General features: G+C 41.7%; 4 protein-coding genes and 1 long non-coding RNA gene across 6 annotated transcripts; 3 read left to right on the top strand and 2 right to left on the bottom strand.

Annotated features, from left to right (window-relative positions):
* Nucleotides 1–4673: 4673 nt before the first annotated feature.
* On the bottom strand, nucleotides 4674–9511 carry gfi1b (growth factor independent 1B transcription repressor). The gene is made up of 7 exons (XM_026176978.1): nucleotides 9341–9511; nucleotides 9042–9142; nucleotides 8558–8737; nucleotides 6955–7169; nucleotides 6666–6803; nucleotides 6105–6270; nucleotides 4674–5277 (listed from the first exon to the last, which is right to left on the bottom strand). Exons 2-7 carry the CDS (start codon nucleotides 9133–9135, stop codon nucleotides 5099–5101), a joined length of 972 nt encoding a protein of 323 aa, XP_026032763.1. The 5' UTR covers nucleotides 9136–9142; nucleotides 9341–9511; the 3' UTR covers nucleotides 4674–5098.
* A 38681-nt stretch (nucleotides 9512–48192) lies between these two features.
* tsc1b (TSC complex subunit 1b) lies at nucleotides 48193–71208 on the top strand. Its single transcript, XM_026174350.1, has 22 exons — nucleotides 48193–48282; nucleotides 53837–54052; nucleotides 54807–54910; nucleotides 55162–55314; nucleotides 55827–55971; nucleotides 56140–56294; nucleotides 56389–56462; nucleotides 56540–56718; nucleotides 56964–57082; nucleotides 58151–58313; nucleotides 58412–58533; nucleotides 58918–59011; nucleotides 59450–59563; nucleotides 61201–61840; nucleotides 64247–64290; nucleotides 65262–65428; nucleotides 66244–66426; nucleotides 66526–66636; nucleotides 68184–68306; nucleotides 68639–68826; nucleotides 69106–69279; nucleotides 69876–71208. Exons 2-22 carry the CDS (start codon nucleotides 53944–53946, stop codon nucleotides 70546–70548), a joined length of 3834 nt encoding a protein of 1277 aa, XP_026030135.1. The 5' UTR covers nucleotides 48193–48282; nucleotides 53837–53943; the 3' UTR covers nucleotides 70549–71208.
* A 1634-nt stretch (nucleotides 71209–72842) lies between these two features.
* On the top strand, nucleotides 72843–95723 carry LOC113027362 (uncharacterized). The gene is made up of 4 exons (XR_003273033.1): nucleotides 72843–73030; nucleotides 74209–74285; nucleotides 94965–95051; nucleotides 95236–95723. It is a non-coding gene; the product is annotated as an uncharacterized LOC113027362 (long non-coding RNA).
* A 23436-nt stretch (nucleotides 95724–119159) lies between these two features.
* On the bottom strand, nucleotides 119160–132744 carry gtf3c4 (general transcription factor IIIC, polypeptide 4). Its single transcript, XM_026174349.1, has 5 exons — nucleotides 132411–132744; nucleotides 124911–126647; nucleotides 123496–123626; nucleotides 122935–123023; nucleotides 119160–119406 (listed from the first exon to the last, which is right to left on the bottom strand). The coding sequence occupies exons 1-5, from the start codon at nucleotides 132699–132701 to the stop codon at nucleotides 119342–119344; spliced, it is 2313 nt and encodes a 770-aa protein (XP_026030134.1). The 5' UTR covers nucleotides 132702–132744; the 3' UTR covers nucleotides 119160–119341.
* A 4836-nt stretch (nucleotides 132745–137580) lies between these two features.
* On the top strand, nucleotides 137581–141611 carry LOC113025999 (uncharacterized). 2 transcript variants are annotated; one of them, XM_026174347.1, is made up of 6 exons: nucleotides 137581–137612; nucleotides 138299–138385; nucleotides 139125–139200; nucleotides 139304–139459; nucleotides 139909–139998; nucleotides 140442–141611. In XM_026174347.1, the coding sequence occupies exons 1-6, from the start codon at nucleotides 137596–137598 to the stop codon at nucleotides 140655–140657; spliced, it is 642 nt and encodes a 213-aa protein (XP_026030132.1). In that variant the 5' UTR covers nucleotides 137581–137595; the 3' UTR covers nucleotides 140658–141611. The 2 variants fall into 2 exon arrangements, with proteins under 2 accessions (XP_026030132.1, XP_026030133.1); XM_026174348.1 differs by lacking the exon at nucleotides 137581–137612 and adding an exon at nucleotides 138002–138021.
* Nucleotides 141612–144179: the final 2568 nt, after the last annotated feature.

Genomic DNA, 144179 nt, shown 5'->3' with positions numbered 1-144179 from the left:
AGACAAAGACAGATTCTCTCTCCTAGTGGCTGAAAATGTAACACTATTCCTGGCAATGATCAAATATTCCAGCAATCAGTGTTTTCACATCATCACTATGTTAAAATTCAAACTTTCTGCTCTTTCATTTGATGTATATATGTATATGTATTCATAGAACAAAAATATGGTCACTGGTAAGTTCGACACAGCACTCAGGCAAGGCCAGTGTGCTTCATCATCTAGAATATGTGCAGGAGCCTACTGTAGTGATTCATTAGTGTTTCTTACAGTACCACAGCAGGCTTCATCCTCTGGGGACTATGCCTGCAATATTCCTAGAGACTGACGAAAAATTGGAGATAAAACCTGAACCTGTAGGATCTCATGGTGAGGTCATTAGATGGCTCTGCTGTGTTTCTTAAACCACTTTTTCTGGTATGGTTTAGTCCTACTTGTTGAACTACAAATCAAGTAGTTTTGAATGATCACTTTATCCTCTGATAAAATGCTTCTATACAGATGGCAATGCTTTTTTCCAGCATATAATGTTCCTTCCAAGGACCATAAGAGCCTCTGAAAGGCTTGAAAAGTCACCAGTTCTCAACCCAGTTGAACTGCTAGGAAAATATTTTGGACCAAACTTTAAAGAGCTCTCAGTGACCATCATCAGAACAACAAGTGGGAAAATATCACTATTGAAGAAGATAGATTCAAGAGACTTTAAGACCCTTATCAGCCACGGCTAAACACCTTATATAGAGATGTTTTTTTTATTTATTTGTTTGAATTTTTTGTTTTTATTTGTGACGTGAAAGACCAACAGACTGGCCCACAGCATTAGACTAAAATAACATTAAGCTGTATCGTCTTGATGAATTCTCAATCATCCAGGTAAATAAATCTCCAAAGGTTGAATCTGCTCATGAAGAAGTCACTTGGATGAGTGATGAAACATTTCTCCCACTGAAAACGCTACGTCCAGATGAACAGAATCAACCTTTGGAGATTAAGCTGTATCTGCTTTTAAAATCATCTCAAGATCTCCTACTGGAAAATAAGCCATGATTAATTACTAACCAATGTGACTTGTTTTGTACAAAGAACCTTGTTTTGGCAGGAAACAGTATAAATATAAAATATAACTACATGGCTAACATCCAAGACTGCTGGCCAACCAGGACATCCCAGCAAGTATTAACACTTATCATTGCTTACAATTTTGTTTTAATTATGGTGGAAAGACAACACAGTGGAAGAATCTTCCACATCAAAATAATATTTTATTACCTGCCTGTACTTAAAAAGATCAGTTAAGGAGCTGAAGAGCCAATAAAGGTTACAATTCCTAAACTAAACGAAAATATTGCAGTGCTGAAGCTCTCCTAATAATTATTGACAGTCTGGATGCAACTTGAATGCAACATGTTGTTTCTGCCTCTAAAAAAGACGAAAAGCTCCCTCAAACATGCCAATCTGTTTTTTTGTTTTTCTCATGAGTCTTGTGGAACATTTTGTAGGTGTGTCCGTTTGTACACGTCATCCCTGCACTTATCTAGAGGAAGGCAGGACCACAACACTGTGCCACTGGCAATCAAATAGCATCACACCCCGAAGTTGTGTGACAGCAGTGGTTGTGATCGGTGGAGGCATCTGCCCCCAGTCCAGTCTTACAGAGGAAATCTGCTGACAGTTTGTTTTGTATTTGGTTTTTTCTGTTTGCCGATGATGGATCGTTGGCATGTCACACAAGCCTGACTCCACAGAGACAACAAACGTCTAGCTTCCTTGTGTTTTTTTAAATATATTTTATGGCTTGTATTTTAGCACTTGCAAGCTATATATATTTTACACCTCCGAGTTATTTATGAACCGGTCCAAAAATCCACCTAAAAGAAGTGTTTATACCAAAATTTTGAGTGCATAGTAATACATTCATGGTTATTATATTTTAATGGTTTACACCACATTGGCTGTCACACGTTATGTCCTGTAGTAGACACAACCTTAACAGGCATAATTGAATAGTACAGTCATGATGGTGAGAGATCTGATGTCATTAAACTGAAACTAATAAAACCACTCTTGTTCAGGGTATTTTCGGCATGATCTTATGAAGAACAACGAGCTAAAAAGGCAGGAAAGCTATCTTCTTAAATATTAAGTTGTTACACTAAATCTGTGAGACAAGTCATTTCAATCCTAAATCTGTCAATCACCAGGAATGTCAAATAAAAAGAGGAACAGGGACATCCGTCAGCCATAAAGCTTAAAAAAGAAAAAGAAAAAAAGGAAAAAAGTCTATCCCTTGTTTCTGGGATCAACTGTCACAGCCAGAGCAAGCTGGAGATGTGTCTTGTGGCACAAGTTTTGTTTGGTTACTGGTATATTACAACAGTAATGACTGAGAGACCTGTGACGTTCCTTTGATCTTACAGGGAAAGACACACCACTAGGGGAACTCCCACTCTGTCTTCCATGAATATGTCATTGATGCCTCAGGCCTTCATCCTGCAGAGTTTCCAGTGTACTGGCTGAGACTCATTTGCATAGATCAAATTTGCAAGACAAATTCAGCGCTGTGCTCTATCACCTCGCCTGTTGCTTGTGTCTGTGAGATAGAGACACACTCAGTACCTGCGTGTGGATTAGGGTGTGTTGTTCATAACACAAAGAGCTTATGTTTTAGTCTTGATTTTTTTTTTTTAAATTTGTTGGTTTGGTTATTTGCTGGATGGATCAGATTTGGCAGATAACTGTGGCTGCCAGTGCTGAGACTGTTTCTGGTGTATGATTCTGACATTTGACACCACTGGTCAGACAGAAACTTGAAGCCATTTTACAGACATCTGAGACACATCAAACAAGTACACTCAAAATATTTCACTGCCCTGCACTCCATGCAAACGTGCAGGGATTTTGCATATCTTTACATACAGTTTCTAAAAAATGTTGTTTTGGGAGAGTATTTCTGACTGTTTCCTGTTTAGTAGATTTACAACTTTGAGGATACAGCACCTCAGGCAACAAGATATACAAATTAACTGTGGCTCCCACTTTGGTCACACACAACTTTAACCCAGCTGCTATGTCTGGCAATTGTGTTAGAAAATCAAAATTACTCCCCTTAATTAAGGTTTTGTATGCCTCTGCTTCCATGTGGGATTGTTGCAGACACATGCAGGCATGCATGCTACCTTCATGTTCTCTGGTTTTCCCCCAGGCTTCCCCAGGCAGCACCACCCCTCCTCTTTCAGGACCCATGTCCTGTTTGCTCGGTTCCACCCAAGATGATCCTCTCCTTCCCTTTCTGTTGGTTTACCTGGGCAGGATTTTGATTTGCTCAGTCTCCTCACACCCACAAGCTGCAGAACCAGTAAGTCTAACTGTTGCAGAGGATAACAACAGACCCTACTGTAATATCAACAAATTTTGCATAGAGACCTCAGATTTGTTTGCCTGACAGTAAGCCCTCATGTTTCTACTCGTCCCTTCACAAACACTGATTTCTGCACCACTAACACAACTGAATACACACTTGCTCTTGAATTTATAATGTACGTTTTTATACTTTTTATATATATATCTATTTATCTACAAGCCATCTAGTTCTTTAACTGTACGGTGGAGAGTTGCTGTATGTGGGCCACTGAGGTTGGTAAACTCAGACGTACATACAATAACAAAATATGTAATGCGCAACATTTTTAATATCAATGAAAATTGGAGAACAGATGTGAATTGTTGCAGTTTTGCATAGTGGAAAAACTGTAAGACTGGAGTCTTGTAGCGTGCCAGCTGTTCATTTTTTCACAGTCTTTTAGGCCCATGCATTGTGGATATAGATGCATGCATTGAACAACAGAAACTATTCGTTCTAATATACCAGTAACGATCCACTTACCTGAAAAACTGATATCATCATATTTACATCACAGCATGGCAGGGAAGGTGGCGGTGGGTGGGAGCTTCAACTTTGGGTTCACTTTAAATGTTCACAGTGCTTCTTTAAGTTCTTGTCAGATTTAAACAGAGCAGGTGAAGATCTGATTTGCATTTAGCAGCTTAAACCTAACAGGTTTGGTGTTTGGGGAGGGCGGTGTGTCTTCGTTAGAATCGCCATTTGTTTGTTGAAGTAAATCCAACAGGCTGCCTGGGTGTGGTTAGAGCTGAGTAAGTAATCGGTACCTTTTCAACAACCTTTTATTAATCCCTGTATCCCATTAGGCTGAATGCACTGCAAAGGCCATTTAAAGGTGTGTAGGGAAAACATACAGTATGGCGGGGCAGACGGTTTGTGTTATTCTGATTTTTACTGAGATTACAGAGCTCCTTTTTGCTCTTGAACATAAAAACTGGACGATGTATTTGCTTCTAACTTTCCTTTAGCTGCTTTCTAGTCGACTCTCTGGAACGAATGGCTCCCTGCGCTTGGATTTGCATAATGTTCTGGGTGTTATTTGAATGCAGGATAACTCCACTACACACTATATCTAGTCTTGCGAGAGATTTCCACCTGGGGCCTGAGTCACAGTTTCATCCTGTATGTGTTTCTAACTATGAAAAGCAGAATAAACCAGTCAGGAAGGGAAAGTATGTTACAATGTTCATCACACTATGTGTGTATTTTACTGTGGGGTGACAAAGGACCAAGTATTATATTTTGCCTCATTCAAAAACAACAACCACAGACATTTGAGATTGCTTCAATATTTATTGGACTCTAAGCAATGGAACATTGTAACACTGCAACAACACAATGAAAAGTGCATCAGAATAAACATTCATTCATATCTTGAAAGATTTCTTTCAATGTAACTTACATAGTGCCTTTTAACCTTAACTGGGTTCTACTGAGCACTTTATAATGTGTTTCTCATGTGCCCATTCACAGTCACACACAGCTGCCGTGCAAGATGTTTGTAGGCCAAGAGGATCTTCCCCAAGGACACCTCAGCATTCGAAGGGGTCAAAGGCTGAGCCCTCAACCTTGTGATATGTTAAGAAAATGCTCTACCAGTTGAGCTACAGCTTCCCCCAGTGTCAGCATATTGTTAAATATTATTTATCACACAGGTTAAAAAACAACAACAACAACAAGAAAGAAAACACTTCCTCTTCAGTTTATGCCATGCTGGCTCTCGTGGTGCCTGCGCAGATCAACCTTGCGTTGGAAGCCCTTTGAACAAATGTCACACCCGAAGGGCTTAAATCCTGTGTGTTTCCGGCTGTGTGTGATCAGGTTGGAGCTTTGGCTGAAAGCTTTGCCACAAACTTGGCATTTGTGAGGTTTTTCACCTACAAAAAGAAAATGAAACACACAGAAGAACACATGCCGTAAGAAATCTACACCAGGGATATCAAACTCATTTTACATCATGGGCCACATACAGCCAGCTTTCGTCTTATGTGGATTGGACCAGTGAAACTCCCCTTTCTGTCAGTTTAAACAGCATTTTACAGGAGAAAAAGAAGCACAATGTCCACAATGCATCTCAGTTTTTCTACATGAGAAAGAAATACTGCTGGAGTGAATGAAGGAAATCTGTCAGTACAATTAAGTAGCTCACTCCCCACAACTCCCCAAATCCAAAATGTATGCCCTTATACATATTTCCCAAACCTGTCAAGTGGGCCAGACTGGAGTCTTTGCCAGGCCAACTCTGGCCCCTGGGCCTTAAGCTTGACACCCCTGATCTGCACAATCAAAACTTGGACAATTTTCAAGTGATTTGTATAAAACTGTTATAGTTTTCTTTTCACCGCTTTGGTAAAATCAGGTTTTCCAACATTACCAAAAATGTTGCCAAGCGTTTTCGTCATACAGATAACGTTTTTCATTAAAACCATGAGAGAAGAATCAGGCCATTGTTCAGATTTGTCAGAGACATACTGGCAACAAATATAAACTAAAGTTCCTTTTACAGAGCTCTGTGAAGAGGAAACCCAGATATGCAAATCAACAGGATATTTGTTTAAGCTTCTTTTTCTGATTTATCAGCAGTTATATTACTCCTAGAAATAGTCCCTACATGCTTGACCTGGAAAGCAGGTGATTGCTGAAGATGGATCATATGCAGGGTCACACTGATGGTCACAAACTGTGAGAATGTTAAGACATTTACCAGTGTGTATGTAGGTGTGCTTTTTCATATCAGATTTCTGATGAAATCTCTTGCCACAGTACTGGCAGGGGTAAGGCCTGGTGTCGGAGTGGATAAGCAGGTGTGTCGAGAGCGTGGATGAACGCTTGAAGGATTTGCCGCACATCTTGCACTCGAAACTTTTTTCCTGATCAAGGACAAAGACAAAAAAAGTGAGGCACAATAATCAGTTAGTGAATAAATGTCAGAAAAAAATTTGTCTTTAAAAGTTCATTCCAATAATTTTAGTAGATTTTTGGGATCTTTTGATGGGGAAAATTGTAATAAAGGAAATGTATATGTTCACATTTCCTTCATTGTTTCTACTTTAAATGATCAAGAGCATTTTACGAATAGGAACTATAGTTGTGTTCACTAAATGTAAGCATGAATCTTGAAAGCTGTCAGCATATCAGACAAGTAGAGTAAAAAACTGAAGCCTAATCCACACTAAAGATTTAAAGGCCAAGATGTGTTGTCCTCTGCATATTCAGGTCCCTAAACTCTTTAAACACTGAAATAATTCCTGCTTCGTCAGTATACCTGAGAGTGGACGTTCATGTGCTGCTCCAGGCTGACAGCATGACCAAATGTTTTTCTGCAGATGCTGCAGCCAAACGGCCTCATTCCACTGTGAGACCTTCTGACATGAACCTCCAGTCCATGGGAAGTTGAAAATACCTAGAACACAGTTTGCCCATAATTGCACTCGTCAGTGGAGTCAAAGTGACAAAGTGAAAGCCGTGAAATATGTCTGCACCTGACATAACAGCTTCGCGAGCTGCACAACCAGTTTTAAGCCTTTGATCTTGGCCTAAGCTGCGGTACCTACCTTGTCACAGGTGATACAGTGATAGGTGTTCGAAGAAGGCGAGTAGTGAGTGCTGCAGTCTAGAGGCTGCTGAGGCTGAGGACTACGGTTGATGTTGGTGCTGTACAGGTTACTGGCATGCTGCAGCACTGTGGGGCTGAAACTCATCTGACGGAGCTTGTAGGAAGGAGACAATGTCTCCCAGGCATAAGGTTGGAAGTCAGCCAAGTGAGGCTCTAAAGGGCGCACACATAAGAGACAAAAAAAAGCATATCTTATCTTTGTTATAGATGCCTTTTTAAAAAGTTTGCATCAGGGGTGTTTTTCTAGTAGCACAATTTTTTCAGTGTGATGGTACAAGGTTTATGAAGACTGAGCTGGGGTTCATTGGAAATAGTTTAAAAAGGCTTGAAAATTGTTTGAAATTCAGCGAGTTCTAATGATTTTAACTGTGAATAGACCAATAGTCTCTAAAAGCATGCATCAGATGACATGGCTGCCACGTAACAACAGTACACATATGTTGGATTCTTTTAGGTAGCAGAAGTTAAAAAGCTTCAGCTAACCTAAAATTCAACTAATTAGAAAATAGTTGGCAGTGAAGCAAACCACTGTAAGACATGAAAGGGCCAATCCAGCCTAAAAATATATTGCTTTATATCTGTTAAATCACACCCATGTCATTTTTTTCTCAATCTCGTAGATGTAAACATAAGGCTATAATTCTATTTCAGCATGAAAGCATGAAATATTACTGTTTTTCCTTATAGTATTTTTCTTGAAAACAAAAAGGATCCTGTACATTAAAGGTGTACATATCTGTTTCTTATTTGGATAAGATGTAATGCAAAATTGAGTGGAATGCCAGTGCAAACAGAAACTTCTACACATGAAAAACAAAGCCAAGGTGGAAGTGCTGGATACCTCCTAGCATGAAAAACATGTTTAACAACTGATATTAAAACTTTATGCTGACAATGGAGCTGAATATTTTTACAGTGCATTCACCTATATACTGGGGTTAACTGGACTGCTGTCCTGACACACAGACAGCTTTTGTGATGTTAGTGCTTTTTCATGCTCATTAATGGAACAATTTTCTTTTTTCTTTTTTTTTAAAAACACTTTTATTTATCCCTTAAGAGTAAATCTTTTTCAGAGTAGACTTGGCCAAGACTGCACACCATTACAATGTTACAAAAATAAAAATCAAATTACCTCAAAACACATCAAACAAAATATTATGTCAGAGTCAAAATAATACAAAAACTAGGTCCAGCTTATGAATAGCAGTTACACTCTTCAGTTACAGCAGTCTGATTAATAATCTGATTGATAACCATGTGGTACAGACCAAAGAGTTTCTACTTCAGGTTTTGTGAGTGAAATTAGTGTTTTGTTAGTTAGCTACTCAGTCTAAGGGAATAACCTTTAACCCTTTTTCAACCCGAATATGCAAATCTTTAATAAAGAAATAAATATATAAAACTGTGGTCAAAATGCCAACTTTGAAGCTTTAAAATGCTTTCCAAAACTAATGGGCCACGTCTACTTCCACCTCTGATATGCAGTCTCTATTCCAGCCTAGTCTTTTGACTTCCAGATGGCAAGTTTTTAAACTTACCTGGCAGGTAGTACGGCTGTGTCTGAGTCATGAGAGGTCTGCTTGGCTCTGGGTGAAGCGGTAAGGGACATTCAAGCTCCGGTTCCTCCTTAGTAAGTAAGCGGGGGGCTTCAGGGGAAGATTGCCCCTCTGACTTAGGCCTGTCTGAAATGTCTGTGGTCTGAACGGCTGCTGGGATTTCTGCAAATCCAAAACAAAGTGAAGTTCGGTTGATTAGAGAGAAAGTAAATCTAAATTAATATCTTCTTTTGTTCAATTAGGTATTTTCTTTAATAAGAAAAAGCAACAAATAACATCAGAAGTTTTTTTTTTTTTTTAATTTTTAATTTGCAAAACAAATAAAAATTTGTTTAAGACGGCAAGGAGATTTGGGGTTGCGATAAAAAGCAGTTACATCCCGCAGCAGTAATTTCATTTAATTATTTTAATAGGGCCCCGTTCTTCACCTATTCAGATCAACTCACTTCTTTTTTTAAAGACTTACCAGATGTTGCGGAGGCCTCCGAGTCATCCTCATCGAAATTTTTTTGCCTGTAGGAAGTGAACTTTTTGCTTCTCACCATAAACGACAGAGGCATGGTGATCCTAGACCGGAAAAGTATAATAATTAAAAATAATTTCTTTTTTAAAAAGGTGATGCTTTTACGTAGGCTTTTACGTCAACGTCAAGAGTATAACAATAAATAAATACACTTAAACTCCCGGAAATTCTCCTCTTATTTGAATTTTAATGATCTCAAAGCTTCACATGAAATGATTTCAGTGCGTCTAATTATTTCATACCGTTAAAAATCCGCGAAGATTAGGAAAAAAGAAAAAGTCCTCCTGCTGATTTTGTAGCTCCTCGCAGCTTCTAGAGACGAAAACAAACGCAAACGGGGAGAAAAATAACCCAGTTAATATTTCCTTTTTTCCTGGAAGAAAAACAAGTTTCAGAGGAGAGATGCGTCGATTCCAAAAGTCTTTGAAAAGCAGTGTAAACCTATCAGGTTTATACCTCCCGCTCATCCCCCCTCCCTGATTTTCAATCTCGCAGCGGAATCTGACTGTGGTTTTAGCCAATGAAAAGGCCAAACGGCAGGTGGAAATTTGCTTAGAAAAACACAGGGCCTTAGGAACAGTTATACAAAGCACACAGTACTCACAGGACCAAAAACAACAAAAAAATGCCGGAACTAAAGGTAAAATATATGTGCAGTAGGTTTACAGGCAAAAGACCAATATAGTGATATGCTCGGCGAATTATTATTTGTTTCTTTTTTTAAAAAGGCTTTTAGACTTCGACCGTCACCAGCAAAGCAAAACCAAATTCAGCTAAATAAAAAAAAAAGCTTAAAATAATAAATATAAACTGGAATTTGAAATTACAAAACGAATTAATTTAATAAATAAATATTTTCATCGCTCCGTGTTTGATTTACAGGATTTAATTGCAGTAAAGATGTATGATTGCGTGCAAGATTTAAACGGCTAAAAGATCCTATGAGATTGAAGGACCTCCAAAGATACACACACCAAACCAGTCCGGAGATTAACCGTGTTGACTCTTTTTGTGTACTTTTATCGAAGCTTGTCTTTATTCGTGTATGACAGATTTCCCGGCAGTCTGTTTTAGATTCACACAAGAGGAGGTCCGAATGACAGGAGACCTATAATGTGAGAGGTCTGGGCTTTTCTGGTTGAAATGAAAATATCAGCTTATTAAATCGCATAACTGTCGTCAGATTAAAGGAAGGAGGGAGAAAACGTTTTGTGGAGAAGGGCGAGAAATGCGAGCGCGCCATCTTGTGGATAACGTGTGCATTTTCAATGAGGATCATATATTTTTATTCGGATGTTACAGTTTTTCTCGATTGGCTTGGCTCATTTCTTGAAACCGAGATGACACTCTCAAAACCATAAGGTCATTTGGCCAAACAGTCTTACAGTTCTGCCCAACATTATAGCTCACTAGCAAAATCAAATATCTGTCCCCAAACTCTTCGTCCATGCTTCAAAAGCAGATTCCTTTTCCATATAAAAGGCCAGTACAGTCAAAATAGCACAGATCCTTCTCAAGTGCCTTGGCACATGTGCATTCATTTAGTGTTTTTGTCAAAATAACCTGGATGGTTTAGCACAACACCATGGATCCCCTGCAAAAGCTCATATCTCTCCCAAAAGAGTTTATCCATGTGTCAAAACTAAATATCCTTCCCATATAAATAGTCAATGCCCCCAAAATGCATTATACCTTTGGCATTGTTTAAGCACTGCAAGTCAAAATGCTTAGACGTTTTGTCACTGAGGCACAGGTCTAGCAACAGAATACCACTATGAATAAAACTAAAAGATTTTACAATAAAATCAGCCTCCAATAAACCACTCATACTCAAGGAAACTGTAAACATTGTCATTCGTACAAAGAAATGTTAACATTAGAGAACATACTGTGAAAAGAAAACATATACAGGATTCTGTAAATGTGAACAGTTATAAACACAAACAAAAAACAAAAAAACCCCACAAATAACCCTAGCCTACCATACTGTACATAAAGTTTCAGAACTATAGTACAGTAATATTTTCAGTGGTCGCCATTGTCACCCTCTCTTTCCTGGCCACCATCCTCATCCCCCTGGCCATCGACGCACTGCTCTCTGTCAGAGTTTCTCTCAAATGGTACCCTGTAAATCTGTTTCATGGTCATCTGATGTTTCTTCAATACCCGGTCTATTGTGGAGATGCTGATAGAGTTTATATTTTGGAACATTACATTGTCTAGCAGGATTGCATTACGAATCTGTCTCAGTGTGATGGCATTATTTGCAATGACCATGTTGCATATTTCTCGTTCTTGTTGTTCATTTAGAAGTTTTCTTCTGCCACCCACTTGAGGCTGTCGTCCAATCCTAGACATACAAGTCAAAGGTCAACACTGTAAATTTGTTATGAAATGAGTTACCAATGTAATTGTACTGCTGTTTTATGGTACTAAAAGTGTGATGCACTGCACAGTGACTGGAATACTATTCACAGTATTTTCTCCATTTGTTTTCTTTGTCATTGTTATAGTATCATATGACATCACATGAAGATATTACAGTACTCTAGGCCTACACACACACCAACACTGAATAGTTCAATAGCATAGTTCTGTACCTGTTTGCCCTGCGAAAGGTTTGGATGATGGAGGAGACTGTAGACCGAGGCACATTAGGCTGCACTCGGCGACCTGCCTCTGCCATTGTGAGGCGATGGTTTATAACGTGGTCAATAAGGGTGGCCCGGATTTCATCTGGGACATCATGGTGCCTCCATGCTCCTCGGCCTCTTCCCCCTATTCCTCCACGCATTCTCACTCCTCCTCTTCCTCTTCTTCTTCCTCCTCTTCCTCGAGCAGGAAGTTGCTGTTGTACTTGGCGAGGTGCTTCCATGTTCACACTGCAAATGAAACTGGCCCCGGGCCAAGCTCTGTCTATATACATTTGGCAGCAGCCATAATCATAGACAACACCTGTCAGGTATCTAAACAACCTGTTTGATTGGTCATCTGAGATGTGGGAAACTGCTCCTTCGTTAGTTCTAATTTCACCTGATTGATTGTCAAGTACTGTCATAACTTTATCAAATGTTCCAAGATATTCTTCCATGGTATTATATCTTTGACTAATTTTGACAGTTGAACAGACAATTGTGCATATGATGACTTACACAATGAAACCATGCTGATATGTTTTGGAGTGAGTAATCATTTCACTGAAAAATCAACTAATCAGTTTAGATCGTCAAGATCTATTAATTTGGAAAATGTGCTAAATGTGGGCTCATTGTGCTAACTGTAGCTACTTGTACATAATCATTTGAAAAGAAGCACAGAGTCACTTGAGACATGTGCTAAAGTATTTGCAATTTGATAAAACCAATGAAAAATGACATTCTGTTGTGAACAATTGCAAGGTGGTTTGGAGATTTGTCCATGTTATTTTGAGAATGTCATCTCGGTTTCAAGAAATGAGCCAAACCAATCGAGAAAAACTGTAATTCAGATGTTAAACAGATTAAATTGAACATCTATTTTTGAATGTGTAAGTTTTTCTGATTACGTTTTGTTGTGTGTATTGTGTGTGTTGTTATATCATTTTATTAAATTTAATACATCAGTAAAACATTTGGAGTAGACTTCATTGTACAAAACAAACTCAATAATAATAATAACAATAATAATAGAAGTATGAAAATCTCACAAACCTGCATTTTATTCACAACAGAACATAGAAAATGTATAAATGTTTTAAAGAAAAATTTATTTTTGCAATTGATGGCATCAACACCTCTCAAAAAAGTTAGGACAGCGGCATGTTTACCACTGTGAAGCATCCCCTCTTCATCTAAAAACAGTCCGTTAACATCTGAGAACTGAGGAGACCAATTCATACACATCTTCTAGATTCTAGAAACCTATCTGCTCAGCAATGCAAATATTTTCAATCAGTGGTCTGCAGTGCTGGCAGGCCAGTTCAGCACCCAGACTCTGCTGCTATGAATTCTGTGCCGTTAGAATAGATGCAGTATGTGCTTTAATATTATCTTGTTTAAATATACAGGTCCTTCCCTACAAAATTGCTGTTCTAGCAACATTTTTTGCTCTAAAACATTTCTGTACCTTTCACTGTTGATTCATTTCCAGACTAACTACTGTATTTTAAATCTGGCTGATGCCAAGCATGTCCAAGAGATTTCTCCAGATTTTCTTATTCTTTATTATTTACGGTGTCTTATATGCTGTGCTGTAGATAGTCAAAGTCTTCCCAGCTGTTCCACAATTTGTAGATGTGTTTTTTTTTGTTTTTTGTTTTGGTGAATGTCTGCCCATCTTTACTTCTGAGAAAGTTTGTATCCAGTCAAGTCTCAGATCTGCTGCCAGATCTCTTTTTTTTCTGGCCTTTTGTTGCCCTGTCCCAACTTCTTTTTGAAAGATATTGCTGCCATAAAGTTCAAAACATTAAAATATATTTTCATGAAATAACATTTAATATGATTTCAGTGTTCTGATATAAATAAAATATGGGTGTATGAGATTTGCATTCTGTTTATTCACATTTACATAGCATCACAGCTTTTTTGGAACTGGTGTTGTACACACTGCATACTATAGATACAAACATCCGATCACCTTCTGCACTACATCACTCCCAGTCACAGGACAGATTAATAAATAATGAAGAAATGAAGAAATGCAAAGATTTATACAGTGATGGTAATAAACATTAACCATCATGCCCTGACTGGGTAGTTTTAGTCTACTCAGTCATGTCATTCCAGCAGTGACATTTCATTTGCTGTCATGTAAAAATGACTATGAATGAGTTAACCTGTTACAATATGTGAGACAGATAGTGTGGATTCTTTATGTATTATTCTTTTATAACTGAACATACACACAATGGACAAAAACAAACAAATGGCCTACTGTACCCTCATACACACAATAATAACATGGACTGAACCACCACCTACAACTACTGGCACTTTATATAACTACTGTATAATTTATCCATATATCTCACTGATCTCAACTGCACTACTGTAAATGCTGTATAGACAATCAATTATACTGTACAAGACAATATTTATAGTTCTACACTGTTTATTAATACTCGCAATTATATATTTATAATCTGCTATAGCTTTTCATATTTATAACCATACGTATACTTGTTCATAGCCTGTACATAGCTTGCACACTCACTACAGTTAGAGCCTGTACATACTTATAGTATATTCATAACATACCTTCATACCATGTACATTGTAACACATCTATCCATCCCTCCATACATATATATACATATATATACATATACATATATACATACATATACATATGTACATACATATATACATATATACATACATATACATACATATATATATATATATATATATATATATATATATATATATATATATATAGAGAGAGAGAGAGAGAGAGAGAGAGAGAGAGAGAGAGAGAGAGAGAAATAGATAGATAGATAGATAGATAGATAGATAGATAGATAGATAGATAGATAGATAGATAGATAGATAGATAGATAGATAGATAGATAGATAGATAGATATTTGATTCAAGTTTGACTCAGTCAGACAGAAATATTATAATTCTGCTCATTTATCAGTTCTGACACTTGTGAGACTTCATCAGAGGTGTAAGCACCACAGCAGATGCTTTTGTGTTAAAGTAACTGAGGATAAAACACAGAAAAACATGAAGGAGATTTTCCCGGCCTGGCTTTTTATAGTAGATAGCCCTAAAAATATTCTGCAATGGAACAAAAACGAAAAACACAAACAAACCCGTGAATCAACATATGAACATTACCTGATGGTGCTGAAGTGAAGCAGAACAATGTTACAGAGGTTTAATTAGAGATACAGCTAAGTGTCTTGCAATTTGGCATAATTCGAAAAAGTTTACTTTAAATTTCTTTTCTTTTTTTCTTTTTTCACTTTTTTTTTCTTGTTCTGTTTGGTTCTTTAGCCATCGGAATTGATGTCTGAAGGCCAACAAAGATACCCAACAGATTTACTTTACCAAGTGGATCATCACGGCCTTGCCGTATTGGTCCATTCGATCGACCTTTGTTGTTATTATTTATTTTATTGTATTTTATTTTCAGTTGTTACAGACCGGACAGACATGGCTGGGGGATAGGATAGGGAGAAAGAAAGATGAAGGAAAAGAAAAACAGAGGGGAAGAGGGACAGTGAGAAAGGACACTTAACCCTTTAAAGACGGTCTGAACCCCGTAGAAACAGACGTCAGCGCGAACGATCGCATGTCCACCATTACCTGTCTGAAACCGGAAGTGAGGTCATTTTCGCGGAAAATGTAGTTTTTTTACTTGTAGGCCTTAAAAGCCTATACTGGTGTTTTTATAAGTCATGTTTGACTTTATGCTTTTCTGAATAGTTTCTGTGATGCTTAGAACTCAAATTGCACTGCTTAAAATAGTTTATTTTGATGCACATGCTGTTTTCTTTGCAAATTTGCATCATAGGATTATTTTTCGTTTATCCTGCAATATATAATAATAGGTATATCTCAAAAATAAAACTAGGAAGACACTCAAATTAAATTTCCTGTGATTGTAAACTATTTTTTGCAACTTTTTTGTATTTAAAGTTTCAAGGGATAAACCTCTTAAATTTCTCCAAGTAGAAATATATGTAAAAAAAACAAAAATTTTTTGTAGTTTATTGCACTTTTTTGCAAATTATGTAGTTACTATGGCCTTAATGCATACATATTATTAAAATATGGGCTATAACAGTTGTATTGATGTATAGCAACTTGAAATGCTCCCAAAAATGGCACTACCGCATTTAAAAATATAAAGTAAGCTCTGGCGGCCTTGGTTCGATGGTAGGTCTTAAAGGAGAAATTTAAGAGGTTTATCCCTTGAAACTTTAAATACAAAAAAGTTGCAAAAAATAGTTTACAACAACAGGAAATTTATTTTGAGTGTCTTCATAGTTTTATTTTTGAGATACACCAATTTTTATATACTGCAGAAAAAATGAAAAACAATCTTATGATGCAAATTTGCAAAGAAAACAGCATGTGCATCAAAATAAACTATTTTAAGCAGTGCAATTTGAGTTCTAAGCATCACAGAAACTATTCAGAAAAGCATAAAGTCAAACATGACTTAGAAAAACACCAGTATAAGCTTCTAAGGGCTACAAGTAAAAAACTACATTTTCCGCGAAGATGACGTCACTTCCGGTTTCGGGCAGGTAATGGCAGACATGCGATCATTCGCGCTGACGTCTATTTCAATGTGAGAAGTGTTATGAACAGCTGATGAGATCGGCAAAGTATGTTTCTGGAATATTATGTTTTTGCTCCTGCAAGCGCTTTTTATGCAGCTTTTGCAAAGCTATGTGTGGAAGGAAACCGTGACCTAGGACAAGCTGATGGCATAACTCCTCCGGTTTCATAGCAAAAAAATTATTGCGCTAGCTTACATGGTTCCGGTTCTACAGGGATTTAAAAATAGTTACGCAAAACAGAGCGTGCCCGCTCCAAATCGGTTTTAAAGGGTTAAAAGAAAAAAAATCTCCCAGATCACCTGTTGAGAAAAAAAAGGAGAAAACAAACAAAAAAAGAGAGCAGCATAATAAACACAACACCATCGCATTAATCTAGCCAAGTGTAAATAACAGTAAATACTAAATATTGAATGTTGTTGTGCAGCAGGCAAGACTGACAGCGCACAATGTGCTTTGAGGTAGCAGCCAAGAAGGGTGTATTTTGTGTCTATGAACAGTGAACACCCGTGTGCACACCTGTGTGCATGAATATAGACCTGATACCGACCTGAAATATAGACAGAGACAAACAGGCACACACAGACACAAACGTGCATTCCCAACCTCATGCACACATATACAAATACTCAGCAGTCACCCAACATAAAGACAGACACAAATGGATATTGTACACACAATCATACTCCCCAAACATACTTTATATTCCAGGTCCAGGTACCCTCGCCCCCTGAGGGGGAAACCGCACCTAGACCCAGGAGATGTTACCTTTTCCCCCGGGGTGGAGCCAAGCAGACCACCCCCAGCTCCACAGCAGCAGGGAGGCCCCACATCCCAGACCCCAATCGGGCAGCCAACACCACCTCCCAGCCCCTCTGCCCCGATGGCTAACAGAGAGGTGTGAGAAGACCCCATACCTCCCTCCTCATGTGTAGTGTTGCTGTGTGTTGTTCTAAAGTGTATTTAAAACACGGGAGGTCATCGTGCTGCTGCCAGAGAGCAGGCCCAGTTTGGGGTTCTGGGGTTGCTGCAGGCCCAATTTTAAATGCATGTCTACATGCACCCCCGCCTCCTGGAACCCACCAAGGCAAGGGGGCCCAGGCCCATTCAGACCAGGGCCCACGGCAGCAGCACCGCCAAGCCCCACAGGACCCAGGGCAACCCACCCGTCCCAACCGCAGAGGAAACTGTACCCACCCCATTCAATCCTCTCCCAGACTACACAAGACAATAGACACCCAGGTTAAGTTTAATCTACATCTCTCCTATGTCACTCCCCCACCTGCAGAGTGAACTTCTGCAAGCATGAAATAACCTCCCTGCCAGTTGAAGAGCCCCCCAGTTTGGCCGATGCACCAGGGGCCCCCTGCGCCAAGGCTGAGCCCCCATGCACCCACCCCACAACCTCGGCGACACACCAACTAGGTCCGAAGCCCCCAAGGCCCAGCCAGAGCCCCAGCACGGAGGTGGAGAACCCCCAGAATCCCAAGCCCAGAAAACAGAGATTTGAGATAGGAAACTGTTCTTGAAATACACTGAGAGACAGAAAGAGCTGTGCAGGAAGTGTGATTATTTTTTTTTTTTTTTTTTTTTTTTTTTTTTATTGTGGTGGAAGCAAAACAGCAAAAGAGGGGAATCATGTTGATGTTTATTAAACGTGAAGTGTAGTTTGGATCTTCTTTTGCTGCTGGTTCAGTGAATTTTGGTTAGTGACAAAACCTGCAGCTTCAGAATCTGTGAGCTGCAGGCTTTCAGCCACAATGGCGTGTCTGTGTACATGCCGTCGGGTGAGAAAGGTGACATCTCACAGATTCGTCTGATGTGTCGGGTCCGCGCTTCTGTTTACATCTTTGTGTGGAATCAGTTTATCTGCTCTCATTTACTGTATTAGCTGTTTGGTGGTTGTTGAAATAGTTTTGTGAGGTTTAACCTGAGATTCTGGCAGTTTTGGTAAAAAACATTTCTATTTAAAAATTGATTCAGGATTTAATGAATCGATATCTCTATATTTAAGCTAAAATTGATTTTAACTGGAAAACTGATTATCGAAACCTACCCCTATAAACAAGGCAAGCTCTTTTTTAGATAACAACTGCTGCTTGTGGTTTCTTGAAGTTTTCACCTTGGAAAGGAGCCAAGTTGTCCAGCACCTAAAGTATAAAAGTTTACAAACTTTTATAATTTATAATTACACAGGGACTTTAAAAAAAAATGCAAACACTTCAGTAAGAAAAAACTAAAATTTAAGATGTTAGTCTTGCATAGAAATCAGGAACCTCTTGTATATTTATAAATACTATGTGGATTAGACACTATTACATATCTGAGTTTTAATAAAGAGAAATAATGATGATGATTAATTTCCTTTTTTTTTTTTTTTTTTTTCTTTTTTAAATGACATCAGAAACAGCAGTATGCGACATTACGTGATGGCAGAGCTTCAGTTCATCCTTTGTCATTTTTTTTTTTTTTTTAATAAATAGGACAGGGGGAATGAATGAGAGAGAGAGGGGGAGAGAAAGAAAGAAAACCAAAGAGGAGAAGAGACGGTGAGAAGGGGGGGGAAGAGAGAGAAAAAAAAAAAGAACTCCTGGGTCACCTGTATGGAGAAAAAAAAAAACAAAAAAAAACAACAAAAAAAACAAACAGAGGAGACAGCAAACAACAAAGAGCAACATAATAATAGAGAAAACAAAGCACCATCACAATAAACTAGCTAGATATCAATATTTACTAAATAATAAACGATATTGTGCAGCACGCAAGATAGACAGCGCACAGTGTGCTTTGAGGCAGCAGCCAAGAAAGCTTTAGTCCGCGTCTGTGAATACCCATGTGTGCATACCTGTGTGGATCAGCATGCTTGCATTCCAAAGGTTTCTCCATGTAATGATCTGCTAGGGAGTGTGGGGGGGCCACAGCCCCGTCCTCCAGGGTGTGAAGCGGGTATGGAGGAGATCAAAACTCCAGACATCCAGAGGCCCCCAGAACACAAGAGACCATGGAAGACCAACAGAGGGGCAGCCGCGCCACTGTTCCAGTAAGAGCTGAGGAGAGTCCCAGATGAGGGCTTGCCCAGCAGCCGCGGAGCAGAAGTCAGGGGGAGTTGCAGTGACGCGCCCGTGAGCTCCGCCGGCCCCCAGCTGCGCCTGAGTGACCGAGCCCTAGGCCGAGAGGCCGGGGGCACCCCACCTCCAAAGGGGCCCGAGCGAGCCCCAGGCCCCAGGCCCCGACAAGCGGCCGCCAAGGAGTGAGCCGGTGTGTACCCGGACGCCCACCCCCAGACACAAAGAACCACCAACACACCGACACCTGAGGGAGTCCGCCACCGGCAGGGGAAGTGGTGGTGGGTGGAGATAGGCCTCCAAACCTTGGAGGGCCTGAGGTGTCCCCAGAGAGGTGGCGTCTGATACCCAACCTGACATATAGACACAGACATACAGGCACACACAGACACAAACATCCATTCCCACCCTCATGCTCTCATATGCACTCACTCCACACTCAACCAACGTGGAGACAGACATAAAGAGACGCTGTACACACAATCACACTCCCCAAGCGTACTCTACAAACCGGGTCTAGGTACCCTTGCCCCTGGAGGGGGGAATTGCACCCAGACCCAGGTGGTGTTACCCTTTTCCCTGCGGTGGGGAGAGGCAGACCACCCCGACTCCGCAGCAGCAGGGAGGCCCCACACCCCAGACCGCAGTCGGACGGCCAACTCCTCCTACTAGCCCTCCCGCTCCAGCAGGCCGCAGAGAATGGGGGTGGGAGAAGACTCCAAACCTCCCTCCACCCGCTCATTGTAGTGTTGATGCATATGTGTTCTAAGGTGCAATTAAAACCCAGGAGGGCATGGAGCTACCTGCCAAGGAGCAGCAGGTAAGCGCATAGTCCCTCCTGCTAACCCTCAATGACTAAGTGTATTTAAAATTGAGAGGTGGGCAACGACGTCAGGGGTGAGGTATACACCCTGATGGTGATTTGGACTCCGTGATTGTGCCCACCCCCAAGATCCTATATGTATGTGTAATGAGAGTGTGAATAATGTGAATGTCTAAGTTGTGGGATAAAATTGAGGCAGAGGCAGCCAGAAGGGGACGGGGGGGGGGGGGGGGGGTAGCCTCCTCTGCACCCTGGTGACATACCCCCACTCCAAGGCCCTGCATGTGTGGGTGGTTGTGGAGGAGCGGGAAGAGGGAGGCAGCTGGAGATGGGGAGGGAAGGAAGGGAGGGGCAGGTAACCCCTCCCTGGGGCCAGCTCCCCCGCTGACCCCAGTAGGCACTCCCACCCTCCGCGACCCGCCAGGGAAGGGGGGCCCAGGCCCATCAGACCGGGGCCCAGTGCAGTAGCGCCCCCCGGCTCCACAGAGCCCTGGACAGTCCACCCAACCCCACCACAGAGAAAACTGCACCCACCCCACCAACCACACATCTTCCAGACTACATAAGACAATAAACACCCAGGCTGAGATCTTCCTCCACCTCTCCTGTATCTCCCCCTCCTGCAGAGAGTTCCTGAAGAGAAGAAAGCTCCTGCAAGATGTGACCATCCCCCCCACCAGTTGAAGAGCCCCCCAGGCGGCTCGACGCACTGGCGGCACCCTGCTCCAGGGCCGGGCCCCCATGCACCCACCCGCCCACAACCCCGGCAACACACCAACCAGGACCCAAGCCCCCGAGGCCCGGCCCGGGCCCCAGCCCAGAGACGGAGCGCCCCCAGAACCTCACGCCCATCCCGGACCCACCCAGGGGCAGCCAGGTTGCCAGGTCAGTAACCCACGTCCGTCAGCACAGACCCTCCCCTAGCCCCGCTGCACGCAGCCGCGAGGAAACAGTCACCTGAGAGCCAACAGAGCCCTCAACCGGACGTGACCGCTACCCCGGGTTGAGCCCCCCAAGGAAGATGCCTCCGGGGAACCCCCCGACGCCCTAAGCCTGTCCCTACCCCCTCACCAATCACAACAGTGAAGGCGGGACCAAACTATGACCCCCCACACCCACTAGGTGATGGAGCTGATAAAAGGGGCCCAGAGCAATTGATCTAATGTGGTGGCAGAGGCTGTGTCAAGACTAATGTAATCTAATAGATAATTTCTATATTGGTTAGAATTAAGATTATTTTTATTTTTCCAGTTCATGAGGACTGTTTTCTTGGCTATGCATAGGGCAGTGAAGATCATATGGGCTATATTCTTTTCTGAAGTGACATTATCTAAGCTGCCCAACAAACACACTAAGGGGGAGGTTGGAATGTTACATTTCAGACACTTTGATAAGTCTTCACATATCTCGCTCCAAAACTTTTGCACTGGTGGACAGAACCAAAGAGCGTGGATGTAATTGTCTGGTGTATTGCCTTGACAGTGTGAGCAGTTGTTGGAAGATGTAAAGCCCATCTTGAACATCCGATGACCTGTATAGTGCACTCTATGAAGTATTTTGTATTGTATTAATTGCAGACTGGGATTTTTAATTAATTTAAAAGTTTTTAAGCAAATCTGAGACCAGAAGTTTTGGTCTAGGTTGACTGATAAATCTGCTTCCCACTTTGCAGTAGGAAGGGATATTGATTCATCTAATTTAGAAAGTGTTCTGTATATTTTAGATAATAATTTGGGGGATTTAAGAGTAAGAAAATGTGCCGCACTTAGTGGTGTTTGTAATTCAACTTGACTGAGGTTAAATTTCTTTTTTACTATGGATTTAATTTGTTGATATTCTAAAAACCTTGTCTTGTTGATCCCATATTGTTCAACTAGTCTGTCAAATGGAATAAATTCTGTTCCCTCTAATATATGTTCTAAGTATTTAATTCCTTTACAACTCCATTCTGGGAAATTAATCATATTATTGTTTTGTAATATGTCAGGGTTATTCCAGATAGGTGTACGTTTGCATGGGATTAATGAAGACTCCGTTATTTTTAGAAACTCCCACCATGCTGTTAGAGAAAAGCTGATGTTGATACTTTTAAAGCATTCATGTCTTTTGATGTTTGAGCTAATAAATGGTAGGTCTGAAATCTCTAGATCCTTGCATAGTGCCTGTTCAACATCTAGCCAGGGCTCAACTAAGAAGGTATGTTTTAACCATTCTGAGATGAACTGAAGCCTGTTGGCTAAGAAGTATTGGTGAAAATTAGGCAGATCTAATCCTCCTCTATCCTTGGTTCTTTGTAGCGTTTTTAAGCTGATACGCGGGGATTTATCTTTCCAAAGGAATTTGGAAATATATGAATCCAGAGATCTGAACCAATCTTGTGATGGTTTGTTAGGGATCATCAAAAATAAGTAATTTATTTTTGGCAAGATCATCATTTTTATAGTGGCGACCCTTCCCATGAGTGATATGGGTAAAGATTTCCATCTAGTCAGATCGCCTTCTACTTTCTTTAGAAGTGGGATGTGGTTTAGTTTAGTTAAGTCTGAAAGCTTAGGAGAGACATTAATACCTAAATATTTAATATTTCCGGATTGCAGTGGGGCAGAGGAAGAATTATGGAAGGAGCAGTTAATGGGGAGAACTGTAGATTTTGGCCAGTTAATTGAATAATCTGAAACTCTTGAAAACCAGTTTATTAAAGTAATTACCTCAGAGAGGTTGGTTTGTGTGTTTTGCAGAAAAAGCAACACATCATCCGCATAGAGACTGATTTTATGTTCTATGTTCTTACATTTTATGCCCTTAATTGTTGTAGCCTGTCTAAATGCTGCTGCTAGAGGTTCGATAAAAATTGCAAAAAGTGAGGGGGAGAGTGGGCATCCCTGTCTGGTGCCCCTCAGGAGACAGAAGCTGGAGGATGTCTGGTCATTTGTTCTGATACGAGCCGTTGGGGAATTGTATAATATTCTTATCCAGTTTATGAAAGAGTTTCCAAAACCAAATTTGTGTAAAGTTGCGAATAAAAATTTCCAATTAACTCTGTCAAATGCTTTTTCTGCATCTAGAGATAATATTATGGCTTCGATGTTTTTATCGTATGAGTAGTCTATTAAATTAAGTAATCTACGAGTGTTTGTTGAGGAGTGCCGACCTTTTATGAAACCAGTTTGGTCAGGATGAATTAAGAGGGGGGTCATTTTCTCTAATCTCTTTGAGAGAGCTTTGCAGATTATTTTAAGGTCTACATTTAAAAGAGAAATTGGACGATAGCTTGAGGGAAATAAAGGGTCTTTGCCTGGTTTTAGCAGGAGACTAATGTTGGCAGAATTCATATTTGGTGGTAGTCTGCCCTTTTCCTCGATTTCCTGCAACATGCTGTGGAATACTGGTGCCAAAATTGTCCAGAATTCTTTGTAGAATTCTGCAGGGAAGCCGTCTGGACCTGGAGCCTTATTATTGGGCATACTTATCAGGGCTTCCTGGAGTTCACTTGGCGTCAGTGGCGAATCCAGTTCCATTGCTTGACTGTCTAGTAATTTTGGAAGAGTTACGTTGTCAAGAAACAGATCAATTTCATTTTTAGATGGGTTTATTTGTGGTGAGTATAAAGTTTCATAGAAATCCCTAAAAATGTTGTTTATTCTTCCAGGATCATATATTGTGTTCCCCGATAAATCTTTAGCAGCACATATAGTTGTTTTTTCTTTATTTATTTTTAGCTGGTTAGCTAGAAATCGACCTGATTTGTTACTGTGTTCAAAATTCTGCAAGCGAAGTCTTTGTATAAGGAATTGTGTTTTTTTATTAATAGTTTCATTTAATTCTAGTTTTGTTTTGCATATTTTGTTCAATGTTTCCTGATCTTGGTAGGACGCGTAGGCTTCTTCTAGTGATTTGATGTTTTTTTCTAATTCCTGAATATTTTTGTTTTCTTCTTTCTTTTTGTGTGATGAGAAAGAAATTATTTTACCTCTCATCACAGCTTTCCCTGCTTCCCATAGAACAGAAGCAGATATTCCGGATTAATTCCCCTGTATATTCATAGAGACTTGCATGACACATTCCAGTGTTGTAGTGATATGTTGTAGCTGAATTCCGTTATCCACTAATATTGAGAAAATGACACCCTAAAATGTAGACTAATGATTAAACTGATGATTTCTTGTCAGTTAGGCTATTTTTGTCTCATCCCTGTGTCTCCTGTGAGTGTCTGTCGTGCCCTCTATGTTTATTTACTTCCCGTCTCATTACGTCTCTGTTTCTGCTGTCTTCCCATGTTTTTCCACTTTCCTGTCTTCCTCAGTCCTTTGTTGGTGCACCTGTTAACCCTCCCATGTGTCTCTGTGTTCCTGGTTTAGACTTTTCATGATTAGGTCCTCGTTTAGTTTGGTTTCCTTGTTTTGTTCAGGTTTGGTTATCAGCCAAAACAAAAGGCACGATTTTTGTTAAGTCTAGTCCAACCCCAATAACTTTTGTACACAAAAACAAAACACACAAAAAACCCTAAATGCCTATAACTGTATAAACAATTTTTTATTTTTTTTATTTTCCAGGGACTATGTTGCTGGGGGGGGGGGGGGGGGGGGGGGGGGGGGGTTGTCCCCTGGTAGTATGGCAAATTAGTCCTGGGTGAGGTTTCAGACAAAGCGATTCAAAAAACCCCTGTGAGAAGATGATCAGGCAAACTGTTCGCCCAGCAGAGTCTGAGGATGAGGATGAGGGGGACGACTCGCTCTCTCCAGGGGTGAGGTCACTGAATCAGTTAAACAACTACTTGGTGGCAAGACGCCTGGGGTGGACTCAGGTGGCTGACAAATTAGGAATTCGAGAACAAAAAATTCCCAAACAAAAACAATAATGACGCTGGAAACTTGGTCTTTGGTACACCTATTCCTGGGACAATTGAGACTTCCCTGGTGAAGGCACAGTCTCCTTGACACACACATAGCTGCAGGATAGAGAAACAAAAATGTTTCTTGTTTCTAATGTCTCTGTAAAGCACTTTGAATCACCTTGTTGTTGAATTGTGCTATACAAATAAACTTGCCTTGCCTTGCCTTGCCTTTGTTTGATTGTAAAATGTAATCACTTCAGGCTTGCAAGTAGGTCCTATGCTTGGTTGCGCATCCATGGATGATAGGGGCAGGAAAACCTTCTTTCTTGAAGCTTTGTCAGGGAGGAAGGACACTAAGGTTAGTTCTTTGGTGAAGACAAATGCACTGGAGCCTAGCATGCGATCTCCCTTTAGTTTGCTTTTACTGTACCCTAAAAAAGATATTTAATCGGCTAACAATTGCCAAGTTAATCAAACCTTACCTATGTGTTACTCACTAGCTGGGATGTCAATCCCACAAACTGGTTAAAAAGCTAAGCAACTTGGGACTCAGTAGCTCATTGTCAGTGTTGGGAAGGTTACTTTTAAAATGTATTCCATTACAGAATACAGAATACATGCCCCAAAATGTATTCTGTAAAGTATTCCGTTACGTTACTCAATGACAGTAATGTATTCTGAATACTTTGGATTACTTAATATATTATCATGCTTTTTACAACAACGTGAATGTACTATTGCTGTGTGATTTATTACTATTACTGAAGGTCCGCGACTCCGAACTGTAGTAAAGGGACCTCTGACGGCGGGGTCCCTGTCGGCTCGTAGCCGAAAAATAGCTTTACTTTGTTGTGTGGGTCAACTTTTCTTGACAGAGAGAGGCGTTGAAAGACTGCTCCAACGGAACTTATTGTTTTCGGAGGAAAACACGAACACGGTGTACAGTTGAGTCTTAATAGCTTACTTACAACTGGGCTCGTCAGGCACTCTTCTTGGCTGCAGTGGTTATTATTATATTTAGATGCTTCCAGCTCCCGTTTTTCCTCGATGACAACTCGTACCTTTCCACTCCCCTTTTTCTCCCTCCTCGCGCTCACAGACCCATAACGTGTATGGCAGTCCATTCTCCCTGCAACACGGACTACACTGCCCATGATGCTACATTCTTTAGAGCTATGCTTGTAGCATTCTGCCTGTTAGCTTAGCACAACAACAACAACAACGAAAAGGCCTCTCTCACCCAGGAAGCACACAGTCGCAGAGAGAGAGAGAGAGAGCGTCGCCCTGTAACCATGGCAACCATAACGCTGCCGCCTGGAACAACAGAACGTAGCTGTCAAACAAAACCCAAACAGGCCTGACCCGCGACAAAATGAAACAGGAAAGTACCGCAGTATAATCCATTTATTTCAACAAAGTAACTGTATTCTGAATACCACCTTTTTAAACGGTAACTGTAACGGAATACAGTTACTCATATTTCGTATTTTAAATACGTAACGGCGGTACATGTATTCCGTTACTCCCCAACACTGCTCATTGTGCACCTGCATATTGGACTTCCTGAGCGACAGACCCCAGAACGCTAGAATAGGAGAGCACATCTTCTCCACCCTCATTCTGAATGCAGGCGTTCTACAGGGTTGTGTCCTCAGTCCCCTCTTATACTCACCTTTTACCCATGTCTGTTCTCAAATTCACACCAGTAGCACCATTATAAAATTTACTGATGACACCACTGTCATAGGACTGATCGAGTACAACAATGATTCAGACTTTCGAGAGGAGGTTCAGCATATGAAGCCATGGTGTGACAACAACCTACATCTGAACACAGCTTAAGACCAAGGTATGGAAGCCTGTTTCTGCCACTTAAAAAATAATAATAATAAAAATAAAATGGATCCATAACTCGAAATTTTGAGTTAGCGCTGTCAATCAGTAATCTACGTCAATGACGTCATTTCCTTGTTACCTGGAAGCTGAAGCCCTCAGGTACAAATGCTGCAGCTAAGCTACCGGTATTACGTCCAGTCTTGAATGCACAGATTGCTGAGTATTTTCAGTGTGGCCTTGTGTTATTAGCTGAATCACATGGCGTTACTATCAGCAAACATACTTGCGAATTTGTTGCGATCCGGTTTTGAGTGCACGTTATTCTGCGCCATATGTTTCCGGGTAACAAGAAAGTGACCTCATTCATGTAGATTACTGATTGGCAGAGCTAACTCGAAATTTTGAGTTATTAACTCGAAATTTTGAGAAAAGTAACTCGAAATTTAGAGTTATGGATACTTGTTTTTTTTTGTTTTTGTTTGTTTGTTTGTTTGTTTGTTTGTTTTTTAGTGGCGGAAACGGGCTTCCATACCAAGGAGATGGTAATCAACTTTAGAAGAACAAAGTGATCTGAACACTCCCCCCTCTACATCAATGGGAAAGAATTACAAAGGGTACAAAGAGCTTTAAGTTCCTCGGGGTCCATATCTTGGCCGACCTTACCTGGTCCAAAAACATTTCCCACCAGGTAGAAAAAGCACAACAAAGGCTGTACTTCTTCAGGAAGCTGCGTCAGGCCAAATTACCCCAAAAACTACTGCTTAACATCTACTGCTCCACCATTGAGACCATTCTGACCTACTGCTGTACACTCTGGTTAAACTGCTGTACTTTTGAGGACAAGAGAAAATTACAGCGGGTGGTGAGGGTGACAGAGTGGCCAATTGACACTACATCAGAATCAGAATCAGAATCAGAAACTTTATTGTCATTGTCATGAGAACAACGAAATTAAGAATGGTCCCCGATCATTGCATCATCCCTAGCAATATCAAAATATAAATAAAACAATAAAATTCAATAAATAAAATAGATAGAATACTTAAAATACTAATAAGATATAACAGTAAAACATTCACATACATTCCCACACACATGCTTCAGACCGTGCATAGATTAACACAAGAGTGGCGTGATGGACATTTTTTTTGTAGTATTCAGATGTGTTATTGCAGTTGGATAACAGCTGTGTTTGAGTCTATTAGTCCTTGCTCTGATTGCCCTGTACCGTCTGCCTGAGGGCAACAGTTCGAACAGGGAGTGGCCAGGATGTGAGGTGTCTTTTATGATGTTTTGGGCCTTTTTAAAACAGTGGGCGTTGTGTAGAACTTCCAGTGTGGGGAGAGGGCAGCCAGTGATCTTTTGGGCGGTGTTAATGATCCCTTGGAGTGCTTTCCTCTGAGCCCCTGTGCAGCTAGTGTACCAGATGCATATGCAGTAAGTTAGAACACTCTCAATGGTGGCTCTGTAGAAGGACACCAGCAGTCTCTGTGTGATGTTATTCCTCCTGAGAATTCTCAGGAAGTACAGTCTCTGTTGGGCCTTTTTCAGCAGCTCGGAGGTGTTCACACTCCAGGAAAGGTTCTCCTCTATATTGACTCCCAGGAAGCGGAAGCTTGCCACCCTTTCTACACAGTCCCCATTTATGAATAGTGGTTGGATCTCTGCCTTTTTCCTTCTGAAGTCTATTATGAGTTCTTTGGTTTTTGAAGTGTTGAGGAGGAGGTTATTGGCCTTACACCATGACGTCAGCTGCTCCACCTCGTCTCTGTACGTAGACTCGTCTCCCTTGGAAATGAGCCCCACCACTGTGGTGTCATCTGCAAATTTCACAAAGATGTTGCTGTGGTGGCGAGGAGTGCAGTCGTGTGTGTAGAGAGAGTAGAGCAGTGGACTGAGCACACAGCCCTGGGGTGAGCCAGTGCTGAGACTCAGGGCTGAGGATGTGTGATGGCCAACTCTGACTCTCTGTCTACGGCCCGAGAGGAAGCTATTGATCCACATGCAGGTGCTGTATGGAAGCCCCAGGTCTTGTAGCTTGGCCACCAGTTTGTGTGGAAGGATGGTGTTAAAAGCTGAGCAGTAATCCACGAAGAGCATCCGCACATAGCTACCATGCTCTTCCAGGTGAGTTAATGCAGCATGGAGTGCTGTGGCTACAGCGTCTTCCGTGGATCGGTTTGCTCTATAGGCAAACTGGTGTGGATCCAGGCTGCGGGGCAGGGCTGCTGTGATGTGTCTGCGGACCAGCTTCTCAAAGCATTTCATTACCACTGGGGTGAGTGCCACCGGTCTGTAGTCATTCAGGCCGGTGATGTGGGGCTTCTTAGGCAAGGGGACTATGGTGGAGGACTTCAGGCAGAGTGGGACAGTCGCCTGTGCGAGGGATTTGTTGAAAATCCTGGTGAAGATCCCAGCCAGCTGTCCTGCACAATCCCTCAATATTCGACCTGGCACACCATCAGGACCCGCCGCCTTCCTCGGGTTAACAGCCTGCAGCATGCGCCTCACCTTGTGCTCTTCCAGGGTGAGGGTGGTGCTGCTATGGGTGGCGTGTTGCTGCTGTGGCTCCAATACCTCCGGTACCCTGGTCTCAAAGCGGGCAAAGAAGATATTCAGCTCCTCTGCCAGCTCCAGGTCACCGTCCGCAGCTCCGAGATTGATCTTATAGTTGGTTAGGTGCTGGATGCCTTGCCACACCTGCCGGCTGGTATTACTCTTCAAATGGTCCTTGATCCTCCTCCTATAGTCCCCCTTTGCCTCTCTGATGCCTCTCTTCAGGTTGGATCGGGCTGTGGTGTAGTAATCCCTGTTGCCAGACCTGAACGCAATGTTCCTCTCCTTCAGCAGCTGCCTGAGCTCCCGGGTCATCCAGGGCTTTTGGTTGGGATAAGCCTGGATCCGTTTGACTGCTGTAACAGTGTCTATGCAGTGTTTTATATAGCAGAGGACACCGTCTGTGAACATTTCCAAGTCCTGATGTTCAAAGATATCCCAGTTAGTCCACTAACCCTCCTTAGAGACCTTTATACTGGCAGACTTCAGCGGAAAGCCAGTATCATCATCAAGGACCCCTCACACCCTGGACAATCACTTTTTCCCTCCTCCCCTCTGGTAAACTCTACAGGTTGGTGAGGTCAAAGACAAACGGTCTCAAACGTTTTACCCACAGGCTGTCAAACATCCATTACCTCCACCCTGACTGGAGGTTAACTGTGCTGTTTACCTTTTTGGACATTTGGAAATTTTCACTGTAGTGTTACGAATGTGTTTGTTTGTGCAGGTGTTGTGTTTTTTCTATGTTAATTTAGCTGTGCCAGGGCCCTGTTCCGATTGGTGCGTGGACTTACTGCCCCGGCGTGATTGGATCCAGCTGGAGGACCCGCCCAATAAAAGGCGGCTGGATTGCTACAGCGGGAGAGGTCCTCGCGTCTCTCCTCATCACCCAGCAGTAGTCCTGTGGTAGCCGTTGGCTGCAGTATACGTGCGAGAATTGTAGAAGTGGAGTGGGTAGGGGTGAGCTGCCGTTTATTTTGACCACCCGTTTTCTCCTGTTTTTGAGTTGGTTAAGGAGGTCAGACTCTGTCTTTATTTTTGACTTTATTTTGGTGAGGTCAGGGGTGCGGGATTTGTGTAGGTTTGTTTTGTTTATTGTTTTGGCCTTGGCTCACCCTGAAGTGTTGACACTCCCGTTTTGGTTCTCTTTATTCACCTTGTAAATAAATCACTTCACATCTAACGGATTTGTTGCGTGTGACTGCTTGGGTCTTGGGGAGGGAAGCGAGTGCCTCGCTCATGTTATGGCCTGGCCCTAGACGGGTCGTAACATGAATTGGGGGCTCGTCCTCTGCCTTTTTCTGTGGGTTTTTGCGTGTGTTTGGTCTGTTGGCGGTTTTCTTGGGTGTGGGGGTGGTAGGTGTGTGGAATTATGGAGTTTTCTTTGGATGATTTTGTTACTTCGCCTTCGTGGGATAGAATTGTGAAGTGCAGGAAAGCGGATTTGCTTATCATTGCTAGTTGTTATGATGTTCAAGTGTCCTATGGTGCCCGCAAAGCGGTGGTTAGGGACGCTTTGTGTGCAGAGTTGGTGGAGCGAGGCGTTCTTCCTGCCCCGAAGGCAGCTGTAGAGCAGCCTGATGGCGGGGGTGTGAAGGTGGCTCCGGAGGCTGAGCCGGGGTCGGATGCCAAAGGGCCTGTTAACGTGCTACCAGCCGAGGCGGACTCTGATGCGGCTGAGGCGGGCTCTGACACAGCCGAGGCGGACCCTGATGCTGCTGGGGCGAAGCCTGAAGCAGCTGAGTCTGGTACGGCCGGGGAACCCCTGGCGGGGCGGTCTACGGAAGATCTCCGTTTGACCCTCCGTATTAGGGAGGTGGAAGCCCGTGCTAAAGAGCTTGAGGTACAAGCAATGCACCTCCGTGTCAGAGCTTTGGAGCTGGAGCGAAAGCCCTCCACATCTGCCTCTAGTCATCCTAGTACGTCCACCGCGGTCCCGACAGGTTTTGACATCACCAAACACGTTAAACTGGTTCCCCCGTTTCGTGAGGCCGAAGTGGATTCCTATTTTAACGCTTTTGAGCGTATAGCGGCCGCGTTAAGTTGGCCGAAGGAATTTTGGCCGCTGCTTTTACAATGCAAATTGGTTGGCAAAGCCCAGGAGGTGTGTACCAGTTTATCAATTGAAGATAGCCTGGATTATGACGTCATGAAGAAGACTGTGTTGCAGGCATATGAGCTCGTCCCAGAAGCCTACCGTCAAAAATTTAGGAAGTGTGAAAAAACCGCCAATCAGACATTTGTGGAGTTTGCCCGTGAGAAAAGTCGCCTGTTTGAACGATGGTTGCAGGCCAGTAAAGTAAAGGATCTCGAGGGGCTGAAAGAGCTTCTTTTGTTAGAGGAATTCAAAAAATGTTTGCCGGACCAAGTAGTTATTTATCTGAATGAGCAAAAGGTACCCTCACTTGCTAAAGCGGCAGTGATGGCTGATGAGTTTACTCTCACCCACAAAACTATATTTTCAGCCGCTGTCTCACAGAATATCAGGGTGGGACAGGAAAGGAAAATAAAGTCCCCAAAGATAGGACTGAAAGATAGACAAGAGGATGGTGTTAATCGCGACTGTTTTTATTGTCGCGAACCCGGACATCTAATCGCTGTCTGTCCTGCGCTCCGGAGGAAAGAGCAGCGCAAAGGCTCTAGAAATCCAGCGGGCGTAGGTCTCATCAAAGTTGTCCCTTTGCCTAAATCGCATTCCACTCTCACCCGTGATTTGCACCATGTGGATGCAGAAATAGAGCCACGTTTTAAACCATTCATCACGAAAGGCTTTGTTTCTGTGACGGGAGAAGAGGGGGACAAAGTGCCTGTTACTATTCTTCGGGACACAGGTGCGCATCAGTCGTTTATGTTGGATAGTGTACTACCATTGTCAGATAAAACTGCTTGTGATTCGGATGTGTTGGTTTGGGGAATTAAGATGAGCGTTCTTCGGGCGCTGTTACACAAAGTCCATTTACATTCGCCCGTGAAAGCGGGGCATGTCAAAGTTGCGGTGAGTTCCCAGTTGCCGATTAAAGGGGTTTCGTTTATTTTAGGAAATGACTTGGCTGGTGGGACAGTTTTCCCACCGCCTGAAGTGGTTGAAACGCCTATTTCTTCTGTCACTGAGGTTGCCGCCCCTTTGTTAAATGTGTTTCCTGTTTGTGCAATCACTCGTGCGCAGTCACGCAAATTTGATGACGTTATGGATGTTGCTGACACGTTTATGGCGACGCCAGACGAGAGAATATCTCCCAGCCGTGAGAGTGACAGAACAAAAAGCGATGTGATGAAACTGATGCCAGAGCTGGATGAGAAATTGAATAGGGATGCATTGATAACCGCTCAGCAGAATGACTCATCACTGGCTCCCTGTTTTCTATCTGCAGCTAAGAGTGCAGGAAGTGAATCACCCACTTCTTATTTTTTGGGAGATGGAGTTCTTATGAGGAGGTGGTCCTCTGACCGGTGTGGTTTGCCTGGTGCTACGCAGGTGGTGGTGCCGAAGCCACATCGAGGGCAGGTGCTTAGCTTAGCGCATGATGCCAGCATGGCTGGACATCTTGGGGTGAACAAAACATATCATCGGGTGTTGCGCAACTTCTTTTGGCCAGGGTTGAAAGCTGATGTGGTGGCATATTGCCGTACCTGTACCACATGTCAGATGGCGGGGAAACCTAACAGACCCATTCCACCTGCTCCGTTACATCCTATTCCAGTAATAGGTGAGCCGTTTGAAAAAGTAATATTGGATTGTGTGGGTCCCCTGCCAAAAACCAAATCCGGACACCAATACATACTTACAATAATGTGTTCAGCAACAAGGTACCCAGAGGCAATTCCACTACGCACGCTGAAAGCAAAACCGGTGCTAAAAGCACTACTTAAATTTTTCTCTACTTTCGGGCTTCCAAAGGTTGTTCAAACAGACCAAGGAACGAATTTCACCTCAAAAATGTTGCACAGGTCGTGGAGGAGTTGCACATAAATCATGTAAAATCCAGTCCATACCACCCGGAAAGTCAAGGTGCTCTGGAAAGATTCCATCAAACCCTCAAAGCTATGCTGCGCAAGTTCTGCGCGGGGTCGGATAGAGAATGGGATGAGGGTCTGCCGTTATTGTTGTTTGCAGTCAGAGAAGTCACTCAGGAATCCTTGGGATTCAGTCCGATGGATCTGGTGTTTGGACACGTGGTCCGCGGTCCCCTCCGCCTTCTGAAGGAGAAGTGGTTGTCAGAAACTTCTGAAACTCAGCATAATGTTCTGGATTATGTTAGCGGACTTCGGGAAAAGCTTCACCTTGCATGTCAGTTAGCTCGAGAGAATCTGTCACATACGCAAGCTAAAATGAAAACTCGCTATGATAAAAAAGCTGTTTGCAGAAGTTTTCAGCCGGGTGAGAAAGTGTTGGTGTTGTTGCCTGTGGTAGGGTCCAGCTTATCAGCTCAGTTCGCTGGCCCATATGTGGTGGAACAAAAACTCAGTGACAACAACTATGTGATCCAGACCCCAGACCGCCGGAGAAAGTCTAGGGTTTGTCATATTAATCTGTTAAAATCGTTTCACTCGAGGAGTCCTTCGGGTGCGCCGTCTCCAGTGTGCGCCGCTAGTACTATTTCTCCCTATGAACCCTCTGATGACGGGCTACTCCAGAAAAGTGAAGCGCTGGGTAGCGGCCGGTTGAAAAATTCGGAGATCTTAAATGATTTAGACACATATTTAGTCCACCTGTCTGAACCCGCTCGAGCTGACATCACTGATCTGATAGAAAAGAACTTATCACTTTTTTCTGATCACCCTCGTCAAACTGCGGTCCTGTGCCACGATATTGATGTGGAAGGACATAAACCGATTAAGCAACATGCTTACCGAGTGAACCCAGTGAAAAGGGCGATAATGCAGAAGGAAGTTGACTATCTCTTAGAACACGGTTTAGCCTTTCCGAGCGCCAGCGCATGGAGTTCACCGTGTGTGCTAGTACCAAAACCTGACAACACTCCTCGGTTTTGTAATGATTACAGGAAGGTTAACGCTGTTACCAAACCTGATTCATTTCCTCTTCCTAGAATGGAGGATTGTATTGATAGAGTGGGATCGGCATCGTTTGTAACCAAACTTGATTTGTTAAAAGGTTACTGGCAAGTACCTTTAACTCCCCGAGCCTCTGAAATATCTGATTTTTTGTTACACCGGATCATTTTCTCCAGTACACGGTTATGCCGTTTGGGTTGCGTAATGCACCCGCTACTTTCCAGCGCCTTATGGCCAAAGTACTGGCGGGCGTGAATAACTGCGATGCCTACTTGGATGATGTTGTCATTTACTCATCCACCTGGTCTGACCACTTACAAACACTCTCTCTTGTTTTCAGCCGTTTTCAGGAGGCCTCGCTTACGTTGAACCTAGCCAAATGTGAATTTGGCAGAGCCACCATCACATATCTGGGAAAACAGGTGGGTCAGGGACAGATACTGCCGGTGACCGCGAAAATACAGGCGATCGTTGAGTTTCCAGTCCCACAAACGAGAAGGGCGCTGCGCCGATTTCTAGGAATGTGTGGTTATTATAGAGGGTTTTGTAAGAACTTTGCCACTGTCGTCGTTCCTCTCACCGATTTGATCAGTCCGAAGAAGCCTTTTGTGTGGACGCCTGTTTGTCAGACTGCTTTCGAGTCTGCGAAAGCATTACTGTGCAGTTCCCCTGTTCTTACGGCCCCGAATTTCATGTCCCCTTTCAAGCTCGAGGTTGACGCTAGTGCGGTTGGTGCAGGAGCTGTCCTTATGCAGGAAGACCATTGCGGCGTGGATCGCCCAATTTGTTACTTTTCAAAAAAATTCAACAAACATCAGATGAACTACAGTACCATTGAAAAGGAAGCCCTTGCCTTGTTGTTAGCCCTACAGCATTTCGAGGTGTATATCGGATCCAGCTCTATCCCTGTTCAAGTGTTCACTGACCATAACCCATTGGTATTTCTCTCCCAGATGCAAAACTCAAATCAGAGACTTATGCGTTGGTCCCTTCTTTTGCAAGACTTCAACCTGCAGATCAAGCATAAGAAAGGGACGGAAAATGTCATCGCGGACGCCCTGTCGAGAGCAATTTTGTAGTTTAGGAATTAAACAATAGGAGGATTGTTTAAATCTTATGGAAGGGGGTGTTACGAATGTGTTTGTTTGTGCAGGTGTTGTGTTTTTTCTATGTTAATTTAGCTGTGCCAGGGCCCTGTTCCGATTGGTGCGTGGACTTACTGCCCCGGCGTGATTGGATCCAGCTGGAGGACCCGCCCAATAAAAGGCGGCTGGAGTGCTACAGCGGGAGAGGTCCTCGCGTCTCTCCTCATCACCCAGCAGTAGTCCTGTGGTAGCCGTTGGCTGCAGTATACGTGCGAGAATTGTAGAAGTGGAGTGGGTAGGGGTGAGCTGCCGTTTATTTTGACCACCCGTTTTCTCCTGTTTTTGAGTTGGTTAAGGAGGTCAGACTCTGTCTTTATTTTTGACTTTATTTTGGTGAGGTCAGGGGTGCGGGATTTGTGTAGGTTTGTTTTGTTTATTGTTTTGGCCTTGGCTCACCCTGAAGTGTTGACACTCCCGTTTTGGTTCTCTTTATTCACCTTGTAAATAAATCACTTCACATCTAACGGATTTGTTGCGTGTGACTGCTTGGGTCTTGGGGAGGGAAGCGAGTGCCTCGCTCATGTTATGGCCTGGCCCTAGACGGGTCGTAACAGTAGTCAAATAACATTCCTACTTCCATTTATAAACCATATTTATTATAGTATAAATGCAACCAACATTCCTGTTGTGATATTTTGATACTACGGTTAGCATTTACAGGATATTGTTTTGTAGTAATATTATACAGGAGAACTGTTACTCAATAAGGCCCATTTACTAGTTGTTTTTCTCTTTCTCTGTGACCCAAGAATTGATGTGTAAGAATCACAGGCTGGTACCCCAAGGTCGAAAATACCACAGAGACGAGACCACTTCCTTACTCCCATCCTCCCTTCCTTATGATTTAGAAAAGAGCTTGTTAAAGGCCAGGTGGTTCGTTTCAGAATTCACTAATGAAAGAACTCTGTATTCTATGTCTAGGAGTGTATTTTGCTGGGATGATCATAAATTGTAGCTGAACTGATAAACTACACAAAGGATACTTCTTTGCTCACAAGGCAGGAAGACGTTTCCTTATTTGGTCTGTACCGGTTTGAACTGAGAATCTGCTGACACACGAACCTTTTTTTCCTCTATATAAACTGTTGTGTACTTAATAAACCTTTGAGTCGATTTGGGAAGGCAACCTGAAGCAGTCTGTGTTTCCTTGTTCTCCCAAGCTGCTCCCGACGTCGTAACTAACCCAGCTGAGCGGCATACCTGAGTGTTACTTTGAATAATTAGGAATCTTATAAGGAAAGGACAAAACTCTGCTTATCGGTGCTCACGCCTTGGAGGGAAACCGGGACGGAGATTTTCTCTTCAATTCCTACTTTTGGTCTCTACCTCTTACTTAATGTACACTACCACTGATTACACTGCACCTTATATTGCACCTGCTCCTTTATTTTGCACTTATTACCTGTATATATCTGTGTATCTTTTATTCTAAAATAAGACTACGAGCGATTCAGAAGACCCCTATGAAAAGACCATCAAGGGAACAGTTCACCCTGCCCGGGATAGGGTTACCGGGGCCCTGCCCTGGAGCCAGGTCCGGTGAGGGTGCCCGAGGGCAAGCGTCTGGTGGGCCTTAGTCCACGGGGCCCGGCCAGGCGCAGCCCGAAAAAGGGACATGGGCCCGTCTTCCTGCCGGCCCACCACCTGCAGGAGGCACCGTATAGAGGTCGGGTGCAATGTGAGTTGGCCGGCGGCCAGGAATGGAGATCCTGGCGGACCGATTCCTGGCTACCAAGACTGGCAATTGGCACATGGAATGTCCGAATTGCCCAATTGTCACCTCTCTGGTTGGGAAGGAGCCTGAGCTAGTGCGTGAGGTTAAGAGGTACCGGCTAGATATAGTCGGGCTCACCTCAACGCATTGCCTGGGCTCTGGAACCAGTCTCCTGGAGAGGGGCTGGACTATGTCTCAGTCTGGAGTTGCCCCTGGTGAGAGCCGTCGGGCTGGGGTGGGTATCTTGGTATCCCCTCAGCTTACTGGGTTTCTCCCAGTGAACGAGAGGGTTTGTTCCCTTCACTTTTGGGTCAGGGAACGGGTCCTGACTGTCATCTGTGCTTATGCGCTGAGTGGCAGGTCTGAGTACCCAGCCTTCTTGGAATCCCTGGGTGGAGCACTGGAGGGTGCTCCCCCTGGGGACTCTGTTGTCCTACTGGAAGTCACATGGGTAACGACAGTGAGACCTGGAAGGGCGTGATTGGGAGGAACGGCCTGAACCCAAGCGGTGTTTGGTTATTGGACTTCTGTGCAAACGACAGTTTGGCCATAACAAACACCATGTTCAAACATAAGAGTGTCCATAAGTGCACGTGGCACCAGGACACTCTAGCCCACAGGTCGATGTTCGATTTTGTAATCGTATCACCAGACCTGAGTACATATGTTTTGGACACTCGGATAAAGAGAGGGGCTGAGCTGTCAACTGATCACCACCTGGTGGTGAGTTTAATCAGGTGGTGAGGGAGGACACCGGACAGACCTGGCGCGCCCAATCGTACATTAAGGTTGTGTTGGTAACGTCGAGCAGAGGCCCAGTCCGTGAGATCTTCAACTCACACCTCCAGCAGAGCTTCAATAGCATTCCGAGGGAGACTGGGGACATTGAGTCCGAATGGACCATGTTCAGCACCTCCATTGCCGAAGCCGCTGCACTGAGCTGCGGCCACAAGGTAGTTGGTGCTCTCTCCCTCTCTGTCTTTCACTCACACAGACACACACACCACCACAATCAACTTTGCTAAATTGCGAATGAAAAACATTGACCAGGCAGCTGTAATTTAGCAGGAATGTCCATCCAACTCTTTTCGCTGTTGTTGCGGTCGTGATCATTTTTTGAGGCCACATCGAAAAGGCTTGGATGAGCTTGCCAAAGTTCTACAAGTTGTGCCTTCATCGCTTGTGTCCAGATCACACGCTGCACTGTCATGCTACTCCTTCCTTTTCACTTCCATTTCTGTGTTTGCGCGTGTGCAGTGTGAGAGCCTGCGTTAAATCGACTCGTTGCACTGGTTCAACAGTGCGATACCCTCACAAGGGGCAACCAGGATTTCAAACAGGTTTGATTTTCTTGCGACTAGACGATTGCTGATCGGGAGCTGGTCGTGAGGTGTTAATCGCTTCTTGTTACCCCATGTATACTACACGGTGCATGACACATGATTAAGGCGAAACTCGGGCCGATCCCCAAAATGGTCGCACGACTGAAAAATCGTCTCAAAATGGGCCAAAAATCGCACAGTGTATGCCCAGCTTAATCAGATATAATGAGACAAGGGGAAGTAAAACTAGATACTAGAATTGGATGTCTCGAGACCGGTCTTGGTCTCGAGACCACTTTTATGTGGTCTTGGTCTTGTCTTGGTCTCGGATCCCTCGGTCTTGTCTTGGTCTCGCTGTCTCGGTCTTGCTGTCTCAGATCGACATAGTGGTCGGGAGATTTGGAGTCAATCATCGGCAAAGCAGGGGGGTGGCTTACTGGGCTTAAGCCCGGATCATTTTTTTCAGAAACCCGGGGTCTTTTGGAGTGTAATTTGTTTCATAGTTAGATGCCTGACTGAAAACTGTATAAAACAAAAACTACACACAATATTCGAAGCGCATAGCGCACAGTCGTAAATTCCCCCTAATTTTGGTATGATCCGAGCTCAGGCACTAGGCGACAGAGCACAGCACTTAGCATGTGAGCGAGGGGGGAGAAGCTGCTGCCTGCGAGTTTGCTGTAGGAGAAGCGCAGCCAGGCAGACAGAGGAGAGCTTAAGTTTGATCAGGTACCAAAGCAAATCATTTGCACTGTACAGATAATGTAAATATGATGGTGTATCACAAAAGATTGATATCAAACTGATCACTTGACCGATATTACGTCACTTGCTCTTCGAGTGAATCAACAAATGGCGAAATGAAAAGCCGATCAACAATAATGCTGGGGGTTTTTTGTTTTTTTTAGAGAGTCTTAGCTTTCAAAGAAAAAACTCTGGTAGTATTTTATATATTATGCTTTGTATTTGTTCAGTATATTTCGATGCAAAACAAGAGGAATTTCAATACGCAGCAGTATATTCACAGTTTAAACCAGATATTTACATACACTTTAGGGGAAAAAAACATGAAAAGATTTTTTTTTTCCGGTTAAACATCAATTTAGAGTAAACTTGTTTTGTTTTGGATAAATAAATATTGAAATATCTTTTGAATTAGTTAAATGTCAGAATAAAGAGAGACAGAGCTGTCTATTTTTTATCACTTTCATCAAATGTAGGAGTACATATACACCAAGTTTGTTGTTAATTAATAAGAAAACTCCAGACGATTCCATTCTGAGCTGAAGAAGCTTCTGATAGGTTAGTAGAGTCCATGTGAGTAAATTGGTGGCACAGCTGTGGATGCATATAAGGCAAAACACAGAGCCTGTTTCTTTGACATGGGAAAATCAACAGATGTCAACCAAAACACCAGGAAAAGAATTGTGGAGCTCCATAAGTGTGGCTCAGTTTGAATACAATTTGGTGCCATTTGAAATTAAGAAATACAGATAGTTTCTCTCTTTACTCTTAAAGTTAACAAATATGTTTTTTAGATTTATCAATCTAAAAAAATAAACATTTAGTCTGATTTGATGTTACACTTAAAAAAGTGTTTTTGTTTTTATCTGAAGAGTGTGTAAGTGTCTGGTTTCAACTGTATATTTGATGATGTTGGTGTTTGGCTTGATTGTCAGCACAAAGAGGGAGAGAGAGGAACAGAGAGGGAGATGGAGGAGAATGAGGACAGAACAGAGATGGAACAAGAGCAGGTGAGACAGACATGTTAGTCAAATTGTTGTTTGCCAAAACTCATCCTTTCTCATCCTTTCTCATATCTTTTTAGATACCATTTGTTACTTTTCAAATTCTATATTTATTAAGTTATGCAGGCTTGTTTGCACAACAAGGCTAAATAGTTATATTAACTTTTCTGAATCTAAATAGTGTACTTTGGTAGAAAAAAAATAAGTGTAGTGAGTAAATCGGTTTGGCTGAGATTAGAGTTATTAGAATAGATTAGATAAAATAAAACTTTATTAATCCCCCGGGTGGGTTCCTCCTTGGTTTTCACACAGCTGACTAAACGTCAAACAGAAAACTGATTAAACAGAAGTGTGAGATGGTCGAGAATTCACGCCAGTGTCCTGTTATGTTTTAGATAGCAAGGAGCAGACGGCCGAGTTTATTAAACTCCACTGAGACAGCGGTGGCGCTAATCAGAAGGCTAGACCAGCGCTCCCCAACCTTTTTTGCGCCACGGACCGGTTTATGCCCGACAATATTTTCACGGACTGGCCTTTAAGATGTCGCGGATAAATACAACAAAATAAAACTAGTACCGGTACTGAAAAAAGAAGATTTATTCATAACACACGTGAAAAGACCCAGGAAAAGAGAGTTAACAATAAAAACGATGACAAAATAACGCTGAAAATCGATAAAAACCCTGAAAACCATACATTTCACACCTGAGCCTCAACTCTCGCAGTCCAGTACCAAACGACTCCCCACCGTACCGGTCCGAGACCCTGGGGTTGGGGACCGCTGGGCTAGACCGTCCAATTCCACAGCCGTTTACTTCTGAGCCGTTTACTTCTGAGGACCCGGCCCACGTAGACCACGAAGGCCGGGTCCTCAGGAAGATGCAGCCCATGAATTTGGACACAACCATCGTGTCATGCGCAAAAGCATCAGCTCTAAGAGCCGTGCTTAGAGAATGCTTTGTAGTGAATCAGAAGAGTCGACTCCCATCAGCGAGAGTCGGCTCCTCACTTAATTTCCTTTCGCTGCTCAGCTCACACAGTGGCTCAGCTATGCTCCAGTCCCTCCATATTGTGGCCAATCGCATGCGAGGATATAGGATAATATCATTATGTGAAAAACAGAGGGTGAGAGACGCGACAGTCACGTGGAGCGTGTGTCTGTCCTCTCAGTAAGTGAGTGAGACAGTAGACAGCGGTTAAGGAGGGCTTTGCGAGCGCATCGCAAAAACACATAAATATGCCTGACACCCGTAAACAAAGCAGCATCTGGCTGCAGTTTAAAGACTTTTTTGTCTCGGTCTTGGTCTCGTCTTGACTTTGTCTTGGTCTTGACTCGGTCTGTCTTGGTCTTGGTCTCGACACCCTCTGGTCTTGGTATTGTCTTGATCTTGTTTTAGGCGGTCTTGACTACAAGTCTACTAGATGCACACAGGACAAGGATTATCAAAATAAAACGGGGAATGGGAGAAAATCACAAAGATGCCAACTTGACACTTAGACATAGAGACATGACTGACTGGGGAGATAGAGGGAACATGGAGAGAAGAGTGACTAGATGTGGAACACTGGGTAGGCAAAGTAACGGAGACCTAAATCCTAGGAACTAAGAATATAACACAAGCAGAAAACAAGAAAGAGAACCAAAACCATGAATAACAATAACCAAAGAATCTAAATTAACCAACAAACACAAAACACTGGGTCACAGACCCAGTACCATGACACCACCAATCACAATTGTATGGTAGAGTAGACGCAAGTCACTCTTCAGTAAACGGCCCACCTGGAGTTTTCCAAAGGTTTGCCACCTGAAGGACTTTACTCTCAGACTATGAGAAACAAAATTTTCTGATCTAAGATAAAGATTGAACTCTTTGGCATGAATGTCAAGCATCGTCTCTGGAGAAAACCAGACACTGCTCATCACCATCGCAATACCATCCTTACAGGGAAGCATGGTGGTGGCGGCATCATGCTGAGGGAATGTTTTTCAGCACCAGGAACTGGGAGACTATTCAAGCTCAAACAAAAGCACACAGCCAAGATGCCAATGGAGTGGTTTTGGGACCCCTCTGTGAATGTTCTTGAGTGGCCGAGCCAGAGCCCAAACTTGAACCTGAATATCTCTGGAAAGATCTGAAAATGGCTGTGCACTGATGCTCCCTGTCCAATTCATTGAGCTTGAAAAGTTTTGCAAAGAACTCAGAAATAGGTGTGCCAAGCTTCTAGCATCATACTGCAAAAGACTTGAAGCTACAAGGTGCTGTAAAAGTGAATCAAAGTATTGAGAAAAAGCTGTGAAGAATTATATATATATGTGGGTATGTGTGGCTGTCAGGGTCCTGGGTCTGAGTGACCCAGGGTCCCTGAGCAGTTTTGGACTTGTCTATTGTATGTATATTTGGTGTTGCTGTCCCTCTTCTCCCTGTTTGCGGATGTGTGTATGTGTTTCTGCAGGCGCCTTCAGGCCTGGTGGGTGTGGCTCTGCTGGTGGACTGGCAAACACCCGAAGCTCCTGCCACACACCTGCTGTTGATCAGGGCTCGTCGGGGGAGCTATTTAGGAGAGTGTTGGAGCTCCCACCGGCGCGGGATCATTACATTAGACTCCCAAGTCAGTGTGTGTGTTTAGGAAGTGCAGATCGTGTGTGTGCCCGCGGGGGTCAGTGTTTAACGGCTGCCTCTATTGTTTTCCTACAGGAGGAACGTGGAGAGGAAGGGCAGCACCCACAGGGTGGGGAGCACGAACACGGACGTCTGAGTGGGAGACACACACGGGAGTCTTGGGGAGCAAAGGGGAAGAATGGTGCATTTATTGTTAACTTCACTGTAAATAAGCGCACTGTCTTTATTCAGAGCTCTGCGCCTGGGTCCTCCTTTCCCTTACATCCCCACGGTTTGCCCTGCCAAACCATGACAGTGGCATTGTGTAGAGAATTTTGAGATGAAACAAAGTAATTAAATCCCTTTTGGAATAAAGCTGTAACATAACGAAACATGGAACAAGTGAAGCACTGCGCATAGTGTTTTTACAACACTGAATGGCTTGATCAGTGTTCTGATCTGCTGATACATTTGAAACTACATCTGTAATTCCTCATTTATTCGGTGGAGCTCGTTTCAGCTATGGTAAAATAACCAAAGAATGTTTTTTCTAAAGCAATACTTGCAATGAGTATTACAGTGTGCCATTATACAGGAGTGCTGATGGCTGAAAAGAAGTTTGTAGGTCTCTTAACCTACAGGGAGTGCAGAATTATTAGGCAAATGAGTATTTTGTCCACATCATCCTCTTCATGCATGTTGTCTGTATAGGCTACTACCAATTAAGCATATTAGGTGATGTGCATCTCTGTAATGAGAAGGGGTGTGGTCTAATGACATCAACACCCTATATCAGGTGTGCATAATTATTAGGCAACGTCCTTTTCTTTGGCAAAATGGGTCAAAAGAAGGACTTGACAGGCTCAGAAAAGTCAAAAATAGTGAGATATCTTGCAGAGGGATGCAGCAGTCTCAAAATTGCAAAGCTTCTGAAGCATGATCATCGAACAATCAAGCGTTTCATTCAAAATAGTCAACAGGGTCGCATATCTTCCCTTTGGCTTCACCTGCACAAGTGCCAAGGTAGGTTTCCCCAACAGAATTCGTTTCCCCTGCGTCGGGAGCACATACTGGGCTCTCCAAATCATGGACAAACAGTATCCCACATTCTTGATTTTTAGTTCACGAACACTTTTTTCTTGTAAAACAAAGGGGGCCTAGCAAAAGAATTTTGGGAACCACTGTTCTAACTGAACAAGAAGTCACAGTTCCAGTTTAATTAAATGTTATCACAGCTATACAGCTTTAGAGGGCTTTGTACGCATCCCGGAAAGAGGTGTAGCAGTGGTCAAGTAGCCACTTCCACGAGTGTTGAAGTGGATGTGTTGGTGGAGTTTCGGTGAGACTTTCTTCAGGTTTCCCTTATTAAAGTCCCCGGTCGTGATAAACGCTGCCTCTGAGTGTGCGGTTTCCTCGCTGTTGATCGCGCTGTACAGTTCCCTGAGTGCTCGGTCAGTGTCGGCTTGTGGGGGAATGTAAACAGCCGTAATAATCACTGCTGTAAATTCCCTCGGTAGCCAGAATGGCCGGCACTTAATCATCAGGTACTCCAGGTCCGGTGAGCAGAAGGATTTGACCGGGTGCACGTTCGCATAATCACACCAGCTGTTGTTGATCATGAAACACACACCACCGCCTCTGCTTTTCCCAGTAAGATCCTGTGACCTGTCCGCGCGATGCACAGAGAACCCCGGTAGTTGTATTGCGGAGTCCGGTACCTTGTCCGATAGCCAGGTTTCTGTGAGGCAGATCACGCAGCAGTCCCGCATCTCTCGCTGGAATGAGATCCGTGCCCGAAGCTCGCACAGCTTGTTCTCCAGAGACTGCACATTAGCCAGTAATAAACTGGGTAACGGTGGTCTGTTAGTGCGCCGTCTCAGTCGAACCAGAACGCCAGATCTTCTCCCTCTGCGTCGGCGTTTGCGGCCTCCAGGGCCAGAGAACAAAGGCGTCTCAGGTGAGATGAATGGGGGGTCTGCAAACGGAGCGTCCGTGTTGCAAAACTTGAACTCCGGAAAGTTATAAGAAAGACCGTCTTTTATGTCCAGTAAGGTTTGTCGGTCGTACACAAGGAGACATGTGCTACTCGCGAAAAAAATTAAGGAAAAGTAAAATTAAACACAGAAGAAAGCCGTTGCTTGGGGGAGCTCGCGACGAGGCTGCCATACTCGGCGCCATCTTGTTTGAGCTTCAATAGGCGGTGCACTGTTGGACGGACCAATCGGAGTCTGCGCTGCGGGACTGTTTTGATCACGCGGACTGGGAAATGTTTCACGTGGCTGCTAGGGACATTGATGAGTACACAGACTCAGTCTGTGGATTCATCAGGAAATGAGTGGAAGATGTCGTCCCATCCAGAACAGTTAAATCCTTCACAAATCAAAAACCCTGGATTAACGGAGATGTTCGCGCGGCACTGACGGCACGGAGCACCGCCTTTGCCTCCGCGAACACATCGGACTACAAACACGCACATTACCAACTCCGGAAGACGATCAAAGCAGCCAAACGTGAGTACAGGGACAGGGTGGAGCAACAGTTTGACAAACCTCGGAGTATGTGGCAGGGACTAAACACGATCACAGACTTTAGAGGGAAAACCAGCACACCGCAGACCACGGCCTCTCTGTGTGAGGATCTAAACGTATTCTACGCTAGATTCGACACAGCGAACACCATGAGACCGGACAGTGTGCGCACCGCGGATGACGTCAGTGCGCACACTGTGTCTGAGGAGGATGTGCGGAAGTGCTTCAGGAAGGTGAACGCACGCAAAGCTACTGGTCCGGACGGGATTCCCGGCCGCGTCCTCAGGTCATGCGCGGCTCAGCTGGCTGGAGTGTTCACACACATCTTCAACCTTTCCCTCTCTCTGTCTGTAGTCCCAGCCTGCTTCAAAATGGCCACCATCGTCCCTGTACCCAAATCCTCCACCATCTCCTCATTGAACGACTGGCGACCTGTAGCCCTGACCCCCATCGTGAGCAAATGCTTCGAGAAGCTGGTCAGGGACTTCATCTGCTCTGCACTACCCGACTCACTGGACCCTCTACAGTTCGCATACCGCCACAACAGGTCCACTGATGATGCCGTAGCCCTGACACTACATACTGCCCTGTCACATCTGGAGAAGAGAGACACATATGTGAGAATGCTGTTTGTAGATTACAGCTCAGCATTCAATACCATCGTTCCCTCGAAGCTGGACAGGAAACTGCAGGATCTAGGACTGAGCAGCTCCCTCTGCAGCTGGATCCTTAGCTTCCTGTCTGACAGACGCCAAGTGGTCAGACTGGGCAGCATCACCTCATCCCCCGTCACACTGAACACTGGTGCTCCACAGGGGTGTGTACTGAGCCCTTTCCTATACTCACTCTACACCTACGACTGCACAGCCACTAACAACTCCAACATCATTGTGAAGTTTGCGGACGACACTACAGTGGTGGGTCTTATCACCAACAGTGATGAGACGGCTTACAGGGAGGAGGTCAGCGCCCTGACCCACTGGTGTCAAGACAACCATCTCACCCTCAACGTCGCAAAGACAAAGGAGTTGATAGTGGACTTCCGGAGGTGCAGAGAAGTACACACCCCCATCACCATCAGCGGCGCTGCTGTGGAGAGAGTGAGCAGCTTCCGGTTCCTTGGTGTACATCTGGCTGAGGATCTTACGTGGTCAGTACACACAAACAAAACAGTGAAGAAGGCGCAGCAGCACCTCTTCTTTCTCAGGAGACTGAAAAGATTCGGCATGAGCCCCCGCATCCTCAGGACCTTCTATCACTGTGCCATTGAGAGCATCCTCACTGGATGCATCACCACCTGGTATGGCAACAGCACCGCCTACAACTGCAAAGCTCTCCAGCGAGTAGTGCGGTGCTCTGAACGGATAATTGGAGGTGAGCTTCCCTCCCTCCAAGACATCTACAGGAAGCGGTGCCTGAAGAAAGCGGGGAGGATCATCAAGGACTCCAGTCACCCCAGCCATAAACTGTTCAGACTGCTTCCATCAGGAAGGAGGTTCTGCAGCATCCGGTCCCGTACCAGCAGACTGAGAGACAGCTTCTTCCATCAGGCCATCAGACTGCTGAACACGTCATAGACACCTCAGCTTCACTACTGGAACTTTAACATTATGCACTCCATACTGTATATAAATGCCACTGTTTTGCACATGTCTCAACTCTGTATATTTTTATATATTTTATTTATTGTTTACTCTATTTAATTTGTAAAATATGTGTATACACACACACACACACACACACACACACACACGTAGAAAAACATTTAGTATACACATCCAGAAATGCATATACTATTATATATTGTACATATATTTATTAGTTTCAGATGTAGCCATTCTTGTATTTTGCTTGTTTACATTATTGTATTTTGCACAACTCTGTTGCTTGTGAAGCTCGCACACAAGAATTACACTCACATGTGCTGTACCAATGTACCTGCACATGTGATGTGACAATAAAAGTGATTTGATTTGATTTTGATTTTAGATCGTGTGGAGTAGCTTTGACCAGTGGTGTGCAGGCATGTGTTCAATTACTGGGCCGCCCTGATGTGTATTTGCATATAATTAAATGTATAAAGTAAAAAAACAAACAAACAAACAAACAAACAAAAAAACCCTGCCTCATACATTTGACTTAATTATTCAGGTTAAAGAAAAATAATTGTATTTCATGGTGGATTTTCACCAGTATTTATTTATTTATTTATCTGTTTTTTTTTATATCTTTTATTTTTTATGTTTTTAATTATTTATCAATTTTGGTTTTCTTTTTATGGCACGAATGAGCTTCCATATATTTCTACCAACTACTGCCACCTGATTTAATAATAATAAAAATATATACAATTTCACTCTCTGCATGCAGGCTTCATTCTTCCACCAGTTGGGTGATTGAAAAATATTATAAGCTTTATTTAGCTTTGAAAATATAGATAAATATATATGTTTACATACATCATATATTTATTTATTTATTCATTCCGAGAAACGTCTGTAAATGCTAATTCTAGCGGTAAAGTATGCCGAGCAAGAGAGTTGGAGCTTCTTTTTTTTTTAGATGTAATTTGATTTCGAGTGGTAAAAGTTGCGGTCATGACGCGCAGTGCTCCAACGCCTGGGATTATTTTTGCATGCAGGCTGACAGCGGAGGCACACTGTGGTGGGATGGGCTGTGAGCTGTTCAAGATGGCGGCGCCCTGTGGAGTGCAGCTACTCTAACAGGTAAACAGGTCCGATTTTTTTACATCTCGTCTGTTTTTCTCACTACGAATTTCAACGCACAAGTTACGTTTTGGTGAAAGCGATTAGTTTCGCTTGTTTCTCAGCTGGTTGAATGCGGCTGACAGAGTGAATTCTCCGCCGAGTGTGGGTCGCAGCTCCCAGCTAACGTTAGCTCTCAGCGGTGGGACTGACTTGTTTTTGGGGAGACCTGTGATGGGTAGATGTTAAGGCTTTAAGCGTTTCGTTCTGGTTTTATCTGGCTTTTGTTGTTTATGTATTACAAAAGCAGTGCTCAGTTTGCCAGAGAGGAGACGTCTGCATAGTTTTATAATCGGATAAAGTCAACCCAACCCTGCCCATTGTTCCCTGCGAGTTGTTTACGACAAGCAGCAGCCTCTGGTCAGTCCACATACAGCGGGGAGCTCTGCTGCTTTTCAGCTCCACATCTCGGCCTGTCCTGGCTCTGCACGGCCCTCCTCTTCCATGTCAGTATTTTTCCAGTCTTTACGGCCTTTGTGTATTTTTATTTGCTTTTTCACGCTTCGCTATTCATCCCTGTGACAGATCTGCTGCTCCTTTCTGCAGCGTCTCATTTACAGCCAGCAGTTTACTCAAATTCACCTCAGCAGTTTTTTTTTCTATTGTCACACCAGCCATTAATATCCTGTTGTTTTTTGCTGGCTTGTCAACGCCTCAGCTTTTTCAATCACTCCAAAGACGAAATGGGTCACTAGTTTCACACTTTGACCCCCTCGAGCTCTCATTTCTGCCTGTCACATTGGCTAAGCTGTTAAAATTCCAGCACTGGTAGCTGGGCCTTTGCATTATATATAAACACTAACCTAACACATTGCCTGAAGGGATAAATGTTTATATGTGACACTTCTTTAGAATCCATTCATGTTTATTCATCTCAGTCATTTATTTTCATTTGTAAGCCACCCTAACAACATGTTCATGAATAAATGGGTTTCACAGGGGTATTTAAAGCTTTTCACAAATATTTTAGACCATGTGTGATTTAACCTGCATTCTTTCTGTGCATGCTCACAGTCTTGACATAAATGTGTAAAGACATAAGCTTCGTGTCTCTCCAGAAATGGCAGCGTCCCAAGTTGAACCGGTCCTCTGTAGGTATTTGTTTTTAATATAAGCTCTCAACGAATTAGCAACACGAAAATGGCAACTACTGTGCTGAGCTGATGATAGATGTCCTTAGACAGCTGGTCAGATTGGTGCCCAGGAGATAAGATTAATGTGTGATATACTCATTATTTCCCAGGCAATATAAAATGAACCACATCCCATGCATGCAGCTGACCTTTTTCATTTTTCCGGTCAGCAGCATGCATGGGATGGAAAAAAATAAATAGATGTGACTAATGTCAGTAATACTTAAAGCCAGGTTTGCAGAATTTCCTGGTTTGGTTATCTATGCAGAATTTTTATTTAATTCAAATTATCATCATTATTATTGTTATTGTTATTATTATTATTTTTGCACATAACTCATTTTAAAAAATGGGAATACTGTGCACCAGCACTTAAGAGTTAGGCACCAAGGCTTCCCTCTGTCATGGTGAGAAAAGGTCCGAGCTATTTCCAGGGAATACTGACTGTTTTCAGATTAATGCAGTTTACCACAAGCTCCCAGCCACCGACATGGCCTCATACTGCCTGTTTGGATTTCTGGTTCTGGGAATTTTGAAATGATAGCCACCCAGTCATAACTGTTTAGAGTTTGTTTTCAAGTGTTTGAGGTGTTTTCTTTCTTTCAGGATGTTGTTGTGAAGGAAAGAAATTAAATTTTAATTAGTTGTGCAGCACTAAACTCCTCAAGACTCTGCCCCGAAATGTCCAGCTTAGCTAAGCGGACATTTGACAGTGTTACAAAGTCTGTGTGACATCCAGTGGTGCTGATAATTGTCTGGTAAATTTGCAGCAAGCAAGTGGGTGTCATGTGTTCGGCCTCACATGTACACTACCCAGACAGCACCCCTCACCTACCCCAACACAGTATATTAGTAAGTGTAGCCTTAGCTTCTGAAGGAAGCATAACGTTGTACAACATCCAGATCTCATTCTTACAACATTACCTAAAGACAGTTTATGTAGGTGTGCACAACAAGTCTGAATTAATTATATATATATATATATATATATATATATATATATATATACACACACACACACACACACACACGTGTTTCATATAAATACTTTAAATGTGGAGTCTTTTCAGTTCATTCAGTTTCATATTTGCATGTGGTGACCTGCTGCTTTTCTATTTTATCTACCATTATTTAATCAATTAGTCCAACACAATTTATTACATTTATAGTAATTAATCATTGTATTAAACATAATACTGTTTTCTCATTTAACATCAGACTCTTGTAAATTGTGACAGACATTTTTGCTGTTTTTTTTTTTGGATGATTTATATTTTAAAAAAAAATACCAGATGGTAAGAAAATGATAAGAATAGATGTACACCGATTTAAAAGTTCATGTAAGATTTAATATGGTGTGGGATGGTTTGTTTGTTAAACAAAAGAAGCAATTTTAGCTCTGGGAAGACTTGATGGGGCATTTTTCATTATTTTCCACCCATTATATAGCTCAGGAATAGAAAGTTAGTTGTATCTTTGCTCAGTCCAGTAAACTTCTGCAAACTGTGTCTGATTAAAAACTTATTCAAACGGACCATATAGCCACATCATAAAGAAGGCAAATGTCCTTCTTCTTTTAAATATTCACGCAGGAGAATAGAAGGCTACTGCTAACAGCTCGCGCTCGGCCAAATGTAATTTTCAGTGTGTACATGGAAGCGCTCGGGCTGCATAAAGCTTCTTTGTGTGCTCCTGAGCATTCCCAAGCTGCCTGAGATCACACTGAGGCTAACTCTTGTTTACACCACTGACCTGTCCCTGCAAGACTTCATTTCCACACCCCAATTCTCAACCCCCGTGACTCAGCAGTTAATTGATTTAGAAAAAAAAGAAGAAAACTGGGCTGTGACTTGTCCTGTGAGTGAACAAACGGGAACATGTGCAAATGTTAATCGTGCATTTTCGGGTTTTTTTTTTTAAATTTGTTTTGAATGGGAGCATCCTGGAGCGACTAATATTGTCACGTTTCCATCCAGAGGGGAAGTGACACATGACTTCAGTGGAAATACACTGGATATCGATTCATTTATTTTCTCCGGATAAGCTCCTGTTATCTTGGGTTTCATAGCATGTGACTCCATGTTGAAAGCTTCAATATTTTTGCACTGATAGTTTACACCCTGTGAGCTACCAAAAACAAACAAGAGTCTCATCATTTTCTAACTTGTTAGGGGTTGTGGTTTAAGAGCTTGAATGAGATCTCTGGTGCTGATTCATTATTCCTTTTGGGGAAGAAGCTGCTGGGTGCAGACACCCTGATGCTAATGGCCTGTCTATCAGTATTATTAATGCCCGTTTCTCAGATGGAGATTTGCGAGGATTCCTTGGCCTCCTTTACTTCGAACAGCTGACTCAGCGTCTAGCCTAAACAGACAACATAAACAGACTTATCCCCTGAAATGGTAAACACATTAGGTCCCGTTGTATTTAAGTTTTTTTTGTTTTGTTTTTTCAAAGCACATACTTGTGTATACTCAATATAAATTAAACAACTTCTCACTTAAAGCTCAGATAGTAAACAGGCAGGATTTGAAAGGATTTTCTTGTCTTCTTGAGGTCAGATTAGCAGCAGGTCACATAGTTGGATCCATCGACACTGCTTAATCCGCTCCAAGTCCGTTCTCTGACCTTTTTTTTTAAATTTTTTTTTTTTATTTGTCCCGCAGTATGTTTGACAAGTGAGGTGGTTTATGTGTGTTTGTGTCAATAAAGCTGCGTGTGGTTCAGGACTTTGATGGAAAAACGGTTATAGCCTGCTGAGCTTGTGCTTCCCTGAGGAAAAGATTTAATTTTCTTACTTCAAAAAGCAAAATGTATAGGCTTGTTCCAGATTTTTGCCTTGTCACTGTAGGAAAAAGCGTGGGTTTAAGTAACATTATGAATTGGCTCCATTGTCAAATTGTCACGACTTCCTTGGACGTTTGATTAATGGTAAAAACTCTGCATTCTCTGCGGTGACAAAGTTAAAATGTCTGCAGAGGAAAACAGTCGGTTTGTTTAATATAATTGAAAAATAACATGAACTCTGTCATTTCTTTGAGCCACATCTTATCATCAACTGTTTGGTTTGTTTGTGTCACTTTTTGCCGTTTTCAAACTATTACCAAATTATTGCTCTGAAACTATAGTAAATGCAAGTTTTCAAAATGTTATCACACTGTTAATTCAACCTTATTAATCTCTTCAGATATTTTATATAATAGGGATCTCTTATACTGACTCCATACTTTTATTCTTGGACCCATGATGCATAGCCCAGAGTGGTCCTTATTTATCTTATACTGGCTTTGGTGCTACCACTACTTCATCCTCATGAACTGGCAGTATATTCTTGCCTTTGACCCTTAAAAATGGTGGCTCCTCAAAAGTGGTGTTAAACCTGGGGGTGAACTCTGGCATGGCCTGAGCTTCCAGGTTAGAACACATGGGCATTCTGTAGAAAACCTCAACAATTTCTCTGTTTCTTCTTTTTTCTTTTGTGAGCACTGACGTGGTGATTCTTTAGTTGTTTAGGAGAAGACTGTAAGGAGTCCAGTGTGCCTCAGGCTTGAGTATAAATGGTTACTGGTCTATGTTGACGTCACAGTTTGCATAAGCTCTGAGCACCGCGTCAACTGTAACCACGGTTTTATATTCTTTTCCCTTAGGGACACCGTCCCTTTAAGCCATCTTCTTTCTAACTGGCTGCCATTGTGTGAAAACATTGACACAATAGCATCCAGTTAGAACTTCAGAAGGAAAGGCTGGTGAATGTTCCACCATCCTCACCAGTTTATTGGGTACTAAGCAGGCATCGTGAAGTCAGGGTTTTTCCTGCTTAGAGGAATTTTAGACTGACTAGCTCTAATAGAGGATTCCTCTATGCCTTCTGGTGCTGCACTTTTTGATAACATGTTAATTTGGCTTCATAAACTCAACACGAACACAATTATGTTTCGCAAACGATCAGAAATAACAGAAAAATAATTGATTTTGCTTTATGTGGCCCTCTTAAAGGCCTTATTTGGCCTCATCTGCGGGATGATTGAGAGACTTAAGGACCACTGCGTGTCTTTACAGCAGAGACGTTGTATTCATTGCTTATAACTTGAAATTACATGGAAATATGGCTGCGTTGTCTGTCATTCACACCTCCCTCACCTGATAGGATACGATGACAAGGCCATTATGTTAGTCAAATCAGAGCTCTTGTGGGTATCACAAAAGAGAAGTCCACTCATTTAGGGTTAACTTTTTTTCTCTCTCCCCATTTAAGAGAATTCTCTTTACTGCAAACCCTGCTTCCCATTACACCGTTGATATTGTCACGCAAGCAGTAATCCTGGATCAGAGCTTAAACACATTCTTGGAAATGTTTTTGATTTGATCTTGGTGCATTGTAGAGGTGCCTGGAGACTGTATTGGTGGGTGGGTCCCAGGAGTCCTCCAGGCAAGTGGGGACGGACGCCGTGACAGAGACGCTGCCTCCACGTCCAGCACTGCCACCACCATGGCCAGGGAGCAGCCAAATGTGGGGGACCTCCTCCCACTCTTGGAGACCTCTGACCTCCACCAGCTAGAAGAGATCAGAGGCCTTATCAATGAGCAGCTCAGCACTGGTAGGCACTTGGCTTGTTATGTGTCAGCACAGTTTATTCTGGGCACAGCTTTCTTTCTCCCTGTGTGTGTGATGTCACTACAACTTAACAGAATAAATAATTAAAAATTATATGCATACTTGTGCTTCTTCAGTGAGTTTCTCATTCTGTTCACAAACTCTGATCCACTCTCTTAAGTTGCACCTAGCAATGGTAGTCCTTGTTCTGCTCTGCAGCCTTGGTTAACTTAGGTCATAACCGGAAACCCCTCTTAACCCTGCGATGTAACCTTCAACACCAGTTGTAGTCGTAGCAGGCTATGTCGACTCAATGTGTAATTTGCAACATAGATTACCAGCTTAAGCAGAAATTGGCCATTAGACTAGAATATGGACTTCCATTGCTAGCTGTAGGCCAGGAACGTGGAGGTTGAGTTTGTGAGGCAGCTGAAGGCTATATGACCATGAAAAAGATAGCCTAGTCAACCTGGCTGTAAGGAAGTAGGAGAAAGGAAGCTAGCTGGTAAGCAGTGATACTGCTACTTGAGCAATTGCATCATCTTTTCAGACAGATAAAATAATACATCACAAAATGTACTTGGGTATCAATAGCCCATAAAAGTAAAATCTGTGTGTGGGGAAACCACTGAACTTTGATAACCTTGGCCATTCTGTGCCGATTGCATCTCATTCTTTTAATAATGCTTGCTTTATCACCTGGTTTAACTTACCTCACTGCATATTTATTCAAAATCTCCTCCCTGTTTTCCTTGAAGAACGTGGGTCCATGCTGCTAAACACGCTGGTGGACTACTATTTAGAAACCAACTCCGCCCAGGCTGTGCATATCCTGTCATCTGTCAGAGAGCCACATGATAAGGTGAGGTGGAGTTTGTTTGTTGTAGCTTACCTGTGACGTGGGTGGAAAAAAAAAAAGAAAACCAACAAAACAAAAAGCACTGCTTCTAGAAACATTAAACTCTATGTATTGATTGGTCATTATGGTCCTGTATAAAGTTGCAGCTTATATTGTCACAGATTAGTTTCAACATGCTTTAAAAAGGAGACTAACTGCCTGTGCTGAGTACTGATTGTGTTTGCTACCCTGACCCTAATGTCCTTCTGTCACAGCACCTTCTAGATAAGATGAATGACTGTATGACCAAACAGGCCTGCCGGCTGCCCACCCTCACTCTGCTCGGCCATGTAGTCCGCAAGCAGCCGTCCTGGATCCACAAGATTGCTCGATACCCTCTGCTACTCTCACTGCTCAAATGCCTAAAGGTAACGACCCAGATACGACTCGATGAACAAAGAAATCTTGTAAAGGCACCGAGTCGTGTGTGGATGGATGCGGATCAGAAGTTTTTCATCCAAGCAGCTTTTAGAATGGATTTAATTCTAGTGAGCACACAAAGCAGTAGATTGTTTAGTTTTCTGCTTTCAAAGCAGTTACTTACCTGGGTTTTGTTCATATACACACATCTTTGAGCTGTTACTAGCAAGTATTTAAATGTCTACATTAAAAACCATTAGACACAACATCATTAAACACAACATTACTTACAGAGTATAGGCTAAGAATTGTATTATATTTATTGTATTTTACTTTGGCTTGTATTATTTTTAATAGCTACAACATACCCATCCCCAAACCTCACAAAATCTGCCTTAGCTCTACTAGAGCTTGTCAGCAAATTGTATGCTAATACGCTAAGCCTAAGATTTTTGATTGTCCTATGTAATGTCTTTTGTGTGCCCTAAACCTAAATACTTTCACCTTGATATCATGGCAGACAGATACAGATGTAGTTGTGCTTATCACTGGAGTGCTGGTGCTGATCACTCTGCTGCCCATGATCCCTCAAGCTGGGAAACAACACCTGTGGGAGTATTTTGACATCTTTGGCCGTTTGGCATCGTGGAACCTGAAAAATCCAGGTAGGAACTTCCTGTCATGTCTCAAAAATATGTTGTCGGCTTTTTGAATGTTTTCTAGTTCATTTTTAAGGGTCTTGATCCAGTTGTGTGGGAGGTAAAGGGGTGTTTTTATAGGCGCTGAGCAAGCTTAGGTTTTTGTCTCTCTAACCCTTTTTTCCCCACTTTAAGGCCATGTTTCAGAGGTTTACTTAATCCACCTACACGCCAGCGTCTATTCCCTCTTCCACCGTCTCTATGGCATGTACCCTTGCAATTTTGTGTCCTACCTGCGCTCCCATTACAGCATGAAGGAGAACATGGAAACCTTTGAGGAAGTAGTTAAGGTAAGCGCATTACTTCAGATGCAGTGATCTGTTGCTCTTCATTAGAGTTGGAAGCAAAGTGATGATGGATGTTAAATTTGTGTCCAACCTTCAGCCGATGCTTGAACACGTTCGCATTCATCCAGAATTGGTGACGGGAACCAAGGATCATGAGCTTGACCCCACCAGGTAAGACAAATTTTATTTATTTAATTTTTCTGTATTTCCAGCAGGACTTTGACTAACATTGCTCTGCTTTTCTGTAGGTGGAAAAAGTATGAAATCCATGATATCGTCATTGAATGTGCCAAAGTGTCTCTAGACCCCAAGGAGGCTTCCTGCGAGGAGGGCTATGCCACCATGCCTGAGAACTTTTACCCCCAAATCCACCTGCGACCACAGGACTGCACTTCCAGCCCCTACCCAGACCTCCACAGTAGCTATGGTCAGTTTTGCATATGAAACAATACTGATACGAGTAAGAATAATAATAGACATGTTGCATTTTTGCATCTGCATCAAGAACCATAGCTCAGGTTAGAACATTTTATCATTTGAAGTATTACTTTGAAGCATTACTTGGAGCAGCTTTTAAAGAGCACTGGAACAGTGGTGTCCTAAGAGCAGACTGAAAGTTGCTGGCTGGATCCATTAGTGGCTTGTTCATACCATTTGTCTTCTTGACAACAGGAAGCACTTCTTCAACCCCATTTTCAACTCCACGACAGCCTCTACCCCCACCCCTGTCCTTGCCCCCCTTCTCAGGGACACAATCCTCGTACCGCAGCCCACAGACCTCCAGACGGCAGGTAAGATCATCCATAATTCGATCAAAATCTGTCATAATTGTTGCTTTAGGACACAGGGTTTGTCAGTAACTGATGATCAGAGGGTAGTGCCAGAGCACGTTGTTGTTAAGCTTCTGCTTGATGCTGGCTGTTGTACACAGGGTCATGTTTACACCCCATATAGCACCTGTCAGACAGAGTTAGGCAATTGTTTGTCCAGAAAGCCCTATGAATGAGTTCAAAAAGAACAATAGCTGTCCTCCATGTTTTTGAAAAACGCAAAGAAAAAGTGTTTTTGAGTCCCTAAAATCAGCTGGCGGGCAGAGTCAGGTTCATGCCCCTATGCTTATCCTGCCACCACTCCGTAAGGGCTGGAAAGGGTTTGTTGCCTTGGAGATGCTGTCTCCCTTTTTATTATCGGACCAGCTGCATGAAGGAGGGGTCTGGGTGTTTTTCTGCCCCCTGGGGTCTGTCTGAGAATTTTTCTCTCCCACGACTGTGACGGATGGATAATCTGGAAAACACGTGAGAGCCGCCATTTTTTACTTGGCTTGCTTCACCCACATCCACCTGTTCCACTATTCAGCCACTATTCAATGTTTTCTAGTTCATTCAAGCTACCATCTGACAGTAAATTAATTCTTACAATGCATTAACAGAATAAGAAACCCCAGCCAATTGAGATGTATTTTAAATTCTAGAATAATAAATATCCTGTAATTTTTGAGAAGCTCAACTCAGGTATCCAGGCAAATGGGCATGCGAATGGTCCTGCAAAATGAGGATAGTCAAGTTTCCTCCAGAAGTGCAATTTTAAATTGCCCCCAGTTAATGTAGCACTGCCAATCTTTCATAAAGCTGATTGTGATACACAGGTGGTCTGTGTCCCTCTCTGTGTGGGCGACGAAATGCATCAGGAAGTTTTAGTCCCCACTTTATAGTTTATAACAAGAGGGCACCAAATCACCATATATGACAGAGAATGATCTAATAATTTTGTTTACTAAGCTACAACAGTATATCATCTATAGACCAGTTTGTTTCCCAAATTTTATTATATTACAGTAATAATGACTCTCTTCTTTGCAGAACTCCTGTGAATTAAATTCCTCCTGTGGTGGGAAAGACCCTCTGTGGAGCCCCTCCTCATTGTGTGGCATGACTACACCCCCTTCCTCAAGGGGCATGTCGCCCAACTTGGAGCTCTCCCACAGTGCCTCACATCTTCCCACCCGCTTCCACTGCACATCAGGTACAGGCTACATCATGCTGTACGTACCGTACCGTTTTCTGACGTGACGTCCTGTCGTGTCTTTTCTGGTGACTGCTGATTGTTTTTGATCCGAGCAGGAGGAAAAGGAACGCCTGCCTCCAGCACCCCAGCCACGTCTTCTCCGCCTCCCACCTTATCAGATGACTTTCCTGTAATCTCCTTACCAGCCAACACAGTACAGTCCAGTCCACCAAGAAAAGTATGCTCTCTCAATGCTATCCTGAAAATGTCCATAAGATGCAGATTTTAGAAATCCTGCCAAACACTTTGCATGATAGAATTACAAAAGGTCATTGGCAGTGGGCAGATTGTGATTATTCATTACACTATGATGTTTTCTTTTTTTTTTTAATCACTTAAGAATCTGAAAAAAATATGACTAATATGTTGAACAGTTCAATGTGCCTTACATGAAAACAGCAGGAGGCAATATGATTTGAGTAATTATGTTTAATGAGGGAAAAATTATAACTTTATTTAAAATGTATTTTAGAATTACACTGGGAAAGAAGAGCTGGAACAAACCATCGATGTGTCCTGAAACTGTCTCTAATGAGACTGTTAACTGTGTGTGACTTTTCAGGATCGGAGACATGGGGAAGGCACAAAGCCCACACTGGTGAGACAAGACCCAGTAAAAGAGCCTGAGAAGAGTTCAGAAGTGGCCACAAGCAAAGGTTAGACGTGATGTCTGTCATTGATACGGTTTATTATCATTCATTTTACAGTAGTCTTCACAGGCCATCACTTTTTGGATTAGATCCAGAATGATCCAATAGAAAACCAGTCTGACTGAAATACATTTCAGATGGAGCTCCAGATGAAGCAGTTAACTCACAACTGTAATTTGATCTGATGGTCCACCCCTCCTGGGCAAGACTCCGTTCTGCCTAATTTTAAAATGCTGGATATTTTACAACAGCATAAACATTTGTAATCTGAGTGAAGTGCACACTTCTACTTGAAATGACCTAAAATGTGTTTGATTTCTGCTTTACTATTTATAGAGGTTTAATAGTTAATTTCTCAAGTTTAGGGTAAAAGTATTTCTTCTTTTTTTTTCCTTTCATTTTTTGATACCATATGCAAACATGTGGCATGTTTTTCGTCATCAGATGCAGGGGCTGCAGAGAACATCTCCATGACTCTGACAGAGCTTTCAGTTTTCATGAAGAAACAGGAGTTGGAGCTGCAGCTGAGAACAGAGAAAGAAAAAGAGAAGGAAGAGGGTGAGTTTCTTTCTTGCAGAAACACATTTATGTACATTGTCAGCAAATTCAAGCCACAAGGACTAAAGTCAACCCAAGAAAATGTTGCTGTACTATTAAAAAAATATTTATTTTGAGGTTAACAAAAAAGAAGTCTATAGTTTCCCCAAGTTATTCACATGGTGTTAAAGGCAGACTACCTGCTGCTCTCATTCCTCTTATTGAATTATAAATGCACACAAAATGCTAGCAAGATGTTGAATAAATTCATGCTAGCCATTTTTTATTCAAACATTGGATCTGAGCAGCATTCACAGGCACATATTCATCAAAAGAGCTGTATGAACTGGTGATTCTGGCACAAGACCTACATTTGAAAATTCTCAATGTCATATGGCTTTTCTGTTTAGTGGTTGCTACTGGCAATCACTGGAGCCATCAAAGCCATATTGATAATCCTGAGAGGCTCTTAATGTAGCAGTCTGCTCCTTTTCTCTTTAATATTACACCTGCAGAGTTCTTGGTTTGTTTGTTTTTTTTTCTTCTTCATATTTGTCACCCTTAAGTGTTTCAACTCATTACATTTTTATATTAGACAAAAAGAAAAAAAAAGTAAATGTAAAATTCAGTTTTTAAATTGTTTAACGTAATAAGTGGTTTTGCCACCCTGGCAGTAAGAATTGCAGTCGAGCATTTGTAGTAAGTTTTACATCACTGGAGAGGCCCACCTTTCTCTTAAGGCCTGTTTGAGATGCTTTGGCATGACCTTAATCAGATTCAAGTCCAGATTTTGACTAGGCCTCTCCAAAACCCTTGTTTTGCTGCCTTTTTTTGTAAAAGCCATTCAGAGGTAGGCTTTCTGGTGTGTTTTGGATCATCATCCAGCTTCACACCCCAGCTTGAGCTTCAGGGTGCGAACTGATGTCCAACGTTCTCGTTCAGGATATTCTGGTAGAGAGCAGAATTCATGGTTCCATTAATTACAGTGTCTAAGTCCTGAAGCAGCAAAGCAGCCCCAGGCTATCACACTACCACAACCATGTTTGACAAGAGCCTATCCCAGTTGTCATACGACTAGAGATGGCCTACGCTGCCTCTCAAAAAGAAATGAAAGGAAAGTTAAGGAAACTGTACTTCCTAGCCCAATAGATTTTCCCTTAAACTAGTTGCATTCTTTAAAGCAAAGTAATTTGATTTTTCAGAACAGACACCTTAATAAAATTGGATAACACATATATAAGAACAATGAGTCAGTAGGATGGTCTGTTTTTAATTAAATCAACATTCTGATAAACAGATTCCCCCAGTTAAGTTGGACAATTCTCAGCTCATGAACTAAACATCCAGGATGCCAACACATCTGTTTATTTCCCTGTATGTTGAGCTTTCTCTGCATAGTTACTGGTTTAAATCCCACTTGAGCCACTTATAATAAAAATAAATGCACCTGCAGTGCTGCGAACACCACTTTTAACAGAAGCATCTGCCAAATGGCACAAGCTCTGTTTCTAAAGCTAGGTGCTTAGATGTAAACATCCATTCCTTCTTAAATAATAAAAAAAAAAATACAAAAAAAAAATTGGGCGCTAGTTTTGTGATTGCAGAAATATTTAAACCTGCATGTATATTCTGAATGTCATTGTCTCCATCTACTGCAGCTGCCATCACAGAGGAGCTATGGAAGCTCACTGAAGAAAAGCTGGAGCTGTCGGGTGTCAGGGGCTTTGACTCCCCTTTCTATCACACCACTGAAACGCTGACTGGCTGTCAGACACGAGACAAGACCCGCTCCAGCACCCAGCCTGGAGGCACCGTCCGGGACACCCATCATGCTGTATCAACACCAGATAAAGCGGAGAACACCGTGTGTAGCAGCACTGTTGGCAGTGAAAGAGGAGCGGGAGCAGGAGAAGGAAGGAATTCAGCTGTTGGCCTGGAGCAGTCATGCTCCTTTCACACATGTTTTACTCCTATTGAGCACCACCTGCACCAAAGCCCCTCTGTCCCGGATGATGAAGTGACTAAGTTTGGGATGTTCTCCCCGAGTCCGTGCAGCAAGACGCCAGCCCCGGTTCCCTATGAGTCATTTTTTGATCTGGCCTTGCCGAGGGCAGCTTCACTCTTTGTGCACCAGAAGACGTCAGAGGTGGCGCACAAGGTCACCATGGAGAGACTTTTGCAGCGGGAAGAGGGGTTGGAGGATGGAGAGGAGGAAGGGGTAGTGTCTGCTTCACCACTGGAGGTGCTGGATCGCCTTGTTCAGCAGGGAAGTGACGCCCACGACAAAGTTCTCAAGAGGTGAGAGACTTTTAAGTCTACATCATTTTAACACTCATATCTACAGTGATTGTGGTCTAAAACACAGGTGACCTGCACTCCATCCTGTGCCTGCACACATCCTGTGTAGACTCAGCTGCTACAGCTTCTGCGAACACTACAGATTCTATAGATTGTAGCTTATTTGGAAACATTAGCAACAGTGTATTTTAATAGTTTAAAATGTTCTGTTGTGCATGAAAAGACTAGAATTGGTCATGACCCAGCCTCTGATGTGCTATAGTCAGACCAGAAATGGTTTGATTTGCCAAAAATATTTCTTCTAAAAATGTCATGTGTAATGGCAGCAACTGCATTTAGTTTCCTCACAATGCTATTACAAAAGCAGCAGCCAGTAATCTATCAGATTAGCCCCTTGAGTAAAAAGTCAAGTCCCTGTATTTGAGTATTTCTTATCTCCAACTCCTACAGGATCCGCTCAGCTCTTTCCAGTATTTAAATTGATTTTTAAGCCATAAAATATTTTAAAAGTCTTAAGTACTTGTGAGAGATCATAAATTTTAAATGTCCTAATACTTTGACCATATCAGACATGCATTACTACATGTAGTCGGCATTGTTTTCTATTACAGGCTGTTTAGAAGAGGTGAAATGACAATTAGAAGGTGACAGATGGGAAATGCAAGTAGCAAGGACACGAGGTTCCAATTGTTAGGTGATTTCTAAATGTTTTGGAAAAAAATTAAACTTAAAAATTTTTTTTTATCCAGTTGAGTCCAATATAAGGTTCAAATTGTTTAGAAAAAAAGGGTGCCAGTGGAGTCTTTCATTTCCACTGTTACCTCATCATCAGTGCCACGTGGACCGCAAGCTGGTTATGTTGGGCGTAATGAAACACCCACAACATTATTAAGTATTTAGAAGAGGGTTTGTGGCTCCTTTGCATAATCCACAACATTTGTGTCATTTTCAAGTTGATGATTCCTAAATCAGAATGTGTGAAGACATTTAGTTTTAATAGATAATCAGTGTGCATTGCTCAAGTTATTACTGTGTTCTGCTGTCAAACATCTTAAATTAACTTTTGAAAAGCATGCAGAAACCTTTTTTTCAACATTGTTGAATGGCATGAAACACATGCCATGAGGTTAGATGCACCGAAACTGTATTTTCAGTTGTAGTTTTAGTTGCACAGAAAAGCTCTGTGCCTTTCCTGATTAGCTTTAGTGAGTGTGATACAAACTCTGCTAGATGGATACAGTTTCAAAGAAAATTTAAGTTATTAAATATCAACTTTCAGTATGAAAATACTGAAGTAACACATGTATGTTGCGGTGGTTTAGGTATTCATTCTTTAACTTCTTTGTTGTGAGTCAGCCACTCATCTTGATCACACTGAAGAACCTCATGAGTCTGTTTTGATGTGCTTTTCAATGTTCAGAGTGTTTCTGGGTTGTTTCCAGTCTATTACCGCAGTTCCAAAGGAAAACACCCGGTTTGAACAAGCATGACATTGTTTGAAATCCACCTCCCCCTTCTTTTCTTTCTCTCTCTCACACACTCACACACACACACAGCTGGCTTGTCCACAGTGCCAATAATACAACAGCACAAGCGGTGTCAGCAAAGCCAGGACTAAGCACAGATCATTTAGACTGCATTCAATTTTAGTTGCTTGCTACTGCCATATTTAGATTTTATCTGTGTTAATACAGGCAGGTGGAGAGAATGAAGTTGGCACACACACATGTCAAAATCAAGGCAGAGAGAGAAATAAGACAAGTTACAAGCATGCCATTTTTACTGCGATGTGGTCACCTGTAAGGGGAGGAAATATGGACAACGTATGGGAAAATTGTAGGAGCATAATTATAGCTCTTATAAACAGTCTTGATATATCTTGACATTTAGTGAATTCTAGACTCTGCTAGGTAGATTTTGATACTGTTGGACAAAGCCAAGCCAGCTGTTGTGTCTTGTCACTTCAGCAGAACATAAGTCCCAAGACTGAGCCCACAGAGTAGGCTCTTAGAGTCTGGCGTGATCTGGTTTGCAAAAATACTGAATGTTCTGCTAGAAAGATAGGAGGTGCATCCAGATGCTTCCTCTGACACTGACTTTCATCACAAAAAATGAGTCATTTCTGTATTATTGTATATTTAGCACAAGTGCACTTTTTGAGCTAAAGCACACTTGCTGTCCAATACAGTGGTCTGATTGGTCAGATCGCTTTATTTGCATCCGGTGTGCAAAGGCCATTAACCTGTGCTAACATTTGCTTTTACCGGTGACTACATGGCTTTGTTTTGTTTTTTAGAATGCAAAAAGGGCAGATTAAGAGTACAATACGACAAAAACTGCTCATGTTACTGACCTGTTTTGTTTTTGTTCCCCCCCCCCAAAAAAAAAAAAAATCTTCTTTAACAGATTACCTTTGCCAAGTAAGTCAGCTGACTGGACACACTTTGGAGGTAAATCCTTCACAACACTCAGAACACCATTGTACACAGATGAAAGAAGCCATTATCAACACTGCAGATGGAGCAGTATATAAATAATATGCATGACTAAGTTTGGCCGCGAGGTCTTAAGACATTTGCAGTATTTTGAAATGAGATGTAAGATGTCTTCTCTGCCTTTGTTTATGCTTAAGCGCACAAATCAAATTTTCTCCAGCTGCAGTTCATAAAAAGGAAAAACAAATAAAACTCTGCCAACCTATAATTACAACTCTGGAATCTGATAATCTCCCTTGGCTGACTGATAGGAGTCACGTCTTTCAAATTACATCTAAAACAAAACTTCACTCTTCACTTGTGGCTGATGGGCATGGAGCCCTTGGATGACTGTAAAGATCCTGGATCAAACTTTCCAGCACATACTCACTAAATTAGTCTATCATTTTTTGATAAGCAAAGCCGTGTATTCAAAGTTAGACTGGGCATTTCCTAGATTTTTATTATTATTTGACATAATTTTAAATATTCATAATGTATATAATATTTATGATGTAAATAACTGGTAATGACATCAGGTTATTCGTCAAACTGCCAACCAGACCATAGTACTAGTTACTTTTGCTTGTTTAATTGTTGAACTTCAGCCTTTAGTGATCAAATGTTTGTTCTGTTATCATGATGTAAACAAATGCCAATCTTGATTTGAAAATAAGAAAAAAAATTCACATTTTCTTACTAAACTGCACACCTGAACTCATTTGTAAAAGGTGTTTGCTATTTTAAGTGCTCTTTATACCACTGCGTGTGAGTGATTAGCAAAGTTAGGAAAAGCAATAGATTATAGAATATAATTTTATACCTAAACCATTACCTGTGCTCATCTTGTGTTTCACACTCTAATAATAATTAACTCCACTAATTAGTCGTGTGTGTGTGTGTGTGTGTGTGTGTTAATTACATTATTATTACCTGGGCTTCCTCAGGCTCAGCTCCGCTGGATGAGCTTCACACGCTGCGCAGCCAGCTGCTCCTGCTGCACAACCAGCTGTTGTACGAGCGCTACAAGAGGGAGCAACACGCCGTCCGCAACCGACGCCTCCTCCGACGCATCATCAATGCCACCGCACTAGAGGAGCAGAACAACGCCATGGCAAGTTTGCAAGTGCTCATTATCACAGATTGAACACTTTCAAACAGTGTTGAAAATGTACAAAAGGTGATGTAGCTATCTTATACACTAGATGTGCACTGATTCAATAGCTTATTTTCATTTGGAACGATAAAAAAAGGGACAAAGCTCATCTAAATTCTTCAGAGACATTCAATAATCACTGAGGCATTCGGGCATTTCATAATACCAGCTGTCTAATCAGCTGAGGGTCATCTGCATACATACCAATGAAACTGTAACCGAAGTTTTGTTTGCACACAGATTAGTTTCCAACAAATAACAGTTACAAAGAAGTCACAAAGGCTGTTTTGCCTCCAGTAATCAAATGTGTTTGATTACATCCATGTCGCAATCAACCAAAAGAATAACTTTTTACCCCTCTGCCCACTCCACCAGGCAAGCAGCAGGGCAGCATGGACACCAGAGTTTGTGAATTTGGTAACTTGAAAACGAGGCAATGTAGGAACTTCAAATTGATACCACAAGTGCATCTAATAGCAATCTTGGAGTTCGAAGCTCCGTGACCTTGATGTTAGGGTCAGAGTAAAGTTTCTTCTGAATGCATTAACTTGAGAACCAGGCGACATATGTTACCATTGGTGTGTCTACTAGGAGGTTGTATTGAGACGTGTGCCAGTATTTTTGTAAATCATTCAAAAAGAACTGTTTCTAAACCAGAAACAGTTCAATCTGAGTTTCTGGTTTAGAAAATTCTGTGCTTATCGTGTGTGTGTGTGTGTGTGTGTGCGCGTGTGTGTGTGCGTGTGTGTGTGTGCGCGCGCATGTGCGTGTAGAAGGACCAGCTGAACCTGCAGAGTGTGGACATCCTATCTCTAAGGGAGAGCTTGCAAGTGGAGCAGCAGCGATACAGGCAGCTGTGGGAGGACCGGGAGACGGTGGTGACCAGGCTGCACAGTCAGATCAGACAGCTGCAGCAGGGTCGAGACGACTACTACACCAAGAACCAGGAGCTCCAGGTACACATGCACGTTCACTCTTATATTATGATGTGCTAACATTTCTATACGGTATACATTAGAGTTTGGTATTCATCTAAATCTGTCCTGCATGTTCAGAGCAAGCTGCAGGAGTATCAGAAGAAGATGGATGAACTGGAAGCTGAGCTTCAAAGGGCCAACAACAAAGTTTGTCACACTGGTCACCTCCTGAATCAGATGACTATCAAGGTAAAGAAGTACAGAGTGTGAGATCATTTCAAACCACAGTCAGAACTTCGGCTTTTGTTGGTGTTTTGATAGTTTGACATTCTACCTTTGTAGCTACATTACTAGTGCGATAACCTCCACCTGGTGGATGATTGGTGGCTTTGCCACTTGTTATAGAAAAAAGGAAGGTGTCTCTATGCTGTACGTGGTGTGATTACAGCACACTGTAACTCCTTCTGTAAGACTTGCAAAATTTAAATTTGGTTTTAGTTCAGGGTTGTGCATCTGTACAAAGGTTCAGGTAGTTAAAAACTGGATGCTTGTCTTTAGGCAGCAGGACTCACAGGTTAACCTTGGGAGACAAATTCTCAGTGCACCAACATGAGAAGGTCGAAGACATTGTGCTCCTTACCAGATTGAAAACTGATTCCTTGACTCAAAAATTGCTGTCTGGTATCTGAGCGGTAGAAGTCACCACGGGTTGAAATGAAAGTTGAGTCAGTTAGAGAGAGAAGTGGTTAACTTTCTAAGCCAGCTTCAAGCCTGTGGTGAGGAATCTAAAAGTAGCAGCTGCACTTAAAGCTGCTGCAGGTGCACCCCCCACAGTCTTTGATTGCCTTTCATATTAAGACTTCCTATACCTTTTGCTATAGGAAGTTCCAATCCAGTGGTATGTGTGCCTGACCTGGTTTTTTTTTTTTAAGTCAAGCTCTGATATCCTTATATCATATCTAATCATTCTCTGTCAGAGCAAGTTCTCAACTTCAGGGACATTAACGTGTCTTTGCCAACAGACCTATATGACCACTGGTGAGACATCACTAACTTCCTAACACAGTCAGGTTGTGTTTTTACTCTATTTTTCTATGTGCTTGCTTCTCCTGTAAATGGAAAAACTGTGCAGTACCATGAGCAGGCTTGCAGACAGCTGGGTCAGACTTGGGGAGCTCCAAAAAAACATGCAGATTGTCCCAGGGCTCGTTGCCTTGGAGATATTATCTCACCCTCTTTATTTTTGGGTCAGCGACACAGGGGGTCTGAGTGTTTTTTCTGGCTCCTGGGATTGGTCTGAAGTCTGTTTCCCTCCTCTGACCCAGACTGAACCGAAATCCTGATGAGCAGGGAGGCGTCTATTCATTTCAGATCAGACAGCATCCATAGGGTCATATATAAGGTCCTTGTTCACGATATTTAGGTTAAGTACAAGTTGGCAGAGGCAAAAGATGCCTCACCATATTCTGAATTATTCCTTAAATTTCTCACTTATTAGGCAGTCAAGATATTCTTCAAGACCATGGCCATATGGTTTAATATCACGACCTGGGAAGTAATTTCTTAGGACGATTTCACAGAATGGCTGTAAAGTGTGACACATTTAAACAAAGTTGAAATCTTTTGGATTTCTCTGTGTACTGAAATATCACATGACTTTTTGCCGCAACTCATTGGACGTTTATCAGAGTCAGATCATTAAGGACTGCTTTTCTCAAATTCTTTCAAACAGGGTATTTGTAGCATAATTGCTAATTTGCCCTCCATCATCATTGTTTGTCTCATTTGTCCTTCAGCTGAGCAACAGCGAGAGCACCCAGCAGCAAATGAGCTTCCTGAACAAGCAGCTGCTGCTCCTCGGGGAGGCACATAAGCTGTCCATGCAGGAATTACAGCACGCAGACGCCAGTAACACAAAGGTATGTGTGTGTTTGCAGGGAACAGCAGAGATGACGTACTGAAGTGAAAATGGACACTAATTGGGTTTGTTGGGTGTGAAACAAAACTCTCCCAGTGAAGCATTTTCAACTTCATGGCAATATGAACTCTGGTGAATGAAGTCACAGGCAGTCAGCTAATCATAATGCTTTGAAACAAAGACATGACTGTGCTTATGTACCACTTACTGCTAATTTGCAGATAACTTACCTTGTAGAATATGACAGCTTTGTAGTAAGGCTCGCAGAAAATGTTAATCTGTATTTTGTTCCCATTTTCATGCATTTTTCTTGTGTTGTGACCCACCACCCAGGAGGCCCAGATGCTGCAGGTGTCTTACGGAAAGGAGGTGGAGACTCTACGGCAGAGTCTGCTGGTTCAGGGTCAGAAACTCGAGGCAGCGCAGCAGAGAGTCGCCGAGCTGGAGACGCTTCTCTCCAAGAAGGAACACCTTATTGCAGAGCAAAAGAAGTTCCTCGAGGACGTAAAATGTCAAGCAAAGTGAGCACCAGGATTCAAACAAAAAGAGAATTTAATGTAACTCTTTTCTGTATAACTTAAAGCAGCATTGTGTAATTTGAAAATTAGCGTTTGTCGTAATCTTTGTGTGAGAAGATGGATCGCTACTTTATTACGGATCATAAACTAGTTGTGCAAGTAGGCAAGATCATTTTTCCTACAAACAAAACATTTGGCTCCCCCCACAATTTGGTCTCATGTTCTCTCTCCATGTTTGTCTTTTCCTACATTGAACCAGTGTCTTCTCTCTTTTCTTTGAAGGGCTGAGCTGCAGGCCTCAGACAGCAGGTATCAGGCTCAGAGGAGAATCACTCAGCTGCTGCAGACTGAACTCCTGCAGCTCTACAGCAGAGTAGAGATGGAGGCTCCAGCCAGCACCACCTCCTGCTCACCACCAGAGGGCAGAGATGACCCACACATGCCTTGTGACTCCAGGTCAGAGTGGAGTTGTGATGTTACTTTTTGCCATGCAAAAGTAAAGTCAGTGTTTCAGTCCTTGCTTCCTCCAACCTGCATGTCAAAGTATCCTTGAGTAATACACTGAGCCCTGAGTTGCCTCTAATGCATCCATCAGCGTGTGAGTGTGTGACAGCGCTTTTTTTTTTTTTTTTTTTTAAAGGCATATAATAAAGCACCTGTAAGAGTGTGTGCAAATCCACCAACACTCAGTTTGGTGAAATCGTATTATTAGTACATTACAAATTATATAATATTCTTTTTAGTGCTAAAACGGCAGAGCTGAAAACTAGAGTCTGACACTTTGGTTCAGACACAAATGGATGGATAGCATAGTATTTCATAGATAACTTCTATTATTGTGCGGATCATAGATGGTTCATAGGCTTTTTAACATTGCAAATCTTTAGTTGTAAGGGGAAAAAAATGTCAGTTGTCTAATTTATTCATAAATAACCTGGAGGAGGGAAAAAATGGAAAATGTATGTTTCACTGTTTCTTTTCATTTAAAAAAAAAAAAAAGAACTTCAGCTATTTGGTCCACTCTGAAATAATGTTTTTTCTCCCCACCACAGTGGCATCGTGCCAGATGGACCAAGTAACATTCACAACAACGAGGACACAGACAGCAGACCACCACATGACTCCCCTCATGGCAATGGCAGCACTTTATCGCCAGGGCAACCAAAGGCGAGCAACTCTTCCAAGTCAACAGCAAACTCCATCAACGGCAGTCAGGAACTTGCCCCACCCCTGCTGGTGGAGCCCTCCCTGTCCTGCCCCCACGCCAGCCTGCTCACTCCCCTGGCCGCCTCAGACACACCACTCACCGTGGGCTCCTACCCCAGTGCCAAGAGCTTCCTGGGCATGAGGGCACGTGAGCTGTTCCGCAACAAGAGTGAGAGCCAGTGTGATGAGGACCAGCCACCTCCTCGCCTCGCTGGCCTCGCCCACGGCCTGAAGACTGAGCTGTGCGTGGAGTCGATAAGCCCAAGTTATATTGCCCCAGTCAGCCCCGCACCTTCGCCCATCCCTCCCCCTCCCCCTCCCCCTGTTACTCCTCTCACTGTGCCCACCAAGGAGCCCGCCTCTGAGCCGAAGCAGCAGAGGGCTTCCAGGCAGGAAAGTCTCTGCAGAAAGACAGGGGCGGGGCCTGGTGGTGGGAGGGTACAGGTAGGGTCAAGTCGCCCCCGGCAGCAGCAGCTTAAGATCATGGACTATAACGAGACCCATCATGAGCACAGTTAGGGACATAGGACTGAGCCGGTATGAAGGGAGACTGAAATTTAATGACGGAGAAGAGCTACAAAATCGACAAGAGGAACATGTCAGCAATTCAGTGTTATTTGTCCCATTCCCTAAGTGTCACTCTGGGTGGACAACAGGATTTTCACCCCAAGTTCTTCTACTTATGATTGATTTTGGGGGTTTTTTTTGTTTGTGTTTTTTTCATAATGCTTTATTTCCCTGAAGAATTTTGATAATGTGATACAAGCAATGTCAGCATGTTACCAGTGAGCACGCTACGCTTGACAAAACAAAGGTGCTGAAAGCTTCACTGACAGGAAGCTGATAACAGTGATAAAGAATCATGAAGCTCCCTACACAGGACACCTTGACTATTTACTTTTTAGAAAGTCAGTTCACCTAAATTGGAGCTACTTTCTATTGTGGTGGTGTGGCTATCCACAGTAACAGACGGTTTGTTGTTGAAATATTTAGAGATCATGTCTAAAAGCTGTGAGCAAAATTCCACTCATCACTATTGCATAAGCTGAGAAGGCAGAAACTGTCTCTTTGACTGTAACTGAAGGCACAAGTCAGAAAACCTGAATTTTGGGTAAACTGACAGCTTACTCACTTTTTTTTTTCTTCTTGTTTTTGTTTGAAACATTTTCTTTTTTTCCTATTTAAATGGTAGCAATTCTAAAAAAAAGAAAACACTGTTTATTTTTCATCAGTTATCACTTCTAATCAAAGTTCGAATATAAGTTCGCTTGAGTTTTTGGTTTGTTCTAGTGACATTTTGAACCCACACTTTATTGTTCCTGTGTTTAAGCAGAACATTTCCGACAAACCTTTACGTTTTTGTTAAAAGGAAAATTGGTTTTGCATCCAAATGTTTAAGTGTAGGTGCTGCGGACACACAAAAATGATTATTTCCACAAAAAAGGAAAGTGAGTGAATGAGATTTGGAAACTGGTAACATTTTTATGAATTTTTATAAATGCTACATTTTCTACACCCCCTGCCCCCCCCCCCCCCCCCCCTTTTTTTTTTTTTTTTTTTTTAATTTTGGGGTACATGAACTAAAATTGAATCAGACCTGACAGGGTTGCACGACCCAGGTTTTATCACAACATTCAGTTCAATACGATTATTTTGAAAGTGCCAAGCAATATATTTGCATTCTGGCTGACCTCAGTCATCTCTAAACATAAGTGTTGTTTCTCAACTTGTTCACTACGCTTGAAAACAGACATATTCTGTCCGATGGGTTTTCCTTTCTGCAGGTCTGATAAACATGGAGTAACCTGTTCCCCTTTTGGAAGTATTAGAAGTAAACTCTGGCTGTGGAAGTCCATCTAAATCCTGTTGTCCACCGGGAACTCCTGCTGTTTTTTCCTTCTGCCTCGCTATCTAAAGCATGTTCAACAATCCACTTTAAATGCCAACCATAGTATCTACAGCAAACAAAGACAGAAGAAACCAAGACAGAAGGTACAATCAGCACAAACTGAAGGAAGAAATCAGGACTCTCACCGGAGCTGGAGAATCTGGGACAAAATGGCAAAAAAGGAAGTTCGTAAAGCAGTGGCTTGTGTTTAACTGTGAACAATAAAGATCGTCTTCAATGTTTTGCACTACAGTTCTGAGTTTTCCTCGTTTTTTTTTTTTTGTTTTTTTTTCTGGTCATTGTGAGTTTAATCTTTGGACAAAACCAAATGGGTTAATATTTTACTTTCAGCTCTGACTGAATTTTAGTTTCTTGATCTTCATTGACAATATTATTAATTTAGGAAGTCACCTCCCAGTCGAATTGAAGTAGACAAATAAGCTTACTCTCCTCAGTTAAGCTACTAGAAATTTAAAGTTCAAGTTCTTTAAATTTGGACTTAATAAATTTAAAATTGAGTAAGTTGAAAAGTTATCTGAAATGGTTAACTTACTCAGAATCAGTATTATAATAGTTAACGTAAACTTAAAAACTAGAACTAGATGGAAAAAAAAAAAAAACTAAGACAAATGACATTGTGAATTTGTAAAACTAAAATAAAAATGTAGGAGATATCCTTGGTTTGATTATGTGTTAATTTGGTTAAAAAACAACAACAAAAAAGGTATCAATTTGCTTAATGGGTTAGGGGGACATGTTTATTCAGACTTTGAACTGCTCCAAGTCTAAGTCATTGCTTTTATAAAATTCCACGTTTTAATTGTAATACCTGTACAGGTTTTTTATTCTTACCTCTGAAATATGTCCCCCATACAACAATAATTAAAAACACTTAAAAACAAACAAACAAACAGATGAAATTGAAATGAGAAAATTCCAAAAAGTCAAAATAACTCGGAATTTAAAAATTTCAAGATACTCGGTGTCAGCAGAAACAAGCTTCCATAAATGGCAGTTAAAGTTTAGTTGATAATATGGCAAGGATAAGATTGGATTAGCTTAGTTAAGCTAAAATTGCTAGCAGGGAGGGAAAGGGGTTTGTCCAGACTAAAGGTAAGTCCACCTACTATAAACTCTTTTAAGGATTAATGAGGAGTAAATGGGGGTAAATGTCCTTAATGTCACGTGGGAATGTTTTACGGCTAACTAGTTAAATAGTAAGCCTCAAAGTTACTAGCCTGGGCAATTATAGCAAATAGGCCTACTATGTAAAAGTATTTTCTAGTGCGTCCACAAATTGACTAGTTAGGACTTTTGGGCCCAGCTTTACCTAGTATGGCTTTTATTCCAACTATTTGGACAAATACCCCAACAAAAATCCTAAACTACCGGAGAAAAGCACGACATCGAGCTAATGCTCCCTGGCTCTGTCGCATTATTTAATAGATATAAACAACATAGCTAGTAGCAATGAGGTGACTTTTATGGAAGAGGATCAGGGCCAAAATCTCTTTAATGTCAGAATTCTGACTTTTTTTTTCTCAGAATGTCAGATTTTTCATAATTATGAAATTAGAGTCAGAATTCTAAAAAAACAACAACAAAAAAACAGAGACTCCCACTCCTCCCGCCCCATGCAAATATCACTTCATCCAGTTTCAGACAAGTTAAAAGAAAATCTTCATCTTTTACATACCAGCATCTTAACCAAAACAAAGGTTTAAGTTCTTTAAACCTAGAGTTGTTGTTTTTTTACTTACGTGATAGTATTTTCATCTAGTTTTCTCAGCATCATTAACAACTGCTCGAACTATCAGTGCTGCTTTGCCTTTTTTTTTTTTGAAGATTTCAAGCGTGTATTACATGATTAAAAGGTTTTTGTATTGCCCTTTGCTTTGTTTTTGTGTTTAAGTTACATACAAAACAACAAAAATCTAGACAATAAGTAGTAGAATTTTTATATAAAAACGTGAGGGGGGTGGACAACTAAAAAATGAAACAAAAGTAAAAGCTCTGCAGTCAGAAGAAATTACACAATGTACAGTAAAGACATTTTTAAGAACCTTGTGTATCATCTGTACCCGACCCCATTAGATTTTGTTTAATACCTTAAAAAATACAGCTTTTCCTAGCTGTTTGACATTTAAGAAGAACACTTGTTCTGCATTTTCCCAAATGATGAGTACATTTCTGAGATCAGTGTTTTATGGTTGTTGTTTTTCCACGGCCCTCTCTTTTTTGTTTATTTACTTGTACTTGTACTGTTGTGTGTGTTGTGTTGCTTCCACTAGAGGACACTGTTCCTCCATAAACAGACGCCAGACTCTGCAGCCATGTTAGGATCAACCATAGTCTTTAGGATCAACAGGTAAGGCAGCCTGGTAAATACGTTGTTATGCAGGCAATCACCGTAGATGTTTTAGATCCTTAGGCTGTTAATGGTGCTGTTAAAGTGTGTGTATAAACATAAAAATATGTGTATATTTATTTATATAAAAGTATTGATAATATTGCCAATGACTCTTCACATTAATTATTTTCTTTAATACTTCTACCATCATCTACTGTCTATAAATACTGCATACAGAAAACTAGACACAATGATTTACTGATTAATAAATACAATTGAGTTTTTACTAATACAAAAATGAATAGGTTTTTTGTCATTTTGCGTTGTATTTTTTCTGCTTATGGATTGCATGTTTATGTATGTGACTTTGCATGTTGCATCAGTTCCCAGTTCTCTGGGCCTGACTGCTGACTCTCATCCTGCTTCAGAGAATTATTTTTTTTTTTCTGAATACAACCGACCAAGTATGATTAGTTTATCAAACGTGTGCATATGTATTCCACGAGAGAGAGCCCTAAAAAAAAAGAAGAAGGGGGGGAAAAAGTGATATGATTAATTTACCAGCATTCCGCAGGGTCAAGGAAATTGATGCAGGATAATTGGGCACATAGGGAATCCTTGGCAATTTGTGCTTTCAGACTCTACTTGAGAAATTAGATGTCAGTGCAAATGTGAAATTGCTCCTCAATGTTCTCAAAGATTCCATGAAAATTTAAATATAAATCTTAAGTATTTCCAGCAAAGGGATTCTTCCTTTTCTTTTCTTTTTTTTTTTTTTTTTTTTGGTGCAAACTTGAAATGAAGCCCTGTGAAAATGATCTGAATGAAGTGAAAGTGTATGAGAGGGGAAAAAGACATCGAAGCTTGTGTAAAGTTTGGGGCTGCACTCCGAGGAAGATGTCAGGGCTGTTGCTCTCAGTAAAATCCTCATGCAAGAATTCATTAGATTCTTTCTGACAGGAAGTTTGAATTCATCTGAAGACATGTAATTATAATATTCAAGATATGTACACCTATAATGTAGAATATAACTCAGATGGTGCAGTATAGCCTACTTTTTTCCCTTTGGGCTGTCAGCTTGGAAGCTACAATATACCAGTGTATGACGTGTGTTTGCATGAAGGGGAATAACTTACACCGGCGTGAATAGCTGATGTAAAACAGTTCAATTCCAAGGCTGTTGATTGATAACGTTGTCATTGGTGTTTTAATTGGAAATAAATGAGAAAACTCTTATTCTGAAAAACACCCAGACTCCTATAATTTCAGTTTCTTTTTGTTGTTGTTGTTGTTTTGTAGTGGTTATCAATGAGATTTAGCGCCAGTTACAAGGAACGCTGAAAATTGTTAAATCATAATCAGCATCATCTGCATCATCATTACAGAATTTGATCAAAACTTGCGGGAGATTTGATGTTTGTATGCAAGATCAAGATAAACTGATTGCTCCAAACTCCTAGTTATATTTAAATGTTAGTGTTTATTCCTTGTGGACATACAGTGCAAAAGAAAATGCTAAACAAGAATATTTTTGGTAAGCATACTACATACTGACACTCTGAAAAACGCCTTCATTTGTCCTCATTAAAAGCTTAAAAGTCCATGAATAAATAATCATTAAAGAGGATACTCCCGCCCTCCTTTTTTCTTTTTTTATCTTTGGCCTTATGCAAAATACACTCACTGACTAAATAAATATGCTCCATAAAGACTGTTTAGAAGTGTGCCCTCCTCCCCCCACCGCTTCCACATTTAGAAGGCTGACATGCACCTAAAGATCAGATCCTACATTGGCTGTTGGTTTTGGAGGGAAAAATTGGACCTCCGAGAGTCAACTTAATGCAATTAAGTGAGGATGATGAGTCTTTCTCTCTCTCCCTCTCTTTTTCTGTGCTGCTTGAATTGGTAAGCAAGGCGGAATCAAAACTTAAAGGCAAGAAGAAAAGAAAAGAGCCGGAGATGAGCGTGCACAGACCGGTCCCAGCGGTTTAATTATTTTAATTATCTCTCCTCTTTCAGCTTTCCTAAAAAAGAGGCCATTAAAGGATGCCCGTTTGGGTTAATCTGATTAAAAAAACAAGATGGAGGGAGAGATGAAAGGCAGCAGATGTCAGTGCTAATCAGGGGAGTTAAAACTACTATTTGTGAACTGGGACGGTTGTTAAAGTGGGTAGAAAGTGCGTGCAGCGTGAGTGTTTTTTTAAATGCGCTTTTCCTCACTTCAAAACACCTCCTTCCTGCAGCCTCTGTTGATAAACTTCCCTCTTATGCATCTTCTCAAACTAACGCCATGTTTAATTCTCCGCCGTGTTCTGTAACTGTGTTGGCAGCAGGTCAGGCGAGCACAGTGATGATGGGAGAGAAGTAATAAAAGTTTAAGTTGAGTCCCCAACGGTATGGTTTAGTTTTCATAAAGGGAGGATGGCACTGGAGGAAGGGATAAAAGCAGTATTAGAAATTAGCAAATTTAGAGTGAGAGTTTCTTTTTTGCCTTTACTTGGTAAGATTCTACAGAAAGTTGGCCATTAAGGTATGGGAGTATCGATCTGCCAGTTTCTTTGGTTTTATTCTGAAATGTGAAATGCTTCATACTAAAGATTTTCTTTGCCAAGTTTAAATTTTCTCAGCATCCAAGGGTTTAAGGGCGTCTTGGAGACCAGAAAGTATAAAATGTCTGCACATCTTCTTTTAATTGTATATTGATCTTAAAGTTTCTATCTTCAGCACTGGAAACACATTGGTTTCATTTTCACTGTACTAACAGATTTTTTTTTGGTGTGTGTATGCGTGTGCTTTATGAAAAAAGAAATTTTTCTCACGAAAACATCAATATTTCTGTCAACATATTAGCTTTTGATCGACAGAATGTTTATTGCACTGTAATACGTAATATTGCACAGACTTTATGTCACTCAGCAGGCCAAATGCAACGCTGTCAACTTTCATAATGCAAGGAGTTGTTAAAGTTCCTCTGACTGCAGAGCTTGACATTTGTTCAGGCAGGAATGAGCACAAAACAAGCACAGGTGTTGAGCCACAGCATGGCGAGAGAGGAGGGGAAAGGAGAGGGAGGAAAAAAACCCAAAAAAAACAAAGATCTACTTTCAAACTAAATCAAGCAGAAGGAATGTCCTGAGTGTGTACAGAGATGGACGGGAGCCCATGCAATATTAAAGCGCCGTGTCTGGCAATGCCAACCGTGCCACTCCTCTCCGCGGCTCCCACCCTCCCGGCTTCCCGGCCATCGGCTCTTCCCTCAAGGTGACACTTCAAAGCGGGCACGCAGACGTGGCAGGCCTGGCTGTCGGCATGAAGCCAGCCCCCCAACCCCCACCCCTCATCCGCCACCTTCCTCCTCTTTCTCTCCCGCCTACCACCTATTCTAGCCCCCGTCTACTCCCCTCCACCACCGCCACCACCACCTCAAAGACACAGCTCCTTCCCCTGCTGGGCCAGGTCAGCGCCAAGATCCACACCGCTCGCCGCCTCGGGAGCCGCTGTCAAAAAACTCTTCTCCACGAGCTTAATTAATAACGGGCCATTCCTAATGCAAACCCTCTGAATCTGCAGCCTGTTTCCTTCCGATCCGATTGGTGAGCTCTGAGGCCTCGACAGAAGGCAGACAAGCAGAGGAGGGCTGGTTGGGGATGCATCCAAATCATTTGAATTTCGATGATTGAGATTCACATGCATTATTCTCCGTGCTTTATAACCTATTTTCTGTGTTGTACAGTGTGCCTGCCTGCCCACCCGCCCGTCTGTCTGGGTGTTTTTTAAAGATGTCTCTCTTCTGCAGATGATTGGAGACATTCGAACCAAAGAATATGGGGCTGCTCTCCTCAGCCTGTCTGGGAGGTGGGGTAGGAGAAAACCTAAATGTCCACACATACACGCACACAGGCTGCATCAGCTGGGTCCAAGGCCTGTAATCACCGCTCAGACCTGAAGGGAGAATTTTACCGAGAGCGCCGTGATCGATATTTGCCAATCCGCCTGCCCGTATCAACCTCAAATAAAAGCAGAGAGCAGGAGACAAGGCAGCACAGGCAGGTCGTGGGGAGGTCTGCGGCACTCTGGTTTGATGTCTGTGAAAGCGCTCATCAGTGTGTGGAACCGGCCTCATCTTGGCACGCCGGGTCACCTGCCGCCTCACCCTTAGCAGCTCACGGCTGATTGTCTCACTGTCGGAGCGAGTGGGGTTGTTGTTTTCCAAGGTGAGAGGACGGATCTTTTCCAGCAAGCTGGGCTTCGTTTTTTTTTTTCCCCTCCTCTTTTTTTTAATAGGGCCCCAGCTATGGCACCTCGCAGGCCTGCTCTGGCCGACATGCTGATGATGAGGAGGGGAACTCGTCCAGACCCGCTCCTTTTCCTCCTCCTCCTCTGCCTCGTCCTGCCAGTCCTGAGCTCATGTTGTTACTGTATTTTCATTCGCCACATGTGGTCCTCTGCCTTGTCCGTTGCATTCTTGATGGGCAGAGTGGGGGTACAAAAAAAGAGCAGGCTAAACAACCATGTGAGCCTCGAGAAGCTGTGGTTAAATGGTACACAGCTCAGAAACATAAGGTCTGTAAGTACGAGTTCAGTCACAAGAGCATTGCGGCATTTAGGGCAAGGAGCTGGTTGTGTTAGCTGACACACTGATATAATTAGGTCGTAATAAATAAGAAAGGCAACGGGGAGTGAGGGCGTGCCTCAACAGTGGCCATTAGAGAAACCACATGGGTTGCTTTTTAAGAAAAAAGTCACCCGTCTACCTGGAAATACGCACACTTTCTCTTCTTCCCGCTTGGTCTCGCACACATTTGCTCAGTGTCCTACTTGCAGAGTCCTTAAGAGTGTTGTTCCAAACCCCAGAAGCCCTGGCCCTTTAAGTGAGCTAACTGGGATGGTTGTAGGCTCAAACCAACCTTAATTAGTACACTTACTGCACAGCGAGGGCAGGTATGAACTCGAGCCTCTGCACTGCAGTTTCCCTCAGATTAAGCCTCTTTTAGACGAGGCTGTAACCTCCCACAATGACTCAGTAATTAACTTCATTAGCTTCCCATTCTCTTTTTGGTTTGGCAAAGTGGGTTAGGCTTAGTTTTGGCCTCTGTTGAGATAATAGTCTTAGAAATCAGTTAATCTTGTCCGTCTGTGTTCTATCTCCACCGGAGTTGCTGTATTTCACGAGTGTTACCTGCTGTTCATCTCAGAGACACGCACGTGCACAAGCGGGTTGTAATGACTCAGGCATCGGGTTTTAATAAGCAGAGCTTTACCCGTAGATCCTTCTGTGATTTGCATCCATGTCGGACACGAGGCGTAAAGCGAGGCTGATTGATTCATGGCTCGTCCTATATTGGAGCGAGAGAGAGGGAGAGAGAGATAGAGGAAGGCCGTAGATTTATTATCAAGCTCAGCGACAAAGGGAGGAAGAGAGTGCGCATATGTTAATCCGCTGGGTGAACGATGATCAAAGACTGGAACAAGCTGAGCCCTGCTGATCGCCTCGGGGCAAACGATGCTCTCCAAGCAGCTGGGAAAGTGTGAAGACGAGGAGTAAACAGATAGTTAGAAAAATCAATAGCTGAGGTTTTGGGCCATGGCTCGGTGTGAAGGTCAAAGTAGGCTGGTGTCCGCTGTGCGTGAAGGGAAGTCTAGAAACCAGGAGCGCTTTTAGGCCAATTTACAAGCAGTGATGTGTTTACAGCTGAGTTGTTTCCAGGAATGGAGTTGAATTTGAGGTTACGGCCGCTCTGGTCATCTGAGTTTTATATATATATAAAACGCCATGAAAAAAAAAAAAATCTGATTTCTGGTTGATTCTTAAGGATTCAGTTCATGAGCAGTGGCATGGGTGTGTGTGCGGAATATGAGGACTTCACATCAGCTCATTTGGGCTTCAAAGGAAGCAGGATTTTCTTTTTAGTGTCAGTACACCCTGCGTGGGTCTCGTTTGTTCATCATCTGTTATCCCACCATTTTCTTCACACTGACCTAAAGCATTCCCATGAGACTTCTGCCTCAGATGCCCACACTGCCTGACTGCTTTAAGAATTTAAGCCATCCGTGTGATCCTGCCCTCGAAGATCATTTATGAACTTCCTTCATTATAAACTTCCAGTTCTTCTGTGGGCTATGGAAGAAATGCAGATAAGCAAGCAAATTCTTTTTCATCAAAATTGTCTGTTAAAAAAAATCTATTATCTGTCAGCACTCGGTTTTTATGTATTCATATCTTTTGTTTGCCAATAGCTGAATAATTGAGATTGCTTAGCTTTTTACCCCCAAACTTTGCCGTCTTTTGACTTTCTCCACTTCTGAAGCGGATTGTTTTTGTGATTAGTCACTTTGTTTAATCTGTTAATGATGGCGTCCCCTCAGGCTAAATGCCTGATTCGCGCTTACTGGCTTATTTATTCATTTGTACTTGTGACGTGTTAATCTGCATAAACGGCAAAGAGCTCCACGAGGACCCCCGAACGTCTCTCTGCACCTGTCAATTACAAGAAATCCAAGACACCAGGAAGCAGCCACCCTGGTCTCCTCACCTTGATCAGGGTAGAAGGCTGCCTGTCAATCAGCTCTCATCTTCCCCGTCCTGTCAGGGAAATACTGATATTCAAAGCTTCATCTCTACCTCAGGTCTGCGGCATTAATCGAAAAGAACTGCTGCTAATTAGAGTTGATTAAAGAAAGCGCTGTACGCCAGAGAAACCGACAGTACAAAAGCAACATCATGCAGTGCTTTTTTTCTTTTATTACTCTGGGGCAGTGGCTGACATCTTTAGGCTTGCGGCCACCTGTCATAGTCTGCATATATTAAATGCTCTATAATCACATATTTTGACCCAGCCTTCATAGATTGCTTAATCGTGCAATGACTTTTGGAATGTGTCTCAATTATGTATTTCCTGGCAATCTCATTTTTGTCCATTTTTGTTTTGTACCATGTTGCAGCTGCCCAGTAATTTAACTGTGATGACAACCCCTCATTGCCTTGCAGTGGCAGTGCATGAGTTTACAGTGTTGCCTTGCTAACTGTCTACACCTGGCAAGGTATGGATGAGGGCAGTCCAATTAAGAGACACCAATTCTCACAAGACTTTGGCTGAAGCTAGATTATTTATAGTTTAATTGTTTAAAATAAACCAGTTTTCTAAAAACTCCAGGCCTAGGCCAAGATTCCAAAAGTTTTGATTATCGAGTGGCGATTTTAAGAGTCAGCATGTAACTGAGGACTACACAAGAAAAACGCACACACTGAACATGGTGGTGTTTGTCACTGTTGTAGAGATTAAGTCTGGTAGAACAGAAGAGTTGAAACTGAAGACTCCCGCAGTCTTGTTCTGTGGTGCTTTATCTTTGTATCAAATGAATTATAGACAAATGAAAAGTACCACACTGTAGTTTTATTTCCTTGCCATTCAAGGGCTCCACAACATGCAACCACTTTGAGGATGCTGGGCCTACATCTAGATAATTTTTGCTACTTTTAGAGTGCAGTTGGAGAAATGAAGCAAAGCTCATCTTGGTTAAAGCAAATTGAGCATTTTTGGTAGACAGGTGATACCTTACACCTTGAGCGACGTCATAAATCGCAGACTGTTTCATCATTTACGTGCAACCTCGTGTGAGGAGGGGGAGAATGATCCAAATGAAGAATATTGAAAAGCACAATGTGTACTATTCACAAGTTTTGACTAAACTGCCAGGAGAATGAATGTGCACAGTACATCTAAAAAGGAAGACCTCTCTGCAGATGACCTGTTCTGCAGAGTGGCCATTAGCAAATCCTCCAGTTTGTTGTTGGACAGTCTGAGACCTATAATTTACTGCAGCACAGTTCGCTTAGCCCTACAGCAGGCCTCTGGTTATCAGATGCAAATTTTCCCAAATGAAACGAATGGGAAATATCAACAAGCTCTGAGTAATTGCAGCTGATAAAAAATGCATGGGGGTTGTGGTGCCGGACTCGATTCCTGCAGAAGCAGGGAAGTTATCTCTCATTACCCAGACTGTGATGAAGCACATCGACTTCGCCATCAAGCCAAAGCAATGCATTCAGCTCCGTCTAATAAAGCCCGTCTACCACGCGTTTCCTTGTGAAATCCATTCGAAGGAGTTTGTTACGGACAAGAATATTGTTAGTGGCTGCAACGATTAATTTTGTTTCTCTCTGCTTTTGACGCTTGCCTCTGACTAAAAGTCTATGCATGTGAAGTTTAGATGTTTTATTCATTGTGAAACTTAATTTATATACAAGTATAAATGTACACTGTGAAAATCTCACTCTAACAACCTCCACAGCACACTTAAAAGCTACAGTCTTTTGCAATTCATCATCGACGTACCGAGGGGTTACAACATCGGCTTCTTTCCTTTTTTTTGTTTTTGTGTTTTTTTTAACTGTGCCACAATGCAAGAATTCAGTCCTTCTATCCATCACCAGAGTAAGTAAAGGAGTCATGACAAGCTCTGATTCAATCTGCCATGCAAAACAGCTGTTTGGCTCCAAGAAACTTGAATAATAAAAAAGGGTGACATGACGGCTGTCGCAGTGAGCACAGCTGGAGATCCAAAACCAAAAACACAACACTAGATTATAAGGAATGAATGAGGGTGATTTCAGAGCAACAATAAGCAGATTTTTTTTGTGCTTGCAGGACACGAGTCCAAACTGTTGAGATTTGAAAAATATTCCAAATTGAAAAGCAGATACAGATTGAAAATCTAGGAGGTTTCTTAGCTCTTTTACTGCTTATTACATAAACTCACTGTGACTATTTCTGTTATTTATTTTTCAACCTTTTCATCTGTGCATTACTGTAGTTTGTGCTAACATGTTTGCAAAACTAAACGCAGCTTCAGCTATACTTTAAATTGAATGATAATCAAAAAATTCTCCATCTGCTAAACTACATTGTAAATGTAAGATAAATGCATTATAATACTCACCATACTGGCCTAATACAAACCCACTTAAGTCACAGCAGACAAATCTATATTTTTGTACCCTGTGTGTCCAAATCTCATTGTGCATTCATGCAGTGTTGGAGTAACGTAAAAAATTAATTCCCAACTGGGAAAATTCACGTGAACTCTTCCTCAAGTTGTATTAAAAAAAAAAACAGATACAATTTTGGCAACTTGTTGATGTCCTACACAAAAACACGGTGAATGAAAATAAATTTGTCAAATCAAATCATAGAATGGTGGAAAAATTGCAGGTAAGGTACAGCTGTGTTTTTATTATTACTCCTTATACTGGAAACGCAGCTTCCAGCATGTTTTGTAAACACTCTGAGCATTAAAATTCAACAAATCTTATATGTAGCGTCTGTGTCGTTTCCACATTCTGGCTTTAAAAACGCACGAACGCACTAAAATTGGAGAAACAACTTTGCAGTTTTGAACAGTGACTGCAGCTGTGAGACAGTGAAGTAGTTTGAAAACAACACATTACTGCTGGAGGATTTCACAGCTCTGAAATAAAAGAAATTTAATACCTTCCTGGCACAAAAAACCCCACAAAAAAACAAAAACAACAAATTTTTAAAGTAAACTTTGGAAAATGTTGGGCAGCTGAGCAAAGTATACTTGTAATAAACACCAGACACCTGCAAAAATCAAGTTTTTAATATTCACCGTACCGCTCGAGCTGTCAGAAGACGCTGCCTGCTTGATGGCAGATTAACTGTGAACTTAGAGATCTGCCTGTATGATGCCCATGCATGCAGACGGGAAGAAAAAACAACTTCATATCTCAACAAGGGTTAACGCTTGTGGCAGTGCACTGACGTCAACAGCTGTTCTCAAACAAGCCCTTTGATGACTCATTGACAGCAGAAGCTCCGGATTGCCACTTTCACTAACTGGGGAAATGTCAGCGTCTGTGCTCGACTGAGGCTGATCACAGTCCCCAACAGCTCCCGCCTGCCAGAACAAGGCAGTGATGAAATAGCTCCGGTGTTAATGGATGTGAGAGCAATCTTGACCCTTTCCAAAGAGCAGGCTCTCTCTCTCCAGTAAAAGGGGCCCTTGCTTTGGTTGGGATCAGACCCTTGGCTTTCTCTGTGCCATGGGGAGTAACCAGACAAAGGTAATTGTATGCCTCCTCTGCCCCTCCACCTCCACACCGGGACTCTGAGGAGAGCCCGTGGAGGACACAGACTTTGAAATGGAGAGAAAACACACCCAGACAAGCAATGATTAGGTTATTAGTGCCGAGGTGACTAATTACCTAAATGTACTGTCAAAATGGGGAGCAGGAGGGGAAGTTGAGCTGCAAGGTGAGGAGAGGAGAGCAGAGCAAAGGTGGAGTGTTTGGAGAAACTCAGGTTTATCTCCTGTCTCTCCCCCTTCCCCAGGCAGGGCTGCAGGGGTGGGTCCCTCACTATGTCTCTCTTTCCCTGCGGCATCCCCCCAGCCTGCTGCTCAGCTCCCAGTGACATCTGCTCGTAGCACTGCGTGTCCCCCCCCCCAGCCCCTCGGACGCTGGAGTACCACACAACACATGCCTCCCCGTGCAGATGTTCGGGTCCCTGGGTCCTCCCTGCGTGGATCGCGTTGGGCCCGTTTGAAGTGTGATGAAACGGAATCGAGCGAGCCACTCGGGGACCTGGGGAGCAAAGTGGGGAGAGAGTGGGGGGTGACGTTGGGTACCAGGGAAAACATGAGAGCCAGGGAAGGAGGTGGGGAGGAGGTGGGGAAGAGTACAGTGAAAATGGGATGTTGGGATGCGTCTCATTATAATATGAATCAGAGGCCAGGCACAGACCACAGAGCTGAGATGCTGCTTCACTGGAGGTCTGAAATGCTCAGGAGGAAGATGAGAATGGAGCAGAAGGAAGGACATAAAAAGGAAAAGGAAATGAATGAGACAAGAAGAAGATAATAAAAATGGAGGAATTAGGGAGAAGGTGGAGATAGGAAGGGAAGAGTGAAAAATAGACTGTAAAAGAAAAAAGGAAGAAAAGTAGAGGAGATGGACATATGAACTAAGAAAAGAGGAAACAAAGTTGAAATTAGAAGAAGCATCAGTGCAGGAGGTCAAGTCAATGTGAGGGAAAGAGAGAAAGGAAATTCGAGGAAATGCAAAAGGAAGTTTTGGGCGAAAGAGGAAGAAATTAGATAAAGAACTTGGAAGAAAGAAAGAGCAGAAATGAGAACATGAGGAAAAAGGAAAGTAAATTAGGGAAGAAGAGATTAATAAAATTAAATGAGAAACAGTGAAAATGGAAAAGTGGGCTCATGAGAAAATGAGAACAGCAAAGTAGATTTTAAAAAAGACAAAAACTTGTGAAAGTAAAGAGAAGGAAATGAGACAAAGGGTGTAGGCATGAAAAAGCATGTAAAGGATGATGGATAAAAAAAGACAGGAAAGAGGTAATGATATTTGAAAAGAAGAAAGGATGATACAAATAGGTAAGAGGAGATTTTATAGTGAGAAGTGAGGAAGGAATGTGGCAGGAAATGAGATAAAAGGAATTAAGTTGAAAGTAAAATAAGAAAAAGAGGAAGAAATTATGAAAATGGATACCAGAGGGACCCATAGCGGGGGGGAAACATATATGAGAGAAAATGAAATGCGAGGAAGGAGGAAAAGGGATTAGATTAAAGAAAAAGAAGCAAGAGGATGGCAAAGGAAAGAAGATACTGAGGAGGGAAGTGTAAAAAGAAGAAGAAAGAAATAAGGGAAATGAAATGAAGGTGATAAAAGTAGAACATGGGTGAAAGAGAAAAGGAAATGGAAAGTCTGAAATGAAAGAGGAGAAGAAAATGAGAATAGACATACAAAAACATAAGAAGGAAGGAGGTAAAGGAAAGTAAAGTAAAGGATAAGATAAAACAAGAGGAACCAAATGGGAATGTAAAGCATGGCAGGAGAAGCAGAAACCAGAAATGAGAAGAAGGAAGACGTGACCGGACGAGGAGGAGGAAGAAAGTCAGAGGGAAGTAGATGAGAAGAAATATAAAAGATAAGAGGAGTGAACAAACAAGAGAAGAAAAGATAAACAGTAAGCAGAAGAAACCAAGAGGAAAAGAAATGAAAGCAAGGAGCGAAAAAAGAAAGCAAATCATTGAAACTGTGATAGGAGGAGAGAAAGCCGAGTCTTCGAGCTGGTCTCAGTGTTCTCTCATCTCCTTTCTGTCTTTTTTTCTCTCCAACATGGCTTCCTTCCCTCGACTCTTTGCTCTGTGTTGCTCTATATTCATTTACCACAGCATCTCTCTCTCTGCCTAATCTTGCTCCCTGTGCAGTATGTTAATTATTGTTGTGGAAGAACAGAAAGTTAATGACGAGGATGATGAGGATGATGATGCGATCATGATTGCCACTTAGTGCGGGCAGTGCTGCGCCTCGTAGGAGAAAAGTTTAACAGGAGGAAGTGGGTGAAGAAGCGCTAACGGGTGGGGGATTCAGGTGAAGTCAATGGATAGGTTAGCAGTTAAAGATCAAAGTGAAAAACAAAGGCGGATTTCAAACGGGCCCAGAGAGCTTGGCAACAGACCCGCGGCTCCTCTGATAATACTTAGATCTATAAATGTTCCTTTTTTTATTTATTTATTTTCTTATTTATTTTTAAAATTATTCATCGCCATAATAATTTGGGCCTAACAAGCACTTGAGGGAGACGGCTTCCTTTTGCATCTCTCTCCCCCATTTCCTCAGTTCCCTGCGCCGTGGTGCTGGGAGCTCAGGGATTTGGGGGCACTATTAGAGAGAATTTCTTTTATTTGCTGCTAATGAATGATATGCATGATACTATTTTCTTTTTTCTTGTGTACTTTGTGGGGGTAACTGCGAGGATTGGGGCAGGAGCTGGAGAATTGGACTCTTTTTCAAGGCTTTGTTCGCTTAACCCTCTTCTCGCCTTCCGAGCGAGTGCACAAGGTTGTTATCATCACTTTGCCAGATTTCCAATTCTAATATGTTATCATACTTCACTTGACATCACTGATATGGCATAGTTTGACTTTGTTTTGCTATTTTCAGTCACACTTTATGTTAATGAATTATGGGTTAACTGGTTTGTAGAGACAGTGAGCGGCGCAGCAGGTCTGTAAACAGCTCTGCCACAGAAATAACTGCACTTTCATTGTTCTTAACTGTTCTTCATTCTTTAAAAAAATTGAGTTCAGCGGTTTCTTCTGCACAACCAAAGTGTTTGTGCTCTGTGCCCACACTGTACTGAACTGATCAAGCAGTCGCAACATGGGCGCTAACACTAACATTAAGAGAGAAGCCTGCTTTATTTGAACACGATGGCCACGTCAGACAGAAGTGTTGACAAAGCCACAGACAAAAGCAGGAGAAGAAGCCAATTTGTTATCAGTCTTCTGTCAGTCTGTGATTGAATGGGGTCAAGTTGGCAATTACACACAGTCTGGTTCAGATAATACAGAAACTAACTGTGATAAATTGTTAAAGATATCTATTGCTGCAAAGAAAGAAATTCACATTTAACAAAACTGCACATTTAACTATTACATTTGCAGTTAGCAACATTTATGTTCTATAGAACTATAATCAATTCAATTCAAGTTATTTATACAGTGCCAAATCTCAACAACAGTTGTGAGGTGCTTTATATTCTAAGACACTACAATATTAGAGAGAAACCCCAACAAATCAAATGATCCCCTCTGAGCATAACTTGAGCATAAAAGTGAGAAGGTGTGAAGGAAAAACTCCCTTTTAGCAGGAAGAAACCACCAGCACAGCCAGGCTGAAAGAGGAGCACCCATCTGCTTCAACTGGTTTTTTACTCAGTTGTATACAGCATTTGTATTCTATTTTTATCCTATTGTATATTTTATTCTATTTATTCTACTGTATATAGTATTTTATTTTATTCTGTACAGTTGTGTACAGTATTTTATTCTTATTGGATTCAAATTTTTGCTATATAACTTTTGCACTGTCCACTTCCTGCTGTGACAAAACAAATTTCCCACGTGTGGGACTAATAAAGGTTATCTTATCTTATCTTATCTTATCTTATCTTATCTTATCTTGTCTTATCTTGTCTTATCTTATCTTATCTTATGTATGAAGCAAGAAAGACAGGACAAAAACCATGTTGTGGAGGATTAATAATAACTAATAACCAGAATAGAACTAGCTGCCAGCCAGCTGAGTCGAGCCCCTCAAAGACTCATTCAAACTGATTGAAACGTGAGCAGTTTATCTGCATTTGTAAATTAGATAACAATTATTTGTAAACCTTTAACATTCTCTCTGAGATTGATTGCAGTCAGTTCAAGTTTAACAGATTGTGACTGTTTGCAGAGAGATTTCTTCCTACCAGGCAATATGAGCCCCATTATTCATAGTATTCCCACAGTATTTTTATTTATTTAATGTAATAAAATTTCAATATTTGGTGTTGCTATATTGATATGATATCACATCACAAAATATCGCAATACTGTGCTGTGTCGATTTTGTTTCTCCCACCTTTACAGTAAAAATGCTGTAAAGAATTTTCTGGATCTTCTATTTTATAAAATTGCTGTATTTCAGTCAGGTATTTTTAATAGCCATTAAGCATCAAAGATGCTTTTCAGATCAAGAATTGATAAAATGTGCTATGCGCCTTCAACGAGACAGTTAATGCTAGTTGTTGCTTTTTGAGTAAATGTATTCTGATGGGATTCATTAGTCCACGTCCCCTTTTTACCTCAGACTCAGTTTTAGAAGCAGATATTTGTTACTATTCAGGCGAGAGCTGCTTTCCCTCCTTTGCTTGAGTGCATTCATGTCAACTATTTGCTGTCAGCAGAAAAATATTATAGGTCTTAATGGCAGTTTATTGTTATTTATTTTTATGGGGAGGGGGTTGTTAAAAAAAAGCTGAAAACAAACCAAATGACTCGTTAAATCTGACATTTTTGCCGTCTAGTCTCCCGGTGCCGTACTTTCTAAAGTATTATTTTGCTGTTTATGCTGAGATGCTGCGATTGGCTGGGGAAACACTGACCTTCACCTTTCTATGCAGAAATAATGCAAATACCTTTTAAAGTGGCGCCTCGGTGGAGTTTTTGTACAACACTCACACAGACACACGCACACAGACATAGGAACATAAACTATTTTGCCTGAAGTGATGGCTGCAGTACTGTATTTCAAATGTTAAAACAGCAACACGCATGAGTGTGCTCTGTACCGGCGTAAACATGGCCTGATAATGACCTCCCTCCTGACTGGAAAGAGATGCTCCTCCTCGACTGTCCCTGCTTGCTTCTCCTTTTTCTTCTTTGAGTATCCCAGAACTTTGAAGTTGCCTCTGTGCCACCTTTTGCCGAAATCGGCAGCTTCAGATGGGAATTGATGGAGGCGTTATTGTCTCCCTGTGCTGCAAGAGAGGTTTGTGTGATGAATGTTTGAGCAGTGGTGATAAAGCTGCACTTTTCCCATGCTGAGAGTCATGCCAGAGGCTTTACACACGTCACTGGTCAGGAGGGGTGAGTCCAAGCTGGGTAGCCCTGATCTTTACCTCCTACAGCGGGCTGTATAGATGGGGCTTCGGGGAACTATTGGGCCAAAGGTCGGCTATATAAGTACCGAGCGAGTCCAGAGCGGACCATTGAGAAAAGACTTATATGTGTTGACGAGCAGATTGATTTTGCTGCCGCTTTCAACTCCACAAATCTAAACTTTGTACTAACACGTGTCAACATGTCAGACTTGTGTTAATGTTTAATTCATGCCTGTAAATGACCATTAATTAATAACCCTTAAACTACAGGCTCCTTCATATTGCATGAGCAAACATTTAACTTTTAATCTTGCAGCAGAGAGGTCGGCACATGCCAAAATTAAAAGCTACCACAGAGACTCAATTAGAGCAATCCACTGAAGGATATCACTCAGATGCAACTTGGAGATGTTAAATCCCCGTCTTTGTTTGTTTGTGTGCAGCTTGTTGCTCCCCAAACCCTGAACATCTGTGCAGAGGGAGGAAAAGGGGAGGGGGCTGTGGGAGTGATGGCAGGCCACATGGGGAGGGCCTTTTCTCCCTCAGTCTGTCAGCCCACCTGACTGCTGCTATGGCAGGCCTGCCCAAGGCAAGACCACAGGCTAAGGCCTCCTGTGGGCCTCCAGCAGGGCTCAGCAGCCTCCCCAAGCCCATTAGAGCACCCCTCCTACCACCTCCACCCGAGCGGCCCCCACCCAGCCCTGCAGCCCTCTGCCCCAAGATGCCATTGCTCTCTGTCCTGTTTCTTTCTGCACTGAAATAACTCTATTGTTTTACACTGTTTGCCATGTTGTGTATGTAATAGGAGCTGTTTGAGGGCATGTTTGATTATTTTTATTTATTTTTCTGCCTGCCTTGTCCTCAGGCTGCGAGGCTTCAAATAAGGCTCCAGAGAGACTTCAGCTTCCAGTGGTGTGAGAGTATTTTTAGGGAACAAATCCCAGAAAGGCCTTTTTACAGTTACTGCACTAATGTGGTGTGACTGTCAAAGCTTCCACTTATGTCCACTGCTTCCCTGAACGGTCCAACATGGAGGGTTGCTGAAGCACTTAGGATTCACTGTATCTTACAGCGAACTCAACAGCAAGGAGTATTACTGCTGTATATTTCTCCCTCCGGTTCTTACATCTCCGATTTAATGAGATTGTCTCGGTAGCTGCTCAGATTCTCAGAGGCAAGGTGAGGTGTGATGGGGGGATGATCAGATATTCTGGATATCCTGTGATTCTCTGTCTATTTGAGTCTTTTTGATCTAAATGAAACTACAGGGTGCAGAACAGACCCTGCATGCGAATCAGACACAGCGACTTTGCATACAAGCTGCAGAAATACCAGGAGAGCAAATTCATGTTCAACCCCAGTTGTGGATGCAATTTGTGAACGTGAGGTTCTGAAGCGTGCTCTAATAGTTTAATTTATAATTAATCATATCTGATTTGCCAGATTGCCATAAACTTGGGGAATAAAAATCTGGGAGTGTTGGGGTTTCAGATTTTTTTTTTTTTTTTTAATCATTAAGTATTTATGATCCGTGATGGATATATAAACTGTGTTAAATCTGTTGCCTTGAATATTGATTATCTCTAATTAAAAATGCAGTTTGATAAGAAGGTTAGCAGCGTTCTCTGGTCAGCCTCCCTCGTTTTACAACTTACATATTATTTTTTTAAATTCCTCACCTCCTAGTGGTTTTCTCTCTGCTTTCAGTTCAGTATGCCAATTAGCTGCAGAGGTCTTTAACAAGGAAGTCATTAGTTCTAATTAGGATGTGGTTAACTGCGATGCGTTAAAAGGCAAAACCCATCATGTTGAAGGATGGTGGTGTCGCGAATAAGCCCGACTGGAAACAGCTGTTGACTTTACAGAGAGGGTCATGCTATAAACAAATACTCCCCTGAGCACAGCGAGAGCACGGGACACCCAGTCTTACAAGATGATTGGCATGCAGAATTAAGCAGCAGTAAATGTGCTGCTTTGTCTCTACATTTTATTTAGTGGATAGAAATTGGGCATTTCTTAAAATGCTTAGAAGCACAGAGATTTATGAGAACCTGGAAATCCAACTGCGTCTCAAAAAAACCCTTTTTATATAATAATATAATACAAAATAATGATATTTGATCTCTGACATCATATTAATGTGCTTTACCCACAAAAATGGGCACCCTATGGATGCAAAAAGTCAACAGTGACAAGTTATTTGAGCCAGTTGATTGTTTACTCTTTTTTTTATATATTTATCCACCTTGATAAATATACTTTATTGCAGTGCACCAAAACAGACAAGGCAGAAAACAATGATCATGTTATCAGTTAGAGGAGAAGCAATATGAGGTGCGAGTACAGAGAAAGAGAGAAGAAAACAGAAAGCCATAATAACAAGACTCTGAAGTATACACCAATCAGACCAACAGGTGTTTTACTAGGAAAAAAAAGTCTGAGCATTGAGTTGGATGTTACTTTGACACAAATCACACACCTAAACATTCTTGCAGGGCAACACATACTCTGACAGCAATGGTACGGTCCAACAGCAAAGGTCTTCGCCAACAAATAATTGTCAGGAATGCTTTGGGGAACATTTTCAGCCCAGTGTCACAGCATTTTGTGAAATAGCCACAAAAAAGTTGTTATGTTTCTGTGTCAGTAAGTACAGATTTGTGAGTAATAGGAAATATATTTTTGTAAGAAGCATAGGTTTTGTGTATGATGAGCAGGGAGGTGTCACCAATCAAGGAAAACAACATTTTAAAAGACTTAGTAACTGTTGCAATTTTACCCAAACCGTGATCTTTTACTAAAGATTACCAAAGTGGGGTTTTTTGTGCTTAAGCCTAACTAAAATTAAAATGTCCAGTCTGCTGATCCTCTCAGAACAAGTTTGACTGAAGGAAACCTCACCCTGCAAAAGACTGAACCCAAAATATCTGTTATCAAAGTCCTGGTGCAAGACTGAAGAGATCTGTTAAGCTCTGTGAAGCTACAGATTCACTTGGAGATGCAACGTCATTACATGTCAGAGCACACATGTTTTTTTATCCTCCTCTTTTAGCACCAGAAGTGGACAAACTTGATCTTAGAAGGTTTGAATGTGCTCCAGTTTTGGCAAAAGGAGAATAGTAATGCAATGAAACCGCATTGAACTGTGATATCGGTGCAGGTTCAGGTATATGTCCCAATAACCACAATAACCAGTTGCAATAGCTTCTAATTTTGGCTACCTATCAGGGTCGTTAACAGCCTTAAATCCACACGTTAAGGCTGTGGTAAGGTTGAAGCACCAAAATCAATTTATCTGTCGAACAAAAACACATTTTTAGGACTGTGGACCTCGACATTTAGATTTCACAAACTGTTTTGTATGAAACCTAAGAGTCTCATTACCTGAAGTGACAATAGCTGGCAGACAGCTGTTTTCGCTAATGTGCGTGCGGGGACGGGAAAGAAGGCAGAAGAAGATGGCAGGGCGGCAGCGGCAGGGTGTAGCTGAGGATGTGCAGGTGCAGAGCGAACGTGACAGAAAGGTACACAGGCAGAAAACAGGCAGAAAGTGGAATGAAACACGGAGAGAAAAGATAAAGAGGAAGAAGGGAATCAGCGAGCTTGACTCGTAATGTTTGAGTCGTGGGGCTCGGCATAAATCATCGTAGATTACCGAGCCTGTGGAGATCTTTTGACTTGTGTTCCTCCTCTTCCTACCTACTGTTTGACATGAGAGTGAATGAGTTAATCCGCGGTGCTCAGGGGTACACAGGCTCTGCTCCCATCTGGGCTTTGAACCTTTTGCTCACCTCACGCTCGGTCTCTGGTGTGTCGTGGTACAGTGGAGCATGTCAGACAAAGAAATTAAAGATGGCAGTTTACAGGGAAACACTCGGCTCTTTTGGTAACGCGGCTCCGAGAAGAACCTGACAAATTGATTTAAAAGGATGAAATACGTTCCCCAACCCACAAACGTTTTCCTCTCACCTTTTAAAACATATTTACCTCCCTGCCTGCTCCCGTTTTGTCACTTTTGGGAATGTGTGCGTGCACTCCGTGCCTGTTTGCATGCCTCACATTCATTCATTTTTCATGCCCATAATGGCACTTCTTTGCAGCCATCAATCAGGTTTTCTTTTATTTGCATGTGAGCACATACAATATGTGTGTGTTTTTGAAAGTGCTCCTCTTGCAAGTGTGTTTTCAGAAGCAGGACTGCGACTGTTCTTTTGTTGCTCACAGCTGTCCCATATTAGGGATCAGCTGCTATTCCCCAGGCAGTAAAGTGCTTTCAGAGGACTTGCTAATTGGCTGTAATCTCCTTTTTAAACTTGAAAGCCAGCAAGCCTCCAGCCTCGCAGTTTACAAGCAATTAATGCAAGGGAACACCAATATTGCTGGTCACAATTGGTGTATGTGTGCTCATTCTTTCTGCAGCTCCCTCTTATCTGATCTCACGCAGAGGCGGATTGACTCCTCCTGTGTTGTGGACCCCCAGTGTAAACAGCTACTCAGCAGTGGGGCGTTCTGGGGAAGTGGCGCAACTTGAGCGGGGGGGGATTTGGTCTGAATCTTGAGGCGTCCATGGGGATGATGGTGGGGTTTGGGGATCGGAGGGGTTTCCTTCTTAGGCGCTGATGAAATAATAATGCACAGAGTTGGCGAGGCTGAAATTTGCACATGAAAATCCTCTCCCTTCGCTCTCCTTGCGTCTAATGTGCCGCCGATGACAATCCCTGCCTCTCACAGTTTATATGCAAATGAGTTCTCTCAGCTTCCTCCTCCTCCTCAGAGAGTCGCCCAGCCGAGCTGGAAAGAGTCAGATAGACGGAGAGATAGAAAGTGAAAGAGACAGAGTGGGGCTTTTTTGTTGTGTTTTGTTTGTGTTTGTCTTGTTTATTTTTAAAAGGATTTTAAAAGATGATAATATATTTTAATTTTTTCCTTTGTTTTTTTTTTTGTTCTTTGTTTTTTTTTTTTTCCTGAAAGGCAATATGCAGATTCTCTGAAGAGTTTGAAATGCCAGACTTTTCTTTTGAGTTTAATTGGAACATAATACCAGTAGTCTAAATAAAGTGTTTGTGTGAAGTGAGAAACGGTTGTATAATGACTCTTTTCTCTTTTTTTTTTCTTTTTCCTCCAACAAACAAGGCTCATCTTTCCCACAGGAGTCTCTGAGTCTGACGATTCTCTGTCGATATAAATATTGTTTCCTCTTTGTGACCTCTGCTCTTATTTTTTTCTATAGGCATTTGCACAGCTGTCTCACTGAGTTATGTAAAGAAGAACTGGGTGTTAACATCACATCACCGGGAATAAAATCTTCAAAATTGAGGTAAGATAATCGAAAGATGTGGAAATGCTCTAAAAGTGATGTTTATACTTAAAAAAAGCTTCACCTGAAGAAGACAGAAAAACTAACATACATAGAAAGTGTCATTATAATAACAGAAAGCATGATTTACAGATTTCATGAGCTCTTCTGCAAGTTATACATATTTGTATCATTTCCCATACAGAATCTACTGGGTCAAATACTCTATTTAGCTAATAATTTTAAATTTAATTAGCTAAACAGCAGATCGTCCTAAAAAGAAGATAAAGCTGGAGGTTTCACTGGTTTCCTGCAACACCCAATTCAAAGTGAACAGGACCCAGTCAGATGAGGAGGGAGACAGATAGGAAGAAGAGGAGGAGGGAGAAGAGAGGAGCTTTATGTCAGCCCGCTCTCCTCAGTCACGGCCAGTTAGTTAAAGCAAACGCAGGCGGACCCTTGAGAAAACGCAAGGCGGCGGAGAGTGCCAATCACGGCCGAGCCCTGGGCATTCCCTGGTACAGCTCGCCTTGAGCAACTTTTTATTAATTTAATAAACATCCCACGGAGACGGAGCGATGTGGACTTACGTACCCTTGCAGACAACAGCACTGCTTGGGCCTAATGAGATGTGCTACTCTCTCACACACACACTCGCCAATTCACACAAAGTGGGCACACTCTTTTCTGAAAACACACAGCCGTGCAGCCCACAGGCTCAGTTGCTCAATAAATATGTCAAAAAAAAATGTCACTTGCATATTGTGGTTTCTAGCTGTGAAAATAGTGATGGTTTTATTTGCCAAAGTTTTCAGTTGTACATCCTGAGATTTCTGCCTCTACTCCACTGCAGTGAAAGTGAGTGGGATTTTATTCGTGGTTACAAGATTTAGAAAAAATCTTTCTTTTTTTTTAAAATATCTTTTTCTAGGAAACACTGGTACTTTGGATCATCCACATAACACCACCGAGCGACAACAGAAGAGAAACGTTGAAGACAAAAATGGTTCATACCATTATTAAGGTTCAGTCAAAAAAAACATTTCAGAATATTCTTTAGGATTGATGTAAGTCAGGTATATTGGTATCAGACTAAAATGCATCCAATATAGATAATATTTCCTCAGTTTTCTCAATCAGGATACCCATGTTCATGTAATTTCCTGTAGTACACAATGCACTATCTGCATACTCTGTGTAGTTAGTACATTTTGATGGTTTGTTGGCCTCAATCAAACCTGAAAGGTTTTGCACCTGCGAGAAACAATGGCTGTGTTTTACATCCCTTTATATCTTGTTGCGTCTCCATCCAGACATTTAATAAAAAATTCTTGATAAATACCAAACAATGGCACAACACATATAACATCAATACCTCAGAAGAAATATGCCTCCTTTAGCACTGTCACTGCCATTTCACAGTAGATTTAATGATGTTTTCTCCTACTGATTGCCTTGAATTAGTTAGAGGTCATTCTGCTTCTGCTGAACAAAATTCAACCTTTTGCCCTCTGTGAGTACACAATCCATGTATTAATGTCACTGTTGCACACTGCATGTTGTACCGAAGCATCCAAGTTGTAAATTTCTCAGACACAGATGATTTAAATAAAATATTGTTTGGGTACTCCTGAAGCAAAGTAATACTTGGATCTTGTATCTGGATTCATCTAAGTGACTGAGTGTAATTCAGAGCCATGGTGGGCAGCGGAGTCTATCCCAGCTGCCATAGGGCAACAGCCTGTTGCAAGGCTAATGCAAAGTAACAGGCAACCATTCCCACTCTCAGTCACACCTATGGCCAATTTAAGTACCAAGTAACCTAACCCCACTAACTGCATGTCTCTGGGCTGTGGGAGGAAGTTGGAATACCCAGGGAGGACATGCAAGGCCCTGGCCAGATAGTGAATTCAAACCCAGGAGTTTCTGGCTCGAACCCTGGACACAATGCAGCTTTTAAAAAATACCTATGTACAAGTGAACAAGGTGTCCAAACTTTTATATCAATTCAATGGTTAACTTGCACTCCATTTTTTTTAGAAAGTGTTACTCTGGATCATAGAGTACTCATCCACTAAAGGAAAATCCAGATATAGTGCTTTTAAATATGATCTTTCAATGCTTTGACCACCATAAATAAAATTCCATTCAGCTCATGGCAGGCATATAGCTCAAAACTTGGCCAAAAAATTACATTTTTATAGATACTACTAAAGGCAGGAGAGAAGATATATCTTTCTTTTTTGCACTTTGGGTGAAATCTCCTTTTAAACTGGCATGCTGTCTTTGAAGTGAACTTCTTTTCTTCGGCCTCTTAAAGCACTCCTCAGACTCGAGTTCATTGCGATTCCATGGGCAGCGTGCGATGTGCCAAGGGGTCCAACGGCAAGCACAAAACATTTTGAAAATAATAATGATCTCACTTTAACGCTTGTTTCTTCCTTCTCCGACTGCTTATGGCGGTGTCGGTGTCGAAGGGAGTCATTAGAAGGGTCGGCCGCTCCTCCCGACTGATGAGGAGCGGCTGCAGCAGCAGGGACCAGGGGAGTAGGAAGAGGACATACTCCGGCACGCTAACGACCACAACCATCATCACCATCGCCACGCATACCTGCTGCTCTGGGGAGACGCTGCCTCCTGTCAAACAGCGGATGGACCCTGGTTTGCCGTGTGTGTTTGTATGTGTGCAAATGTATGTGACTGCAACTGCTTGTGTGTGTGTGTGTGTGTGTGTGTGTGTGTGTGTGTGTGTGTGTGTGTGTGTGTGTGTGCGCGTACTCCTTCTGTCTACATAATCCTCCCCAAGTCTCACCTCACTCTTTGGATTTGACTGTTCACTCCTCTTTTTCTTCCTTCACCTCACCCCTCTGCCCCCCACCTCCTTCCTCCGTCTCTCACTGTATCACTCCATATATTCATGAATTTCCTGTTTATCATGAAAACTTATGCATGAAAATAGAGGGTGGGAAGGAAAAAAAACAACAACAACGACAAAAAAAAAAAAACCACCAAAAAACAAACAGGGTGAATTTTGATCGTCTGGGTGCAGCGCACTGTGCACAGGCAGCCCAGTCCTCGGGGGACATATTCAAGAAGCCCCTGGTTCCATCTCCCTTTTCTTTTCATTACATTTCTTTCTCTCCTCCCTTCCATCCATCCATCCACCCACCTACCGCCTCCCTCCTCTCCTTCCTAATATTCGTCCCCCTTTGCTTTAGCCTCCCCCACCACCTACCCTCTGCCTTTCTCTTCTCCGTCTCCCCTTGACAGTGTCAAAGCCAGTTACAGACAGAAGAGCTCTCCTTCTTAAATAATTCACAAGTTGATTAATAGACTCACAAGGGTATAATTAGGCAGGGGAAAGACAGTGGCTAGTGTAACCAGTACAGTGCTTAGGGGAATTATAGAGAGCGGGGGTTATTGAGGAAATGGAGAGTACCAGTAAAAAATAAATAAATAAATAAAATACAAAAAAATAAAAAATGAGGCGGCTGCAGTGGTGGACTCATGAAGGGGATGAAGAGGAGGGGGAAGAAGGAGAAGACGAGGGGGGGCACCTTTTTCTGAGGCTATGTGTTGGATATGAGGCAGCCTCTCCAGGAGCATGGAGCCTGGGGTTTGTTTGATGTGGAAATTGGACAGTTTGAATCCGTCTCCTTTAATTTTTCACAACTTACAGGGCCCCCCTGGGTGCCTCACATTCCTCTTATAGGATATAAATTAGTTTTTTTGTCCTCTCACTCCCTCATTTTTAAACCCCTTTTTTCTCTTTCTCTTTTACACATTACCCAGGTACCCCTGTTATTATTATTTTTTTTCCTGAACCTTCTTCCTTTTTCCTTGCTGAAGAGAGTTGTAGTTTCACCCCCGATGTTTGTCAAACAGTCAGTCATCAGCATAAAGCTTCACTTATGTTGCCTCTAAGGCATCTTTTGTATTCTGAAAGGGATGCGCTTTCTGCTGCCAGGCTGGTCTTCAAAACAAACAAACAGAACAATAGAGCAACAGATCTCTCTTCTCAGTTCAGACGTCATATTTCTGTTGTGGTGATCTCTGTCTGCCTCACTTTCACTGTTAAAACAAAATGAAAAGAACCATCGGAAATACACCAAGACAGGTACAACACTGCCTTTTCCTTGCATGTGTTTTTCCCTTTCCTCCTTTCCGGGAAGTTCTCTGCGAGTTAAATCATTTATATTGGATACACACTGCTCTTTCTTTGGTTTGTTCCTCTGTATTTATTTCATTGTCAGTATCTCAGATTGCTTCCCACAGCCCTGCGCAGCTGTGGTGTTTTGCACTCGGTATACGCCAATATCCAAACAGACTGATGTGTCCATCCAGACACACCAGCACGTGGCTGACTCTGATGTGCGCCGTGTCTGCCTGCATGTCGACGTGTCAACTCTAATTCAAGCTTCTCTGTTTTCCCTCTCATCTGTCTGCTCCAGATGTTGCGCTGGGTGTCAAAACGGATCTCTGCTCTGGAAAAAAAAAAAGGTGGAAAGCAACATATTTCTCTGTTTGTAGAAACTGAGAGATAGACTTTGAAATTCATTTCAGGCTTGCAGGAGGAGATGAGCCCAATTCAGCAAGAGTACGCCTTGATGCCACTGCTTGTTATCTGCCCTGAGACTTCTGACGTGATTGCCAGGAGAAAAAAAAACATACAATGCTTAATGGTTAATTCACTTCTTTCATTGTCTTCCCTGTATTTGAAAATAGCACATTAATTATCCTTTTCTGTACCATGTAATTGGCCCTTCTTTGTAGTCCCCAACAGACAGCTAATGCCTTCTTTATATGCCTTCTTTATATTTTGTAGGCTGTGCAAATACCCTGCCACCAGGAGGCGCTGAAAAGAGCGAGACCCCTGTGTGTTGATTTATTTATCTGTGTCTGGATTAAAGCCTGTATACCTGATAAAGGGGATGTCAGAGGAGCTTTGACAGCCACAGAGGCAGCAGAGTGTGTGCGATTTGGTCGCTGCGTCGGCAGAAACAAGGAGTGTCGATGGCATCTTTGAAGTCTTGACAGACGAGAGCCTCTGAACATCCCCTTAATCTTGCCTTCCCCTCAGAAAGGCGTGCGAGCAGGCAGGTTCTGAGCACACTCGGCTCCCTGTTTGCCTTATTCTCTTAATGACACAAACCATTCAGCCACCACGCATGATAGCATTTCATCTGGCATAATGTGTGGTGGCTGCTTACTTCAAACGCTTCAGCGCCTCTCCGCATTAAGCCGGCTGGAGACGGCAAGAGCCAGGACATGAACACACAAGGCTTTTCCTCGTGGCTTGATGGGATGCCTGTGTATAGTGTATGCTGTTTGATTGTGGTGATTGTTTTTCGTGAGCCCACCGAAAGCAAATACAAGGAATCTGCCGTGTATGATTGTCTGGAAATCTGATCAATGGAAAGAGATATGTTTCGCACCTGAACACTCTGTGTGTCTAGAGTAATTCACGGAGCTTATGATGACCCTTGAACCTTGAACTGTTCCCATTACTGTTTCTTCGCACAGTACTTTGCGGTGTTGCTTCGTCACGTAAAGACAGATCACTGCAAAGACAATGTCAGAGAAGGGTGGCTTTGCATTACTCTTTGCTCAGTTTGCAGCTTATTCGCCATCAGTGCCAGTTTGATGTTTTTCCATCAATTCCCATCTTCCACTATATCCCATTCAGAACAATGACAGACCAGGAATGCAACTGGAGTGGAATATGAGGGGAGTGTACGTGGTGGAGGACTGGAGCTTCTGGGCAGAAGAGGGCGGCAGGGTTAATTACTCCATTACTGGGTGGCTCAGCCAGGAGCTGTTTAAACAGGCCCCAGTCAGCAGGGGATTAGGCCTCATTACTCCAGCTAAAGTTACGCCCACGACCCTTCCCCACTGCCGATTACTGTGGGTTTGTCTGGTATTCTAGGGAATATTCATATAGAGGGAGGATGGGGAAATATAGAAAGGGAAAAGAGTCTAAGACCAAGCGAATGGAGAAGGATAGGTGAGGGGAAGAAGAGCAAACTGCCAAGTACAACATGGCAACTCCAGTACATCACTAGCATCATCACCTGAGCTCAGCCAAGGCTACAATTATCCCCCAAAATGCTCAAGCGTAGCAAGATTAGCATCTGAGGCTTAGGTTACCCTCCCTCCCACCAAGCCGAACTCTTCTGCCATTCTCACCCACTGCCTCTGCATCGTCCTCCTCCAGGTGTCTGATGGCACTTGGTGATAATGACGGTACTCTCATTTGCAGGAAGGACATGTCTCCTGAAATTAGGTTGATGTTTGTGCTCCATGAGTGGAGCACGATGGGTCGGTTTACCAGGTCTATAGGGCATGAAATACTTTGGGTTACAGTGACAGTCAAGCCACTCAGCGATGAAAGGAGTCTTTATGAAATTGATGATGAGGTGTTACAGCAATGAAATGCATTGCACTGGAACACTATAATGTGGCTAGAAGAATAGATGATTTATTGACTTTGATGATTTTTCCTTATCATGAGCAGAATTACCTGCAGGGTTTTACCAAACATGCAAACATGCCTTACTGCTATGCCAGTGGCACCATGGGGCTGTATGTAGGCCCACTGGTGAATCAACCTATTGAGTTTATGCTTACACAGAACACATGCCCATGCTAAGCAGGTGCAGTATTAACCTGAACTCAAGTATTTGCTCATTAGCATAAATTGTTAGTCACTAAAACAAAAATCCATAGATGTGTTGTGATCCAAGTTTAAAGATAGACCTGACCAGAGCAGAGCTGCTTGGAGCTATTCATCCTGAGGTTCAGTTCAATTCAGTTTTATTTATATAGCACCAAATCACAACAGTTGGCTCAAGGCGCTCTATATTAAGGAAAATTAAGGTAAAGAACCAGATGATCCTCTATGAGCAAGCACTTTATATGTTACTGTTTTTCCTTGTTCTGCTTTCGATTATACTAAAATACACTCCAAAGATTTGGCAATGTTCATGCTTTTCCAAGGTAGACCAAATCAATGCCACACTAATCTGGTCATTTCAGCATATTTTGACCACAAGAATTCCTTTAACTGATTTTAGTTGAACTGGAATATAAATCACCTTCCCCTATCGGTAGATCCTTGTATGTATTAACATGATTCTTGGATGGGACTGACCTTTACAAAGGTGTTTGAGTTTAATAGTCTTTGTCTGTGAAACAGCAGTAAGTGTCTTGTTCTGTTTTCACTCACTCCTGCATTCTCCTGTCAATATTGACATGCCTGGGAGGATAGAGAATTTATGGATGTATGCCAGCAAAGTTGCCGATGGATCAAATGGCTAAAAAAGTGGATGTCTTCCAATTAGAAGAGTCAGCTGTGTACTGGGAGAACTAATCCAGGGGCTTTTCAAAACAGATTTCTGAGAGCTTGAGTTGTGGCCTGCTGAACTGCACACTCAAAGTTTTGTGTCAGTGCCTCCTTGTCTTTAGTTCAATCACCTGGAACACTTAAAAAAAGCAGACATACACTTTTGTGCCGCACATTCACACTGTAGCCACGCAAATGCCTCCAGAGGGGCTGCCAAATGCAGTCAATAAAATTCCCATTTCATATGAGTGAAAATGCCTTTTTTTATGAAAGAGAGACACACTCGCTCACCAAACTATGTGATTTAAGTTTAAATCCAGAACAGAGCTTCTATTATATAATTGAGGACAAAAAAAAAAGAAAGAATAAAATCAATAGAAGCAGCTGGATGTGGCCACGGCAGGCGCGGATCACATCCATATTGAGAGTGTACCCTCTTCGATCTGTGTCTGGGCCGGGCTCAGCTTCACTAACCTAATCACATACGGAGCAGGTCGATTGGAGGACTTAGCCAGTGGCGCTCTCTGATAGCATATGTTAACACGATGCTCCCTCTTGTTCACCGTTAAGAAAAAAAAGCTGCACCTGAGATCCTTGGTCATTCAGAGCTCAAAAACCAAGGATTATTTTAAACATAGCCTGAGGTGAGAGCGAGATTCTCCGCTCCAGTAACCAGAGCAAGCTGGAGGTGGGCAGCTAAGGACAAGAGGGGCAAACAGGATATTTATCCTATTGATTTTCTAAAGTTGAAACAAGAAGATTTAGGGGGGCTTGACTCTTAAAATTCCCAAGGAGCCGCTCACTGCTCAGCCCCATGGCCATAAACGCACACACACACAAACACACACACACACGCAAACACAAAACATCTTGCTAGTGAGAGGTGTGAGGGAGGTTTAGGGGCCTTGAGCTGCAAAGCTGTGCTGTGCTGTGGAATGATGTGCCCCAATGTGTGTCAGAGGAATCATTATAGCTAGTGCTAGAGTTGAAGCCCGCCTATGGTGTTAGCGTGTGTGTGTGTGTGTGTGTGTGTGTGTGTGTGTGTGTGTGTGTGTGTGTGTGTGTGTGTGTGTGTGTGTGTGTGTGTGTGTGTGTGTGTGTGTGTGTGTTTGAGAGAGAGAGTCATGTAGCAAAGTGGAGGTGTGAGCAGACAACAGATGGGAAGGGCCTCGGTATTGCAGAGATGTGGCTTTTGTCTCTCCCGCTGAAGAGAGAAAAAACCTGCAAATCAATAACAAACCTGCTGTGAAAGAAAATGTGTGGGAATGTGACTGAGCTCACAGAAAGTGTCCTGGAAATTTACACATTTTGGTGGCAGGTTCGCAGTCTGAGGGATAAGAAAGTTTGGCTGTTGTTTGCTGTATTCATAATCTTGTACTTAATCTTAATTTTTTTAAAAAAAATATTTGATAAATTAAGTCTCATGGCACCTTAAAATGGTGAATTGCAGTCATTTTAAGGGTACAAAATTCTGGAGGTAAAGGCTGTTACACATGGGCGTTGAGTGACTGACAGCTGAAACACCAGTACTTAACGAGGAAAAGAAACCCTCCTCCTCTGTTGCTTAAGTGCAGAAAATGAGCAAATATCTGACTTTTTGCCCAAAAAACATACATAAAATTAGGCTTGAAATTCAGATACATGTGCTGATAACAACAGATGAAACATTTATTGGGTCCAATCCTTTTGATCAGGGTTGTCAAGCTTATTTCACATCATGGGCCACGTACAGCCCACTTTGCCCTTAAGTGGACTCTTTCAGAGGAAAGAAGGTTAACTACACTATTATTATTTTCTAAATAATGGAACAATTGTGGTCTATTGAATGAAATAAATCTGTCAGTATGACTCTTTGTGCTTAAACTATAAGGAATAAATGTGTAAAATTACAGAAAGACAATTCTGCTGGCTAGGTTTTTGTTAACTCACAGAAAAAAAAAACTTTTCACTGTGGACCCACTATAAATGAAATTTCTATATATTTCTATAGAATTTCTATAGTAAATTATGAAAACCAGTGAATGTTTATCCATTACTTAGTTACTTTAGTGCACTATGAATGACAGGAAAAGCTGGAAAAAGGCAATGAAAATGGAAATGGAGTTAGAAGTTCAGAATGAATGCCTCCGAGCCTTAAGTTTGAACCCCTGCTATAAATCCATCCACTTCACCAAGATTACTGATTTTTAATCAGGTGGGCAAAATTGAGTCTCCACCTAAACAAAAATTGGTTGGCATCCCATTCCAGCTGCTCCATTTCCATCTAGACATTTCTGTCTGATGTCAAGCAAAGCAGAACGTCAGTGCTGTATTTTATAGAAAATAAAGAAACAATCTGCAGCTGTTGGATTCTTGGTCAATTGTGCATAAATTCAATAGGGCGTAGTTTTGTTGCTTGCTGAATTGAAGAGGAAACGATAAACAATGAGGAAAAAACAGGGACCGTTCCAAAGCAGAAAAGATTTATGAATATATTTATTTGTGAATTAATTGAAGTCTGAAGAAAACTTGAATTCCACCAGTCAAAAATTAATCAAATAGCGCTGCAGGGCTGTCTCCAAACCTTTTTTCACCTTCAACAACTCGAACGGTAACTTTTATTGTCAATCTCCCACCTGAAATGTATTCAGATGCTCAATTTTGGTGCAAAGTTTTGAAGGAGTTTGACAATGTTTCCAGAACAACAACCAAAGTGAGTAGTACAAATAATAGTCCCTGCATTCTTTGCCATGTCACCGCTATCCTGAAAAACAGACCCCCTCCTCCCTCTCTGACCTTCACCACAACTACGATTTTCTGCCAGCACCAGCCTCCTGTCTCCACCCCCCTCCAGAACCAGTGTCAAAGCACTACCACCTCTACCCCATCACCCCTATTCAAAACCCCTTGCATTTTACATCCAGCCCCTCAGTAATCTCTTTACAATTTGCAGACTTTGAGGTCAAAATGTAACTAGACGTAATTAAACATTAGCCAAATTTATTTTAAAAGACAGCAATTAATTTACTACACAATTTAGACATCTAAAACATATTTCAAACAATTGTTGTTCAGTTTTAACCCAAACATTTTCAACCCTAGTCCCAAAAAAAGTTGGGATATTGTATAAAATGTAAATAAAAACAGAATGCAATGATCTCGAATCTCATAAAGCCCAGTTTTATTCACAGTAGAAGATAGAATACCTATTTAGTGTTTCAACTGGGAAAATGTAACATTTTGGGAAAATTATCAGCTCATTCTGAAGCAACATGTTTCAGAACAGAGCATGTTTACCTTTTTTTTTTTTCCATTTCACAGCAGTTTGGAAATGAAAACTTTGGAGACCAGTTGCTGGACATTTGGAAAAGAAATACCCACTTTGCCTTAGTTTACAATGAGCTTTGGCCCATGAATCACGTGGCTTCTTCTTTGTAGAGTTTAAACCAGCATGGTGAACTGTGTTCACAGTGATTTTTGGAAGTGTTCCTGAACACATGCAGTGATTTCCATGACAGAATCATGCCTGTTTTTAATGCATTGCCACCTGAGGACCCAACGATCACAGGCACAGCCTCAGTTTCTACCTGTATCTATTCTTAAAGTGTAATTGCTTTGGCCACAATATTTTCCTCTTTAGTGCTCTTTGTCCTGGAGTTTAACTTTGTTGCCAGTTAAGCGTTAACCCTTAAACACTCAAAGAAAAAACTTCATGTCTTCCTTCTTAGGTTGATATTGTTAAACTGGTAAATGGCATTAAAGTAATGTAACAACTTGTATAACAAGATATTTTCTTCGGGGACTAATAAGCATAATAATATCTCATGTTTTGCTTTTGTTTTTGTAATAATAGTAACAATTCCAACACTGATGTTTACTGATAATATATGACAAATGCCAACATGTCTGACTTGGCATTGTGACATCATCTTGTAGTAACTACAGCATCATTCGCTCACTTGTTCATGTTTATGTGTCCCCTTATTAAACCACGTGGGATCCTTGATGTAGTCCATTCTTTGGCACTTGCTTGCTGATGCGTTTAGAAAAGCAGTGCTTCATTCAAGAAATAAATGAGCATATATATGAGTTGCAACACTTAAATGAATTACTAGCTACAGCACTGATTCTTATTCCTTTACATTGTTTCTAAACAGACTCAGTGGGAAAATGAAAAGATAGCACTTTGACATTTTAACACATTAACTTATGACTCTTGAATTGAGCGATATTTCACACAGCCAGGTTTAGTTAATCCTCATCACGAGATATTAACTATTTAGACTTTTTAAAAGCCTAGCTAAAGATGTGCTATAAATAAATTGTGCTATTAAAAGACTGAAGGGTGTAGAATGACAATTAGACTTTTTTTTTTATTCAGACACAGCACTGAAGCACGATGAAGAGACATGATCCTCTACCAATGCAGTAGAGACTCAAATCCCAAAAGTACTTTTATAAGGTCAATACCTTAATTTAAAAAGAGGCAACAGAGTGGCAGTGAGATCAGAGAGTGTCATAAGCCACAGAAACACAATGTGGTTGAAAATTGACTTCGTTCTAACTAGTTCTTGTTAGTTTAACCATATTCTGACTAGCCACGCCCCCCACTTCTCTCCCCTGCAGACAGATGAGCTCAATTACTGATACGTCTTTGTTTAGACACACATGCACACACGGTATGACACAGATTTTATTAGACAGCAAAAAAAACCTAAGCATAAAAGTTTGTTTTTAGTTTCAATCATTTACTGTTATAAAAACAAATATATCTCTGTGTGATTTCAGCACTTTATGCTAATTACAGCTCATCAGTCACAGGCCTGCAGTGCTGGCTGCAACTCTCATTTCTGCATTCTCCACCTGCTCCTGTTGGACCTCCTGGGTCAGTCTGCAGCCACGACTCCACGCTCGGCGGTCACAACTCGTGACTCCTCAGTCATGCTCGCAGATTATTGCTAATCTCATAGGTGGTGAAGAGGTGCTACGTTAATTGTTCTTTGGAGTGCCCCAATTATGCCATTAACGGCCCCTCAGTGATGAGGCTAATGGCGAGAGACCTCGTTTGCATAGCATTATCTTAATTGAGCCCGAGGCCTGGCATGAAAACAACCTCGAGATTATGTTACTGATGGATGGTGGCAATGGTCCGGCGGCAACCATTTACCCGACAGCTATATTAATTAACAGCTATCCAGTTACATGGGCTTTAACAGGGATGAATAAGTTAACATGGTGACTGTGATGGTGGTGGTGACAGCACTCCTGTGCCTATGTGTGGGCTTTTAATCGACGAGACACACTAATACAGGATGTGTGTGTGTGTGTGTGTGTGTGTGTGTGTGTGTGTGTGTGTGTGTGTGTGTGTGTGTGTGTGTGTGTGTGTGTGTGTGTGTAGAGGGATGCAAAAAGAAGGCCTGGCATCGGCTCTTATTACCCATTTCCTAAAGGAGGAAACGGAGCCAGCATTAGTACCAGCCTTTAAATAAATCACCACACAAAGCCTGCACTAATACTTTTAATCGTGAATTAATTACACGCTCATTGCAGGGAGAAGACCCATAAATGTTCCAATATGCTCAAGCCTGAAATCGTTGTTGCACAATATCTCAGGAAAAGAACAACTCCAGAGTGTTTCGCCTTATGTAACGTAAAGCCAGGACTTATTGTGGATCACCCTTGGACCAGAACTTGGACTCACGCATGCAGACACGCAGAGCATCTCTGGACCAGGGTGGAGTTTTCAGTGAACTGGGCCAGCCAGGTAACTCTTTTGTTATGTAAAGATCTGCTATGTGATCCGTTAGGATAAAAGAGGAGAGAAAAAGAAGCCGTTCAGATAAGCTTCCCCTCATCAGATAATTAAGGATGCCTTTGCTCCAGTTTCCCCTTCTTAGCATAAGTGTCTGATCAACTTTCAATAAGCTCATCAGTCAGAGTTGGTCCTCGAAGCGCCGCTGCAGGGGTTGCTGCAGGTTCCTCCAGGATGCAAGTCAAGTGCATTACCAGGAGTCTTGGCCTCTGGCGTGCCCAGTAGGGTGCAAATAAATTTAAAATTGTAAAAAAAAATCAACAAATTACTCTGCTAGATGCAACCAACAGTGAACAGACAGCTCAAGGATCAGTCATAGCTGTTGTTTTGCAGTATATTTACAGCCTGTTGTTTTAATATTTCCATGTGGATTAGATATCATTAATCCAGCCTGCCGAGACTTTAACATTTGAGCTGTGCCTTTTCTTCATTTTTCCTTCACTAATCGTTTAATCAACTAATCAATTTGTTCAACCACCATATTTGTAAATTTGTTTTTTTGATTTTAGCCTCCAGTCTCCAGCTGCCTGTGCAATCTGATGTTTTTGGGGGGGGGGTTGGTCCCATGTTCTCTCTTTAGATGTCACTGCTTTGACAAACTGTGCAAATGAGCCACAAATCCGGAAGCACAATTTGAAATAATTTTTTAATAACATGCAGAGGAAGTCAACAAGTCGCGCTTGCCTTCGGGCTACAATAAGTGAAATTACTTACTGTTTGTGCTGCCGTCTAATTGCAGCCTCTCAACAAACGGTTTAGACTTTTTTTCCCCCCCTGTTAGATTTTCCCACCTCAACAGCCCTTTGCTTCTTGTCAAAACTCTTCCTCCACCTGTCACAGTGTGCGAGTTTTGTGCACGGTCGCGCACCCCCCCCCACTTCTTTTCCATCGCCCCCCTGTCTCTGCCTCCCCTGCTGCCAGTTTTTAACTACACTCCACTCTGGCCTCTGCTCTACTTGTTACAGCCCCAACACGAGTGCAAACAATCAAAGTCTTTGGGAACGCTAAAATATGCATGGCTATCCGTGACAGACAGATAAAGCAGGGCAATTAGCCACGTAATCCTAGAGCATCGTACGGAATAGTCCGCCTCAGCTGTCCTCCCTCCCCTCCTTCCCTTTACTCTCTTGGTCTCCATTAGTTAAATGTACTCTGTGTGTCGGCTCCCCATCAAATCAAGTAACACTTCCCCTAATTGGCTTATAAATAATACAGCAGGGCCTACATTATAATTTCATCAGTGGTAAACATTGCGGGGGCAGTTGGTAAAGAACCTATCCCTCATTAATTTCGTAATTTGGGTAGATGGAACGAAGGGGAAGTGAGGGAATGAAAGGTGGAGAAGGAGAGGGAGCTGCGGGGATCGGATGAACGGAGGGACTCGTATCACCTCAGGTAGAGGGAAGGAGAAAGAGGGAGAGATAGACGAGGGGGAAAAAAGAAAAAACAAGAGGGAAGATGCTGCTGCCGCTTGTGTTAAGAGATGTCGGATATTCAATCCGGGGGTTTTGTCAGTACTCCTGTGCAATAGGTGATGAGGGCCCTGCTGCCCCCATTTTACACACAAATACACACAAGTAAACACAATCTCCCTCCCCATTCTCACTTGCTGTTCTTTTTTGGTATCAACTTAATGAATATTTCATAACAAGCTGCATAAATATTCATTCTAATGGTTTTGCACATAGTTATTACCGGTATTTTCTTAAAAAAAAAACACACACAAAAAACAAAAATACTTACTTAAAATTCAGTATAACCAGGCGCTGAAATCATTTCCCACTCCCATGCAGGCACACAGAAATTATCTAGATCAACTAGTCAAATAGTATTTCAACTGCAAGTCACTGGAGCTATTACAAAAATCCTCCCCAAAAGCTTGTTGAAGACACATATTTGTCTTTGGGAAAGGCATAAAGTTCATGTCTAATTTGTGTCATCAGCTGCAATCGCAAGACAAACCAGAGAAATTCCCAAAAGATTGGCTGTGTGATGAAATTCTTTTTGTAAAAGGCAATAGGTCTGTAACTAGCCTTCCTCCCCTCGGCAGCTAAATGTCACCCAAACCTGCTATTATATTGCATAATGCACTTTTAAGGGAATTTTACATAGCCTGTGATAGATGCTAGGAAATATGAGGTGTACGAATATGACACCCTCTGATCTCTGAAAGACAGATATTAAAGCAAACTCTCAAATGAGCCATCCCCCCCCACCCCCTCACATTCTTTTCCCGCTGAAATCTGAGAAAGGAAAGGCGCCGAGAGCCCTTCAGCCATCAAAAGGAAAGTTAAGTGCTTCACATTCTTGGTGAGATTTTGAAAATGAAGCCACCTGAAGGCAATCTGTATCTACTGGAACCTGACTTGTCACCGTTACAGAGAGCTGTCACTTCACGGTGCCAGCGCTGATGGAGACAGACACCCGTCATCCATTGCAGTGATGAACACTACGTGATGTCTTGCAGGCCTGCTGAACAGGATGTTTCACTTATGATCTGCAGAAACATGCTCGTGCGGAGCCAGGAGAGCTTTTTGTTCACTTATCGCTGTGATCTGAAACTAAGTAAGAAAATACAGCATTTTAAGGCAAGAAAGGAAGAAAGAAAAAGAAGCAACTACCCATCAATCACACCAAAAGCCATATCACATGGATCTCATTAAACTGGAATTTACTCAGATCCTTTGTGTAAATATAGCAATCAGTTCTGAATTAGAATTGTATAGCATGTATAATTTATAGCTGAAAAATCCATTCAAGTATCAAAGGAACCCAGTCTTCAGCGCTGCAAATTACTGGTAGATGATAAGACATCCATAGTCAAAATCTATAAAACAAAGAAACCAGTCATTCCTGAAAGAAACGGTGTCTTCTGGCCCCTCACGACTGGCTGCAGGTGCCTACTGGTTGAGATATTTTAAAATCTTTTCTTTCCTTTTATTTTATTTTAGCAAATTTTAAAGAGGTTAATTATTCATACATTCACAAGAAGCACAAAAAGCTAAAAAAAACCCAAAAACAAACCCCAAAACAAAACACTGAAAAAGGCAAAATAAATTAATTAATTAACTATTTTTTATATAACAGCAAAACCAGCATTAACTGGCATCACAAACTTGTATTAGTATACATAATATTAGACATAATAGCTGAAATCTTATGTCCTCAGCTTTGTATAGCTTTGTATAGCTTATTGATGTAGCGTATGCAAAACCCAGAGTTGTGTGTGAATTGACACTCCCTAAATTATTACTGAGTGAAGCCACACCAAGGTTTGGATTACAAACTGCACAGGCAAAGCAGAATACATCGGCCAGACTCCCAAGACCACCAAAGACCACCAAAGACTTTTTTTTTACTGTTCAGCAATCAGTTTTTAGGGATATCATCTTGTAGCTGGGCTCTAAATTTAAGTCTAAATTTTAGGAGAACAGTATTTCATCATCTGGTACAATTTAAAACCCAAGCTAAGAAATTCCATTTCATTACGACATAGTCATTTAATGTTTATAGTAATTATGATGGGTGGGTAGGCAAAATACTGGACTATTTTGCTTACATGGGAACGTATTAAGAAATTCGAGGTTTTTATACCAGTCAAAGAATAGCAAAATAAATACAAAAGTGTCCTTTAAATGATAATTTAATTTATTAAGGGAAAACAGCTAGCTCAGGGGTGGGCAGTCTCAGTCCACGAGGGCCGGTGTCCCTGCAGGTTTTAGATCTCACCTTGGGTCAACACACCTGAATCACATGATTAGTTCGTTACCAGGCCTCTGGAGAACTTCAGGACATGTGGAAGAGCTAATTTAGCCATTTAAATCAGCTGTGTTGGTTCGAGGACACATCTAAAACCTGCAGGGACACTGGCCCTCGTGGACTGAGATTGCCCACCCCTGAGCTAGCCAAACCTAACTGGCCCTATGTATGTTTCACTAGCCACACCCAGGCCTGATTACTGCCAGACCTGCTGAATCAAGAAATCACTTAAAGAGAATCTGTCTGAAAAAGTAAAGTAGGCACAAGAAAAGCAATGTGTTAAGTCACAATCTGAAGAAACTCAAGAACAACTGAGAAACAAAGTCATTGACATGTATCACTCTGGAAAGCCATTTCTAAGAGTTACTCCAGTGAAAGTCATTTTCCACAAATAGAGAAGACTTGGTAAACCTTCCCAGGAGTGCCCAGTCTACCATGAAAGACAAAGACTCATCCAGGAGGTCACAAAACCCCAGATCAAACCCGAACTGCAGCCCTCTCTTGCCTCGGCTAAAGTCAGTGTTCATGATTTAACAATAAGGAAGAGACTGGTCAAAAATGGCTTCCATGGGAGAGTTCATAGGTGAAAACCACTGCTGACCAAAAAGATTAAAAGGCTCCTCTCATGTTTACCAAGAAACGTCTTGATGATTCCTGAAAGTTTAGGGAAAATATTCTGCGGACCTACGAGAGCAAAGCTGAATTTTTTGGAAGATCGTGTTAAGTGTTTGACAAATTACATAAGTTATTGTTCAGACTCGCCAAAACCCCTCGGAGTGCGACTGTTCTCCTATCTATGCTAAGCAAGCAAAACCCGATTTACAAAATCAAGTCATGGGCAAATTCAGAGACAATATTAATATATCACTTAGTTCTGAACATGAAATAGTCAAGGTAAAAAAAAGATCAAATGTAATGTTCCAGTCACTTCTGACCTCTGAAGGCGGGAGATGTTGCGCTAACCGTCAGAAAAGGTTAAACCAACCACACACTCAATGCAGCCCCTCCACTTAATTACCGCAGAACAAGAGGAGATGGGGAACATGTTGAGAATGAGCTTAATTAATGTAGCAGTAAAAAGTGGCCCTCCCTCTCCGTGTCCGTTCTGCTGTTCAGTATTAGTTCCACTTCGGTGCTCTCAAAGCCTCGAACAAATAGTGACTCTAATGATGGACATGCAACCTCCCCCCTCTATCCTCCTCACACAGCCTCACGGCTGGTCTCGGGTCACTGCCCTCCCTGCTTGCGTTCTCCCCCCCCTCCAGCTTCCCCAGGGAGTGCGTGGGGGGTAGTTAGACAGCCGTGTTCACTCCATCAGCTCGGAGAAAGCAGAAGACAACCTTGCATACTGACTTCATTAGCACTGACAAGTTTGGGGGGGATGCGGCTCAGTTTATAAGACTTTAGAAACAGAAGAGAGGAGAGCCTCATGGGGGTGTAAGGGAGTCAGATGCAGCTCTGGATTGTTGCTGTGCCAAAGTGTTTATTGTGATGTATTTCTGGGCCCAAACTCTATAGACAGCCATGTTTATTTCACAGCTCAGGGACTATCTGCTTCCTGTCTGAATGATATGTAAATAAAGTAAATATAGAAGAAAAGAGAAGGAAGATTTGTCAGATGGGGCTGGCCAATCAAAGGAGTGAATTCAATTATGAATATTTGAAGTTTGATTCACTGTCATACATGGAGAAAGAGGGATTATGAGAATAGGACCTACACAAACCCTAGGCATACTTGGCATGCAGTAGTGTTGGGTAATCTGTTCCATAGTCCAATTGTCCTGTTGTCTCCCTCTGTGATCACCAATAAAATCAGCACTGGGATGGGGCTGGGGGAGTAATTAAAATGCATCCATTAAGGTAGCGTTATCCATGCGACATAATGCACAACGTGTGGCTCAAAACAGCTTTCTCACTAGAGCTGGTGACAGTGGAGCACACAAATGGACACCAAGAGAAAGAACACACCTGCAGGAAAGCTTTGTTCACCTAGAATGATGCATAATTTAGCCTACCATAATTAATGAATGTAAGCGGGTAGATATCAGCTGAACAGATCAAACAGTATTAAGTCACACTTGCCTTCCTTTTTATTTTTTAGCTTTATAGTTTTGCTTGTTGTTCAGCTTGTTTTTATGTATAAAGTGGCTTAATTGTCTTTACTTCACTCTTCATAGTGCCCTTCTATAAGCTGGCAGGAGAAGTGGTAGAGGAAGTACATTTGGTTTGCAGTGATTACCAGGCAAACACAGCAGCTCACGCTGGATTTGAATAAAAAACAAAAACACACACAGAGAAAAACTATACCAAAAAAAAATGTAACAAACTGTTCAAAAGAACATAAAGAGACTTAGTCAAATGAAAAAAAAAATGTTTCTAGGCCTGTGGCATTTGGGCAGTTGGCTCCCTCAAAAATATATTTTAGAGGTTTTGCAGACATGTTACCACTAATATTAACTTGTTTGACAATTCAGGGTTAATAATCACAGAGGCATAGAAATCCATCCATGACTATCTGGCTTCCATCAGTCAATAAGGAAAAAGACACTGCCAGTACTTAGAAAGTGTTTGTAGACAAGTCGGTGTCTTCCATGCAAACTACAGGTCATGGGCTACAATTGTTATATCACTGCATTAATGTATTACTGGGAAGATTTTGCCCCGGAAGTTGTCCCCAGTCACTCTGATCATCATCGATCTCGATTAGTACAACCCTGCTAGGGAGCTCACCAACCAAAGAGCCAACAGTACACTGCCTGATGCTGTTAATACGATGTGTGGAATCAAGAACAAGAACTACAATGTACAGACAATGGCTACAGGGAACAGTTTTCATTGTTTTTAACACTTGTTTTTTCTTCACAAGAAATAGGTTTTCTGTCTTCCATTTGAAGTGGGAAGTTGGAAATCCCAAGTTCTAAGATGGAATTTTCAGATGAAATACTTTCCTCCAGAGTTGTTCTTTCCATTCAGAATGTTACACCAACCACCATCCCTGACTTCTTAATCCAAGATGGCAGCAGTGAGCGTAAATTGTAGTAAAACTTCCAAGTCTTCCTGCAGTGTCTGTGAACACTGACCAGGCTCCATCAGTGAATGTGGTGCAGAGGTGTTTTAAAGAGCAAAAAAACCCAAGATAAATAGCTCTGCCTTCTTAGTCAGCAAAACAAAACCTGTTTTTGTTACTTGTACTACTGGAATGCGGTCAAGTCAAGTGGGACATCACTTACTGGTCCGACATTTGAGGTAAGCATAAGCTAACAGGCCAAAATAAATAAAACAATAAGAGTAACCAACATTATAACTTGTTCCACATTTTTGGCCCTGGCCCCAGTGCAGTACACAGCTACAACAAAGCTCTACATATCACCGAAGAACCACCAAAGCATGCTGATGCGGACTAAACCAAAATAGACAAAATCAATGTTACAATGTACTTGCAATATACAGCAAATGAAGAAAGATGTTGTTTTTTTTCTTGCACTATTCTGATGTTGGACATCAAGGTGCTTCCTCGCATTACAATAATGCAGTCTTGGATTAATACTACAGAAAAATCGACACTTTAATACTACCCAACCCTATCATCAACTCCTCCGGAAAAAATGTTAAAAAAATCATCAACAGACACAGTGTTGTGATCCCAACAGGCGATGCAATCACATGTCTAAGGCAGTAAAGTAGCTGCCATGTTCTGCGGTTTAAATTGGAGAATTCTGAAGCAACAAAACAAATCGATACTCTCTCGAGAATACACTGGGACTCATGTTGGAAATCTATTCTAAACAAAACAAAAGGAATATCACATGAAATTAAGGTGTGAAAAGGTGCCATGAATGTTTTATGCCTTCCAGCCACTGACATAAAGGATATAAATATTGTATGCAAAGAGAAAAATCCCCTGTTTGAAGTCTTGAGAGCAAAGACACTGGGAGAGAAAGGGAGGGGAAGCAGGTAATTACTAGTGGAGATGCTCTTTGACGGATTATTATATTAAAGCAGGAGGAGGATCAACCAAACACAGCTAACCTCTAACAGCGCTGGTCTCCACCTATCAGTGACAGGAACATTACAACCTGAGGAGCCACTTGCACTTGACAAACACGACAACGAGCAACAAATCCCCAGGCTGATAAAAAGAAACCTGACTGCCAAGAAGGCACCCCATACTGCAAACCTACCACAGTCGGATCTAATGAAAAACTAAATACGAGGCTTTGAGTTACTTTAACTTAGGCTACAGTCACACCAGGGGAAAACACTACAGACTGCAGTACAACCAAAATCATTGCAAGTTTGCAATCAGCTTGAAAATTCTTACCTCTAAAATCATCACTTTAACAACAGGAAACAGGTCTGCAACCTCTTGCAATCAATTGCGGTCTTTAAACCAACTTGGTGCGTCAATATAGCGATAAGACAGAGTCAGCCTGCTAACTGTTTTTGATAAACCTAATATCTATTAACGTAAACCTTAACAACGCATGTTTCTTTTTTTCTTTATTTGATGGAGACAGCAAAAAAAAAAAAAAAAAAAAAGTATTGCAATCACTATCCAACCACTGTTTTTCCTGGTCAGTTGGAGGTTGCCATCCTATTCTTACTGCAGTGTGAAAAGAGACACTAGAAAGGACAGCAGCTGCGCAAATATAGCAGCAAATTTTTGTCCTCTGCTCCAAATTTTTACACCAGCTTTGGATTATACAAAATTCAAAAGTACCTTTGAATACACCTTACATTGAGCCTTGGCACAGCCCCCCAGTTGATCAACTATGAAAACCACAGCTTATATAGAAGACTATAAAACTAGCCACTGTGACGCCACCTAATGGTAAATGAAGCCTCCTGAAACCTTGAGCTGAATGTTCTCACGGCACCATCTTTGCTGTTTCAAACCAGACTGTGAATCCAAGCATGCTGCAAGCTCACTGGCTAACTTAATTAAAGAGTCATTAGCCTGTGATCGCACCCCGGATAACCATATTCCTAAGAGGTGGGTGGGGCTTAAGTGTTGTATCTGAAATATCTGAATATTCCCTCTCACTGACATCACAGTGGGGCAAGAGGAGAAAGATCAGCTTGAAACTGAGCATACAGAGCAGTCTGAAGTCTGGGCTTTTGGCTCATAATTCCTTGACTCTTCAGAAAATGTTTAATATAACAACAAATGTGGAAAAGCACAAAGCTCCACTTGGAATGAATAATATAACTTTTTCTTTCACGTGTTTTTTTTTTTACATGTTGCTTAAAAGTTGGAAAGTGCGCTTATCAGTTCCACCGGGGAATGCCGTATCACGCTGAGTGGTGCAACCCGCATCATACCTTACATCAAAAAAAAGTGTAAAAACACGCAAACGGTGTGTCTTTTATGTGTGTCTGACATTTAAAAAACAAACAAATCACAAAGGACATCACAGGGAAATAAACAATGGTTTGAAACAAACTGATGAAGAAGAGAAGATGTAGATAAAAGGGCCAGAAAAAGACTAATAAATGGACTTGTTTAAAATCAGTCAAAACTGAGCAATCCTTATTGAGAGTTTTGTCATTTTTGGTTATAAAATAAATAAAAATGATCTGCATCCACATGGTCTGCAGGATTTCTTTCAAATTTCAGAAGAAAACTTCACAGTGTCATTACATTTATATATTTTCTCAGTAGTCATTTGTGCACGTTTTGCACTCTGTTGTAGTCTGCAGACACGTTCGTTTAATCAATTTAGAAACTTTTAAGACTGTTCTTATAATTTTTTGGGACAGAGCAGAGGCGAGGGAAGGAAATCTGTGGGTAAAAGCACGGGAATAACATTTAACCCTTTGTGGACCTCAGGAGGAGTACTGTAGAAGCCACATCAGAAGTTAAAGAGAGTTCTAGTTGTGTTCTTTATTAGCCTTGGCACTGTTCATTTAAAAAAAGGACTGCCTTATGCAGCTTAAAAGCAAACTAATCATACAATAGTCCAGGGCATCTCCTGCAGCACTGCACAGGATAATGTGATAAGCGATTCAATTTCAAGCAAAACGGGAGACACTCCTTTTTTCTACCGATGCGCTGAGTCTTCTGAGTCTTGGGCCAATAAATGCCACCACTGAACTGAGAAATGTGGGCTTAGGAAAATAAAGTAAAAAGCTTCCCTTTCATGAGCTCCCGAGAGTTTGGAGCAGAGCTGCCTCCTCTCTCCTTGCCCGGGGGCAGGCTATCATCTCTGGTGACACCAGAGGAAGGGCAGCCCCAACCCCGCCCCTGTCGGACCTGGAGATGTAAGGCCGCAGTGGAGAAGAGGCTCTGCTGCCGGCCTGGTCTCTCAGCTCCGGCTTCCTCTTTGATCACCAGCAGCCGACCTCCATGTCTCCACAACAAGGAGGAGGGCCAGATAACACGCTGCTGAGCCTGTAACCCCACCCTGCAGCCCTTGTTCTCTCCAAATATGAAAAAAGGGTTAATTGTATTTAACAATATGCTCTCTATCCTAACACCCCCCGTCTCCATCACCTCCACCCTCCCGTCCTTGATTAGAATTAGAATCACATCTGGCGCCATGTTCTGTCCCTCATTACTGCTGAATCTCATTACAACGGGCTCCCGTGGGAGGGACACGCTGGGTTTTTAAGCACACTTTTTGCTTTCTTTCTGCCTCTTGCTCATCTCATCTGCCTCACCGCTTCTTCTCTTCTACGTTTACATTAGCGGAAGTCCTCATCTGAGAGAATGACTGAGCACCACCACCCTCCATCTCCTCCTCCCAGAGCTTGGAAATTGTTTTACAGTGCCAATTAAAGTAGGTATGTTGAGTTTCTTCCAGAGTATGTATTATTCAGAGTGTATTATTTGTTGCACTCAAAAAAAAAAAAAAAAAAAAAAAAGAGGAGAAGAAGAAAAAACCCACTAAAATAGGACTTGCAGAGTAAGTTCCACTTACTTGCAATAAAAACTACACCAAAGGTTTGGAAATAGAGTCAACATGAGGAAAATGAGGGAGCTTATTTATGGCGCCCTGAAGTCCTACTGAATAATAAAAACCTCCACATATAACCACATTTTAAACTTTGTTTCTGAGCATCTCTGTCCAAAAACTGCTCTGAGTGGGAATTCGCTTTAGATGAGGGGTGGAAAATAAAGAAATGTGTAAAGTTTGACTCCAAAATGTTTTACCTCCGTAAAATATTAATTTAAAAGTTTAGAGGCAGGAAGCACGCACTGCACACTTTGTAACTGGAGTGAAATAAGAGTTTCAACAAATATTCAAAGCGTTTTATTTGCTCTTTTAACATACCAATATAAAGTAATAAAAACATGAACAAAACATATAAAATTAAGAAAGAAAAAAGCAGTGATGTCTGACAAGATTGGACCCGGTGTCAGAGCGGCGAGCTCTGAAGGTCGCGGGGAAGCCCTGAGGTTTTAATGATCGTTTAGCTCTAGATCATCGGCGAGTCGCAGAGCGTGCAGGGTGCCTGCAGTATCTTCTTTATCCACTCTGGATCTGTGGGGAAACAAAACAACTTCTGTTTGTGCTCAAGATTACGAACAACAAATTCATTTAATGTGGTTATGTATATATTAATATCAGAGACTTTGAAGGGTGACAGGAGTACAATTTAAGGACCCCCCCCCCCCCAAAAAAAAATGGCCTCATTAAGCACTACGAGTATACAATTGAGCACAAAATAAGGGCATGTGCAAACTTACCACTGGATTCATTAAGTGTGCACACTGGCCAATTTGTTCTCACTGCCATGCATATGTTACAGGCTCGTTCTACAAACACAGTCGTACTCTCGTTATTTGCAATCTGCGTAGTGCCACACCCCTTTTCTCTATATAAGAAACACAAAAATCGATAATGTTCTTGTCCACTAAAGCAATAAAAGTGGGACAATCAATAGTGCACACCATTCCTAAGAAAAGGATGTGGCTAAATAATAAACATTTTTAGTAAGTAAGTATACAAGTGAAGTTTGAGCTGGAACAGCCGAGGTAATGTGTTGTGCCCTCGAGACACGAACTGTAGTTCAGACAAAGAAAGAAAAGGTTTGATATCAAAAGATGGGGAGAAGTAGGTGATGAGATACAATAAAAATGGACTGCAATGGAACGCAAACATATTTAATAATTGTGTAATAACCATTTTTATATGCTGAGCATTCAAAACTGGGGTATGATCACTATTGTTTGTGAACTCTACATTTTTATTTGTGTTTTGTTGAGTCTTCATTAGTGGTACTGGGAGGCCGGCCTATTCTAATACGTTATATAAAAGTACGCATACATTAAGCTGAAGCTTTATCCTGCACATTCACAGTTGTTATTCAGTGTCATTTACATTAATTAAAATACATTACAATTCATTGTTAGTGTGCATGTATAGTCTAATACTAAAGCACCAAAAAGAAAAATTCAGGTGAGAAAATATGGATGAAAAATTAACAAACTTAGCCCTAAACTTTTCACGACACACCACAATTAAGTGAGCCGCCCCTTGCACACACTGGTCTGACAAACTAAGCGCTTCCTGTAATGAGAGCATGCTTCTCTCCTGCTGCTTTCTACATGCAAGACAGGACAAGTGTAAGCGATGGTCAGTCTGCATTGTCTTCCAACATTTGTTAGAAGTAATGCGAAGGAAACGGCTTACTTTTCTAAAACATCTATAACATTTGTCAGAGTTTCTGACCACTGGTTAAACAAAAACATCTATGCTTGAGTAAATTAACCCGCAATGAATAAAACGGGTTAAAAATTGTATTTATCCCACTGTACAATACTGAAAAAACTAATTTTAACCTCATGTTTGCTATTGACGTAGAAGTATAGAACAGGGCTTTCTAATGAAGTATGTGAGAGATAAGAAATGACTAAATTAGGAAGTTTACTGTGAAAGTGCATTATCTCACACTCATCAGTGAGGCAGGACTTAGGGGAAAAGAAAATTCTTCTTTGTGATCCCAAAACACCCACGACTAAAGTTAGATCTCACAGACATGATGTGCAGTGGCTCAGCGGGGGAAACGGCCTCCTGTCTGCTGCACAGACTGTAGTGTCTCGGGCATATTCAAGATGGCAACATGGCTGGTTTGTTTATCTCTAATTATTTAATGCCATATATTTAATATTAATGTAGGTTTTTTTGTCTTTTGCTGTCAGACATAGAGCTTCTAAATTGTTTTTAAGAATTTCATGTATAAAAGGGTTTTTATTCCAAACAGAAACTGCTGTGATAATAATAAAAATAGTGAAATAGGAACTATAAAGAAGGCAAACATCCTAAAGATGTTTTTAGACAAGTGGGGGGTGATGCTGATTTTGACAGATGCCACAACTGCACAGACCTGTCACTCATTAGCTCAGATAGGCTGGGATGACCAGCAGAGCTGCCCCTCAGGCAGGTTTGATAAAGACCCGAGATCATTTTTCCCCCTGCATGACCACAGAGCCTGCTCTTTTCCCACTTCTGTGTTTATGTAGAATAATATATTTTTTTCTCATTTGTATCATTATTGAGCTTACCTCCACCCATTTATAGGCTATTATGATGATGTGTACATTACATGTCATAGAGACATGTACTGTAAAACCAATGCAGAGCAAAGATCTCTAACTTACAAATATATCCGAACATAAATATGTAAGAGGGTTTCCTACATTTAATGTGAAGCAAATCATACTTTCCCCAAATCCAATTAAAGAAACTGAAATACTGGATACAATGACCACAGACAGAAATCTTCTTAATCAGTTTGAGTAAATAGTAAACGTCTGATAATCAGATTACTTAGATGCAATAAACGTTCCACAGACTCACCGAGGCTTTCTGCGTTTCAGGCTTTTTAAGACCATTAAAAGAATGCAAATTATTACTGTAATGGTCAAAATATAAAGAAGGCATGAGGAACGTATGGTATGAGGAAAACAATTATAAAGATAACAATTATTTGTTAGTATACAGTACAATTCCCCTATGTTTAAGCAGTATATTTAAATCCTAAATTCTAATGTTACAATTGTGTACTGTAATGACTCCTTATCAGAATCGATGTAGAGCTCGTACCTAATGAGTGAGCAGCAGTCAGCAATGTCACTGTGGTCGGGACACCCCCAGACTGATACAGAAACCTTTGCTGGCTTGCCTGCACAGTCGACTGTGGGCTCGAGACAGTACTTAAGGCTTTTGTAAACTTAATTCTTTCCTTTAGGACTTTTATGAGGAAACAGAATGCAATCATTATTTCAGATATAAAGGCAATCAGAAAACATGTTTACATGCATTATATAGTAATGATGTATGTAATGCATTCATCTCCTCTTTCATCCCGCAGCTCTGCTGTCACACCTGTGTTTCTGTTTACAGTCTGTTGTGAACAGGCTGATTAGAAATCCATCTAACTGTACACATGGCAGTGGAAATCAGCTTTCCACTGCCAACAGGTTTTTCTAATCCAGGTTATCGTTTACTTAAGAAATCAGGACTAACGTGTCTCCTCCTCACTGGAACCTCGGATAGTTTTGTTTTTTTCTCCCCTGAGTATCAAAGTATTAACCCCTTCAGTAATTCACAAGCACAAGCAAAAAGAAAAAAAGTAGTCACCCGTTCTGTTAATTGCATTGTTGCACGTGCATGTCAGTGCACATTTCTACCCTCCTACTGAGCTGACCGACCTTAAAGAAGTCATGCAAAGATCACTTACTCCCGCTCCAGCATTCAGAATTCCCCAGCTACACATTTCAAGTCCTAGCCGAGAAAGTGACAAGACTGAGCTTTGTGACCAGTAACTCAACTCTTGCCTTATAAGAAAATACAAAAGCACACTGGCTAGAAAGAAAGAAAAGACGCTGTGCTAATTTCTGCAATCAGTCACAGTTAATAAGTATTATGTTTGTGTGGCTCAGTCATCCAACATGTCGAGCATTGATCCGAGCGGCAGAGGCTGATGTTGAAGGTGACAGGAGGAGACGGCTGATCGAGAGCGCGACTGTGAAATGGAGGTGGAGGGAGATGGAAAGTGGCGCTTACCCTCAGGCTCTGGCAGTCTGGCGATGCTATCCAGCAGGAGGCACCGTCTGAACGTCAGCGTCTGGCAGGCCTGGTATGACAACGCACACCTGGAGGAGACCGAAAGAAATACATTAGAGAGCTGGCTGCCAGGGACAGTCACACACACACACACACACACACACACACACACACACATATACGCATTATAAAAGTAGAGCAGAAACAGTGCTGAGGTGCAGCTGACGGGCACAGATTTCCCCTCAGTGCCCACCAGAGGCACCACGTTCAAGCTAGAGAGCAGGCAGGAGAAATGTTTGACAGACGATATTTATGAGACGATGAGAGTGCTGCATGGGTAAATATCAGAAGGAAGGAGCCTTGATTACTGCTCCGAGAAGATAAATAAACCGTCAAAGAAGGCGTTCGGCATTGAGATTCAATTCATGTCCCAACGCTCAGGCTCAGCTGTGGCATCTGAACCAACGGTGCACCTACTAATCCTGTCAGGCTAAAGCTAAGAAAAACAACCATCCTTAGACGTTTTAAGTTTCTAAAGTTGTTCAAGAATTTTGTGCGTACCTGAGCCACATGTGTCCATTTTTACACATGGTTTGTTTGTGGTCTGTGAAGGGCAGCACATCCTGACACAGGCTGCAGCGCTCCGAGAACGTCTGCTTGTTCATCTTATTCTTGATGTGGCCAATCAGGACCTGAAGGACAAAGCATGCAGGACCAAAGGGTCTGAATTAAAGCAACCAATGCAAGCATTCCCAACTTGTATAGCGGAGGCAAAGAAGTCAAAGAAGTTTCTTCCACTGCAGCCTTACATCTAACAAGTATCCCCCTCCTACATATTTGCCAGACTTGCATGTTTCAGATAAACAAAACCTGAGTAAATACAAAAGTTAGAAAATTTCCAAACCCTCTTGGAAAAAGTAGCCCCCTAAACACCCTTGACAACCATTGTAACTGCAATCAAACATTTGCAATAACTGGTAATGGGCTGGTTTCAGTCATTGTACTGTGCAAATGTACAGTTTATAAAATTGAGGAAACCTGCAGTCAGCTGAGGCTACATCCACACTAGCCCGGATAGATTTGAAAACGGCGTTTTTGTCTGAAAACGCTCCGCGTCCACACTAGCGTTTTCAGTCGTTTTCACAGAGTTGCGCGTCCACATTGAAACGGCCGAAAACGCTTACGTTCCAGTACTGCGCATGCGTGAAACACAAGACGATTCGGCCTGCCTCATTTCTGTCTGCCGTTTATTTACTTTCCGGCTCTTTCAAACGTCGCGGCAAAACGTCGAGGAAACGCACAGAGTTTTTTTAAATGGACTAACAATGAGGTGGAGTTGTTGCTGCATCAATCTTTACTTACCTGGATGATTGAGAATGCATCACGATGAAAACTGGTAATGAGTTTAGTGAATTCTTAGCCAACTATTCTTTGTAATCAACCCGCACTGAAGGGTTTTCAAGCTAGGGTGGCCTGTTTATGGGCGTGCCAAAGCACCTCAATTGGATTTAGGTGCTTGGATTGGATTTTCTGGGTCATGAAGCAACAACAGAAGTAATTGGGGTCTGCAGTTCTTTAGATGCTGTTCTAGGTTCTTTTGTGACTTCCTGGATGAGTCTTTGATGAAATGTTTTAGTAGGCCGGCCACTCCTGGGAAGGTTTACTACTGTTCCAAATTTTCCTCATTTGTGGATCATTGCTCTCACCGTGGTTCACTGGAGTCCCCAAAGCCTAAGAAATGGTTTTGTAACACTGTCCAGAGTGATAGATGTCATTGAATTTGTTTCTATAATCTACAGGTTCTTTTTAAATGATCACGTAAAAACTCTGTCCTTTGACTACTACTAACATTTTTTAAATGATCTGAAACATTTAAGCTTTTCAAATACTTTTTACAGCGCTGTATTCAGGAAAACCAAACCAAAAGAACGTGCAGTGGTGTCTTAAGTAGAAAAAAATAACACGCGAGTCATTACCTCTGATGCTCTGTCGTTGGTGTCTTTAGAGAGATACTCCACCAGGCCACAGGTGGGTATGCTAATGTTCTCTGCTAGCCAGGTATTGAGGTACACCACCCCTAACACCTTCTTCATGTTTTCTCTCATCAAGTGAGTCTCTACGGTGTTCATCCAAGCCTGTACCTCTGCCCTTTGCTCCTCCTGATTTTCCTCCTTCTCCAGTTTTTCTCCTCCGGGCTCACCTTCCTCTTTCACAGCACCTTCTTTGTCTTCTCCATCCTCCTCTTCCGCATCTCTTATGAACACCTTGCTTCCCTCTTTTGCAGGTTTCCAGTTGTTTTCTGTGTTAGGTGACTGCAGTGACTGGTGAAGTATTCGCACCAAAAAGAGCTTGAACCGCCACAAGTAAGGAGAGTCCGCTTCCCGGATCTTTTGATCGAGCTCGTCCTGCAGTGATGCAGGGATGGACTTGTTTTTCAAAATCTGCCACCTCACCAGGTCGAGCAGGTCGGCCATTTTATACAAGTTCTGCGTAGGAGACCTGAGCAACAACGCTGCTGCGGCTTCTGGAGTTTTTAAGGTCACAAAGTGAACCTGGTAAGTCCTGTTAACTGGATGATAGCCATCAACCATACCTTGCGTGCTGACAAGTGCAATATATGCTCCGTTGCGGCTCACTGCAATCCCGTGTATCCTCCTCCCCGTGAGGTTCTCTGGTCGCATCATTTCCTCCTGCTTAAATATTAAAGTGCTCTCTGTAAAAGTTGGCGTCAGCTTTTTAATCCACCCGTCTGTGGAACAAGTGTACACCGCGACACCTTGTTGACTGACCGCCAGGGAGACTACAGGAAGGGAGTGCAGCCCAGCCACGTGAGAGTTGTGTACATTTAGTCCAGCTGGGGAAATCACAAGTAAACACCAAAAGACGTAGCAGCCACGTGATGCGACGATGAGGCTGCAGCTGGATTTATGTATCGGGTGGATCATCGGGACACATTTGAGGTTTTCAACAGCGATTTCATCGCACTCCTTCCACAGGATGACGGGGTGTCGGAGGGTGAAGTACCCCTTCACTCCCGACAGGCTGACTGGCATGATCTTGACGGGTCCCACCTCACTGCCGACGATCAGGCCGCTCATGCGACGATCTGCGTTTTCATACTCCCACCACGCTAAGTCACTTGGTCTGGTCACGCCTGATTCGATGGTGTCATAAAACGTGACATCTGCCCCGTCTGTAAAAGGCAACACAAACTTCCACAAGACGAGGTCACCGTTTTCCATCAAGACAGCGAGGAGGACCATCTCTAAGTCTACGCCCGTGTTGTCCGGCTGAACCTGTTTAATCGTGTAAATACTCGACCACTCCATTCTCAGTGGCGTCTGCATACGGAAACGCCGCTGCAGCTCGTCAAAGTCCTGTAAGTTAGTCTGCGGCAGCTTGTCATCCTTTCTGGCATAATTCCGCTCTTTTAGCCTCTCGCTGTACTTTTTAGTAAGATCAACTAGCGTGTTCCACTCAAGACGCTTGTGGCTGTTATGAATGGTAAGTCTGTGGTCAAGCGTTAGGCAAGCGAGCAAGCAGCGTCCACTCGAGTCACAACCCAAAGGAGACCAGCTGGCGTACTTTATTCCTTTGTGCACGCCTACTGATGGGTTGATCACGCTGTCAGCCAAAAATGCTTGCCTTACTGTGGGATCTGGATGTGTAGCGAACTTCACCATTGCTTCAGACAGCTCTACTGATGGCCCCACCTTAAAAGGCAAAAACAACATATATTTAAGGATTATAAAGTCAAGTTTGTTCTTAATTTCATGTGCAGAAATGTTTTATTTGATAAACCACCAACACTTCATCTGAAAAGCTGTGTGTTTACACTACTGCCATTTTTGGTGCTTTGACCAAATGTGAGGACTGAGGGTGGATCAGCAGAGTGGACATCCAATGAGCATACCCTGGATAATCCCGCTGACTCCAAAAATGTCCATAATTGCCTAAATTAATTTGATGTTTTAATCCCCATGACTTGACCCATGAAATCAAACAGCAAAGTATTAACTTGGGTCAGAAAAGTAAGGCACAAGAGGGCTGATTTTCCCATAGATTCCCATACAAATATTATACACACGTGTTGCCCCTGCTGGCCATTGAAAATAAGGCCGGTTTAAAGCACTTTTGTATTGGCTTTACTATGATATTTTATATCATCAAGCCAACATGCCCCAGCCCTTCCTGTTTTGTTTTCTTACAGGTTGTCTCAGCTTGGGGGGGCCACTGTAACAACACCCTGCTACAGGCAGAAAACTGGTTCTTTATGCCAGACTTGCTCAGGCTACAAGGAACGTGCCATATCATAGCATCTGCTATAACGCAGATATAAAATTTTCACGTGATATAAAAGCATTATATCTTGGTGTCAGTGACATAGGGATGGCACATGTTTACATTCCTATGCACCTACAACAACAGCACAAGAGCCACATCATCAGCCTCTGATGAGATAAGATAAGATAAGATAAGATAAGATAAGATAAGATAAGATAAGATAAGATAAGATAAGATAAGATAAGATAAGATAACCTTTATTAGTCCCACACGTGGGAAATTTGTTTTGTCACAGCAGGAAGTGGACAGTGCAAAAGTTATGAGGCAAAAATTAGAATACAGATTAAATACAGAAAAAAAGGAGCAACTTCAACAACATCCAAAAGAGCTGAATACTTTGCAAAATATGCAAGAAAACTATGCAAAGTGAGAGCAGAACAGAAGTAACGTCATCAGCTACAACTCAAGACCTACCACAAAGTCCTTAGAAATGTTGCAATATTGCAAAGATTTACAGAGAAGCACCATATAAACAGTATTTTTGAAAACTATTCAAAAAGTGTGCATTTATCTCACATATAAATGCACTTATATATATATCATTTTTCTATGTGCACATCTGAATGTCAGTATGCACTGCTAGATGTTAAAAAAGCATTAGAAGCACTACATATAATTAGCTGTAATGATCTCTTTTTAGCAATCATTTATTTCTTCTGTTAAGCAACAAAATCATCATCAGGTTTTAGCTTAATAAGTGGTATTTCCACAGAAAAGGCTAAAACTGTTACCAAAGCACTGATGATCCATTTTCTGTGAATCATCTAATGAAATAACCACCTAATTATTGCTGCTCTACAGCGAGTAAAACCTAGAAAAAGTTTTATGTCAACAAACTGGACAAACAGGATAGACGCAGTATAACCAAACAGACTGCAATGAATAAATTAGAGATATCTAAGTTTTGTTATCTCATTTTTTAATGCAGGATCATTTTAGGTAAATGGTGAACATCATGGCCCAGCTTCACCACAGAAAACAGCCTCCTGGGTGGCTGTACTATTATACAGACAATATCATGGCCTCTAAAAAAAACCAACCCATGCTTTGTGAGCCACAGTCTACAGCTCCCAGCTCAGTACCTCCCATTAAAAAGCAGTTATTCATATCAGCCATTGACAGCTGGAAACCAACTTTGCCTGTCTGCCACCGTGCCTAGTGGATTATAAAATTCAGCTAGGTCCAACAATGTATCTGCCAAGTGGATTTTTGGACTGGAGACGAAACCAAAAAGCACTCATGTTTATACACAAGAGCAGCTGCGAAGAGACAAATTTACCACAACAAAATTGTTTCTCTCGTTTTTTTGTTTGTTTAAAATCAGCATTTGTATTCTATTACTTTGATTATCTTCCCTGCGCTTTAGTAAATAATGAAAATACAGAAACATTCACCACTGCCAAACTAATAGCCAAACTAATAGCACAAAAGTGAATATTAGCTTGGCTCCCTTTCTGAGACATGTGTACACAATTTGTTTAATGAGAAAACAAACATCAACACCGTTACAGGAGTAACACATATCAGTTTGTGATCACCTATTTATATGTTATTTATTTACTGAAGCAATGACTTTAATAATTTGTGAGCAGTGATCATGCTCTGAAAGGTCTTGCACAAAGCTAATGGGTCAATAAGTTGAACACACAATGCAAACAATTGGGAATGTGTTACAAGCCATTTTTGTGCTTCAGGCCTGTAATGTGACGAAAGTGCATACTTCATACACCATCATTTAAAGGGGTTTCACAAAAATACTGCATCAACTGTTTAGAGTACAGCCATTTTTAAGCACTGTTGCCCAAATCGCAGTTTCATGTCACTGGCAAGCAGTTTCATGGCCAGGGGAGACCTGTTCCTTTGTTATTTCATAACAAATTAAGCAAATCGAGGATATGGAGTTCTGCTGTTCAGAGGTGCCCATGCAAGTTAAAGAAAGCATTACTAGGTTGAAAAACAAAACAAACGTAGCAGACACACACACAAAAAAAAACTTCAGCAGTGGCCAAATCCAAATCAGTAACCTGGTGCATTCTTAAAAAGAAAAAAATGCACTGCCCAACTCAGAAACAAAAAGACCAAAGATGACATCATGAAGTTCAAGACGACAAAATTAATTCCAAGGTCTAGAAAAACCAGCACTTAGCTGAGTCAAGAACATTCGCTTGCCATTGTGAAAGTCTAAAATCAAGAGACGCCTTCATGAATGCAAACACAAAGGGTTTAATACAGGGTGCAAACCACAAAAACCTATGGGCCCAACTGTATGTAAAGCTCTGATCACAAGAGGAGACATGAGGGAGACTGAGGGAAGAACCTAAGAGTTTATTTATTTCCCACATTCATTTATGAATATGAAGCAATGTTTGAAAATCTCGTTTAGAAACAACATTAAACAGCTGATTTAGTCTACCTTGATTAGTAGACATAAGTGGACAGATGTGAGCTAGTTAGCTGTACCCTACATGACAAGAAGAGTACCGTAGTTACATGGTGGAAAAGCAGGGCCTTAAACAGCTGGTTAAAAGGCTCAGCCGAAGATAAAACATCCCAGCAAGAAAACATTTTTTTTCTGTTTTATGATGTGACAATATTGCAAAACTCCTGAAGAGTTTCAAGGCTAGTTGCTCTTAAGGTCAACTGTTTAGCAGTTATACTCTTTCTTTTGTTCCTCGGTTAATGAATGACTGTCTTGCAGTGTATTTAGTATAGCTATAAGAGTAGCTATTAACCTTGGTTAACATGGTTTGAGGCAGTTATAGTTAACTCTTCCTGTTTTCCTTTATATCCATATATACAGTGGCTTGCAAAAGTATTCGGCCCCCTTGAACTTTCCCACATTTTGTCACATTACAGCCACAAACATGAATCAATTTTATTGGAATTCCACGTGAAAGACCAACACAAAGTGGTGTACACGTGAGAAGTGGAACGAAATTCATACATGATTCCAAACATGTTTTACAAATAAATAACTGCAAAGTGGGGTGTGCGTAATTATTCAGCCCCTTTGGTCTGAGTGCAGTCAGTTGCCCATAGACATTGCCTGATGAGTGCTAATGACTAAATAGAGTGCACCTGTGTGTAATCTAGTGTCAGTACAAATACAGCTGCTCTGTGACGGCCTCAGAGGTTGTCCAAGAGAATATTGGGAGCAACAACACCATGAAGTCCAAAGAACACACCAGACAGGTCAGGGATAAAATTATTGAGAAATTTAAAGCAGGCTTAGGCTACAAAAAGATTTCCCAAGCCTTGAACATCCCACGGAGCACTGTTCAAGCCATCATTCAGAAATGGAAGGAGTATGGCACAACTGTAAACCTACCAAGACAAGGCCGTCCACCTAAACTCACAGGCCGAACAAGGAGAGCGCTGATCAGAAATGCAGCCAAGAGGCCCATGGTGACTCTGGACGAGCTGCAGAGATCTACAGCTCAGGTGGGGGAATCTGTCCATAGGACAACTACTAGTCGTGCACTGCATAAAGTTGGCCTTTATGGAAGAGTGGCAAGAAGAAAGCCATTGTTAACAGAAAACCATGAGAAGTCCCGTTTGCAGTTTGCAACAAGCCATGTGGGGGACACAGCAAACATGTGGAAGAAGGTGCTCTGGTCAGATGAGACCAAAATGGAACTTTTTGGCCAAAATGCAAAACGCTATGTGTGGCAGAAAACTAACACTGCACATCACTCTGAACACACCATCCCCACTGTCAAATATGGTGGTGGCAGCATCATGCTCTGGGGGTGCTTCTCTTCAGCAGGGACAGGGAAGCTGGTCAGAGTTGATGGGAAGATGGATGGAGCCAAATACAGGGCAATCTTGGAAGAAAACCTCTTGGAGTCTGCAAAAGATTTGAGAGGTTCAGCTTCCAGCAGGACAACGACCCTAAACATAAAGCCAGGGCAACAATGGAATGGTTTAAAAAAAAAAAAAAAAAAAGTCTGGAATCATGTATGAATTTCGTTCCACTTCTCACGTGTACACCACTTTGTATCGGTCTTTCACATGGAATTCCAATAAAATTGATTCATGTTTGTGGCTGTAATGTGACAAAATGTGGAAAAGTTCAAGGGGGCCGAATACTTTTGCAAGCCACTGTATCTATCTCCTGCACATGCCTAAACCTTTCAGTATGACTTTGCTAAGCTACGAACCGCACAGTTTGATGGATTGTCGGAGCATTACGGCTAACGTAGGCAGGAGCCTCGCGGAGTGATCTGTACTGCGCTTCGATATAATATTACCGTGTTGTGCGTGTATGACGTCTTTTTAAGTTTTGTGGATATTATACAAGGTTATGCTGAGGATATGTCGGCCAATTTCCACTAGGTTTGGTTAAACTGTCAGCAAGGAATTTGCATTTCCACTGTTAATTTTTATATAAATTTAATGCACATAAAAAAAAAAAAAAACAGCTGCTTGTTTAAGTGAAAATACATTGATGGGTTTTGTTTTTTTGCACTAATAAAGTTGTGGAGTTGTAAAGTATTTTGTCTAGTGTCAATTATATCGTCAATTATATTGTTATCGCAAATTTTCAAATGTATATCGTGATAAATATTTTTGGTCATATTGCCCTGCTCTACACCAGTCTCCCTCTCACTCACACATGTATTATGTCTTTCCTCTTTGCTCCACAGTATACCTCCACCTCTCCAGGCTCTCTTCCACCTGCTCTTTACTCTCGCAATGTCATTGAAAACATCACAGTCCACGGAGATTCCTGACTGACATTATCTATCAATCAATCTGTCCATCACCGCTGCAAACAAGAAGGGGCTCTGAGCAGATCCCTCGTGCATGTCCTGCACCACCCCCACATACTTCTCTGCTACTCCGGACTTCCTCATGCAGCACCACAGTTCCCCACTCTGTACTCCTACGTTTTCAAACAAAAACTAAACTAGCCCAAACTAAACTGAAATTTAAAAAATAAATAAGTAAAATAAAGGTGAGCTTCCCGCAGAAGAAGTTATTGTTTCCCAATCAAAACAGTGGAGCACGTGACTTGTAAACACCACATCAGCTCAGTAAGCTAAAGCTACAGAGCTGCATGGGTTCTGATATTTCCCTCTTATAACGTGTTGGTGTTAGCAGGTAACAGGCGACTGTATGCGGTCGCTTACCCGCAGTTTGTATTCCTCGGCTGGGACGGGGATTGAAGTCCTGTGCAGCGTTAGGTCCTGTTTGTTGTTGTGGACGTCGCACACCAGCTCCATCACCGCCAGGGAACTGGAGGTGCACACAGCCAGGCGGTGGTCCTGCGACCACGAGAGAGGCTGGAGTCCGCTGACCGGGGCAATGAGAGGAACGACGGGCTCCCGCTTGACCGACACATCCTCCGCTTCTGGTTCAGTCTTAATGACTACGTTTTTGGGCAGGGTGTGCACCGAATCACAGGTACTGGCAGCCGCCATGTTTTCTGGGCGGCGGAAGTGACGTCAGACAAGCGCGGGAGGAGAAAAGTGAGGAGCTTCCTCCGCCGATTATAAAATTGACTTTTATCAAGTCATTTAGCACACATAATAATAATGAAATAAATAATAAAATAATAAGAATAAAAAAATATTAAAAATAAAAATTCAGCAACATTAACATCAAGTGACAAAATAACCGAAACACTACATTTCACTGTAAAGAAAAGGTATGGATTGTCTAAGAAACATACCTTTCCATAATGCTTTAAAACACTGCTAATAAATTAAAGCATCAAAAATGCTTTTATATGATTTTTATATGCATGCTTTTTATTATTTGCAATTCACAAGAAAATGTTCATTAATCCCTTTCATATTTTGCCACATTGTGCTTAATTATAAATAAAAGTCAACTGTCTGGCTTGTACAGTTAGTAATATTTTTTTAAGCTCAAGTGAAAATGTAATTGCTTAAAAAGGGAGTAAAAGGGACTCTTGCTGCAAAGTAAAGACATGTTATTGGGTGCAAGCTGTGACCTATCATGTTATACCAGATCAATACATGTTATTAAACGTACACAGGGAGCTTTCTTTGACCATGATACACTTAATCTCTGCTAAGGCTGTAAGAATCTTTGACTTGAAGGCATTAAGAGGGCTCAAGAATTGCAAAATTGTCTCTTACTTGTCCAATACACATTCACTGGCCACTTTCTTAGGTATATCTGTTCAACTGCTTGTGAACACAAAAATCAGTACATTTAAGCACGTAGACACGGTCAAGATGACCTGGAAGTTCAAACTGACATCAAAATTTTTAAAAAGTTCATTTACTTTGAGTGAGGCATGGTTGTTGGTGCCTGAAAAGCTAGTCTGAGTATTTCAGAAACTGCTGATCTGTTGGGATTTTTCTATACAAACATTTTGGAGAATGCTCAAAATAAAAAGAGAGACTATCCAGTGAGCTGAAGTTCTCTGGGTGAAAATGTATTATTGATGTCAGAGGTCAGAAAGGACAGACAGCTTTGAGCTGACAGGAAACAGTAAAGCAACTCAAAACCCATCTAAATATCTTCAGTCATATTTAGACAATACACAGACTTACATTAAGATGATGTATGCTAAACAGGCTGAGCTTCTTATTACAGTATCAAGCAACAAAAAATAAATAAAAATGTTGCCTCAGAGCAGACACAGCTTCATCTAAAACAGATGTGAAACCGCAGCAAAACTATATGTAAAAGATTGCAAATTTTGATTTTTAACCTTGTCAAAACTAAATAAATAAATAATAGCAGTGTAGTGATAGCTGGCATGCTGTCACCACATCTTCAGTACCACTGTAACAACGCTTTATAAGGAATATTTAAATTTCTAATCTGGATATATTTTTGTCTGTTCTGTGTAGATTCGCTGTTGCCTCGCAGCCTTGGGCAGTTTGTCAGGACTTGAACTAATTCGATTAGATTAGATGAAACTTTAATGATCTCCATGGGGAAATTTTGTCATGTGTGTGACACATTCATTCAAAAAGGGTATGTTGAAATAGCGCTGGCACTCCACAGTGACATATTCATTCAGCTAGCCCGAGCACTGACAGGCACGGCATTAGTCACTTCATTTGTCTGCGTGTGGTGATTTGTCACCAGGAGAGATCATTAATGGCCATTAATTAATAAAAATATGAAACCTGTCCCTTTCTTGGTTGATGGCTCAGGTATGTATCAGCACGCCGTGTGTGATGAGTCCCTGGCCACTCCTGGACCAGTCAAAGGTCAAGCTGCTGCAATCGGATGCAGAGCTGGATAGTCCCAGACAGACAGACAGTAATTTGTTACAGCCCCTCACATGAAAGCTTCTCTCGCAGTAGCTGCCTGACTCTCAGCAAGATGACAGCAGGATTTCAACAGACAGAGTTATTTGTCACAAAACAAATCGTTACAAATCTGTGGGACAAATACAGAATAGCGCGCCCACCATGTTTTAATCTCTCATTTTTCTGTCTTTTGTTTCGATAATCGAAATGAATAAATGAACGGGGACCATGATATGTTTCATTCTTAATGAAGCGTGTAGTGAATGAATATTTTACACACCTGCTGTGTGTCTTTGGTGGGTTTTGACTGGGGACCCAGTCCCAGCCCTCGATGTATGAATGTTGGATTAAACATTCATCAAATGCTGTCACAAAAACTTTATCCGCTCCTGTCAACCACATATAAGGATGGAAACATTGCCAAGCACAGGCCAAAGAAGCCCAGCCATGATTTGAACCTAAGCCTCTGCTTCACTCGTTGTGTGGTGGTGGAATTATTTAGGCTGCTCTGGACCCATGTCTTAAGGTATATAGGTTAGGTAGTGTGGGTTTAAGGATATGGATGGGTCAGCTCAGGTCAATCCTCTGCATCTCTAATATCCACCTGCTGTCTTGTTATTGCCTGCAGGTTTCTCCCCGGCCTTTCAACCCTCAGTAGATCACATCCTCTGCTGTTTGCTGGCTCAGAGTGTCAGTGGAGCTGCTTACATGTATCTTGCGAAGAGGCCCGCAGGGACATTTTGATGCATGGTTCATCATACATGTTTTAATCATTCAGTCTTTCAGACACCTCCCTGGAGGAGGCTGCTGCAGCACGTTACCAAGCACACACAATTAGTGATATAATCATGATGATGATAATGAAATGTATTTAGAGCATATCAGCGTGGTTCATTCTGTTCGGGGAGACATTAGCAGGATTGTAGCCCCAGAAAAGCCTCAACGCTGGGGCTCCTGGCGCTCTCTCTTTCTCTCTCTCTCTCTCTCTCGAGACTGGCAGAGCCCGGCAGGTTGCCACGTCACAGATTAGCAGTCATAGCGGTCGACCTGGCACTCTTTCTGCGCTGTCAACTGCGAAAGCCTCACCTGACAGGTGTTGTTCCCAATCAGTGCTCCTCTGCTGCCCTCCTTACTGTCCTTGGGGCAAGAAGGGATGAGGAAGTCTCTTTTCGACACTTTATGCACCCTGACAGCCTCTTTTTAGCAATGTGGGCCTTCATATACCAAAAAAAGCAAGAGCAAATCCCCCCCTTACTGAAAAACCATTGATATCATATCAGTGGCATCAGTAGAAAACACAGTGGTGCCCTTTTATTTAGCTCCCCTCAGGGATGCTCAGTCTTTTGTTAAAGGTCAAGGCGATAGGATTTCAGCATCAGAGGTTTCAGTGCATGAGCAATTGTACAGGCTGTGAACTGTTTTAACCAACCCCGAACAAAACAGTGATGATAGTAATAATAATACCAGATGGCCAAATTCTTTCTTCTTTAAAGTAAAGAAATGATATGTAGGTCTCTGGCAAACCAAACATATAAAGGTTGTGAATGCATGAAATAAGAATTTGGTGTCTTTTGAATCTCTTACTTAGTCCAGTTTAAAATGATGCCTGTAGGGGTGTAATTCAAGTGGTTTTTTTTACTTAAAAGTATTCTTAATTAATTTCATTATTTTTAAGATTATCATTTTCAAAGCAGAGATACGTAAAGGAGCTTATGATAAGTATCACTGTTTAGCTTGCAGTGTAACTGTAGAAGAGGCCCTAACTGCTGATGCAGAAAAGATACCCCAAACCACGACTCTGCCTCCTCCAAATGGACTTCTCACACTTTGGACACATTTCTCTAATTTTCTTAACATATATAATATAATAAAAATCAAATTAACACAAGGCGGCTGCATGCATGACACTGGATGCTAGGTGGCTCCTGGCTAAATATTGAGAGGACTGTCATTTTAAAATTTGAATCGTTTAAGAACTGGAAAAACTACACTCTCTTACAATTGCTTCAAGGGTCATTCTGTCAGTCTTTACCTTTAAAACAACCACGAGCTCGCCATCTTTCAAAGTGATTGATATTAGTTTTAGGGCAAAAAGGAAATTACGACCAAGTGCAAGGCTTCCATCTGTGAAGTGTCCCAAAGAGTTCATTTAAAAGCTTCTAATTTGAGGGTTAAAAAAATAATTGTGATGTGCAATATTTGCAGTTTTGATATTCCCCTCAGCTTGACCCCCCAGTTGATGTTAGGATAATTTTAAATTATCCTAACATCAAATTAAGATCAAATTCAGGATAATGTAAGTTGTTGTCTAATTTTGAGTAATTTTGAATTGTAGTTTTCACTAGTTTTTAATCTATTAACTGATATTAGAGAGAAACCCAAGCTATTTAAAAGAAAAAATGTTGCAGTTATACTTTGAACTAACATTTTATTTGCTGGTGAACATATAAAATGCTGCACACATATGTATATAAAGTACTGCAGATTTTGTAGTATGCCTTCTGTGCATTGCTGCACGCTGTGTAAATGATGCATGGCTCAGACTTTCCTGACTAAATTATGAGAGGACGTATTGATCCAAGCACTACCTTAAAGCAGTACCTAGCAAGAGTTGCCATCATTTCAATAAGAAGAAATGAGATGTGGGCCAAATTTGCAGGTTAGATTTGAGAATCATCTGTTAATGTCTTGTGATAGCCTCTGACATTGCTAAGCCATTTGTTCTGAAAAAACCTCCCTGAGAATTCCTCATATAAGAATTATTAGGTTATATAGGGGGAGGTTTGGTCTGAAGTCACTTTTGTCAGTTAAACCACATTTTAATATTTATTTGGTTCTAAAGTTTTTCTTTTCTTTGACTTCATACTTGATTGGATTGGATTGAAATGTACTTATTTACTTATTATGTAGCATTCCCACAATAAGTAAAATGCTTTGGACAGTCAGTAGACGATGCACTTTTTCGACTGGCTGAAAGCATTTAGAAAAAATAATGCATATGCAGGTTTTTGTTACCTAGGTATTCTACATGCTGTCTTCTAGCCAAAGGTTTGAAGAAGAAGGGGTAAAGCTAAAGGCTATGGCTCAACTCGGTGGGTAAGTAGCTACCTAGCTAGCTTAATTGCTGCCTATGCTAAGCATCTGATCAGACTTGCTTTTTCTTGAACTTTTTTTTTCTGAAGAAAAATTACACGTGTCAATATTACAAACTCCATGATAGCTGATTTAATTCTGAGGCTTTGGCCTTAGGCTTTCATCTTATTATACTGTGAAGACTCTATTGAACACATGCAGAACAATGCCTTCTGTGTTTTCTATTAAACCCAAACAATGTTTTATTGGCTTTATATTGTCCACAGATATATCTTTATTGGCATGTTTTGACTTTGTGCAGAGGAGGAAAGCAAGGAGTAATTTAGAAATGATCACTTACAGTAATGTGAAAAACATTGAAACAGTCCTGTAAAAAACATCTAAACACACACTCTAAAAAATGATTCATGGGGTTAGTAAGTAAAGCTTAAAATTAATAGCTTTTTCTGCATAAAAAATTAAGTTTGTTGCATGTACACATTGTAATCAGTTGATAACTTAATTTAATGAGTTGGTCGAAATGAAAATAAAGAAAACAGTCTTAGCTCAGTAATATATCGATTTTGAACAGACATTTCTGTGTTAACTTAACATGAAAGTGTATTCAGTTAATACAACTTAAAAATCTCGTAAGCGTCCTTTAAAAGCTGAGTACAAGGCTGACTTGCCCGGACATGTTGTGCTCTCAGACCACTGATCGAAAGAAACGGAGGCAAAGAGAGAAAGCAGAGAAGCGGCATTTTGTACGGAACGTTATCAAACGTTAAAGCTTTGTGGTGAGTACAATTGTTTGCCTTGTTTTATTCACAGCAGCTAATAACTCTAACTTTAACTCTATCAACACGCACTGCAAGAAATCCTTTTTACACAACACTAAACTCTTCCTCGGCGAGTGGTGGTGATAAGCTAGTAACGTTACACTTCTGGCTAACTTGTGAAGTAATTCGACCATAACATTAGTCTTTGTTAAGTTTTGTTTTACGGTGGCAGCCAAATGGTGTTAATTGACACTGAGCTTCTGTAGCAGTAGTTTTAACTCTGCAAAGACAGGGTAATACATGTTTTTCTTCTTTCTACTTTGAAATCGTTGCAGCGTTGATGAAGGTTTGACCAGCAAAAGGCTGGGCCATTTTACATTCATGACTAAACAAATGTAGGTTACTGAGTATACATTCGGTTTAACATCGATGCATTTTGATGTTTAAGTCCTAGAGTTATTTTTATGTGAGATTGAAGTTTGTTAATTGAGCCCTAGCTGAAGAACAGCCTGTGTCAAAGTTCAGTCAAAAAACGCGGGCGAGGAAGCGAACGCCATGTTGTAGAAACGCCACAGGAAAGATCTTAAGTAACATTCATAAACTAGTTGTTTTAATGACATTACATTGAGTGTGCATTAGCACATAAAATATAATTTTGCTCTTTTGGGTGTTAACTGCAGATACATAAGCGCAGTTGTATCACTTAAGAAAAAATATCTTTGATTTGGAAACATAACATAACATTCTCCATTCGCAGGCAGGAAGTTGTCAATCAAGCACCAAAAATCAATGACCTGAAAGAAAGATGGCCTGCTCTTTTTGATGCAGTTCAGGTAAATATTTTTCCATAAGATAATTTGCAGTATGTATTCTTTTAAAGTAAATTGTATACATTAACATGTTGTGCCTATTTGTGCCTTTTTTTTTTTTATACAGATAAACCAAGAATTCAGAAGGATCACCACTGTTAACCTGGAGACAACATTCATGGCAAAGCTGGACCAGTACTCTCAGAAAATAATGTCCTTGCTGTCCTCAAGAGGAGGGGCTGCAAAAATGCGCATTCGGCGCATCCAGAACATGCTGCTAGAGGTATGAATGAATGAAATGTAGTTTATTTCAAATAGGATAATCCACTTTTTTTTTCCAATAGGTGATATTGAGTCTTAAAAGGTAGCTGTTTACAACTCAACTATGTCAAATTATTGTTTAGAGCTTGAGGTACAAATATCAATTAAAACTATAAATACTTAATAATAAAACAAATTATAGGTGATGTGGATCATGATTGGCAGAGTAATTTGCAAGATTTTGCAGTTTTTCTATTTGTTACCTGGATTTTTCAAGTTCATGAATTGATCATTTCAGAGAAATGGCTCTTTGAAATGATCAATTCATTATTTTGATTATCACTGGAAATCTATAATTGGTACAGTTCAGGCCATATAAAGTCAATCCTTTTTTTTTTTTTTTTTTGGATGTAATTATCAAAAACCCATCCTCCTCGAAGAGCAGTTCGACATTCTTTTTCTTATTCACAGGACGATTCTGTGGAGAGAAGGCGAGAGGTCGCTATCCGTGGCTTAGTGGTGTATCTCAGGGAAAAGGAGGAGGATCTCTTCAAAGAGCAGGTAAATCAGACATGACTATACTTTGTATTAGAGGTACGATCTAATCTATTATTAATTGATTTCTAAATTAATCGGCAACTATTTTGATAATTGATTGATCGGTTTAAGTAATTATTTTAGAAAAAGAAGTCCAAATTCTCTGGTTTCAGCTTCATAAATGTGAATCGTTTCTGGTTTCTTTACTCCTCTATGACAGCAAACTGAATATGTTTGACATTTGAGGTCATCATATTGGGCTCTGAGAAACATTGACATTTTTCACCATTTTCTGACATTTTCTGGACCAAACAACTAATCAGATAATCGTCAAAGGAGCTTGCAAAGAGAACCTTCACAGACATAATCAGATAATCGAGAAAATTGTTAGTTGCAGCCCTATTTTGTGTTACTCTCATGTATAAGTATGATTACTTAAAACATTTATATTGATTCTGATCTACCAGGATGGTGGCGGCGATATTACCAATGAAGTGATGAAGATTGTAACCAGAGGTGCCACAACGTCTGATCCAGCCAGCGCAAGGATCATACTTGAAGGAACAGAAGTCCTAGCAGACCTGGATGTACCCAGAGCCTGTGCCTTGCTAATGGGGCTGATATATGCACTCAACCTCAGCTACCCAAAAGAACTGAAAAACACTTTTGAAAAACACTTTTGAAGTGTTTCAAAAGATATTCCTCGAGCTGGATGATCTGAAAGCCAGTCCTAAGGTAATGTCACTAAAAAGTAAACTGTTGTACTAAAAAATGTGAAGAGTGAGGCTATCCTCAAATTAAACGGGAAATGTTCCACTGTTGTTTGCAATGTGTTGTGTTACATACTGTACAGTAGGCAGTAGGTGTAAAGTTGAGCGTTGAGCATTAAGTACACCTAGTTAAAAATAATGCACTTTAAAAGGATAGCTCAGGTCTTTTGAAGTGAGGCTGTATATGAGGTACATATGTATTGTGAGTGTATTACACACAGTAGATGGCAGTCAGTAAGCTCCACCTACGGAGAAGCAGACGGGGCCACCGGCACGCAAGATGAGCCTCCATCCTAATAAAACTGATGTCAGTTTAAATGTACATTATATCAAGAATATGTTTACTGCTTTATTTTGCTATCAGACAGCCTTTTCTGTGAGGAAAGAGAAGTTCTACTGCTTGTTGTTTCAATCGCTCTGGCCCACCAGCGTCCATGGACAAAAACAGCAATTTTACCTGACAGCACACAGGAGTTGCTGGTCTCCTGCTGCCTTGATCAGTAAGTGTAATTGTGTTATTTGGTGACTTTGGTGTTAGTTCGGGTTAGTTCAGATTTACCAAAGTCACACAAACAAACTGAGCCTATCGTGCGTGTTGGTGGCAGGAATGTGCTGACTGCTGTCTACTGTGTGTAATACACTCACAATGTACTTCATACTTAAAAAAACCTAAACTATCACTTTAACACAAACAAACTTGAATCAGAGCATGACTGTCAAAATGTTCAGTCTTTTTGAGACAGATTTACAGGGGTGTTTTATGTCATTTATTTTATGGAGGCAACAATTTTGTCTGCTATTGAAATGTCAATGAGTCTGGAATGGTGGACTGGTGTTCTAATAAACAGTTTGATCATAAAACTGGAATTTCAATGTGTAATTTATTGTATAATTGTAAGTTATAAGTTATTGTAAGTTATTAGTACTCAAAAAAATTAAGGTAACAATTTGCATGGATATTTCTGAGTAGAATAAAAGTAAAAAAATAAGTTTTAATAACTAAATGGAGTAATTTTTTAAACAATTAAAATTAAGTTGGTTCAACTTAATTAAGCTTGTAGAGGACAAAGCAAATCATGTTGTTTGTACGTAAGGAATAGAGTTTGCCTAACTAGAGAACTCTTGTGGCATTTACGCTATAGTGGCTAAGCTGAAGTAACTTAAAAAGATCCATGCAAATTGTTACCTTAATTTTTTTACGTTAAGCCAGCAGATCTTTTTTTAGAGTGCAACCCATGATTCAACAGCTTGTAGAACCAACTTTAACAGAAATAACACGGACCGACTGTTTTCTTTATGACTTCTCTCACATCATCACAGAGGAATTTTAGCTCACTTTACTTTACAACATTGCCTCAGTTCTTTGAGATCTGTGGGTATTCATTTATGCACAGCTCATTTAAGGTCCCAACACATGATTTCTGGACTTGCCAGACTGAGCCATTGCAACACCTAGACTCTTTTAGTTTTTTTAGTCAGTCTGATGTAGATTTGATTAAGACAGACAGGCTCACATTCGACTTTCAAATGACTTGGTATACAGAGGAGTTCATGTTTGACTCAAAGTGACAAGGTCCTGTGGCTGTAAAACAAGCCTAGTCTCTGTGGACTGTGATGTTTGCAGATGGCATTGTGATCTGTAGTGAGACTAGGTGGAGTGGAAGAGACCCTGAAGAGGTGGAGGTATGCTATAGAGAGAAGAGGAATGAAAGTCAGCAGAAGAAAGACAGACTACGTGTGTTTGTGTGTGTGTGTGTGTGTGTGAGAGAGAGAGAGAGAGAGAGAGAGGTGTAACAGTGAAGCTGCAAGGAGCAGAGGTGGTGGATAACTTTAATTAAATAGGGTTAACCATCCAGAGCAACAGCAGTGCACAAGAGATATGAAGAAGAGAGTGCAGACAGGGTGGAGTGGGTGGAGATGATTTTCAGGGGTGATTTGCAAGAGAAAGATAGCAGCAAGAGTGAAAGGGAAGGTCTATAAGATGGTAGTGAGACCTGCTTTGATATATAGTTTGGAGATGGTGGCACTAACAAAAAGATAGGATACGGAGCTGAAGATGCTAAGTTTTTCATTGTGGCCAGAACTGACAAGATTAGAAATGAGTATATCATACTGACTGCTCCAGTTTGTAAAAAAGATAGACAGCTGCAAGGCTGAGATGGTTTTGGCATGTTCAGAGGAGCGATAGTGGACAGAAGATGGAGCTGCCATACAAGAGGAAAAGAAGAAGGCCTCAGAGGAGGTGCATGGATGTAGTGAAGGAGGACATGCAGAGGCTTCATGTGACAAAAGAGGAAGCTAGCAATAGGCTGAGATGGAGGCAGATAATCCCCTGTTGCAACCCCTGAAGGGAGCAGCTGAAGAAGGAAGAAGAAGAAGAAAATAATGCTTGACTGTGAGTGTTGTTAGTTTTGTAAGCTCACTGTGATTGTATTTTCAGTAACTGCAGAAAAATACAGCCTTTATATTTTAACACCACCGCACATGGAAAATGAACTTCATTTCCCATTTTGCATCAACAGGAAACACTGACCACACACAGTGATGAGCATTGATTCCTTTCCAATGCAATGTTCTTGTGGGAACCACTGTGCCCTGCAGTTTGCTGACACACACCACCCATCTAAAAGCCACTGTAGGCCTTGTAGACACCCCCCAGGGCAAAGCACCCTGCTACTGGAACTGCCTGTGCCAGCAGTGAAAGCGCACACCACCACACAACAAAATCTGTTCAGAACAATGTGAGGATCACGATAATAAGCCTAAGGCATTGGATAGGACCTCTAAAATTCCCAGATCTCAATCCAGTCAAATAGGGCAAGGGTTGTAAACGACGACACTCAATCCAAGATGGGGCAACCTCTGGAGAGGCCTGAGCTGTTTAGAGGGTTTTAATGTTAGCTGATCATGTGCATCTTTTCATAGGACGAGACCTAGAGCTAGCAGGACATCGCATGCTTTGTTTTGTAGGCGGGACGTAATATAGCACTTAAAACTAAAATCCTATCAAAGTGTGTTTCCACTGACCAGTTTCACATTATTTGCATTGTAGTGTAGAAGTAAATTACCTTTTATCGACAAGACTGCAATGTCTAAGAACACACTTTCTTAAACTGCTGAATATCACGACGTATTTCAGTCTCTATTAGTTATAGGGTGTATTAACCTGGGACCAAGCCCTAACTATAGGCTATTAAGGAAAAGATGATAACAGAATGGATGGAACTCAAGAGGAAAACCAGCCTTACTATTTATTCCCAGTGATAATGGCTAAATTATTCATCCTGTATGATGATTAATTAAAAAAAGGCCCCGGGTCCTGTGGCAGGTACAGGCTGCTGAGGCACACACTGACATTCCCATGTGATGCACTGGATGTCGCACCCTCCATCTGCCCTCCTTCCTGCTTTCCTTCGCACGTCTACACAGAAGAAC

This window comes from Astatotilapia calliptera, chromosome 7, assembly GCF_900246225.1.
Source record: "Astatotilapia calliptera chromosome 7, fAstCal1.2, whole genome shotgun sequence".
In the NCBI taxonomy this organism is placed as follows: Eukaryota; Metazoa; Chordata; class Actinopteri; order Cichliformes; family Cichlidae; genus Astatotilapia; species Astatotilapia calliptera.
This window is presented reverse-complemented; position numbering and strand designations above follow the sequence as displayed.

Excerpts from the sequence above, each read along its gene's own strand:
- gtf3c4 (XM_026174349.1), bottom strand. The coding sequence starts at position 132,701 with ATGGCGGCTGCCAGTACCTGTGATTCGGTGCACACCCTGCCCAAAAAC. Across the intron at positions 123,024-123,495 it reads AATGGACACATGTGGCTCAG|GTGTGCGTTGTCATACCAGG; the intron begins GTACGCACAAAA and ends GGTCTCCTCCAG. Across the intron at positions 119,407-122,934 it reads CAGACTGCCAGAGCCTGAGG|ATCCAGAGTGGATAAAGAAG; the intron begins GTAAGCGCCACT and ends GTTTCCCCACAG.
- gfi1b (XM_026176978.1), bottom strand. The coding sequence starts at position 9,135 with ATGCCTCTGTCGTTTATGGTGAGAAGCAAAAAGTTCACTTCCTACAGG. Across the intron at positions 8,738-9,041 it reads GGAGGCCTCCGCAACATCTG|AAATCCCAGCAGCCGTTCAG; the intron begins GTAAGTCTTTAA and ends TTGGATTTGCAG. Across the intron at positions 5,278-6,104 it reads GCACACCTACATACACACTG|GTGAAAAACCTCACAAATGC; the intron begins GTAAATGTCTTA and ends TTCTTTTTGTAG.
- LOC113025999 (XM_026174347.1), top strand. Across the intron at positions 138,386-139,124 it reads TCAAACGTTAAAGCTTTGTG|GCAGGAAGTTGTCAATCAAG; the intron begins GTGAGTACAATT and ends CTCCATTCGCAG. Across the intron at positions 139,460-139,908 it reads TCCAGAACATGCTGCTAGAG|GACGATTCTGTGGAGAGAAG; the intron begins GTATGAATGAAT and ends TCTTATTCACAG.
- tsc1b (XM_026174350.1), top strand. The coding sequence starts at position 53,944 with ATGGCCAGGGAGCAGCCAAATGTGGGGGACCTCCTCCCACTCTTGGAG. Across the intron at positions 55,972-56,139 it reads GTGGAACCTGAAAAATCCAG|GCCATGTTTCAGAGGTTTAC; the intron begins GTAGGAACTTCC and ends CCCCACTTTAAG. Across the intron at positions 68,827-69,105 it reads GACGTAAAATGTCAAGCAAA|GGCTGAGCTGCAGGCCTCAG; the intron begins GTGAGCACCAGG and ends TTTTCTTTGAAG.